This window comes from Artemia sp. Qi Xiang Cuo, chromosome 3 (genome assembly GCF_049724085.1).
Source record: "Artemia sp. Qi Xiang Cuo chromosome 3, ASM4972408v1, whole genome shotgun sequence".
NCBI classification, from domain to species: Eukaryota; Metazoa; Arthropoda; class Branchiopoda; order Anostraca; family Artemiidae; genus Artemia; species Artemia sp. Qi Xiang Cuo.
This window is the reverse complement of record NC_142796.1, coordinates 61,800,499-61,925,274: the sequence shown is the minus strand read 5'-3', so window position 1 is coordinate 61,925,274 and position 124,776 is coordinate 61,800,499. Positions and strand designations below refer to the sequence as shown.

General features: G+C 35.1%; 2 protein-coding genes and 1 pseudogene across 3 annotated transcripts in view; 1 reads left to right on the top strand and 2 right to left on the bottom strand.

Annotated features, from left to right (window-relative positions):
• The first annotated feature begins 3,089 nt into the window (after nt 1–3,089).
• LOC148954377 (uncharacterized) lies at nt 3,090–75,409 on the top strand. Of its 2 annotated transcripts, XM_089086344.1 has the most exons (9): nt 3,090–3,212; nt 8,673–8,941; nt 16,299–16,409; nt 42,279–42,605; nt 46,701–46,767; nt 61,932–61,987; nt 65,334–65,483; nt 71,017–71,169; nt 74,054–75,395. In XM_089086344.1, the coding sequence occupies exons 2-9, from the start codon at nt 8,700–8,702 to the stop codon at nt 74,334–74,336; spliced, it is 1,389 nt and encodes a 462-aa protein (XP_088942470.1). In that variant the 5' UTR covers nt 3,090–3,212; nt 8,673–8,699; the 3' UTR covers nt 74,337–75,395. The 2 variants fall into 2 exon arrangements, with proteins under 2 accessions (XP_088942470.1, XP_088942471.1); XM_089086345.1 differs by lacking the exons at nt 3,090–3,212; nt 8,673–8,941; nt 16,299–16,409 and adding an exon at nt 35,446–35,699 and having other exon boundaries at nt 74,054–75,409.
• Nucleotides 75,410–109,775: 34,366 nt separating this feature from the next.
• LOC148954376 (EH domain-containing protein 3 pseudogene) lies at nt 109,776–110,972 on the bottom strand (annotated as a pseudogene).
• Nucleotides 110,973–115,629: 4,657 nt separating this feature from the next.
• Nucleotides 115,630–124,776, bottom strand: part of Ube4A (Ubiquitination factor E4A) — a 109,675-nt gene continuing 100,528 nt past the window's right edge. Inside the window, exons 11-12 of the mRNA XM_089086257.1 lie at nt 123,188–123,392; nt 115,630–120,270 (exon numbers count right to left, since the gene is read on the bottom strand). Coding sequence (XP_088942383.1) covers nt 120,126–120,270; nt 123,188–123,392 — 350 coding nt within the window. The 3' untranslated portion in view covers nt 115,630–120,125. The remainder of the gene's footprint in view (nt 120,271–123,187; nt 123,393–124,776) is intronic.

Genomic DNA, 124,776 nt, shown 5'->3' with positions numbered 1-124,776 from the left:
CTATTTAGCCCCTTTTCGTTTTGCTTCACTCTGTGGGCTACATAGCTACTGGCTTGGTTGCCTCTTATTTGTTAGATATCCTCAGATATCTTTTAGTAGATCCTTTGACTCAAGGAGTTCAAATATAAGATGGTAGATATTGATTTCTGTGCTCTGTGTGCAGGTATAGTCGGCTAGGCTCTTGGCTGATAGTGAGATTTTGTGGTGTTTGAAGCATTTTAATATTTTACAAAGCAAGATATGTTGTGCTGACGTCAGCATATTACATTCAAATAGGCAATGGTCAATTGTTTCATTATTCATATTACAATGCCTGCAAAGAGGGAACAGGGGAATTGAACCACTTGAATAAGAAAACTTATATGAGAATGCAAGGAAATTTAGTCCATTTGTACCAGAACAAATTCTATGATAAATTTTAGAGAGATACGTATTGGGAAAAGGGGAAAGGATTGGATTAATCTTATTAAAATTAATATCTGATAGCCTCCATCGGTAAATATCTCTAATTGGGATTGGTCTCCCACTTGGCTGGTCAATATTTATAGCATTTTTTGCTATTTTATCAACCTGATGATTACCACTTATGCCAGAGTGGCTAGGAATGTACTGAAAATAAGTTTTTATGCCACTTGAAGCAACATTATCTATAATACTGAGACAATGATAAGTGTCAATGTCCAACTTATATTGAGGAGCTGATGCCAGCAACTCAAGACTTGATAGAGAGTCGGAATATATGATAATTTTATTTGAATTTGCAATCAAAGGTTGGTTTTCCTTAAGGTGTTCTAATGCCATGATTATGGCATTTAACTCAGCAGACATTATAGATAAATTGGGACTGAGTAAAGTTGTGAAGTTGAAAAGTTTTTTTTTCAACAAATGTGTCTAAAAAAACACCAAAAAAATCTTGGTATAATTCTACTTTAGCTACTTTTGGCTATCTTGGAAAGGGGTTAGGTTAGGAAAATGAAGCTCTTAGGGATGGGTCTACAGGCTAAAGTCACATCTTTTTTTCTTCAAAATTTAGAAAATGTATTAGCATATCTTTAAAACCTTATAAATTGGGATTGAGCAACGTTGTGATGCTGAAAACAATTTTGTTGTAGGCCTACTTTTTTTAACCAGAAGATCCATTTTGCAAGGTTTCACTTTTACAACACACAGATTTTTAGAGGTCATCAAAAGTCAGGACCCTCTAGAGAGAGAAGGAGTAGAGGTAGGCACTTCAGAATACCTTCCTAGGGAATACTTTAGCCTGTAGACCCATCCCTGAGAGTTTCATTTTCATAGCCTAACCCCTTTCCAATATAGCCAAAAGTAGAATCTTACCAGAAACTAATAACTGAAAATTAAGGTAAAATATTGTTTTGTCAAAATTTCAATAGGTAGCCTTTAGGTTAAACCTGAGATGCAGACAAATTTCAGGACCCTCTAAATGGAGAAAGAGTGGAGGGAGGTACTTCAAAATACCTTCTCATGACATAGCCTACTTTAGCATGTAGACCTATCCCTGAAAGTTTCATTTTCCTAACCTAACCCTTTCCAAGATAGCCAAAAGTGGCTATAGTAGAATTTTACCAAAATCTCCATATAATACTAACAGACAAAACTGTATAGGCTGACAATATTAACATTTGTACTTCATTTAAGCAGAAGATCTATTTTGCAAGGTTTCACTTTTATAATACAAAGATTTTTGGGTAAATATTTACCAAATCATAGGCTATGGTTGACTTAGGCTATAAATAAAGTAAAAATACCACTGGATGCTTTTTTTATGCTCTTTCCAAATATAATAATCATTTTGGTTAGAAATGAATTTTACCCCCACCCCTATATACCAATTCAGGGTAAATATTTGGGTCAATATTTACCAAATCATATTATTGAGTTAGGGGAATAAAGTGAATACACCTTTTGATGCCTTTTTTTATGCTGATTACAAATATAATAGGCTAAGCATTTCTATCGGAAATGAATTTAAGCCCCTCCCCTATATATGTCCATTCAGGGTTAGGTTAGGTATAGCCTATATAGGGGGGGGGGGGCTGAAATTAATTTGCAATAGAAAATCTTATTATATTAGTAAAAAGCATAAAAGGCATCAAATGGTGTATTCACTTATTCCTAACTCAATAATATGATTTGGTAGATATTGACCTATATTTGCACATTAGGGGGTTTAAAGTTTAAACCCCCTAAAAAAAAAACCCTTGCACATTAAAGTTTAAACTTACCTCTCATTTAAATCAGAAATAAATTTTGCCCCCCCCCCCCTAATGTGCAAATATACCCTGAATTGGTATATATAGAGGGGGGGGGTAAAATTCATTTCCAACAAAAATGATTATTACATTTGGAAAGAGCATAAAAAAAGGCATCAAGTGGTAGCCTATTCACTTTAGCCTATTTGTTAGGCTAAATCAATAATACGAATTGGTAAAAAATTACAATTTTTGAAGGTCAGGGCCCTCCAGAGGGTATAGAGTGGAGCTAGATACTTAAAAAGGCCTTCCCAGGACATCTGTCAACCCATCCCTGAATGTTTAATTTCCTAAACCTAACCCTTTTCCAAGATAGGCCTAGCAAAAAGTAGCTAAACTAGAATTTTACCAAAGACATTAACAAGAATGATATCTTGCTGTTTTTCTTATCTGATTTGGTTATAAGCTAGCCTAGTAGCCCATTTGACAGCTGAAGCAAATCCAGTTTACCTGCAAGCTGTTTTTTTAAAAGTAGAGATGATTGAACTTCAGCCATTTCAGGAGCTATAGCTGTGATTAAGACTATTATACTAATAGACTATTATTACAGAAGAGAATAATGCGAACACCAAGGCAGGCTACTCAGCCTAATTTATGTTTCGAAATGACCAAAGCGGGTTATTCAAATATTCACAATAATATTGACACAAATGAATTGTTATTTTTCTAACAAAACATGTAATAATTTTTCTTTTGCATATTGAAAAACGGATTTATACTAAAAGTGACTTATAAGAACCTTCAAGTCAGATTTGTTCAATTAAATTTGTATTTATGGAGAATATTATTCCTGCTATCTATACATAAAATTTAGTTAATCTTTTAGATTATAGACGCTGCCATGAATTAATCAATCGAATTATATGAAGAAGAAACAAAATACCTGGTAACATTTGATTGAAGAATTTGGATATGATAGATATTCACCAATAGCCTATTTGGGTAAGTAGACTAGTTTCTTTTTAGAAAAACTTTACTGTATTAAAGAATATGGTGTCAAGGTCACTTGTAGGACAGGAAAAAGAAATATAGGCGTAGCCTAGGGTAAAAGGCCAGTAGGCTAGGCTAATTAAACAAATTAAAATTGTGTATAAATGTAACCCCAATATCGCCTTATCCATTTGATTCATTTCTGATATTTCATTTCTGATAGAAATGATTATTATATTTGTAATCAGCATAAAAAAAGCATTGAATGGTGTACTCACTTTATTCCTAACTCAATAATATGATTTGGTAAATATTTACCCTAATATCACAGCTTTGGAATGCACATGGATGCCAGGCTGCCAGTCCAAGGCTGTCCCCCGGGGGGGGGGGTTGACCTCCTCCCCCAAAAAATGTTTGTCTGACTTGTAAAAACGGGAAGGTGCCCAATGGATATTCTTTAAAAAATTACATTCTATAGAATGTAAAAATAATATCCAACTACACTTTGTATCAAGACAAAATATCATGCTAGACAGATAATAACATTTTAAGACTCTTAGTCCTTTACCTACCTAGCTGAACATTTGACTGTCTATGCAATATATAGAATATCTACCTAGTTGGATAAAAACATAGCTTAGTGTTTCGGATATATATGCAACTAGGCAGATAAGAAGATTCTCTCAGCAGTTTTGGGTTAATATCCAATTAGCCAGACAGATTGTTTCTCTTAGGAACAGCAAGAATATCCACCTAGTTGGATAATAACGTAGCTTAGTGTTTCTGATATATATATCCAACTAGGCATATAAGAAGATTCTCTAAGCAGTTTAGGGTTAATATCCAACTAGCCAGATAAATCATTTCTCTTAGGCACAGCATGAACATGTAACTAGGTGAATAATACCAAGTCTTAATACTTCTGATATAGCCTATATCCAACTGGGAGGATAAGTAAATGCCATTACACAGTTTTCAGATAATATCCAACTAGCCAGATAAATTGTTTCTCTTAGGCAGAGAGAATATCTAACTAGGTGGATAATAATGTAGCTTAGTGTTTCTGATATATATCCAACTAGGCAAATAAGAAGATTCTCTAAGCAGTTTGGGGTTAACATCCAACTAGCCAGATAAATTGTTTCTATTAGGCAGAGAGAATATCTACCTAGTTCAATAATAATGTTGCTTAGTGTTTCTGATATATATCCAACTGGGCAGATAAGAAGATTCTCTAAGCAGTTTGGGGTTAATATCCAAATAGCCAAATAATTCATTTCTCTTAGTCATAGCATGAACATGTAACAAGGTGGATAATACCAAGTCTTAACCCTTCTGATATATCCAACTAGGAGGATAAGTAAATTTCATTATACAGTTTTGGGATAATATTCAACTAGCCAGATAAATTGTTTCTCTTAGGCACAGCAAGAATATCTAACTAGGTGGATAATAATGTAGCTTACTGTTTCTGATAAATATCCAACTAGACAGATAAGAAGATTCTCTAAGCTGTTTGGGGTTAATATCCAACTAGCCAGATAAATTATTTCTCTTAGGCTGAGAGAATATCTACCTAGTTGGATAATAATTTTGCTTAGAGTTTCTGATATATATCCAACTAGGCAGATAAGAAGATTCTCTAAGCAGTTTGGGGTTAATATCCAACTAGGCAGATAATTCTTTTCTCTTAGGCACAGCATGTACATCTAACTAGGTTGTTACTACCAAGTCTTAAAACTCCTGATATATATCCAACAAGGAGGATAAGTAAATTCCATTAGGCTATGCAGTTTTGGGATAATATCCAACTAGCCAGATAAATTGTTTCTCTTTGGCACAGCAAGAATATCTAACTAAGTGGATAATGCTGAATCTTAGATCTTATAATATATATTTAACTGGGCAGGAAGTTACTTAACTAGCCTACCTAGTTTGATTAATATCAGAAGGGCTAGGATAAAGTATTATCCACCAAGTTAGATGTTCATGCTATGTCTAAGAGAAAAAATTGTCTGACTAGTTGGATATTATCACTAATTTGCATGAAGAATTAACTTATCTGTCTAGTTAGATATATATTACAAACATTAAGTTAAAGTATTATCCACCTAGTTAGAGATACTAAGTTGGTTCTTATGCTTTATTGTATTTGGCTAGCAAGATAAAACTATTTTGCTTTTAAACTTTAATTATTTTCCTAGTTGGATAATTTCTTATTTGCTTAAAAGGATTTTTCAGATAGCTAACTAGTTGGATAATTTTGGCAATAACTAAGTATGGTTGGAAATTATTTTTACATTCTATAGAATAGAAATTTTGAGATAATATCCATTGGGTATACTCCCGTAAAAACAATAAAAATGGATATGAAATTTTTTTGTAAATATTTACCAAATCATATTTTTGAGTTATGACTAAAGTGAATATAGCCTACCACTTGATGCCTTTTTTTATTCTCTTTATGAATATAGGCTAATAATAATTTTTGTCGGAAAGGAATTTTAACCCCCATCCCTATATATACCAATTTAGGGTATATATTTGCACATTAGGGGGGTGGGGGTAATTTTATTTCTGATGTAAATGAGGGGTAAGTTTAAAATTTCCCGAACCATGGGTGTAGGGAGGGGGGCAGCTGCCCCCCTCCTTACACCCATGGTTCATATTATTGACTTACAAATAAAGTAAACATACTACTTGATGCCTTTTTATGCTCTTTCCAAATATAACAATCATTTTTGTCGGAAATGAATTTTACCCCACCCCTATATATACCAATTCAGGGTATATATTTGCACATTAGGGGGTGGGGTAAAGTTTATTTCTGATGCAAATGAGAGGTAACTTTAAACTTTACCAACACCCCCCCCCCGGCTTAATGTGGAAATATATACCCTGAATTGGTATATATAGGGGTGGGGGTAAAATTTTGTTTCTGACACAAATGATTATTATATTTGTAAAGAGCATAAAAAAAGCCATCAAGTAGTATGCTCACTTTATTTTTAAGTCAATAATATGAACTGCCAAGAATTTACCCTTTTTACAGTAGGGCTGTTCTTTTGGACTAAGATCTCACATCTTTCAGCAAAGATTTCCATTCTTTTAACTCATCTTTGTTCTAAGATCTTACAGCTCACTGATGTTAGCAAAAAATGCAAAGAACACCATTTCTGCCATATAGAACAACAAGGAGAGAACTTTGAAGATATACTCATCATTGTTCTTAGACTGCTGATCAGAGCAGAATAATGAAAGACATTTTCAAAAGAATGCCATAAGATGTAAGATCTTAGTGCTAAGATTTCACTTTTAAGTATTCTTTGTCAAAAGATGCAAGATCATAGCACAAAGATGAGTAAAAGAACATGCCTAGTTATAGTGATCAATTAATCATGCAGTTGTGTATGCAGTATAGCCCATACACTCTTTTTTGAAGACATCCAGAGCTTTATGGAAGAAGCCTTTTGTATTGCTACTGCCATTTGGGTTATTACTAGTGATTGTTTTGTTTCCTATCCACAGACAATACATCATTATCATCAGTTTCATTATCAAAGTTTCCCAGCTGGATGGCACGAGTTTTCATATCAGTTTTAATAAAAATTGCAACATCAACACCTTTTCTGTCTGAAATTTGGTCTTTTCAGATAAAAGGAAGTTTAGTAGGGCTCCAGATGAATTATCATGGAACTGTGTATCTTGAAGACAATTGAAATGAATTCTTTCTTTTCCAACACCTATGAAAAGGTTGAGGAGTTAGCTCTTTGATGGGGGGGGGGGGGGTAAAGCAAATAATGTATTAAATACATAACCTAATTTAGGTACCTCCCCCTAAACCTCAAAAAACGACAGTTTAAATATTGTAAAAACAATGAAAACCAAACTTTGTATTCCATTTCTCTGTTGCAAATACCCATTTGGCAGGTTTTGTGTCTGGTTTCCTTGATACAGTTATAGTGGTGGGTACCAGATTGTGAACAAGTACTGCTTTTTTTTGTAAAAAAAAGATTTTATATTAAAAATTGTTTTTTGTATCACACAAGGTTTCTAAATACTGAAATTTCAATTAAAAAGAGCCATTAAACAGCTCTATTATGTTCAAGTGACTGGCTAGCTGCAGAGGAAGAAAACAGAAAGAAAAAAACAAATATGCTGTTAATGCAAAATATTGTTGCTACATGCCCTTTTGTAGTTTTTTCAAGCCAATAGATTTTCCTTGTCGTTCAAGCCAATTTTCTGTAAGTTTGGACAAGGTTGTTTTAATAGTATGCTTTGTGTTTTGATCTGACACTATTTTTAAAAGTTATTGGTCATCTTGTTCCTTAGTATTGGGCATGACCATCTCTTACTAGGTTGCTAGCTACTGCTGCAACCTGGATCATGTTTCTTACAAATTTTTGTGACATGCCTTTAGAATTTTTAGGCAAGATAGTGCTCAAATATCTTACCACTAACTCAGGCTGCTCATTAGTAACAATATGTTCAGGACTGCTTTCATTTTATGGAATTGGTGGCACAGAACTATGATTCAGATCTTCATGAGGCCTTTTCTTTAGGAGCCATTCATCCATTGTTAATTTGTATTGTAGAATTCACTTATGTACCTGAATCAATACACTGACATACTTTTTGAACAGGATTGAGTGTCCACAGAATAACACAACACACCACAAAATAACATAATACTGAGAGCAAGCTTGTAATAACAGGCAATACTGCTGCAGTGCAGTGGCATGAGAGACTGCCCTACACAGCCATGCTGATGCCTAAGCCTAGTGGTGTGTGCATGTCAATGTGTCCCCACTGAAAGCACTTGAGAGTCAGAAAGGGACAATTCTGACAACTTTGCCAGTCCTAGAGTTAAAGGGTTGTTTTATTTTTTGTTGGCTTGCTGTGTACCCCCTAAAAATTTTTATGTACCCCCAAGGGGTAGATGTACCACTGTTTCAGAAACACTGCTCTAGATGGACTCTAAAGTAGATAAAAAAAAGGTAAAGAATATGACATTGGACTTCATAGTCCCTACTGGCAGTGCTGATCTCTGTTTCTTGGCCCTTCAGCCAGGAGGTGCAATGGGATATGTAGGAGGAGCTTAGCAATAACTCTGCCTAGGGTTGTCAATGGCTGAATTTGTATCTCTGATCATGTTAATGTTTGTAGAATCAATAGTGCTTCTAGTCATGGGCATAGGGAGGGGGGCAGCTGCCCCCCCCTTGAGCTTCAAATTTGCATTAGATATGGCTGAAAAAGCAGATGGTTTGGAAAAAGCAGTTGATAAAACTCCATCACACTATCGACTGCCCACCCCCCCTAGACAATATGCTGCCTACGCCCATGCTTCTAATAATGGCTAGGGATATGCTATTCTAAGCTGGCTTGCAAAAAGCAGGCAAAGCATTAAATTAAGTAAGTGAATATATTAAAAGATCCAATATTCAAATCATAACAGAACTTTTTTCAAATCAGGAAAAGGAAGCAAATTAATATATCACCATGTACAATGGAATTGGATTAGAAACAGCCCGTGGATCTGGGACAAATGGCTATGTCCAAAGAAATCTTGCATTTGTTCATGAGAAGAAAGAGAAGGTTCGTTACAAGAATGAGGCAGACTTAGCAAAAAATGATGCCTCCTTTGCAAATAGGCAACCAAATAAGGAAATACTTGAGCATGAGAGAAAGAGGAAGCTAGAGCTGAAGTGTTTGGAGCTTAGAGAAGTTTTAGAAGAACAAGGGTAAGTGTTTTAAAGCTGTTCTTGACAAATGGAATTTACCTGCTAAATTAGGCCTAGAAATTTTTTTTCTTTTCTAAATTAGGTCTCAAATTATTTTCAAGACATGTCAGACAATAATCCTTGGGATAATTGATCCAAAGATAATTGATATGATGATGGCTTAAAGGTCCCCCCTATCTCATATGTTTTCACAGCCAATGGTTTCTGCAGATGTTTTTCCAGGATGCAATTAACATAAAAAAGTTCTGCAGGGAGGGATCTAGGGCATGAAAAAAAAAATCCAAAAGTATCTTTAATGATCCATTGTAATTTCTATCATATATTATCAACCAAGACATTGTTGAAGGCATATTGGTCAACTGACATGTAAAAATCATGCATTGATTGTTAGGCAAATTTATTTATGCAAAATTTTACGTTTGTTTTCATTTATAAAAACATTAATTAAGTTTCCCTTTATATTCAATCTCTAAAAGATTTTCAAATGTTTTATTTTGTAGTGTTTATGAAACCAAGTTACTATGCCTGGAATATTAAAAGAACTTCCTGGTCAAATAATAAATAATCTCTTTTTAAGCAAACCCACAGTAGTAGACCCTCACTTGCACTATGCACTCACACTTGCTATGCTTGATATTGACCTGGAGCTTTTTAGAAACATTTACCTGTCTTAACTAGAGTCCAGCCAATCGTTTGCTGGACTGCTCTGCAGGGACTGGATACAAGAAAAACTGAATTTTCTGAAGCAGTTACGTTGAATGTTAAAGGCCCTTCAAAACTAAAGTGCAGAAAAATATTAGTTGTTGGCTTTCAGCCCTTCAGAAATAGGTACATTGTAAATATACATTCTTCTTTGCCAAATCTGAAACTGGTAAAGGATCATATCAAACTCTTGGGAGCCTAGTTTTGCAGCAGCAGGCATGTATTAAAGATGAACTCAAAGACTTTGAATATCATGATGGAACACAGTATCACATTCCTATAGTGCAAAATCTACAATATTAATTAAATACAAGGAATAATGTTCCAATTGACCAGTAACTGAATTTACAAGACAGCAAGGACAGGGACTTAAATTCACGAAAATGTAGGGTGAGGGGGAAGGACTGGGAGGCAAAACTGAACTTTTCAAATCTAGCGGGGGGCAGTTTCATTCTTTTTTGATGTTTTATGAAAATATCAAAAAGAGTATTTTTCATAATCTAGGGGGGGATTCTAGGATGGGTAATTGCCATGTAAAGGAGAAACTGTGCATAGAGTTGATGTTAAACATGATCAAGTTTATTGGAATCAGCTTTGAGGGAAATAGTAACAGGTCTGGTTTGTACAGGGGTGCATAAAGAGAGATACAAAAGCAGTGTTGACATGCAATTTATGCATGTTGCATGTCCCCATTGTTTAAAATTTGTCCTGGTGAAGGCTTTGTTTACAAGAAGTGGTTTTTTCCTTCCCACCAAAAAAACTGAGTCATTGGCTTCTATTTTACTATCTGTTTTCCTGCATACAAAAAAGGTGAATACTATTTGCATTTGCAACACACAATGCATTGAAAGGTGTGATAGTGTGATCATTTCTTTGGAGCTCTTTTTTATTGTTGCTGTTGTACTGGAGTATTTTATTATCAGTTAAATTCAGGTCTAAGAGCAAAAGCTGAATCCTTGGTAGCAGCTATTGCTAAGCTTAGTTTAATTTTCTATTTCATTTTCGTTGATAAAACTAATTTTTTTTTATCTCAACTTCTGTGTCTCTACAGAAATACAATTTGGATTTACATGCCTGCTGTAAACACTTTGATCTGCAAGTGACAGAAGCAGATTGTCTTTGTATCTACAGGAAAGCAGCCTAGGCTACTAAAAATGTCTGGACAATCCCATCAGTACCTAAAGGCTCTTGTTGGACATTGCTCTTTTCAGACACTTCTTCTTTTTTCAAAAAGCTTTGTCTTTTCCTTGTATCTTGAGCAGCTGTGATTAACCTGGGAGATGTTTCTTCACTGTCGACCTATTGCATTGGAAACCCAGATCCTGTTTACCCCTTTTATTTTGTTGGTAAATTGATAAAGGTTGTATTTGAACTGGAATACTACACATTCTCTTTGTTTATAAAGCACAATTAACTGTTTCTTTAATTTCACACTTCTGCTGATGCTGGGTGGAGCATTTCAAAACATTGAGATGCCAGTTCATTGCCCATTTTGTTTTTTTATCTGTATATTTAGGAACGTACAGGCACTTAATTTCTGTGTAGTTCTTGTGTAAATCTTGGATGGTATGTCTTAGTTTGTCTATCTGTGTCTCAGCTGTCTTTTTATGGAATATTTAGAGAATTTTTTAATTCGACTACAAGCTGTTGAGCACAACCATATTCCTGTTGGTTAGTCTTATAAGATAATAATCTATTTCAATCCTCTTTACAAGCATGAGATGTACTTTGAGGAGTACAAAGATACAGGAAATAAAAAGAAAATGAAAGTACTATCAAAGTTTGTGCCATATTTGAGCCATTTACCATATCAGCGTTGACTGGAGTGTTTGGGACTTCCTTCTCTGGAGTTTCAACGGGGTAGGATTGACCTGATCAATACATTCCGTATTATGAAGGGTGTCGATAATGTGGACTGGGCTGATTTCTTCAAGCTTAGTCATTACTCAGCCACTCGACAAAACTCGTATAAACTGTATCAGCCACAAGTGCACAAGAAAACGGGTCAAAGTAGCTTTGTTAACCATGCAACAAAACTTTGGAATAGTTTACCTGATACCATAGTTTCTACGCAAACAGTGCAATCATTTAAGAGTGCTTTTGTTGAAACTGAGTTCTATGAAAGCAGTTTCTGTAATATAGCTGTTGCATAGTTGTTTTTTACTGATGAATATTTTTTTTGTTTTATTTTTCGTTTTGTGTTTTGCACTGTTGCTGTTTGAGCTGTTATTTTTTGTTTTCGTTATGCAACAAGCCTATGGCTTCCTCCTTTATTGAATAAAATAAATAAATAAGTAAATAAGAAAAATTCACTAGAAAAATAACATCTCAGTTATGTAGGCAACACAATTAAGCTACACTGTTAAGTAGAAAGTGTACAGTATTTTGTCAACGCTTATGGAACCTGTCCATAAGCTGGTCCATTTTGAAGAAATAATGCCATATCTACTGGAAATGTATCAGTTGCAAGTCCAAAGAAGCAACTGCAGAAAATGTTTGCAAAAAGGGAAGAATAGTTATTTAAATTTCTCCCACTCAGCTAGTGTGATAAGACCCTATAAAGGAATAAAGAAGAAAACATGTAGGACAAAAAACATTGTAAAGTCTTCCCAGGGTTATTTTGTGAAACTGGCCTTTAGCTTGAGCAAGAAGCCTGTCTTTTCTGTTAATGCTGAGATATCAAGTGAGTAGTTTTAACGTTTGGGCCAAACGGAAGGTCGTAAGGTATTTCAGAGAAGACGATGCGGGAATAGTTGCTGGGCCAACATTGATAGTTATAGGAGGTTGCTGAGACAAACCATAGACGAGAACTTAGTTTTAGAAGAGGCTTATCTCTTTGAATTTTTCAGGAAAGATAAAACTTCTACTTTAGTTATAAAATTTGAAGACTGGTCTTTTTTTCTACTAGGTGTCTTTATGTGTATGCCCTCAATTACTGCTAATGAACCTTTCTTCTCTTGTTTACTTGCTCTGTATGCATTTGTAAATGTTTTTGCATTTGGAAGCTTTCACTTCGATGAATATTATTGCTATTTCGCTTGTGAGGTGACATGTTTTCAGTATACATAGGTCTACTTTGGGAGGTATCATTGCCAATGATTAGTTTCTGTATATTTGGGATATAGGTGGTCATGTTGGGTTTAGAAAACTTCTCTTAGCTTTAATGCTTTTGCATATAATTTATCTCTCTTTACTGTTTTTCTAGAGGTAATCTTGTATATGGGGTTCTGTAGAGCTGCAAATAGTGATTGTCTGTTTTTTTTTGTTTTTTTTTTTGCTTCTGTCGTTTTTTATTCTAGAATATTCTGGGATCTGGCATATTCTGCGTTCCTCAGCAAGTGTTGTGCCACTGAAAGGCTCCTATGTCTTCATTTCACCAGTGTTTTGTTGGTTTCTTGGTGGATTTGATTCTTGACTGATCATTTGTGGTGGGGATATTTCTATCCTTGCGTTTGTTAGCACTTGAGCCTTTACCTTCGTTTAATAGGCTGTAGTCTGCTTTTCTGTTTGAAGATTCTCCAGTTAGCCTTTTTTATATCTTAAACCTGAACATCTGGTTTACAGTTTTATAAACCAAATTATCTGAAATTTTTATAAATTACCGTTGGTGGTCTTAGTATGGGAATCGATCTGCAGATCTTTTAGCGAAATTTTTTTCCTGTGACAGTTGTATCAAGTTTGGATACTACAAGTGGTTAAGTACTTTGTTGGCTTCTTTGTTCTATGTTAGAATTGTTCCAAGTCTGCTCTGTTGAATGTTTATATATCTTCTTCATTATAGACTATGAATACTTAAATTTACTTCTAAAGGAGTGCTGGTGAAGGATGATTATTATTTCAAAATCTGGACAAAGGCCCTTTAATTTGTCCTTTCAGGCTGCAGCGGAAGGAAATGTAATGAAGTCGGGATATCGTCTTTTTCTCTTTGTAAACAAGAACTAGTAACCTATAGAAGTCAAGAATAGCTATGCTTTATTTCAAAATTAACGAATATGTGATGATTATTAAGGTAAAAATACGGCATTGGACTTTAAAATCCCTACTGGTGGTGCTGATCTCCATTTCATGCTGTTCAACCAGGAACTGCAATGGGAGGGGGTGTATGGGGACCAGTCATCCTGTGCTTTCACACACCCTTCTGGTTTACCATCTCCAGATTTTATTTGGTACCCATTTAGAGCTGGGTTGACTCTGGCTGGGCTTACAGAGTCACGCCACTGACGCCTGTTCCAAACCAAATAGCCAGCAACACCAGGACTCGAACCTCTGTGCTAACCACTGGGCTAAGACGGCGCATGAGTATATGCTTCTTTTTATCCAGTTCTAATATAAGCTGAAAGCTGGAGCTATTATACTTGGTGCAGGTCTTTGTTGTGGGGCATCTACCATTATTTCCGATGCAGAAACTGCAATCTGACCTTCGACTATACTCAGTATAATTTCTTTGAACAAAATCCAGAGGCTCAATATTCTAGAAGACTAAAAAATATTTTTATCAACTGAAGATCCCTATATTATTAATCAATGTTCACATACTACTGCTGCTAAAAGCTCACCGCAGCACTAAGCCGCCTGAGGCCAACACAGCTACACACGCTCCTTTTTAATCCCAATTTGGAAGCTACACTATTTAGCTTAAGAATAAACATAGTGAAGAAACGTTGTTATTAGTAGCATCATATCCTTCTTAGTTGAAGGTGTCAAACGAATTGGAAAAGTGACACCTCAATAGTCATTGCATGAAATTAAGAGAAGAATAGGTGAATGTTTCCAGCCCTGACATCTATAGACCTCGTAAAGATATGAAGAAGAAATGGAAACTTCATTAAACAGTATTATTAACATTTTTTCAAAAAACAAACTACGATTTGCTGATGGGAAAGAATGATGGGCCCTTAGAATAATTTGTCAGAAAAAAAGGCACTAGAGTGATACTCTTGAAAACTGAATCTTTGATAAAATTAACAACACTTTTCTTGATAGTAAAACGCAAAAATAAATCAATTAACAGTTCTACCTTCAAATATGTTGATGTTCAATGTCTCTTTCTTTGTTGAATATTGAGACTTTGTGGGGTAATGCAGCCAAATTTCGAAATGCACAGTAGTAACTAAACTCGCTTAACCCACCTAATGTTTTTCATTAAGCATAGGGATAATCAAAGTTCTGGGTAATCGTAAAAAACAACGTAGCAGAACTTCTTCTAAAACTTTATTTTTTCCTCTTTTTTCATCATTTTTCAATGTTTACTCCCATCTTCACTATCTAGTTTGCAAGTATACTTTGTGCTTTGAAACTTTGATATCGCTTCAAATAACTTACCAAAAATTTCTCCATTATTTATTGATTCAATAATTTCGACTTGAAGGGATAACACCACTTTCTTATGTTTCAACATTTTTAAATACAAATCTGATTTGACACAGTGAAGTTGTGGTTGTGATGTACTATAAAACAGTAAAGAAAAATATCTCTTCTGGTTCACCAGATTTTTAATATTAGTTTAATATCTTGTACGAAATCTAATACCACTGAGAAACAGAGAGTTTACTTATAAAAAATATTGTGCCTTAAAGCTTCTCATTCTTGGTAATTGCTTGAAATTTTTTAAAGAATAGTTAGGTTTCGTGTTTTTGCACTGGCTCAAAATTTAAAATAACAACAATTTTTTACCGCAACAACAATAAATGCAAATAATGAATAAAATTAAATGCGAAATAAAATAAAATTTTATGAAATAAATACAACCACGGGTAAACATGTGGAACTGTTTCACTTCTCTTTCTGAGATACACATAACAAAAAATGTGACAAAAAAAGAAGTTGCGATTGACGTCGCAAAAGTAACCATTTGAATTAACGCATGCTTCTTAACGCGAAAGTAAATAAGAACGATTCATCTTTTTCTCATTGATTACCGTATCACCATATTTTCCAAAATAATTTACTTTTAGGCTCTGTTTCTGTCAAAAAAGGAGAGTCAGAGCCGTTCAAGGAGGGGTTGAGGGGGCGGGGCAAGGCAAGCCGCCCCGGGGGCCCTGGCTGGGGGCTGCCCACTTTGATCATATTTTTCACTTTTATTCGGCATTTTTCCCTTTTATTTGAGATGGGATGGGGTGCTGTAATTAATTTTCTCCGGGGGCACCAACAACCCTAGGAAGAGCTCCGAGGAGGAGAAAAAAAAAATTAGAACTTAACCAAAACTTCACAGAGGAGAAAACTGCATTTAAATTCAGAAATGTAATTAGTATCTTAAGTTTTGTTTATCCTCTAATAGGTGATTGAGGTCTTTCTAACATTATGCATTACAATATAATATATGGTTTAAAAGAAGCATATATAATTGAGAAATAGAGTTCTTTTCTTGTCAATATTTCTTGCCTTTATTTCCCCAGACTTGTTAAATCTTTATAGTGTTCAAAAAAATCGTGTCTTTTACCATTCTATACAAGCAGAATTGAACAAAACAAAAAACGGTTTAGTTTTTGTCAAAATAGAATTTGGGTATGAACTTGATCCGTATACCAGTTTCATCCGCAGTTACTGTTCACATTATTATTATCTAACGATTTTTTTTTGGGGGTGGGTTGATGTGACTAGGTCTTTTATTTTAGGTCTTGTTAGGCTAGCTTTTTTTAGGATCAATATTTTTTAGGTATGGTGTCGGAGAGATTGAAGAAAGGTTAACAACTTACAGGGAAATGTTAATAGAAAAGTCCGAAAAGAAAAGTTCCGCTGTTGAATTTGATGAAAATGGAAGACCAATGTAAGTTTTTTTGTCTCTTAATTTAACCGAAATATGTATTTGAAAGAAAATTTTATTCTTTAGATAAATTATTAATATCAAAATTCAATTACTAAAGCAGAATTTTTTTATTGAAGTATGAATAGTCGTTTGAATAAGTTGAAGGTTTTGTTAACATTCTTCTAGTATAACATGTATTCTGCCCATTAGGAAGTTAAGTAATAAGTACTAATAAGTTTACAAGCAATTTAATTTTGATCAAAAAACCGTTCAAAGTGTTTGATCCTCATTTAGCTAGAATACTGAAGTAACCTACTATGGATGGTCCGCCGGCCTTGTACTGAGCTCCTTGTACCGCCGTCCTTCTTGTACTGAGCTCCTCTGTGGTTTTTCGTCATTGTATAATTTTGACTAGCCCCCCCCCCCATCCGTTATATAGACGAGTTGCTGATTGTAGCATATTGTAATTTATTTTTTGCACTTTGTCGCTTTGAGTTCTATTTACGCTTAATGTATCTTTTCATGTTGGATTTTATTGTTTTTTCTTTTTGGTTCCTTTGTTTATTATCTTTTTTTATGAATTTATAATTCACTTCCATAGTGCTGACTGGTGTTTGTCTACTGTCCTTACATGATGCTGAGAAAAACCATCTAACTTAGGTATACATAGGGGACTCTTTACCCTGGACATTTGGCTAATAATTGGGGATATCTTACTTTTACCTGGAATCAGCCAGGTGCCCCACCTGGCTGATAGCTGGGAGTATTCTTCGTGAGGAGATTTGGGTTCAGAACTCAGAACGGTGACTGGGATTAGCGTCTACTGGTGATCTTGAGGGATGACGCCAACCGAGGAAATTATAGAATAGTAATAGGCATAGTTATAGAATAGGAGCTTTGAACAGATTGGGGTGAACGACTGACTGTTTGGTCCTGCGGTGAGTTTTAGTAATCTATATTAGAGAGTGGAAGATAAATGCTGGGGGCGTGAGACTATATCTTTTGCGCAGTTTTGTAGGCAATAAGCAAATTAAGGACTTTTTAATGATTAATGATGAGGCGATGAGTATTGGGTGTGGCGATCAACTATTTATGAAAAGAGTGGTTTGAATGTACTGAAAGGAGTGGCCCACATGTTGTGCACATATCCTCAGCTTAATAATCTTGTTAAACTTCCTACAAGGAGAATAGATAAAGGTCAAATCGCTCAGATAAGGATATATTGAAATTAAAGAAAATAGTTATAGGTTTCTATATAGGTGTTTTAAGTGGGAGCTTTCAATAAAGTAAAATACGGGAGAACTGGTTGCTCATATTTCAGGAATAGATGACTGTAATGAATTTGTAGGAGCAGTGATAGCATAAATTAGTTTAAGATTTGTACATTTGCAAAAATGTTTTGCTGTTCCAGTGCTCTTTGTTTCATAGTTACTGTCAATTAATCCCACCTGGCTATATTTTTGCTTATTGGTCTCATTCTTTACCAGAAAACGATCTTGCTTGGCATAGCAGGTTTGTCTTACAGCTACTTTACCATTGATGGTGGTGTCTCTTTGGAAGTTACTTTTATTGGCGTCAATTTATGAAAATTAGGAAGAAGAAACAAAATGTATCTTTCAGAGTCTAGTCGTGGGGGGGGGGATAATTTTGTTTTTTTCTTCAATTATATCAATAAAATTCAAAAAGCTCATTTTTTTTCAATAAAAATAGCAACAAAAGCTTATTTTTCAAAATCTGGGTGAGGGGGCAAAAATTCCGACTCTCCTCCCCAATTGGCGGCACCAATTGCTTTCCCGGACGTGATCCACCAAAGGGTATTACACGCCGATGAGATTAAACACGGTGTTTACCCGACAAAAAATAGTGGCTAGTGCCATTTAAAGTTCTTTTACGCGATGTTGTAAAACCTTTCACACTAGCCTAACTTAAAACTATGTTTTGTTGTGTAATCCTCGGAGCAATTTTGTCTGTAATGTAGACAGTGCTGAATTGACTCGAACTCTGCTTAAAATTTTATGTTATCTATGAATGTGTTACAGTATGGAAAGTTCAACATTGTAATACAAAATGGACTGTCTGGATGATCAATCAATAAATTTTGAAAACAAATAGACAAACATTTCCTAGAACGCCTTTCACGCTTGATCTGAGCATAAATTTTCATTTATATTCCACGTTTTTAATTTTTAAATAGTTTGCTTTAAATGATAGTGATGATTTTAAAACAATAATTATTACAGTTTTATTTAAAAGTTTAAAGTTTTAGTTAAAAAAAGAAAAAAGTTCGATTCAATTAAACTCAGATCTTTATTTGTAATCCAAATTTTTATAAATGAGAACTAAGTTTGTTTTCATTTTGTATTAATGCAGGCAACTTTACGATATTACTTAGTCAGTTATTCGTTTTTGATTCCTATTAAACAAAAACAAACAAACAGTTTTTTCAACTGAAAGTAAGGAGCAACTTTAAAACTTAAAACGAACAGAAATTATTACGTATATGACGGGGGTAGTCTAGTCGTCAATACCTCGCTTTTTACGATAAAATTCGAATTTTGTCTCAATTCTTTAAGAATGACTCCTGAATCACAAAGGCCGTTTAATTAGAATAAATAGCTCTTTTAAAAGTACTAAAACACTTTAGCGTAAATAGGGAGGCATTGACGACGGGGTGACCCCCCTCATATACATAATATTTTCTGTTCGTTTTAAGCATTAATGTTGCTCCTTACTTTCAGTTGAAAAAAACTTGTTTTTTTATTTAATTTCTGATCGTTTTTTCAATAATGGTGGGAAATCTGGCTCTCCTACATGGAAAATTCCCTTCTTCCAAGAGAAATTTTCGCCATGGAAAGATCCTCCAACGTAACTCCCCGACTCCCCCAACAGAAACATCTCCCCTGAAGACGTCTGTATGCTTCCCAGTAACCGATACTATATGTAAACAATGGGCAAAGTTCATAACTTGCAGCTTCTTCCCCCGGGGACTGTGGGAGGTTACGTCATCCTCAAAGACATAGTTATTGGATTTTTCGTTTATGCTGAACAAAATGGCCATCTCAAAATTTTGATCGCGTGACTATGGGGAAAAAATGAGCATGGGAGGGGGGCTAGTTGCCCTCCAATATTTTTGGTTTCTTAAAAATGGCACTAGAAATTTTGATTTCCGATCAAATGAGCCGCCTTTCGATCTTCTACGATCACCTCTGGGAAAAACAACAACAAATAAACACGCATTTGTGATCTTTCTTCTGACAAAAAAAATGTAAAATTCCACATTTTTGTACATAGGAGCTTAAAACCTCTACAGGTGGGTTCTCTGGTATACTGAATCTGATGGAGTGATTTTCATTAAGGTTATTGATTTTTTGGGTGTGTTTCCCCTCTTTTTCCAAAATTAGGCAAATTATCTCAGGCTCGTAACTTTTGATGGGTAATATTAAATTTAATGAGTTTTACATATTTTGAATAAGCATCAAAATTCGTTTCTTTTGATATATCTCTTGTTATCAAAACTTTGCTTCTTAGAGTTTTGGTTGCTATTGAGTCGAATCGTTCCTTACTTACAATTCGTTACCACGAACTGTTTAATTACACTTGTGTTAAAGTGCCGCAGATTCCTTTCTTGTTTGATTTCCATGGTCTTTGTTGGCCGTTTATGTAGAGGTAAAACCAAGAGAAACTGCAACCGCAAACATGTTAAGGCCGAATTTTCTTGTAGCCGAACCGAACCATGGGTATAATGCCCAAGCCATATTATAGTCACACCTCTAGATAAACAAAATTGAGCATGACCTTGGCCACTGTGCAAATAATTCATCTCGTTCGTAACTTAGTGACTTGGTTTATGTCAGCATAAAGAGTATGGGTAACTTATAAAAAAATGGAAACTGGCGGTAATGTTTGAAAAGATTACCAACGCCATCTGACATTTGGCTTTTCTAGGCATTTTTTCAAACTTTACATTTGCATTTTTTTCAGAGATTAAGATCAGACACTTATCACTACACTAATTTTGCTCGTTGCACTGATTTAACTAGCTTTGCGTTATTATTACACAAAAAGATACCAAACGTTAGATGGTGTTTGTGATATTTTTTGGCGTCACTAGCCCCAATTTCGATTTTTATAAGTTACCCGTACTCTTTGGTTCGGCATCCAAGAGAATTTTTTTTTATGATGGTCCAATGAGAAAGAAAATTTCAGACACAATATGAAATTAGAAAAGATGAAAGTTTGCAAAAGCAGTCTTTTTCTCTGAATGATGAATTTGACAAAAGATACAAAAACATTGTATTTATAGCCTATACTTGTGAGAGGTAAGTTTAAACTTGACCTCCCCCCCCCCTAATGTAGAAATACATACCCTGAATTGGTACATATAGGGGCAGGGGTAAAATCTGTTTCTGACACAAATGATTATTATATTTGTAAAGAGCATAAAACAGGCATCAAGTAGTATGCTCACTTTATTTGTAGGTCAGTAATAGGCCTGTTTTTTAGCACTAAGATCTGACATCTAAGATTTTACATCTTTCTCCAAACACTGTCGTTTTTTAACTCATCTTTCTTCTAAAATCTTACAGCTCGCTGATATTAACAGAAAGTGTGAAGACTGACAGTGTTTTTCCATATAAAACAATGATGAAAGAACTTTCATGATCTGCTCATCATTGTTCTCAGACTTCTGATCAGAGCAGAATGATGAAAGGCGTTTGCACAAAAACGACCAAAGATGTAAGATCTTTGTTCAAAGATTTCACTTTTAAGCGTTTTCTGACAAAAGATGTAAGATCTTAGCACATTGATGAGTGAAAAAACAGGCCTAATATGAACTGCCAAAAATTTACTCTTTTTATTACAGTAGGGCTGTTCTTTTGGACTAAGATCTCACATCTTTCAGCAAAGATTTCCATTCTTTTAACTCATCTTTGTTCTAAGATCTTACAGCTCATTGATGTTATCAAAAAATGCAAAGAACACCATATTTCTGCCATATAGAACAATGATGAGAGAAATTTGATAATATACTCATCATTGTTCTTAGACTTCTGATCAGAGCAGAATAATGAAAAACATTTGCAAAAGAATGCCATAAGATGTAAGATCTTAGTGCTAATATTTCACTTTTAAGTATTCTTTGTCAAAAGATGCAAGATCTTAGCACAAAGAAGAGTGCAATATCTTTGATTCAGATTAATGGTTTAATGGAAACCCAAGCAAGCACCTACAACAAAAAGCATATATAAACAATCAAGCAATTGTAAAAACAATCAAGCAATGTCAATATTCTTCATCCTCGATCTTTTGACAACTTCAAAGGTTGAGCCTGGTGGTTGGCTTTGTGATTCGGCCAGAACGCGTGGTGTTGCGTAGCGGCTGTCTTAGTCGTGGGGTTATGTGCGGAGGGGATCGTGGAGGAGACTCTGTCATGGCAGCATCTGCTATTGGGGTATTAAATCTTTTGGCGAGTGTTGTTGCAGCACGAGGTGGAGTTGGGAACATTGTGGGACTCGAAGGGGTGTTATCTGGATATTCGATTCCTATTTGGGCTCGAGGAGATGCGTAGGTTGGTCTCCAGGCATGCTGGGTTCCGGGGATGTTGCTTCAAAATGCGGCTCGGTGGGCATACCTTGGTTTCTCTCTCTGATCTGTTGCCTGTTTCGTCTGTAGATCTTTCCATTCTCTGTTTGAAGAATGTAGGATCGTGGCGCGTATTCATACTTTTCCAGTATCACTGCTTTCTGCCACCTAGCATTGGGGTCGAGCTTTACCCAGACAGTCTGATCCTTGAGCAGTGGTTTTACGTCCTTTGAGTGTCTATTATATGATTCACTTTGTAGTTTCTGTTCTTTCTCTGGCTTGTTGGAAAGATGAAGGTGGAATGACCTTGGAATCTAAGTGTTTGGGAGGATCTTGTAAGATGGATCTGAGTTGTCGGCTCATCAGTAACTGTGCTAGTGAGGCTAGCCCATCGACTGGCGTGTTACGGTACTCCAGCATGGCCAAGCATGGATCAGCCTGGTGTTCTACGGCTTTGGACATGATCCGTTTTGCCGTCTTTACCGCTTTTTCGCTAAATCCATTTGACTTTGGATAGTTTGGGCTTGACGTTTTGTGGTCAATGCTCCATTTGTCTACGAATTCTCTGAATTCCTTTGACGAAAACTGAGTCCCGTTGTCTGACGTCAGTGTTTTCGGGATTCCATGTCTGGCAAAGTGGGCCTTCAGTTTGGTGATCACTTGCTGTGATGTGCTAGTTGTTAACTTATCGACTTCGATGAACCTGCTGTAATAGTCAGCAGTGACTATATACTGAGATCCCATGGATTCGAAAATATCAATTCCGATATGTTCGTATGGATGGGTGGGGATTTCGGATGTTATCATACTCTCTTTGGCTTGGTTTTGTGCCATAGTACCACAAGTATTGCAGCTGCCAATTATATTCTTAATATTTTTTGTAATGTCTGGCCAGAACAGGGAGGAGTAGGAGAAGGTGTAGGAGTCCTCCTACATCTTCGAAAACATCTCCATATTCGTCAAGTATTCTGGCCGTTTCGGGTTTCACTTTGGGTGCAGGTTCGTTATGTACATTCAGAATGAATTTGATCAAGTTCATATTCTGACTTGTCTTTTGCTAAGGATTGGCTTGCGATCAGTGTTGACCACATGAAACTGGTGAACCTATTTCTCGCATTCTTTGTAGCAGATGCATAGTTCTACAAGCCCCAAAACCTGTAATCTTTCTCCAGAGTAGCTTGTGAGAATGTCTTTTGTTGGTTGTAAACAAGGTTTAGGTACCATGCTATTATAGTCACTGACTGGAAGAACGTTTGCTTCTGCGCCTGTGTCTGTCTTGAAGACTAAGTCTAGTTTCTGATCAACAATTCTTATTACAACATCTGACCCATCTGCATGTTTCAGTAACCAACAGTTGACAGTGTTCATCATGAACTCACTTGCATTTGTGTCTGCCTCTTGTTGGCTTATTTCATTCACAACTTTGCTTTTACATACTTTGGCAAAGTGATTCAGTTTGTTGCATTTTGAACGTGTTTTGCCCCTGGCTGGGCAGTTGTGGTTCTTGGTATAAGGTGCACCATAGAAATAGCATTCCTTGTTGCTGTACTGTTTCTTCAGGGCATCTATCTCTTGTTTCATCACAGGCACTGAAGCCTTATTAGCAGCTGTCATTTGCGCTTGGGTTTCCAGTACAGATTCAATGGCGCGGCAAGTCTCTATTGTTCTGGCAAGAGTTAATGTCCCTCCTTCACTTAGCAATTTCTCTCTAATCCTGTCACTCTTAACTCCAAAGACAAGGCGATCTCTTGTTAGGTCATCTCTACTAGTACCAAAGTCACAGTCATTAGCAATTAACTTGAGATCGGTCACATATTGTTCGATATTTTCATTACCCTGGTCTCGCTTGTGGAAAGCAAATCTTGTCACTATAGTGTTTGATATGGGTTCAACATGGGCTCCAAATTTATTAACGTAAGTTTGAACCCTGTTTGTCTCAGCATCGGTTATAGTCCATGTGCTGAAAATGTCTCTTCCTTTATCACCTACCCATATCAATAAACACGAGCACTGGACAGCCTGGGATTTGCCTTCCAGGGGTCCAGAGAACATTAATTTACAGTGTTGTCTGAACCTTTTCCAGGCCGATTTAAGGTTTGCTGATGACCAGTCCAAAGACGGATGTGGTGTACTATCCATGATTACTATTTTACTTCTGACACCATGCAATATCTTTGGTTCAGATTAATGGTTTGATGGAAACCCAAGCAAGCGCCTACAACAAAAAGCATATACAAACAATCAAGCAATTGTAAGCACGGCACTAATCATATATAAACAAGCAAGAAATTACAAGCACAGGCAGTGCACTTAATAAGCAGGGCGTCAAGCATAGCATGTCAATATTCTTCAATGAGTAAAAGAACAGGCCTAGTTATAGTGATCAATGTTTATTAATGATGCAGTTGTGTATGCAGTATAGTCCATATGCTCTTTTTTGAAGACATCCAGAGCTTTGTTGAAGAAACCTTTTGTATTGGTACTGCCATTTGGATTATTCCTAGTGATTGTTTTGTTCTCTAGCCACAGACAATACATCATTATCATCATTATCATTAAATTAAAGTTCATCATTATCATTAAAGTTCTTTTACGCAATGTTGTAAAACCTTTCACACTAGCCTAACTTAGAACTATGTTATGTTGTGTAATCCTCGAAGCAATTTTGTCTGTAATGTAGGCAGTGCTTAGTTGACTCGAACTCTGCTTAGTATTTTATGTTATCTATGAGTGTGTTACAGTATGGAAAGTTCAACATAAAAACACAAATTGGACTGTCTGGATGATCAATCAATAAATTTTGAAAACAAATAGATAAATATTTCCTAGAACGCCTTTCACGCTTGATCTGAGCATAAATTTTCATTTATATTCCACGTTTTTAATTTTTAAATAGTTTGCTTTAAATGATAGTGATGATTTTAAAACAATAATTATTACAGTTTTATTTAAAAGTTTAAAGTTTTAGTTTTTATTTAAAGTTTTAGTTAAATAAAAAGAAAAAAAAGTTCGATTCAATTAAACTCAGATCTCTATTTGTGATCCAATTTTTTATAAATGAGAACTAAGTTTGTTTTCATTTTGTGTTAATGCAGGCAACGTTACAATATTACAACGTTACAACGTCAGTTATTCGTTTTTAATTTCTATTAAATAAAAAAAAAAACAGTTTTTTTCAACTGAAAGTAAGAGCAACATTAAAACTTAAAACGAACAGAAATTATTACGTATATGACGGGGGTCGCCTCCTCGTCAATACCTTGCTCTTTACGATAAAGTTTGAATTTTGTCTCTATTCCTTAAGAATGACTCCTGAATCACAAAGGCCGTTTCATTAAAATAAATAGCTCTTTTAAAAGTACTAAAACACTTTAACGTAAAGAGCGAGGTATTGACAACGGGGCAACCCACCTCATATACGTAATAGTTTCTGTTCGTTTTAAGCATTAATGTTGCTCCTTACTTTCAGTTGAAAAAACTTTTTTTTATTTATTTAATTTCTGATCGTTTTTTAAATATTGGTGGGTAATCTGGCTCTCCAGTGCACTTAATAAGCAGGGCGTCAAGCATAGCATGTCAATATTCTTCAATGAGTAAAAGAACAGGCCTAGTTATAGTGATCAATGTTTATTAATGATGCAGTTGTGTATGCAGTATAGTCCATATGCTCTTTTTTGAAGACATCCAGAGCTTTGTTGAAGAAACCTTTTGTATTGGTACTGCCATTTGGATTATTCCTAGTGATTGTTTTGTTCTCTAGCCACAGACAATACATCATTATCATCATTATCATTAAATTAAAGTTCATCATTATCATTAAAGTTCTTTTACGCAATGTTGTAAAACCTTTCACACTAGCCTAACTTAGAACTATGTTATGTTGTGTAATCCTCGAAGCAATTTTGTCTGTAATGTAGGCAGTGCTGAGTTGACTCGAACTCTGCTTAGAATTTTATGTTATCTATGAGTGTGTTACAGTATGGAAAGTTCAACATAAAAACACAAAATGGACTGTCTGGATGATCAATCAATAAATTTTGAAAACAAATAGATAAATATTTCCTAGAACGCCTTTCACGCTTGATCTGAGCATAAATTTTCATTTATATTCCACGTTTTTAATTTTTAAATAGTTTGCTTTAAATGATAGTGATGATTTTAAAACAATAATTATTACAGTTTTATTTAAAAGTTTAAAGTTTTAGTTTTTATTTAAAGTTTTAGTTAAATAAAAAGAAAAAAAAGTTCGATTCAATTAAACTCAGATCTCTATTTGTGATCCAATTTTTTATAAATGAGAACTAAGTTTGTTTTCATTTTGTGTTAATGCAGGCAACGTTACAATATTACAACGTTACAACGTCAGTTATTCGTTTTTAATTTCTATTAAATAAAAAAAAACAACAGTTTTTTCAACTGAAAGTAAGAGCAACATTAAAACTTAAAACGAACAGAAATTATTACGTATATGACGGGGGTCGCCTCCTCGTCAATACCTTGCTCTTTACGATAAAGTTTGAATTTTGTCTCTATTCCTTAAGAATGACTCCTGAATCACAAAGGCTATTTCATTAAAATAAATAGCTCTTTTAAAAGTACTAAAACACTTTAACGTAAAGAGCGAGGTATTGACAACGGGGCAACCCACCTCATATACGTAATAGTTTCTGTTCGTTTTAAGCATTAATGTTGCTCCTTACTTTCAGTTGAAAAAACTTGTTTTTTTTTATTTATTTTCTGATCGTTTTTTAAATATTGGTGGGTAATCTGGCTCTCCTACATGGAAAATTCCCTTCTTCCAAGAGACATTTCTCTATGGGAAGATCCTCCAACGTAACTCCCCGACTCCCCCAACAGAAACATCTCCCCTGAAGACGTCTGTATGCTTCCCAGTAACCGATACTATATGTAAACAATGGGCAAAGTTCATAACTTGCAGCTTCTTCTCCCGGGACTCTGGGGGTTAGGTCATCCTCAAAAACATAGTTATTAGGTTTTTCGACTGTGCGAAAAAAACTGGCCATCTCAAAATTTTGATCGCGTGACTATGGGGAAAAAATGAGCATGGGAGGGGGGCTAGTTGCCCTCCAATATTTTTGGTTACTTAAAATGGGCACTAGAAATTTTGATTTCCGATCAAATGAGCCGCCTCTCGATCTTCTACTATCACCCCTGGGAAAAACAACAACAAAAAAACAAATAAACATGCATTTGTGATCTTTCTTCTGACAAAAAATGTAAAATTCCACATTTTTGTAAATACGAGCTTAAAACCTCTACAGTAGGGTTCTCTGGTATGTTGAATCTGATGGAATGATTTTCATTAAGGTCACTTGATTTTTTGGGTGTGTTTCCCCTTTTTTCAAAAATTAGGCAAATTATCTCAGGCTCGTAAGTTTTGATGGGTACTATTAAACTTAATGAGTTTTACATATTTTGGATAAGCATCAAAATTCATTTCTTTTGATGTATCTCTTGTTATCAAAACTTTGCTTCTTAGAGTTTTGGTTGCTATTGAGCCGAATCGCTTCTTACTTACAACTCGTTACCACGAACTGTTTAATTACACTCGTGTTAAAGTGCCGCAGATTCCTTTCTTGTTTGATTTCCATTGTCTTTGTTGGCCGTTTATGTAGAGGTAAAACCAAGAGAAACTGCAACCGCAAACATGTTAAGGCCGAATTTTCTTGTAGCCGAACCGAACCGTGGGTATTATGCCCAAGCCATATCATTGTCACACCTCTAGATAAACGAAATTGAGCATGACATTGGCCACTGTGCAAATAGTTCATCTCGTTCGTAACTTAGTGACTTGGTTTATGTCAGCATAAAGAGTATGGGTAACTTATAAAAAAATGGAAACTGGCGGTAATGTTGGAAAAGATTACCAACGCCATCTGACATTTGACCTTTCTAGGCATTTTTTTCAAACTGCATTTGTCTTTTTTTTCAGGAATTAAGATCAGAAACTTGTCACTACACTAAATTTGCTCGTTGTACTGATTTATCTAACTTTGCGTTATAATTGCACAAAAAGATACCAAACGTTAGATGGTGTTTGTGATATTTTTTGGCGTCACTAGCCCCAATTTCGATTTTTATAACTTCCCTGTACTCTTTTATTCGGCATCCAAGAGTATTTTTTTTATGATGGGCCGATGAGGAAGAAAATTTCAGACACAATATGAAATTAGAAAAGATGAAAGTTTGCAAAAGTAGTCTTCCTCTCTGAATGATGAATTTGACAAAAGGTACAAAAACATTGTATTTATAGCCTATACTTGGGAGAGGTAAGTTTAAACTTTACCCCCCCCTAATGTGGAAATATCCACAGACATCCATGGTTCCATGATTACGTATCTAATTTTCCAGAAGAATATAGAGTCGAAAACAAAGAAGAAGAGGCGAAGGAGTTGAACCCAATGAACATCAAAGAACAGAAAAGAAACCCAGTTTGTGACTGTTCACATCTAAAAATGTTATGGAAGAATCAAGAGCTTTTAGTGAGTAGAAATTTGACAAAACTGCTCGCAATTGCACCAATAAGACCAGCATTTGGCAGGCAATGTGGTTCAACTCTTGACAAATTTAGAGTGTGCCAAAACAGTTATTGTATTAGAAAAATGAATGGAGGAATCGCATCAAGTCTGCGAAAACAAGTGGATCGCACAAATTACCGCCAGTTACATAGGTAATTTGTGCGATCCACTTGTTTTCGCAGACTTGATGCGATTTCTCCATTCATTTTTCTAATACAATAACTGTTTTGGTACACTCTCAATTTGTCAAGAGTTGAACTACATTACCGTATTGCCTGCCAAATGCTGGTGTTATTTTGGTATATTTTTGCCTCCAACGCTTAGCTCCTGCAGTTGTTGTGCTGCAGTCCTGCAGCTGCAGAAATTAATCTGAGTAGGGTTCTAAACCCTATGCTTTCTAAAATCCAGAATATAATGTGTACTTTACGGAAAAAAATTCAAATGAATTTACTGAAAAAAAATGTGCATTGTCAGTTTAATATACATATGCTGATATTTATTCCTTAAAATCTTAATTCATTTTTGATTTCTTAAAGTTTTAAAAGTGAAATCATTTAAAAGAATTTTTTCCTCAGGTGTAAGGTTCTTTTAGCAAAATATTGAGATTTTTTTTCGAACGATTCCCGAGAAGTTGCTTCTTTTTTGTGCATTAGCTTTCTGAATTATTTTTTTTTATCCTCTGTCCTAGGGATTAAGTGTCCTAGTTCTGAAAGGTTTTTTTTTTCAAAAGTTCGAAACTATTTTTCCAAGAATCTACGTCATGACTTGCACGACAAATCGCCTTCGATTTGGTCTTGGACCCACTTCGGTCTTGAAACTAGAAGAAAGGGATATTCTGCATTAAATGACACAATGCTTTCAATCTCACTTGAATTAATGACAGTTCAATTTTGAATTACCACCATATTAAATAAAAAAACAAGTTTTTTTAACTGAAAGCAAGGAGCGACATTAAAACTTAAAACGAACAAAAATTATTCCGTATATGAAAGGGACCGTCCCCTTCTCAACGCCTCGCTCTTTACGCTAAAGTTTTTTTATTGTTTTAAAAAATAAAGTTGTGAGACAGAGTCAAACTTTAGCGCAAAGAGCGAGGCGTTGAGGAGGGGACAGCCCTTTTCAAATACAGAATAATTTCTGTTCGTTTTATTGTTTTAATGTTGCTCCTTACTTTCAGTTAAAAAAACTTGTTTTCTTATTTAATTTGTGAACGTTTTTGAATTAATGCAGGTTTTGATTTTGGCTCACCGTCCATGAATTATTAAGACGAAATTTGCACATTAATTTTACTTTATTTTGGTTAAATGGCTTTCTCGAAAGTTGTTTAATTTCATTTACGAACGTTTTTATTAGTAATAAATATACGTAACTTACGAATTAACTTACGTAACGAACTTCTATTTTCGTATATTTTTATTACTTACATTAGGAGGTTCGCCCCCTAGTCAATACCTCTCTTTTTACGCTAAAGTTCAAATTTTGTTCTAATTCTTTAAGAATGACACCTTAATCACAAAGGCCGTTAATTAGAATTAATTAAAAAAACTTTTTCCACAAAATAAGTTTTTCAAAGAAAAGTAAAGAACTCCATTAAACAAAAAATGAGCAAAAATAAAATCAAATAATCTACGAAGCGTGGAACTACCACAAATCAGCATCGATAAATAAATGAAACCCAAAACGAACAGAAATTAAAATAAATAAACGAGTCAAACTCAAAACGAGCAGAAATTAACATAAGTTGTGCTCAAAACACCTATGCCTTCCCAAGGCCAGAACATAATTTTCACTTTACTGAAAAAAATATAAATTTTTTTGCTTTTATGACTTTAATAAATCAAATAATATTAAAATTTTGATTACTAAATATCAGTATATGTATATTAAACTGACAATGCACATTCATTTGTATTTTTTTACTGAATCAAGGGGGACGAGCTCCTCCTTGATTCAGAAGCCTAAAACCTACTGCGTCATTGGCGCCTTACTGAAAATTATATGAGTCTTGAACAGTCTTGGAAAGTATAAGCAAAATCAAATTGAATATTAGATATATAATGATATTAATTGTTGAAAGATCCATCAGTTCAAGATTTTTTTTTTCACTGTAATTTTTATTTTCATTTTCAAAGAATAAATTTGTAATATAAGAGTAATTCGTTTTCAGTGAAGCGCCAATGACGCAGAAGGCTTTAGGTTTTTAGTTAAAAAAGGGGGCAGTATCCAAATTTTGTTTGTAGTGAAACTATATTTGTCTTGACCAATCTTGGAAAGAACTAATAAATTAAACTGAATATTTGATGTATAATGATATTGATTGCTGAAAGCTCATCAGTTCAAAATTTTACTGTAATTTTAATTTTTATTTTCAATATTAAGTACAAAAGAAAACATTTGTAATATAATTTGTCTTCAGTAAAGCGCCACTGACGCAGTAGGTTTTAGACTTCTGCAGTGGGGCGATACCCAAACTCTTGTTTGTAGTTATTTTTATTCAATTCAAACTTGATTTGTACATTCAATTTAAGTTTCACTTGTTTTAAGATTTATTTATTCATTTACATTAATATATATTGTATGTTTGTTCGCATTGATTGTTTATTTAATTTCTGTTCGTTTTAAGTTTCATTTAGACTTTAATAGTAAACTATTTTTTTTGTTTTAAGCTTGATTTTCATATTCAATCTAAGCATTACTCTATTTATATAAATAGGATCTATTTATTAATTTATATTATTACTTGTTGTATGTTTTTTGCTATGATTGTTTATTTAATTTTTGTTCGTTTTGGGTTTCATTTATTCTTTAATAGTAGTTTCTGGTCGTTTTGAGTTTGAATTTTAAAAGTATTCTCCTGAGCTTAAGTTTAAAATGGCCTTTACTTTGAAGACTTATTTTTCGGAATGTTTTTTTTAATAAATTTTTGTTCGTTTTTGATTGCAAAAATTTTCAAGTTTTTATTGCATGGGGGGGGGGTGCTTACTGTCCGATTATTTTTGAATTTAAAAAACGGATCTAGAACTTTCAATTTAAATCGAACCTTATATATTAACAATAGACAGCTTGCATAACTTGTGGAAAGCGATTGGCAACAATGAATGGATTGAAAAATAGCTCCAATAAGGGTGTTTTGACCATTTCACTTGCTGACACAAAGGGATCACGACTGTTTGGAATAGACCTTAATAGGATTTTGTGTGCCAAAGCAATTTTGCATCTATCACAGAGTATGTATTTTAACCTTATAATTGGATAACTATAATAGATTTACTATGTGTTCTTCCCATACAAAACTTTACCTTATTAAAGTCTTTAGGGTGGGGGCGGCGCAGTTGGCAGAAGGAAGGAAACTTTAGCGTAGACAGTAGGAGAGGGGAGGGTGAGGTTGGATACTCATCCACTACGGGGCGGAACTTCACTTATCTCCTCCGTTCCCGATTTAAGAGATTAGACAGACTCATTGGGTTGTAGAATGTTGGACCGTTTGAGTTGTGGAAGACGTTAAAATACTTTATATTTTCAGTTATTGCAGGATTGATTTCATAGATTGTGGAATGGTGAGCCTACAGACCCATCATTCGGGTGAGCCTCAACTCATAATATGCAATTTTGATTAATTGCTCCGTGTTATGTTATGTGCATATATTATTCTATATATGTTATTTTGAGTTATACTTTTATCGCATTGCGTTCATTTTTAAGGCTTGAGATAAAAACTGAAACCTTAGTGGAGACAGTGGTGGAGAGAAGTCTCCCCCCTCACATGCATAATTGAGCAGCCACAGAGAAAGTAATACAAATGAAATTAACCCGTCTTTTGAAAATGTCTTTTTACAAAAGACACGAACAAAATAGTCTAAAGGAATCTGAAGTGCTATCTCTGACATTTCCGTTAATTCTTTATTCCCGTTACTGTCAGATGTAAAATTTAGAATATTATCTAATGGGTTTAGTCGTCCCCTCCCTGAATAATTCACATTTGGAAAACCAACCCCTGGGAAATTCCTCCCCCCTCAAAGAACATTTTCTTTTCCTGCTTATAATTCCCCCGCGTTAAATTCCACCCAGCAGAAATATCCCCGCGGTGGAATTTGCTCCCCCAAGCATATTCCCCTCAGATAATTTCGGATATTCATAAAAATGGAAGCTGAAATTTCTACTCAACTTTTTAAGTCAGAAGCAATGCTATAGCGTTACCTAAGTAAAGAGCCATAAGGGTTCAATGAATTAATACTTACTTATTTTTCCAGGGGCATTTTATGTGGAAGAGGTGGTCGCATAAACTTTGGAACGGGGCTCATTGAATTACAAATTAAATTGTATAGTGCCCTTACACCAGGGGCGGATCCAGGATTTTTTAGGAGGGGGGGGGTGCAAAATAGGTTGATCTGATAAACTTGCGTTAGGAGCAAATTTAATTAACGCAATCTTGCGTTAATTAAGTAAATTACATTACTTTAGACTACTTTAGGGGGGGGCAACCCCCTGGCCCCTCCCCTGGATCTGCCATTGCCTTACATTCTCTGTTTCTTTCCTTGTTAGGGAGGAGAGCAGATGTCTAATAGGTGTGTGTTAATACCAAAACATTCTAACTGCTCATTGGGCCTTCAGGTATAAACAGAATATAGTTCAAAGGGAGGGGTGGGGAAAAAGGGCGTGGGGGTGGTATTTGCCCTTCGATCCATTTTGACACTTAAGAGGTGGACTAGAACTTCCCAGTTCCAATCAAATGAGCTCTCTCCGAAGTTTATACGAGAATCTCTTCCGGGACCCGGACTCTGGGGGGTTTTGTCGACGCCAGAGTTTTTTTAATTAGCCTTTCAACTATTTTCAACAACATTGGCGTCTTATATATTTTGGGTGTGGAGGAGGGAGGGCTATTTGTTCTCCAATCTCTTTTGACTCTTAAAAAGTGAACAAGAACTGTCAATTTCCAGTCAAATGAGCCCTCTCTAAAGTTAATACCAGTATCCCTTCCATAAAAAATAATATGAAGGATTTGGAGAATCCTTACATTACAACCCTTGCCCTGAGGGCTGTGGGGGAATTATCATCCTCAAGGACCTAATTTCCAGACCTTAAAACTACGTTTAATAAAATGGCTCATATATTCAAAGGGCATTATCCCTTTGAATATCCAATCGAATGAGCCTTTTTTGAAGTTTCTACGATACCGCCTTCTATAAAAACTTTATATGCCCCCAGTGTATAACTTAAAACCCTTGCCTTGAGGGTTGTGGGGAAGTGTCCTCCTCAAAAACATGTTTTCTATCTGGAAATCAACTATGTCGAACAAAATGCCTACCTCACAATTTTTGGTGCCTGTGTTTGGAAAAATAATGAGTATGGGGGGGGGGGCTATTTCCCCAAAAATAACTTTCGAAGATGTAAAACGATACCAGCTCGTTGAATTTCAAATTTAATGTGCCTTTTTGAAGTTTCTATGACAACCCCTCCTATAAAAACCTTGTATGCCCCCAGGGCATAACTTAAAACCATTGCCCTGAGGGTTGTGGGGGAGTATATATATATATATATATATATATATATATATATATATATATATATATATATATATATATATATATATATATATATATATATATATATATATGTATATATATATGATATATATATATATATATATATATATATATATATATATATATATATATATATATATATATATATATATATATATATATATATATATATATATATATATATATATATATATATATATATATATATATATATATATATATATATATATATTATATACAAGGTTTGCATAGAAAGCATTGTCGTAGAAACTTCGAAAACGTTTCATTCGATTGGAAATTCAAAGGGCCAGTGCTCTTTTCTATAGTTGAAAGTGATTGGACGGCAACTAACTCCTCTCTTACGCCCACCATTTCCCCAAACGTATCCAATCAAAATTTTGAGAGAGCCATCTATTTATGACTATTTCAAGAGGTTTAAAAAACCTCTTTTCCATACCATCCAAGAGGTAAAGGTCTTGGTACTTTTTTTTATAGAGGTTTCGGTAGTTTCTTTTTTTCGTTAAGATTAGTCAAATATTACTTGTTAATTGTAGAAGCAAGTCAGAAAGTAGTAGCCAACTTACCAATTGTCTACTGCAGCCACTAATCCACTCCTGAATTCTTATCAATTATATTTACTCAAGTTCAATATATATATATATATATATATATATATATATATATATATATATATATATATATATATATATATATATATATATATATATATATATATTTATATATACTGGTTAAGAAAGCGGTAAACACGCCTCATATTGTATAGGGAAGATGCTTATGAAACTAGTCGAGACTAATGGAACTAGTGAAGGAACTAATGTCGAGCATTCGTCCCCTCATGTTGTTTTGGGGCTTTATACTCACCTTATTCTTGGGCCTCCATTATATTAAAAAAAAAACTAAAAGGCTAAAACAAAGCTAAAAATAAAACGATTTGGAAAAAAACTTAAAAAATGATAATGAAAAACTGAAATATATTCCGCACTAAACATGCTTTTTTAAAGTCTATTACGCATGTTACTTTTCCGGATCCTATTAGTCTTCCTAAAAATTTTAGTATGGAATTAAGCTCTTTTGTCATAACACTACAGTATTTCTGATTGGAAGTTGTTTCTTCAGGGTAATTTGAAATCTTTCGTAATCCTTAGCCCGCGATCGAAGCCCTACAAGACATCTTCAGAGATTCATAGGACTGTGCGGTACCTATTGATTTATCGGTTTTTTCGCTACGCGTGCTCCGTTAGATCTATCCCCTTGAATCGATTCAAAGACCCCCTTTAGTTTCCTATAGCTTGTGATTGTGTACACACGGTTTCCACTATTGACAACGACTATAACAATGTAGGTAGACATAATCACTTTGTAAAACCCGAAAATTTTGTGCCTTTCAAAGTCTTCCAAAATTATTAAATAATGTCTTCCACAAGTGTGAATTTGTTTTGTGAAAATTTGTTAAAATCTGTTTTTATTGAACATCAAGAAAGTCAATTAAGGATTTTGGCTAGATTTGAGCAAATTTTTGAAATGATGAAATGTGGTGATTTTCAAATTTCAAAAAGACGTCGAAAACGACGGAAGAGACTCAAACAGAGGAGGAATCGTGCACTCAAAAGCGTTGAAAATAATAGGTAGGCTACTTGAACTTTCCTGAAATTGTTTTTGTGCACGATTTCTTCTTCTCCTTTCTTACAAATGGCTCTGGTAAATCAAAAGATTTCGAGTCACCAAGTATAAGCATAACAATGTAATAAATAAGCTTGGAAAATGTGTTATGTGGCGACCAAGGCCGACTTTAGGGGAAGTGTTAGGGAGTTCGACCCCCCCCCCCCAATGTTTGTTCAACTCATAAGAATGTAATAAAAATGCACGAATGCACATTTTTGATGTTAAAAATTGTCCCCCCTCCCCTTGAAGAAATACCACCCTGATCAAAAATCCTGTACATTGCCGTCGTGGCGACGTGGCGACTAATAGGGACTAGTATTTTGTGCTGTAAAGTTTTGTTTCTGTTCGAACAAGGCAAAAAATTGGCATCTGAACTGTTCATTTTCCAAGCATTTTTACAAGCGGAAACGGAAACGGAGTTCATACTTCATAATAGCCTATGCAGAATAACTTTAGCTAACACATTTCGCTTGCAGCCTCGCTATACTTTACCCTCAACCCCCCTTAATGTGCAAATACATAGCCAAAATTATATATTTCCCTTCTATTCTCCCAATGCGTCCTTCCTGCTTCAACCCGTGTAGATTGTTAATTATGCGTAATTTTCAAACCGTGTAAATTGTAAACCGGTAAATTGAATCAGCTGTGACGGAACAAGAACCGGAAAAACAAGTGACGGGTGGCAGGATACAATGAAGTGCATATTTTGGGCTGTATGTTTGCACATTGGGGGTGTTGGGGGTGATGTATTGCGGGGCTGCATGCAAAATGTGTTAGCTACATTATTCTGCATATTATGAAGTGTGAATTTTCTTCTTAACATGTGTCCTTCTCTAAAGGTCCTTCTCTAGGCTTATACAAAAAAAAAATGTTTCGAACATATTTTTGAGAAATCCATGATATGATCAAAAATGAGGTGAGTCAGTCTTCCAGAACGTTCAGTTCAAGAGGACTAGGTGTAGTTTTCATTTAGACGATATACTTACATAGCGCTTTTTGACTTGTCATAGCTGTCCTGTAGTCGCTTGACCAGAAATAGAAAAACAGACTGTCCCAGGCACACGAGTTGGGATAGATAATTTTGGAGACCACACTGCCTTTCCATGACGATAAAATAAAAGTTCACAAAAATATAGAAAATTCACAAAAAATACCAGATATTTCGGTCACACATACAGTGACCGTCATCAGTAGTAAAACTGTTTTAGTTTTTTAAAACTAAAACAGTTTTAACTGTAGTTAAAACTGTAGTAGTAAAACTATACACTGTCTATTAAAAAGAATTTTATCCCTATTTTGAACTTTTATTTTATGGACGAGTTGGGATGGGGTGGCACTTAGGCCACATCCTCCTAAATCTTAAAGACTTGCATAAATTGCAACATTTGGCATTTATCTTGCTGATTTTTTGCTCTTTTCCGATTGTACTCCCCCAAGAAGAAAGTTCTATGTACAGGGAGGGGGTAAATGTTTTTGAAAAGCGATAAAAAAGCAGGCAAATTACGTGGGCACTATAGGATAATGTAAAAAAGCAGGGAATCCTTGAGATTTTGGAGGAGATGACATTTCCTAAAGCCCCTTAGCCGTAAATGGTGTCGCATTATTGTATGATCTTTAGGAAAGTTGCATTTTGGGTAAAAGAATATCGAGCTTTGTGGTGCCTTCACAATACGCTATAGAAGCTTTCACACAAGCATTACTTAATACTTAACGTTATGCAATGCAATCTTACAGCGCAAATTTTGTCCGTAGTGCAGGCAGTGTCAAGTAAACTAGAGATCTACACATAATTTTACTTTGCGTAAGTTTAATGTCTCGTTATGGAAAGCATTTTGTTGGTATATAGTACCACCAAAATGGCATTTTAGAGGAGCAGTTGCTAAATTACGAACATTGAATGAACTTTCTTTCAAAAGGCTTTCACGCTTGATCTGAACTTGAATCCCCATCTTCACTCAACTTGTTTTCTATATAATTTTCTTAGTATAATTGCGGTGATTTTCGACGATACCTAAAGTTGTTGTTTTTTTTTTTTTTTTTTTTTCTTTTTTTTTTTTTTTTTTTTTTTTTTGGTTGTTTTTTTTTACGTCAGTGGATTGTGAAAGGACCTGTTTAAGGGCGAAAACTACTCAGCATAGGAAGTTAGGTATACATTGTGAAAGCTGCTATAATTTGGAAACTACCCTTAAATAAAATTCGCCGTAGTTCCCCAGTTTTGTAAAGTGACTTTCGGGATACCGATACCTTTCGATTTACGTGAGCCTTTGATCTTGATTTATTTAAATCTTTGGTTAACTTTCTGTATAAGTCCGGTAATAATTATCCAATGGTTCGTCATAATGAACTGCAAGTAAGGTGCGACTCGGCTCAATAGCAATCGAAAATCTAAAAAACGGAATTTTGATATCAATAGATACACGAAAAGATTGACTTTTTATGGCGATTCCAAATATATATGATTAATTAATTTTGGTGTTACCCATCAAAATTTAAGAGCCTAGGAAAATTTGTCTAATTTTCGAAAGGGGAAACACCGTCGGAAAGTCAAGGAATCTTAATGAAAATCGTACACCAGATTAAGCGTATTAGAGAACGCTACTGTACAGGTTTCAAGCTCCTGTTTGCAAAAATGTGGAATTTTATATTTTTCCTAGAAGATATTTTTATTTTTTTTTCTCCCCAGAGATGGTCGTATCGAAGCAAGGATCCTAGAATATCAGGAGATGGTTCCTCCAAACGGAAATTAAAATTTCTAGTGCCCTTTTTACTTTAGACCTTAGTTCCTCCAGGGCCAAGTGTGGCCCACAGGGCATCAACAAAGCCTCGCCAGAAGTCCGGGAGCCGAGCAGCAGCCGTGACACCCTCCCACCGTGGTTGTAACGACGGCTCAGCAGTCCGCAGGCCTCGGTCGTACTGTCGTGGGGGTGGGGGGTGTTTCGGCTACCCTCTTTTTCGCCCACCCTCGGTTGCCACTCCTAGACAGCATTCGGAAGATGGTCTCCTGACATTCGGAGGATATGACTAAGATATGTCCATCTTCTCTGCTTCAGGAGATCAATGACTGGCGGTTGACCTGTTCGTCTGCGGACCACTACGTTCGTGACCCTTTCCTGGCACGAAATGTATGTATGTATGTATTTCCAAAAAAAGTCGTCGGGCCATAGGAAAAAACAAAAACAGAACATAAACATAATAAAAACCAACAGAAAAACACAAATAAATTAAGAAAAAAAAACCACAAACAAATTAAAAATAAAAAACGTACTTATATATGAATCTTCTCGAAAATGTTTATAAATAGACACATCTTTCACGATGTATCAGCCCTTCATCAACATACTTAGCCAAATTCCCTAATGTCATTTTAACTCGTGATCCTATAAGCCCTTCCACCCAACTTTTATCTGTCAACACTAACGAAAAAATATTCATTTCTCAGATCCGCCAATTCCTTGTAATTCCCCAAATGTTAAGGACTCTTCCGACGGAGACATTTTGAAATGCTAGCATACGTTTTTACAGCTGAACATTCAGCTTCCAGCATTCAATTGCATAAAGAAGAATGGACATGACGTTGCTATTCAACAGACGGAGCCTTAGGCACAAAGAGTATTTTTTGCTTCGCCATACTGGTTTCAGTTTGTTGAATGCCGATGTTGTTTGTCCAATTCTCCTTTTTATGTCGTTGTATATTCCGCCATCATATTCGATCCAACTTCCAATATATTTGAACTTCTAGGCTTCTTCGATCGTTTTCCCGTTGCATTTAAGGATCAAAGGTGAGTTGGGTGTGGCCATGCTCTTCAATTTACTAACGTTTAATATTAGTCCCACTTTCTCAGCCTTATCCGCTATGGTGTCAAGTAGTAGCTGCAAACGTTGCTTCGCCTCTTCTAGAAGTACTATGTCGTCTGCGAAGTCTAAGTCTGTGAGCTGCTGACCACTGACTTTTACACCAAAGCCTGATGCTTGCTGTAGGACATAATCCATCGCTAGGACAAATAGGAACGGGGATAACACAGATCTTTGTTTCACCCCAGAGAGAATCTTGAAGAATCGTGTCTCCCCATGTTTCGTTCTGACACAACCTTCACTCTCTTCATAGAGGGCCATTGTTATATGGGCTACTTTATCAGGTACTTCATAGAATTTCAAAATTTTCCATAAAACATCTCGATCGATGTAGTTGAACGTTTTTTCAAAATCAATGAAGAGCAGATAAAGCTTTTTATTCCATTCTCTTTACTCTTCTACCAGAAGTCTGTGGATAAAAAGTGCCCTTTTTAAGTATTAAAAAGACTGGAGCGTAGCTAGGCCCCTTTCACATCCATTTTTCGTCGAAGTCGTCCAATCCAAATTTTGAGATAGCCATTTTGTTCAGCATAGTTGAAAGGTCGAATAACTATGCATTTGGGAATAACATGGCCCCCTGCAGTTCCTGGAAAAAGGACTAATTTATTAAATTTGCGCTTTGTTTATGTATAGTATTTGTTGTTACGAAGTGCAGACATTTTCTTAGGGGAGGGTTAGGAGGGGAATTTTATGATGAGGGGTATTATCAACGGAAAGAATATTTTTTTAGGGAGAATTTTTCGTGGGAGAAATTATCCACGGGATAATTTTCAGCAGGAGCAACTCTCCGTTGGGGAGGCGGGGGGATTTTCGGGAAAAATTTTCCATGGAGGGAATATTTCCAGCTTGATTTGAAAAAAGATCGGATTTTCTTTTCAAATGAAAGTATGCTAAGGAGATCTTTTTGGGCAGAATCGTCCACAAGAAATTTTCCAGGGGGAATTTTCAGTGCGGATGGAATTATCCTGGGGGGGATATTTTACGTGGGAGGAGCTTTCCATGGCTGAATTTCCGTGAGGGGGGATTTTCCATGGAGGGAGAGTCAGAATTATTTGAAGAAAGATAAATTAAAAAGAACAAATTTTTTCAACTGACAGTAAGGAGCAACATCAACGCTTAAAGCGAACGAAAATTATTCGGTATATGAGGGGGGGGGGGTTGCCGATTCCTCAATACCTTGCTCTTTACACTGAATTTTGACATTTTACTCAAATTCATTAAGAACAAATCCTGAAACACAAGAGCAAAGCTTTTCTAATTGTACTAAAAAGCTTCAACGTGAGGAGCGAGGTATTGAGGAGGGGGCAACTCGCCTCATACACGGAATAATTTTTGTTCGTTTTTAGTGTTAATGTTGCTCCGTACTTTCAGTTGAAAAACTTGCTTATTTAAATTTATATATTTATTATTTATATACGAAAGAGTTAGTGTCTTCGGTCCCAGATTTCCGTGTCTCATGTGCACAAAGGCGTCATTGTTAACAGAGTAAGGTACATATATATGTGCAGAGGACGCATTTATATCAACATAGTATGACGTGCACTTAGGGACGAACAGTCAAAGTAGTAATATCTATTGCTTAATTTAAATGCAAGTCTCCTTTTATGTCGTTTTAACGGTTCTTCGCCCATTGCCAATAAATTAATGTGTACATTCCTGCACAGGAATCCCCTAAGTCTTTCTAAGGACCTGGCCCAGAATGTTGTTTTGGAAGAAAGGTAAAACTACTGAAAAACATATTCAGGGGCATAAAATGCTTTTATTGAAGCCAGGGACGTTCCTCTTTCCCCAAAGAAGTTGCGGGATTGTGTATTCTTGTTCAACGGGCAGGCAGGCTATACCCCCTTCTCCCTCATTGTAATTTGACAAATTGCTTGTAAGTGTGTAATTTTCGGCTATTCTGAATCTTTAAAGGAATTACTTTAAAATTGGAGGGATAATTCCTCTTCTCGTTCGTTAGAAGTTATTGTATTTACTATATAATAATAGTATTCAGTTTATTGAGCTCTTTGACACTAATTAGAAGTAATAATTTTTAAAAATTCACAATTTTAGAATTGTCTCTAAGTTTTCTGGAAAGAGCATCGCTCTCCTACACGGTTTCCACGGCTCAGTCTCTCCTCTTTTTAATGTAAAAGAAGGAGATGCGCAAACAATCATCCAAGCCGGCGACAGCGCACCGTCTCAAATATTAATAAGAATATCAAATTAGGGTGCGCTTAGATGGTTGAAACTGTTTTAACTAACTAAAAATTGACTTTTGTACTTCCGGAATACAATTAGGATAATATTCCCTTATTGTATACTAAGTGAAAATGGTATTTTTCACTTTGCAAAATACACAAAAAAGTTGGAAAATCGTGACTTCGCAATGAGGCTGATCAGATTGTGGTAATGTCTTAAAGTAAAATTAGCATCTTATCCGATAATTTCTCAATGACATAATAACATTAGTTGCTCCATATTTGCCAATAGTTTTCCTGATACGATGACATCAAGGTAAATGTACCAAAAAGCTAAGAGTAAACCAACAGTAAATTTTTACCTAATACCAGAGGTAGAACTCCCGAATTAAAAAGAGCAAAACGGTAAAAAAAAACTACTGTAATTCCGTAGCTCTCAAGCTATTTTTTTTAGTTGTTGTTTTTTACTTGTATGGCTTGTGTTTTCAAAATGTGCTTTCTTTGCAGTGTTCGCGACACACACGAAGTGGCAGCTGCCACTCAGGAGCGAAATATAAAACTGCGTCAGGCGTTCGGTGTAAGCTCAGATTTTGTCGAAGGCAGTAGCTTTGACCCAAATCGAAAAGCAAAGGCGATTTTAAAACAACAAGAAGAGAAAGCTAAAGAAATGGCGGAAAAAAACAATCGCTTTGGTTTAGTCAGGTCACCGACTCCAGAAGAGCCTGAGGCAATTCCATCGTCGCCGAAACGCAAATACAAAAAGGATAAGAAAGCTAAAAGCAGAAAACATAGGCGACATGATTCCTCTTCAGATGATATTTCTGATATTGACAGGTATTTTCCGTTATATACGGGTTTCATTTGTCTTACTGCCTTTAAGCGAAGTGTAGGCCGTCGTTGAATGGCGTTGGAAGAGGTAATAAGTACAGAATTAAATGAAGGGGAAACTTCATTGAAGGGGGCCAAGAGTAAAACTTTAAATTGCTGTGGCTAAGGAAGTTTGAAAACTGTAATAGCTTAGAATTGCGATTGTGGCAGTTCGTTTTATTTAGTCGGTGTTTTTTTTTTTTTTTTTTTTTTTTTTTTTTTTTTTTTTTAGCACTGAGAACGATTTTGCGGAGGTCCTTGTCGAAATATTTGCTTGCTTTTTGTCTTCATATTTTGCCATTGGCTATTGCCACTGCCATTGATAGAAACTCTCATCTTTTATTTTTTTTTTTTCACTATTTGAGCTTTATCTTTTTTTGACTTGGCAAAAAAAAAAAAAAAAAAAGTGAATGTCAGTACAACTAAACCTAGAAGAATCACGCTAAAGCATTGGAGAGTATTAATGAGTATTAAGTATTAATGGTGATAACGACGATGGTTACCTCAGCAACATCCATTTTTAGGAGTTTCCGTTTGCTTGTTAAAGGGCCAAGGACACCAAAAATGAAAACTTATTCTTTAAATTGCTCAAGTGGAAACTAACATATCCATATACGTCTTACAAATTGTGAAAAACCAGGAATTAAATTTTTAAGCAAAACGAGCTTCAATCTATAACTGTATTCTGGATGCAAGTTCGTTTCAAATTTTAAAAACACAGAACGTGTGTTACTAATCAGCACAAATTAATAAAAAAAACAACAAAAAAACAGTGTATAGTCTTAGAAAGTTTTGCTTTCTGGATATATATATATATATATATATATATATATATATATATATATATATATATATATATATATATATATATATATATATATATATATATATATATATATATATATATATATATATATATATATAAATTTCTTTTTCATAATGTAAGCAAACTATTCCTTGTTTATCCTGTTTTCTTAGTTTAGTCTACATTATGAGGTATATATGCACAAATATATATTTTATGGGGGGGGGGCAAATTCGTCAAAATAACGCAAGATAGAAGAACCATTTTAAAACTATCGGAAGATATGGAGCGAATTGGGTTTTATGGACCATTCCAGCTTATTGGCACCAATAATATTATATTGCTATTGTGATTCAATTCCTTTACGCCAGTCCTGATACTATTGCACTTGTGATACTTTTCCTCTACCCCAGTCCCAACACAAAATAAAATCACCCACTCAAGAGGAAGACAAATGGCTTGAAATAGAAGATGGTATCATTTTCGGAACGATGGGAAGAATGCTCCTTTTTGGATCTGTTAATTTCCTGTTTATTTTTCTAAAAAAAATTATATATTGGCAATTAGCCAGAGAACAGTCACATATCTTGAGCAGTTCCATATTTTAATCTAACTTAAATTTGAAACTATTGCTTGCCTTATTGAAGCTTTCTACTCGAAAACATAAACATGACTCAAAGAAACTAAAGATTGGTTGAACTAGTTCATTTATTCCTTTCTTACATGGACTATAAAACTATACTTCAGCTCGCACACTGTTTCATTTTTTTGGCTCAAAAACAATCGCTGACCATCTTTTTTGGTCCTAGGCAAGAATTATGTGCAGTTTTCCAAAATCTAATATCATATAAACGTGAAGTATAAACTCCATAGAGGTTAGACCGAGGAAATAAAACCCAGAGGTTGGACCCCTACTACTTTTCCGTAATGAACTGAAATCAGCAGCAGAGGGAAACAGAAAAAAAAGACAGTGTTGCTTCTGCAACACAATGGTTTGGAATAAATAAATTTAACATAAAACAAGCAGAAAATAAACTGAAGTGTCACATCAAAATTTAAACTAACAGAAATTACTCTGAATGATTTAGTGAAGTTAAAAGGAACAGACATGAAAATAAATAGTCCAGTTACACATAAAACGAATGGAACTGAACAAACATAAAAAAATGACTCTGTAGATTTCTCAATTCCCCAATGGCTAAAAGGGATATATTCGAATTCTTTTCTTTATTTTTCATAATAATGATAATGAAGTTTATAGAAAAAAAATCCACATTTTCTCAGAATAGATGTGTTTTTGTGGCTTTCAATTTAATAGCTGGAAACTAAAAGGGAATCCACATTTTTTTATGAAATTGTGATTATTTTTGAAACTATAACCTACTTGTCACTCACGGAAAATATCAACTTGTATTGATTTTCCTAATGTAATTTTTCTAGCATTTGGAGCCCAGTAATGTAAGGGCTTTAGCTACTCAGGCAACCTAACTTGAGACGTGAAAGCCTCTGTATACTTGTGTATACTTGTGAAAGCTTCTGTATACTTGCCTGAATACGACATTTTCTTCCATTATTTTAAAGGTTGGATAATTTATAAATTCAAAACAGTAGATACCAAATTATGCTAGTGTAGACAATCACTTTCCAGACAAAATTTTCTTTGGTATTTTAAGGGTAAAAAAAATAGTTGTATTAAACTATCAGATTTTGAGGAATTGATATCTCCAATTTATTAGTTCCAATCAACTTGCTCTACTGCTTGCTTTAATACAAAAGAAAGTTTGCTTGGAAAGTTATTGCCTAGTATATTTTAAGCAATTTCCATGTATATTTTTGTCATCTGAACTTTCGGTGTGTTTTTTTAGTGCGCTTGTTGTAAACGGTAAATCCAGTTTATTATACTTTTTTTTAAACAACTCCAGGAAATTGTCCCAAGGGTGAGGGCAAGTGCTACCCTGGATCTTTTTTTTAACAAGATTTAAATAGAGGTACCTGTTATTTCGCTCTTTCGATATATTTTTTTGTAAACTTCTTCTTGCTTCCCAAGTGGGCAATGCTTCCTGCCCCCTCTCCCGATGGCGCCCAGTCCCCTGTGTTTAAGTATTATTCTGTAGATGTATTTAATTTTATTGAGTTGGGGGCATTAATCAAATCAAAACTCCGCTGTGGTAATTCAAACGTTGTTATGTTCAAATTTATGCACAAGACAAAAAAAAAAATTGAACAATGACCTTCAAAGTTAAAAAAAAGCAAAATAGGCAAATTGTTTGTAGATGTGCTAAATTTCAACCAAATTCATATGAATCTTACATAATTTTTGGGTTGCTGACGAGTTTCAGATTGACTATAGTTATATGACCGTTCAAAGAAAAAAGATTACTTTGTCTATGTTTTGCTCTATGCAATATGGAATGAACTGGCAAATTTTTTTCTCACATTATCTTTTTTCATCAATACGGAAATTTGTCGGATTTTTTATCATTATTATCGCTACTGCTACTATTAATAACAATTCATTGCACAACGAAGCCGCCGGAGGCCAACACTTATACGCACGCTGCTCCTCCATACCAATATATTCAAAGCCTCCCTCTTTACATCCTCCCAAGAAGACTCTATTTCCCTTAAATCTTTCCTGTTAACATCCTCCCATCTCATTCGGAGACGACCTGCTTTTCGTTTGGACGACAAGGACGATCTTTGAAAATCTGTAATCTTTTATCTGCACCACATGTCCTAGCCTCCTCAACTTCCCCTCATTATGCATCTAGAAAGCTGTATAGAACCATATTTTTGTACAGCTCACTGTTTGAAATACAGTCAGTCAGACGGGTGTCCAAAACAATCCGTAAACTATATCTCTGGAAAACGTCTAGCAAATTCTCCTCAGTCTTTTGGAGTGCCCACCTTTTCCAACCATACTTGACCACTGTTATCATTATATCATTATACCTTCCCATGTTCTAATATGGGTTGGCAGCCTTGTCTTTCTGTTCTTCTAGGGATTGAAGACCCTCGTAGGCAAATAAGATTCTAAACTATTCCCTTGCGTCTTCATAGTCCAAAGTTTGCAGTAATTTCTTTATTGTGCATATTATCTCTGGGAAACCTAACTTACCCTGGCTTTCCTAATCTAATTTCATCTTCATTTAGTGTCTGCTAATATAAGGAAAATCTTGGTTGCCACCTATTTTTCAATAAAATGATATTCCTTCGTGTCCTTTTCACTCTTGTACTTTAACTCATCCTCATTTCAGATCCGATGATGAGAGAAGAGAGAAGAGAAAGAAGAAGAAACATGATAAAGAAAGAAGAAGATACGAGGTGGGAAGTAAACGATATTAATTTATATTGTAATTTAAAACCTTTAGGCTAGTCAAAGAACGAAAATGAAGCGCGCTTTTTTTAAAAATAAAAATTGAAATGAAGTTCCACTTGCTTAACTGCCTGATGTTTTTCCGTTTTAATAGGATAAACATATTGATTTTTTTTATCGCTACAAGTACGAGCAATATCTTTAAGCACGAATGTTAAGATCAATTTTAATTTATAGTCAATAGATGACTATAGATCAATTTTAATTTGTAGTTAACTTCGCCTTAGATGTTGTCACCTTCATTGGCGGGCTTAGTTATAACATTCCACTCATTTTCCTGACATGGTTATCGGTGGACCCAAAAAGAATGGGTAACTTTACAAGAGGGAAAACTGGTGCTAGTATTGACCAAGAAAGATTATCAATACCATCTAACATATGACGTCACTTGACATTTTTTCAAGCTGTGTAATTATTTGTTTGTCAGGAACTGAGATCCGATACTTATTGATACCCCAATTTTACCAATATTACACTAATTAAATAAATTATTCTTATTATTACACTTATAAAATACATACTTTCGCCAAAGCCTAGTTTTTTTGTCGACAATAGCGCCAGTTTCCACTCTTATAATTTAATAATAATAATGTAATGCGAAAACAGGCTTGCGCCTCTATCTACAAAAATTTAAATAATCAAATGCTTTTTCACCATAATGATTGCCAATCTTTTACCCATATTCTTTGGGTGGATTTATAATTAGCGGGTCAAAAATAGGAAGCAATAAGTCTGCTCTGTCATTGGCTGAATTACTTGCATTGTTCCTCCTCTTTTCTCATTGTTGTTAATAATAGCAAAATTTATTTAACATAAGTTGTATTTTACAACTAATAGTGACAGAGAAGTTAATTCTTCATTTTGAAAAAAAATTCAATTATTTTAAGTTGTAAGACTAAGGTTTTTCTCTTTTTGGTAAGAATTAATAATAAATGCTGTGTATCCAAAGACGATGGTGGAAAAATAGGTCGACCATTAGGAATATTGGAAACCCGTAGGAGACGAAAACTATTTGGTTTTGCAAATTTTGGAAACTTTTTAGAAAGATTGGATTCTTTTTATTCTTAGGGTAAAAAATAGCAAATTTTTGGGAAAATTTTGGTCTAGGCTTGATAGGAAATGAAAATAATAGCGTGTTGTTGATAGCGCAGGGTAACCCATCAAAAATAGAAAGTTTGAAACGAGCCTGTTTTGCATTTATCGAAATGCAGATTTTAATTAAAGGCCGAAGTCTATTTGAATCCAACCTTATATTGTGAAAAGATAGGCTTATTTTTGCAGACGTAGCTTTTATTCTTGGACCAATGCACAGCAGAAAAAAAACAGCAACGGAAACAAGAAAAAAAAATGTGTTGTAATTTTATAATTAACCTTATAGTTTTGCTGTGGCGTAACAACTGTGGCGTAAGTTTATGAAATTGTACTTTGTAGCTAAACTTGGCCCGAGTTTAGCTTTTTGGGGGGGGGGGATTTTTTCAATAAAAACACAAAAAAAAACATTTTTCAATGAAAATACCAACTTTACTATCTTATTAGTTTACCATACTTTTCAAATGACAAATATTCAAACTCATTTAAATGACATTTGCAAGTTCAAAACAAATCTTATATAGAGCATCACAGCCCGTGTGAAAAGTCTGTATTTATTATATATATTTTTTTTTTTTTTTTTTTTTTTGCTGCTTAGACCTTAATTCCCTGATCTTAAATCATTCTGCTCAGATTTTTGCTCCCTGACCTCTGTCAAATTTAAATTCTTTTTAATTTTTTAATTTTAATTTTCCTACTAATAGGACAGTGAACAGAGGACTTTAATGATATACTTTTCAAAGTCCTTAGACCACTGAACATAGTAGAATGAATGAAGATTTCTAAAAAAAGAAAACTGCCTGAGAAGTTTAATCATTTTTTTTAAACTTTTTATGTCGAAAGATATAAGATCTCGAGCTGATTCAAAAACAGAAGATAAACGATACAGCACTGAATTTTATAGTCCCAACCGGGGGTGTTGATCTCCGTTTCTCGGCCCATCAGCCAGGAAGCGCAATTTGGGGTTGGAGGCAAGCCATCCTGTGCTTTTACACATCTTCTGTTCTTCACCGGATCTCTCCAGGTACCAATGTGGAGCTGGATATCTTTGCTGTTTATTTTTGTATATTTTTAATAATAAATTAGCTAAAAAGGGAGTCTAATGTGCCTGCTAGGTTTAAGCTTGTGGAAGTTTTCATATCTCCGCTATAGTCTCATTAATCGGTAGTAAGATCATGTGATGGGAAATTCTTTTTTTTCCTTTTATAGATTATTCTACTGTATTTCTTTGTTTTTCTTTCTTTCTTTTAGTACTATTTCTTTTTTTGCCCTATATTTCTTAATGTTCATAATAATAAAGTGTTATTGTAATAGACAGAATCGTATTTAAAAAAAAAGAGGGAAAATTTACTTATTAAATATGTACTGTGCCCTCATATTTTGTTTTATTTAAAAAGAAACGATAGGTAAGAAATAGGATGAAAAGACAAATTAATGCAAACAAGAAAGATATTCAGCTTAAACACACACATAGGGCTTTTTTTGGAAAAAGGATTGAATAGAGGTAAAAAAAAAACAAAAAAAAAACTGGGGAAATATATAATCTATTTAAGAAGCCAAAATGAAAACAGAGGGAAAATTATATTAACGATTTCTGAAACCCTGCTAAAAAATTTTAGATTTTGTTGGCCCCCTCCTCATCCTGCGTAGTTGCCTCATTGCGTTATTCATAAGGTATTTTGAGTGGAATAAATAGCACCCGACTTGCTGACCTTGTGCAGTAATTTGATATGTCATTTTAAGGGCACTGGATTTGTAAAAAGATTTTTTCTTTTTTTTAAGTTGTAACACAGCTTCTGAAAAAGCCAAGAAAAAAGGGTCTTACTTGCTGTTGTGTTTGTATTTTATAACATTTTTTTCCTCTTTTCGTTGAAAACTTGGACAGTGGATGTTTAAAATGAAATTTATCGTAGTCTTTAATGTACCTCTTCCCCCCTCTAGGATATACTCCGTCCCTTGTAGAAATATCTTAATTTTCTAAAATGTTGTACAGTTGAGGAATAGCTACTGTTTTCCTTTATAGATTGTATTTCCCTTATATTTGTATACCCTTTAGATTGTTCTACTATTGTTATTATGACCGGGTGTCGGAGTATACTCCTTGTTTTAAATTTCGCTCTTTTCCCTGAAAATGATTAAATTTGTTGGTTCATCAATAACTGCAAATGAAAATCTTAACCAGTGAAGAAAGATCTGTCTTCCAAGTTCTGTCTTCAGGACTGCAGACATGGTGCAAATGGCATAAAGATACTCGTTGAAAGTAGAAATCCTACAAAAAGCATTTATGGATGGCGTGTTTCAGATGAAAGTTTAAATATCATTTAAAAATGAAATTAGCATATAGTTTCCCACATTTCTGTACTTTGTATTTTCCAACTGCATGGTCTATTACAGGTTTGCCTTATATATATATATATATATATATATATATATATATATATATATATATATATATATATATATATATATATATATATATATATATATATATATATATATAGGCCGTATCCAGGGTAGTATACCCGATATGATACTCACCCACCCATATATATATGACCGAGTCGAAATGAGTCGAAAATTAGTCAAGCGCCGTATCCCCGGAGGGGTTACCCGGTTTGTAACCCCCCCCCCCGCCCCCGAAATTTTTATACCGAGTCTATAAATATGAGTACGAAAATATACGTAACACCCCCCCCCCCACGAAAAAGTCAAAAATATAGTAACCCCCCCCCCCACGAAAAAAATACCTGGATCCGCACCTATATATATATATATATATATATATATGAACGTAAGCCCCTCGAATTAATTTTGTTTATAGTTCTGCCATTTTAAGTCCTGATCATGGGATAAAGTTGCCTTCAAAAAGCATTTTAAGTATGCATATACCAAAGGCTATATATTTGTATATGACCCTTGAGTTTTCTGAAACATTTTATATTATTATAATTTTATTTTTGTAATGTAGTATTCTTATATTATATATTATAATTATAATTTTACATCTCGAGATTTTTTTTTAAATCTTGGACTTTTCGAAAGTGGATTTTAGAATAATATTGTATTCCCGGTGACAGGCCTTGTTTATGTGCTTGCTCTTGACAGTGACATGAAATTGGCTAGGTTATGTCGAATCAGATCAATCCTTAAAAATATAATCTTTAATTTATAAAATTCAAAAATGTAGTGCAAAAAACGTGAAGCAAACCATTTGTCTTGACATAGTAACCTATCTAACTAGCAGCTATTAATTGCATCTTACATTGAGGAAGAAAAGGTTAGCAAAAGATGGTATTTTCATTTGATTGGGGGTATATATTAGCAAAATTGGCTTTGAATCTGAAGATTTAAGAGTTAAAAAGATGCTTAAAAAAAGCTTTAGAAAACAAGATGCCTCTTATTCTTTTAGTATTAGGTCATATTTGTATTTTTATTTCGAAACGGTGAGTTTCCGGACAAATTTTTCTTGAAATTTTAAAGAAAGTATTAGAAGCATGTGAATGAAACTTTCAAAATTCGGTTAAATAGTTATATATAAAATATTGTGGGAAGTTAGTCCTGAGAGTGATTGTTTACATGAACCAATGGTTTGTAATGCGTCAATGATCTGCTATTTGAAAAACAGCGTTTTTAAGTCAATAAAGGAATAGTATTTGATAGATTTAAGAGCTTTACTGAAATTATTCTAATAATCCCCTCCCCCCATGCCTTGTTTGATCTCACCAGGATTGATGTCAAATGAAACTTTCAAAATTCAGCTAAATAGTTATCTATAAAATATTGTGGGAAGTTAGTCCTGAGAGTGATTGTTTACATGAACCAATGGTTTGTAATGCGTCAATGATCTGCTCTTTGAGTAACAGCGTTTTTAAGCCAATAAAGGAATACTATTTGATAGAGTTAAGAACTTTACCGAAATTATTCTAATAATACCCCTCCCCCCATCCCTTGTTTGATCTCACCAGGATTGGTGTCCAATAATATTTAGGAGTTGTATTTGTTTTTTGTTTTTTTTTATGTTCTAGTTATAATTTTGTAAACAGTAATTTTTTCCTATACTTATGCGCCTTTGTATAGGATGTTATCACCAATATAAAGTAAGTACAGGTTTTTAATCTATGAATTGGATAAAAAGTAATGTGTCTATTTTTTATTTTATGATGTCTTGTGTCTGTGGAATATAGTTCTTTTATATTGTATGTTTTGGTATTTCCAATAGTTTTTTTTTCTATAGTTCAAAAATGCGTAGGAACTAACAAAAATTTTGGTAGTTTCTTTGCTTGGACAATTTAACTGAATTTTAAAAAATGAAGTTAATAGTTTTTTCATTGCCCAAAATGAAGTGGTAAGTAGAAGCTTCAAGAGAAGATGGTAAATTTGTCAAGCGACAACTATCAAACGATTTTGTGATGCGAGTTGCGGCTGGTATCCCACGTTGAATGCACAGTGTTCTAGGCTCTTTCAAGAGAATTGCTATAAAAAAAAGAAAAAAGAAACTCCTTATCCTATTAAAAAAGAATGGCAATAGTATATTTCTGGCATAAACAGTAAGCTTTTATCAGAGGTAACGCTATAGTGTTACATATAGTAAAGGTCATAAGGCTCCAATGTTTTATTTTATTTTTTTCCAGAGGCACTTCATATGGAAGGGAGGTCGTATAAACTTCGGAGGGGCTCATTCAATTGGAAATTACAAGTTTTAGGACCCTTTTTAAGAGTCAAAAGTGATCGGACGGCAACTAGCCCCCCATGCCTTTTTTTCCCAAATGCATCTGATAAAAAATTTGAGATAGCCATTTTGTTAAGAATAGTTCAAAGATTAGATATCAGAAACTTCGAAGTCAACCCTCCAGAGCCCGGAGGGCAGGTGTTGTAAGTTATGCCCTGGTGACATATATGGTTCTTATGGAAGAAGTACTCGTATAAACTTCAGAGTGGCTCATTTGATTGGAAATTGAAAGTTCTAGTTAACTTTTTAAGAATCAAAAGACATTGGACTGCAGTTATCCCCCCCACGCCCTTTTTTCCCCAAAAGCATCCGATAAAAAAATTGAGATAGCCATTTTGCTAAAAATAGTTCAAATCAGATAACAAAAACTCTGGGGTTGACACAACCCCTCAGAGCACAGTTGCAGGTGTTGTAAGTTATGCCCCGGGGGCATATAAGATTTTTATGGAAGGGATGGTCGTATTAACTTCAGAGGGGGCTCATTTGGTTTAAAATTCAAAGTTATCGTTCCTTTGAGTCAAAAGTGATCGGAGGGCATATACCCCTCCTCCCAACCTCTCTCTTTTCTCCAAATATATCCGATCAAAATTTTTAGATAGCCATTTTGTTTGAATTTGAAATAGTCCAACGGTCAGATAACAAAAACTTCGGGGTCAACATAACCCCCCAGAGCCCGGGGAAGGGTTGTATCTCATGCCCCGGGAATATATTAGAGTTTTATATAAGAGGTGATCTTATAAACATCGAAGGGACTCAAATGATTAGAAATTAAAAGTTTCAGTTCCCTTTTTAAGATTCAAAAGTGATCAGATGGCAACCAGCGCTCAGGCTCTTTTTCCCCAAATACATCTGGTAAAATTTTTGAGATATTCATTTTGTTCAAAATAGACCAAAGATCATATAACAAAAACTCCCAGGTTTGCATAACCCCTCAGAACCCGGGGGCAAGTGTTGTAAATGATACCCGGGGGCAAATAAGGTTTTTATGGAGGGATGGTCCTATAGATGTCCGAGGGGACTCGTATGATTGGAAATTGAAAGTTCTAATTCCATTTTTAAGAGTCGAAAGGGACTGGAGGGCAACTAGCCCCCCCCTTCCTGCCCTCTTTTTTTCCAAATCCATCCGATCAAATTTTTTACATAGCTATTTGTTTTAAATAAGTTCAAAATCAGATAACAGAAACCCGAGGCCGACACAATCCCCAAGAGCCGGGAGCAAGTGTTGTAAATTCTGCCCTGGGGGCATATAAGGTTTTTTTGCAAGGTTTTTGAAAATGATTCAAAGATGAGATAAGCCCAACCCTCACTAATAATTAATGATTACTAACGGTATTTTATTCCGAAACTTATGGAAGCTGACCCCTCTCCCTCCTTAGCCTGATCCTCCTCATTGCCCCCCTAAAAAACTTATCAATGGTAAATCATGGGAGCTAACCATAATCCGACCCCCGCCAAAAAAAAAACAAATAAAAAAACTTATTAACGACATTTTATTCCAAAGATATGGTAGTTGACCCCATGGCCTGACTTCCCCTCCCCGCAAAAAACCTTATTAACGATTCATTATCCAAAATCATAAAAGCTGACCCCTGGTCCTTCCTCCATGGCCCAAGCCCACTCCAAAAAAACACCTATCAACAATATTTTATCTAAAAAATCATGGGAGCTGACCCCTGGCACTCCCTCCATGGCTCGACCCCCCCCCCCCCTCCCCCCTCTCTACCCACACAAAGAAAAGCTTATTAACGATATTTTATTCCAAAAATCATGGGAATTCAGTTTAATGTTATTAGCTCTTTCCAAAAATTTTCAAGACGCTTATAGTTTTCACTACAAAAAAGAGTTTGGCTACTTCCCGTTTCCCTAACGGTAAAAACATAAAGTGGTGCGTATTTGGCGCTTTGCTAAAACGAATTATTTTACAAATATTTTCTTCTGTAATTGTTACAACATTGAAATTTTGAAAATAAAATGAAAATTGCAGCTTTCAGCAATTGATATAATTTTATATCAAATATTCAGTTTTATTTTACTAGTTCTTGCCGAGACTCTTTCCAGACACATATATTTTTATTTTGGAATATATTTTCGAATAAAATTATTATGAAAAGGGGAATCTGAAAATCTTGAAACTTTGGAAATAAAAACGAATAGAAATTAATTTAAAAAATAATTCCGAAAGAGATCTTTTTCAAAGAAAAGTAAAGGCCATATTAAACTTAAGATCAGAAGAAATAGAAACCTACAATAACTCAAACTCAAAACGACCAGAAATTACTACTAAAGAATAAATGAAACTCAAAACGAACAGAACTAAAATAAACAATCATAGCAAAAAAAAATATAAATGAATAATTAAATCTTAAAACGAGTAAAGCTTAATATGAATATGCAAATCAAGCTTAAAACGGACAAAAATATTTTGCTATTGAAGTATAAATGAAACCCAAAACGAACAGAAATTAAATAAACAAACATACAATAGGTACTAATATAAATGAATAAATGAATCTTAAAACGAGTGAAACTTAAATTGAATATGCAAATCAAGCTTGAAACGAACAAAAATCGCTATAAACAAGAGTTTGGGTATTGCCTCCTTCTCTCACTGTAAAAGTCTAAGACCTACTGCGTCATAGGTGGATTACTGAATACAAATTATACTGCAAATACTGTCTTTTTTGTACTTATTACAACGTTTAAAATAAACATAAGAATTACAGTAAAATTAAATTTTGAACTGATGATCTTTCAGCAATTAATATCATTATATATCAAACATTTTATTAGCTTTTATTAGTTCTTTCCAAGGCTTTTCAAGACAAATATAGTTTTACTACAAACAAGAGTTTGGATACTGTCCCCTTCCCTAACTGTAAAAGTCTAAAGACTACTGCGTCATTGGCGTTTTACTGAAAACAAATTATATTACAAATATTTTTTCTTCCAGTTATTACAGCATTAAAAATGAAAATAAAAATTACCGTTAAATAAAATCTTGAACTGATTATCTTTTAAAAATTAATATCATTATATATCAAATGTTCAGTTTGATTTTATTTGTAATTTCCAAGACAGTTTTCAGTGAAGCGCCAATGACGTAGTAGGTTTTAGACTTTTACAGTGAGAGAATGAGGCAATACCCAAACTCTTGTTTTGTAGTGATTTCTTGCTCATTTCAAGCCTGATTTGCATATTTAATTTAAGTTTCACTCGCTTTAAGATTTATTTGTTCATTTATATTAGTACCTATTGTATGTTTGTTTGCTATGAGTGTTTATTTAATTTTTTTTCGATTTGGGTTTCATTCATATTTTAGTAGTAGTTTCTGGTCGTTTCGAGTTTGAGCTATTGTAGCTTTCTATTTCTTCTAATCTTAAGCTGAATATTGCCTTTACTTTTGTTTGAAAAACTTTTTTTTCGGAAAGTTTTTTTTTTAAATTAATTATTTTAAACACGATTTTAACCACTACAGACATGACTTTCAAATCAAATCTGAAATAGAAGCAAGCTGAATATTCGCGAATAGTAAGAACATTTTTCGTTGGGCGAAAAAAATTATCTGGGTTTTGAAATGAAATTTGATTTCCGCAGGAGCCTGTTTCTATAGCTTGTGCTGAATAAGAAAAACTAACTTTTTTGTATTGGTGCCCACTTTGAAATATGAGCTTGCGGGGTACAGTTCCTCCTAAAGCGGTACTTGGGATGCCAAATCCTCACAAAATGGCTCTACAGAATCCACGAATATTTTTTCTAACTTATTGATACCTTATTTAAAATGACAATCCCTAGCCTTTCTGGACAATGAAAATCTTGTGCATATATCCTCTAAGCATAAAAAAAAACACAGCATGAAATTTTAATTTTCGGTTATGGGTCATTTTAGTGCGTATTGCCACTAGGAACAACTCGTAATGTCTACACGCCGAAAATTTAGTCTTTAATTCATTTCTAATTCAAGTGTGGCCTTTCAAACCATTCATTGTAATAGACGCAAAGTAAAGAGTGAACCTTGTCAGTAGAAATTAAAAGGTTAAACAATGTAAGAACTTGGTTAAACAAAGTGGAAGAAAATTTTCATAATTCGATGAAAAAGGAGAAAAATATGTGGTCTTGATAACGATCTGCCATTGAATTCAATACGTCTAAAAGCTATATAATGCAGGTTTTAAGCCTCAATCTGGAAATATAATGAATTTCGTATTTTTTTTCAAGAAGGAAGCCATGGGTGTATGTTTTTTTTTTCCAATAGTGAATGTATCCAGTTAACGTTTGCCCTCTTCCCCTTTCCCTCTCGTTTAGGATAATCTTGAGTATGATAAAAAAAAAAAAATTAAAAATATTTTTTTTTAATGCATTATCCAAGGCCAGGATAAATATAAGCATAAATTTGTACGAGGGGTACCACTCTATTCTTAAGCCCCCACTCACCACGCTGAAGTTTAATTTTTTAATATACAGTTTTTAGAATGATAGTCTGACGCAAGGGTAATGCGATGAAAATATATATATTTCTTTTTAAATCACAATGCTTCTAAAATGAAGCTTATATTTACTGTAAACAATTATATTTTCGTTCAAATGTTTTGAAAACCAATCGAGATGAAACCCATGAACTTACCATCTTGCTTGTGTTTTGTACTCTAAAATTATTTCAGGAGAGCACTTTTCAAATGCTTGCTTAAAGAAGAGGGGGGCTGCAAGGGAGTGGTAGGCCCTTCCTATGTAAGATAATTTCTGCTCGTTTAGGTTTAGTATTGTTGTTTATTTTCATTTCAAGAATTATGTTTTAAATTCAACTCTTTAAGAAATTAGATTAGCGTATTCCTCGACCGGAGGGGGGGGGCTTTTAAGGTTAAATAGTATGAAGATAAGGAAATAAATAAAAAAAAATACTAGCAATCTCTGATTTTAAACTCTGATCATTTTGACAAAGTTTTCTGAAATTCGTCGTTTATAGCTTAAATTATTTATAAAGTAAACGTGGATTGCTCCTAAGGAATAAGATTGGATCAAAATAGCAAAACATGAAGAAAAAGAAGAAACTGGGAAGTATTGGATTCTAGTACATTTTAACATGGGGATGTACATGTTAGTAGTTTTCTAAAGATACAGTATTTCGATACCAGTATTTATTTCCCATATACATCGGTATAAATGTTAAAGCATATCGGTATTAAAATGTTAAAGCGGCTATTTGTGTGACGTCCATGGATTAGGAGGTTCTAAGAATGGAGGATGTCTCTATTTTTTACTAGTTGACAATCTGACAGAATACATGAGAGCAATCATCATGGACTTTTTTCTTTTAAATTATTGGGATGGAGTTAATTGGGATGGACTTAAGTATCTGTGTGCTCAAATTTTAACATTCAAACTGCTAATACTACTATTAGAAACTTGTCGCCACCTAAAACTTAGAACTGACGACTAAAAACTGGAGCCAACCCACTATCCCCTCTTGTGTCCCATCCAATTTGGAGCTGAAGTTCTACCTTTGGCCATCTCCCACAAAAATTCCCAAAGAGGAAAAACGAGCAGAGTACAAAGAGGAAAATGAAAATACAAATACAAGGCATTCAAAGGGCCACACTTGATGAAAAGGACCAGGGCTAGAGGCCATATTTTTACAAGGTTTTCACTCTATTGTTTAAGCGAAATAACAGTGTCACCAGCAGCATACCGTGCTTCTTCCTATACCGTGGGACCTGTCGACTTACAGAGTGCGCCTGATTCATCTGTATATTTCTTTACGCCTATTATATAAAAGAACGAATATTTGAATTTTTAATCTCTAGTCCTATCCTTTTGGAGGATAGAAACACCTTCTCATATTTCACCTTTTCTTTATTTCTCTGCTATTTATGGTGTTTTGGTGACATGCATTAGTTAACAGATTGTATAAGATTTTTAATTTTGTTTGCCTATTAAATTTAGATTTTGTCCTTCTATTACGATCAAGCTTACGATTATAAACACTTATTGGTTGTATAAGGGCCTTTAAATTACTTTCAGATATTTAATTGTTTTCTTTCTTTTTTAGCTGCTTATGGTTTGATAATTCAAACAATAGGTAATAAGTTCTATGAAACTGTGAATTTTGATTTTTCATATAGTCTCCTTTTATCTTAAACAAGCAGATAAAAACAATATATTCGAACAAGAAACTTCTATTGCCTTCTTTTAAAACTGTGATTAAGCTTCATCTTGCTTTAAAAAAATAGTTTTTAGCTGTGAATTTGCACTGAAAACTAACCTTTCAGTTGAACCAAGCTAAGGTTTTAACACAGGACATTTCATGGGTGTTCCCAAAATGTATACGCTCTTTGACTCTTCATACCATGTCGATCTCTAAATCTATATGGGGCAACTTTCGTCACAATTATGTGACGTCAAAAGCTGAGGCTATCACTGTCAAGCAAGTCTGTTTGTCTCATTATACAGTAAGTTCCATCGAAATTGTAACGAATTGTATGTTGAAGGAAGAATAGAGGCAAGGTGTCTTCGAATTTTATGTTCGGAGGGGGAGGGGACTGGGTCTCCGATCAGAATATACACAGCGTTTTTTTTTTGTTTTTTTTTTCTGTGCTTGTCGTCCGGTATACTTTGCTGCTTTTTGGTTTTTGTAATTGCAGAAGCATTATATACATTTTGGGTAAAATTGGAAATGTCATGGAAGTGCTAAAAGATCCAGGATTGAAGAGATCTGGAAAAGGGATTTGGTGAACGTTCTAATTTCAAGTTCAACAGTGTATTATTAGAATAGAAATAATAACGTCTCAATAGAATAACCTAATGCTTTTCTGAAGCTTGATAAAATCAGAAGTTAAATATAATATTAAGTCAAATAAACTTTCAGACTCCTTTTAAGAAATAGGGTGGAACTAAAGATGCTGGCAAAGTCCCTTATGGACGTTCGAGCACCGAATTATCGATATAATGTAAGAAAATCTTTGAATTACGATCCGTGTTTATATTTACAGTGTTCTGACCATTGTTGTACTTATGCAAGTCTTCCATTGCAAATAAAATTCAGATAATGATAATGATACTATAGAGGACCTATTTGGAAGAGCAATTGGTGACGGGATAAAAGTTTCAAGATTTTTAGGGCTTTATTTTCCAAATCGGAATCGGTTTAATGTGGCTTTTAAATGTTGGTATTTAACTTAAAGACAGTATATAACAAGTAATTTATCAGCAAATGTATAAATCTTTAAACTTAGTTGTAAATGTTTGTTTCAAAGATGAACTTTGCTCAATTATGAGTCCACGGTACTTCACAGTATCCATTCTAAAAATTGAATAAACACATATTTTGAACAAAAGGTCATGAATTTGACTTTCTATTTTAAATTACAAAATTAGCTTATGATAAATCCCAAATAATGAAATTTACTACTACCACTGATAGGTCACTGGAGAACCATGTCGTTTGAGGCCAACACAGATACGCCGGCTCCTCCTTCATCCCAATACGGACGAATGCAAATCAAGAATGTTAGAAAACGGAGTATCGAAATTTCTAAAAAAGTTCCTTGGGTTTTGTTTTTCAGTTAGTGAAGTAGCCGTATCATCTGCGACTTAAGTAATGAGACACAGGGTTGACATAGTGCAATCAAGATCATGTAAAAATAAATGTAAAAAAGAAAATACAACAGTCTAGGAGAGATCCCTCAGGTGCCCTACTTTATAAGTTTGATGTTTAGCTAAAAAAAAGGGAAACTGGATCCATCTACTTTCTGGATGACAAGACACACTATTCCTCCGATAGCAGATAAGTTTAAAGTAGATGACAATGCAAATGGTGACTTTGAATAGCATCAAGTAAAACTTGATGTTAGTTAAGTCATTAATCAAAGTTAGTAGCTTCCATGAAAGGTTTCATTTACGTCAAACATGTCTCTTATGAGTCTTTCAATTTTTTTGTGTTTTCTCATTTCCAGTAACGCTTCAACAAATTTATTTTCGCCTGAACCTAGATAGTACTTTTGTCAGTATAATAATCAGTTTAGGCTACATTTGGATCAATTAATGAGCAATGAACGGTCGAAGTGTTTATATTTTTTGGGACACCCTGTATGTAGATGAAGTTAAGGTGTTTTCTTGTAAATATTAGCCGACTTTTGGCTTCTGGAAGGGAGCAATCCTGATAAAAAAAAGTAGCTCTTTTAAACAACGTGTAGCCTGGGGTTGTTGCCAATCTTGATTCAGGTTTCATCTCTTTTCCTAGTTAAAGCTCACGATAGTCAAAATTTGATTTTACTGAACTAGATAAATGTAGAAGGTTTACTCAGCACTTCGCGTATATAAAGCAATAATTTATTTTTAACATTGTTTTCCGTGTTAATATTGTGTTGATTGACATGCGTATCCGTCTGCAGCGATCTCCTAGGAAACTCTTTTCCAAATAACCATTATCCCCCATGAAATGGGTTTTTAATATTTGGCCGGACACAAAAATAACAATTTATGACAAATGAACTTATAACTTTTGACCAGTCTTGTTACAAATCAAGTTGATGGCTCTAAGGATATTGACAACAAAAGAGCAGAAATAGACAAACAAGATGGCACAGGTAGTTTCTTTTAACATTTGGGATTCATTTCAAACTTTTGAATTTTTGATATCTAATATCTTCTTCTTTTCTATAAAAACAAAAAAAAACAAAAAAAAATCCCAAAATTGAATTAACCCTCGAAATTTCTTTTCTCTCAGAAATGGTCATTTAGACTACGCTACCCTTCCATTTATAAAACAAAAATGAAGTGAAAAATATAAATAATTGTCACAACTTTTGATCAAGACAATAAACCCCGTTATCTATATATTTTCATTTAACTTTAATTTATTCTTCTTTCTCAAACTTTTACTTAATAAGGCACAAGGCCTTATCCGGGTGGGTTAGGAGTTTGCCCCCCTCCCCTCCGCAATTTTTGTCCAACTCGTTATATCGTAAGAAAAATGTATATAAACAAATTTTTGATGCGTTTTTTAAAATATTTTAGCCCTCTTCTTCGAAAAAAATACCCCCCACCTGATCGAAAATCCTGGATATGGCCTTGATAAGGCAAACAGAGTTTTTAAGGTATTCTTTTACCAATATGATTATTATTTATCGAAGATGTATATATCACGATGAAATCCTTAAGCACCCTTTATGCATTTTTCAAGATATCGTCTGAATTTTTATTATAGATGTCGTTTTTTGTCTGTAGTTTAAGACGCATAGTTTTTCTATTCAAATTTTAAGATTTCTACCCTGTTTACTCACTTTTTATTGGAATTTTCAGATTATTGAAGATAATAGAACTAAAGTAACAAAAGATACGGATGAAGCTCTTGTCAGGTGAGGCACAAATATATTTGTGTGCCTGAATTATTTTTGATCCGCATTCTTTTTTTTGCATTCATTTTATTTTCAGCTTTGTGCAGTTTAAGTGTTTAGTTTATGCAGGCTTTTTTTTGTAAAACAAAATACTATAATTCCAGTAAATTTCCAGATTAGTTTTGTTGAATTTAATTAATTTATTTTTGTTTGAATTTAAATTAATTGGATTATTTAATTAATTGTCTATGTCGTTGTTTATATCATTTTATTTATTTTATTTTAAGCTTTTCTGGCTCATTAAAGGTATTTTGTGTGTCTATATAATGTGGAACTAATGATGAGAGTTTTTTCCGCTATACAAATGGTTTTTCCTCAATGATTCCTTAACAATTCTCACTGATACATTTTCTATGGATTCACTAGCCGCTCATTAACGTTTGCTTTGGTATCGCGTAGCATATGCTATATTTATGCATTTACATGCACTGCGATTACTGGGGAGTACAATCATACAGTGGCGCCAGTACAGGGTATAGGCAAATCCCCCCTAGATTGAAAACAAATACTTTTTTTGATATGTTCATTTAAAAATATCCGTTTGTTTTTCAGTGGAAAAAATAAAAAAAATAAAAAATAAAAAATTCCTCCCTTTTTCTAGATTATATTGTTAGTTGGTGCCACTGCAATCATACTCTATACTTGAAATTATAACTGAGGCTTGTTTATTCAGTGTTTTATGTTAAATGTTATCACCCGGAACTGTTAATAGTTTGAAACAATATATTTTTTGTTCCGCTTTGATATTAGCTTGCAATTGGTGATTGCAGTCCCTTATAAAATGGTGACATGCATGGAGAGGCCATTTTCATATATTTTTATTTTTTTATTCTGATTTGCCAAAAGTTCAAAAGCTATATCGATAAATGCAGTACGGTATAGAATCATCTGTGATAAAACACAAAATACCTTGAGTGAGTCTTTGAGTAGTGCGGTAGTTGCTCTATTGTTCTAGCAAAGCTTTTATTGGATACTTTTGTTATTGCTGTATGGTAGCTCCACTTTCTATATGATAGAATATAGATCATTGATGTCGTTTCTGATGGATAGGGAGGATGTCCCCCTTTATCAGTATTTGAGTTAAATCAAAGTTTCCTAGAAAGTGCTCCTCAAGCAGAGACTATTTATTGTATATTCTAATAATTGTAGTTTGGTAACGCCCATGTTACTGATTACATGTGTTCCAATTTCCAAAGCAAAAAGTAATCTCAACCCCAAGCATAAATTTTTTGCCTGGTTTAAATCGTAAATTATGGTGCATGTGATATCAGGTAAATGGAAAAAAGAAGAAACAAAGAAGAGAAGGAATAAGATATGAAATAAACGGTAGAAGAAACGGAGGAAATAAGCAGAACAGGGGAGAAGATGAAAAGTGGAAGGCATCAAATTTATTGGAAACGGCACGGCTGTGATAATTCCAAAGGCTTTAAAATACTTTTTTCGGGGAACTCGGAGTTGAAACCCAGTGCCTTGAGCTATCTTGATTGGTTCTCAAGATATTTACATGTTTCTGTTTTCTTTAAAATTGTATTTGTCCTCTTCTCACACTAACCAAAATTACAAAGTAGAGCTTTGGTATCAACATCTGCTTGGTCTGTCTTGAATTTCTTACACATACTTCCTTGTGCAAACAATTGGTTCTTTTAACACTCTAAAAGCCCGGAAAGTAATAATCGCAATCCCATGAAATCCATCCAGTGTGCCTTACCACCCTTTGGGTTGCTGCATCATAGTTTCACCTCAGCGTATGGCTCATATGAGCACTTGTCTGTGAGGCTCAAGAACACACAGGTCTTCTATATTTGCATAAGGTGAATACAATTATCAAGCAATCCAGCTTGTATAAAAACGCACAGATTTAACCCTTTGGGGGAGAGGTATAAAAGATAATTTTTCTGGAAAGGGGCGATGTCCTAGAAATAATAGTATGGAGTATTTTATTTATAGTAAATCCAATAATAAGTGACTTTACTACCCCACCCATTAGAGGGTATTGCACACGCGAAATACAAGGATAGATACTACTAATGCCGAAACTTGCGCTGCCACCATTTTTATTTTAGGGAATGCGTCTATTATTTGATTTTGTTTTATACGGGAGCTTTTGTTGAATAGAGGAGGGTCCTATTGGTTTTTTTCATTCGGCTAAGTACCATATTTTCTGGCTACGTTGGTAAATACTATAAGGATACAATTGGCGTAACTATGGAGAGCTGAACTCCTGGTTTTAGCTCTGGTATTCCTCGGTAGGGTGGATACCAAAGGGCTACCATACCAGAGTTTAAGGGTATATAATTAGTTTTCTCGTATAATTGTCGTTCGGTCTTACCCAACTTACGGTCACCCCTGCTCAGACCCGACTGCCTCTAGGGGTAGTCAGATGTTCTACGTTATGCCAACGCATATCCTTAACTATTCGCAGCAGTCAAAATTCTGGGACTTTTTTTGAAGCTTTAGGCTACAGGTGTTGCCTATAGCTATTCTTATTTGGCTAGCAGGCAGGCCTACCAACAGGTGTCCTAACCGACTGCATTGATTATCTATTCTTTACTTGCATGTTTTATTCAACAGCTGCCCCATTTCATCATCGTCATGAGAAATTGGGTAATTGATCTCACTCCCAGTCAAGACAAACAGATGAAACAGCCAATTTTGTTCTTTTTTATTGCCACTGAAAATGAAAATTTTAAAGTTCCGTTTGGTTTTGGCCAAATTCCTGCTAGCGTTAAACAGAAACAAATTCAAAAAATCTCTATTGAGAAGTTTGCCGTAACCACTGACTTTTTGTTGATAAATTAGCACTTCAGCTTGAAGATAAGCCATGTCGCGATTGATGTAATAAAGTTCATACGGACTCTGAGCCTTAGGAAGCTTGCACACATACTGTAGAGAGAAGGTTTCGGATTGTATTATTACATGTATAATATGATTAGAAGAGACCGGGCCTACCTTTTCTTTATCAGTCTCCTTGTAGGTAGATATTAGAAGATACGGCACCCTACTCTCCTGTTTGACCAATAGCAATTCCAAACTTGCAAGAGGGTGTTGCTTCAATACCAAGAGGGATAAGAAAAATTAAGTGCTGTTCTACTTTAGTCCTAATGGTCATGAGTGCTAATGACCTTGACGTTATTGCACAAAATCGAAGGATTGTTATTATCAGTATTTGTCACTTAAGCAAAGCACATATACTAAAGACAGGATATTAAGGTCCTGATTAACTGAAAATGGAAACTTAAAAGTAAGATTAACCCATAAGTATTAGTATTACTACCTTTTGATAATTAATAAAAGTTGGCATTTGTAGCTTAAAGGATGCTGGTAAACTGCCTCTATCACCACCTCGAAGCAGTAGGTCACCAACGCCCCAAAAGCGTTCAAGGTCACCTAGTCGTCTATCTTCTAGAAGGTCTAATCATTCCAGCTCAAGAAGTAGATCCAGATCTTATTCCTCAAGGTAAGCTTTTGAGCCAGTAACCTTTAGACTTAGAGGTTTAGCTTTAAGAGTTAGAAACGGGTAAGGGAATAGTAGTTTAAGATTTTGCATCAACGCTTAAAAAAGGGGAATAGGGCCCACTTTCTAAATCCACAAAGAATGAAACTGACCAGACTAAGACAATACTCAGCAATGCCGATTCAGAGTATCAAAAATATATATTCCAGGCACAACTGGAAGAAGAATAATACAACCTAAGCTAAATAGGCTATTGTTACTTAAATATCTTGTCAGGGCCGTGTTTGCGAATTTAGGGGGACGGAGGAGCCTGTCAAAATTCCCAGTAAACCGGTAAACTATGGAGAAAACCTTGTAAGAACCGAGGTCTTTTGGGGGACTGGGCCTAGGTCCTTACCCTACATCAGTTGACTAGGACTTGATAGCAACGAGTAGAGTAGAATAAAATCACAATATTATCCGCTTCCCAATTTTCAAAACCCCCTTTTCTATATTGACATTGATTGCTTAACAAATAAAACTTGGGTTTGAAATTTTAGCAGTGCCCAACTCTCCAGAACTACGCGTGGCTTATACTTAGGTTATCTCTTATACATTACGCTTTTAAAAATCAAGAATCTCTTTAATAATGATGCCAAGTGGGGCCCCTTAACTGTGACATTTTGGGTGTTTAGCAGGGTGTAAGATATCCTAACATTGGGATTAAGTAAACTTAGTTGGGTATAGCCACTGACGTCATATATACTCTATTCGAGAAGTTGAACACAGCGCTCCTTTATATAGCTAAAAAATATTGGATCACAAAATCTAAAACAGAAAAGCTCCTGATCATAGATATAATACTCGATCTGTGTCACTGAAAACGACAGGTTTGCAACAAGGATAACCGGGAAAGCAAGGGCGTGTATAACCGGATACAAAGGATGATAAACCAAAAGATCCAAACAGCTGTCTCTGAGGGCTGTTCGGATCTTTTTGAGAGAAAAGATCTTCCGCATACGGAAGGCTCGAGGTCTTTCTTCAATGGGGCATGCCAAGAATTAGTTTGGCCACCTTGCTATTTCTTTCAGTGGGGGAGGAGTTTAAATTCAAGGGACTGACGGGTCAGGTACTCACTTGGGCGCCGCATAACGTGCCTAAACCATCTGAGTGTTCTGCTCTTGACGATAGCGGATATGAATGCTTCTGATTGCACAGTTGCATTAGTTGCTCATTGCCTATCCTTTGGCTAAGTTTGAGGTTATAGATGGCTCTTAGGCACTTCCGGTCCAAGATGTCGAGTGAGCGTTCTTCCTCTGCCCATAGTGGCCAGGTTTCGCATCCATACAGCAGGATAGAGCGAATACACGCCACGTAGACTTGAAGTTTGGTCTTCAGGCTAGTTTCTCTTCTGGACCATAATGGCTTACGCAGTTGGCCAAAGGTGCTCCATGCATTGCTTAATCTGGCCTTGATCTCGTACGAGGTCCCACCCTTGATATCAATCAGTGACCCGAGGTATCTTAATTCTTGTACCTGTTCAAGCTGTTGTCCGTTTATGGAGACTGACGAATTTCTATCTGTGGAAAGGCGCTTGGTTTTGGGGACACTGATGGCCCGGCCTGTCAGGCTAGCGCTATTTGCCACTCTCTGCAACATGTCCATGGATTGGGTGCTTGATTCAGCGAGAATGACTTTAAATCAGAAAATAGTCACGGGATACATAAAACAGTTAACACACTCTTCACCAAAAAATCCGCCGCCGCTGCTAAGGTCCTGGATAAGGCCCCTGAGTGACAGCGAGGCTTTTAAAGAAAGATGGGAAAGCCACTTTGAAGAGAAATTGAACCTGCTAATTACCTGTAACCCTCCTGTGATATCAAGATTTCTCAAGCTGGAAAGTGACCCCAGCTCCCTGCCTTTTCTAAGCTGGGTAAAAGAGACCGCTCGCAGTCTCAAGAATAATTGAACTCCAGGCCCTGATGGTCTTCCTGCCGAATTGCTCAAAATTAGGTTCGCTCTGCTAGAGGATACTACGTAAAGTAGCTGTTGCCATGTGGTCGTCAGGCCATTCCCCAAAAACCTGGGTGAAGCTAATCGTTGTGCCACTCCACAAGAAAAACTCTAAAAATGATTGCGAAAACTATCAGCCCTTCAGCGTTACAAGTCACCCAGCTAAAATCGTACAAAGAATTCTTCTAAGTTGAAATAGAACCATAGCAGACCATATCGTCACCGACTATCAGGCTGGTTTCTCCCCTGGACGGTCTACCACTGACCAGATATTTGTAGTAAGGGAACTCGCTGAAAAGTATCTTGAATTTGGCAGAGCAATTTTCCAGCTATTCATTGATTTTAAGCTGGCCTCCAATCTAGAGTGGTGAGATGGACTGTGGTATCTATGGCTCACTGCAATGTTCCTGAAAATATAGTCAAAATATTCAAAAATATGCACTACAACTACCGTAGCTGTCTTCTGACTCAGAAGGCCAAAAACAAGAGTTTGCAGCAACTTCAGGCATGCTACAAGGTTGCATTCTTACTCTGTAACTGTTCAAACTCTTTTTGCACGCCATACTGTCCCTTCTCGAGGACCGCGTGGGAGTGATCATTAACGATGTTAACACCGATACACGGGCTTATGCCGATGACCTCGACAAGCGAGCAAAACCGAGCCCAGTCTACAGGGTCAAGCCTCTGAGCTTGAATCTACATCAAATAGCTTCGGCATGCGAATAAACCAAAAGAAGACAAAAGTTATGTCCACCACAAAAAACCCGAACCCATCCCCCGTTCATGTTGTAATAAGTGGTGAAGAAGTCGAATTGGTAACCACGCTGAGTACCTAGGAAGTCTACTATTATCAAGCAACAACTGTACTGATGACATAAAATGAAGACTCGTCTTGGGAAGTGCGAACTTCAAGAGGATACTGTCCCTCTTTAAAAATAAGCACCTGTCATTGGAATTGAAGCTTCGAATCTTCGACTCGCTAGTCATCCTTGTCTCTATGTACGCCTGTGAAACGTTTACTCTAAAAGTCGAGCAAGAACGCAGAATTTCAGCCTTCGGGACAAAATATCTTCACTGTTTAGCTGGTCTAACGTATCTAGACGTAGGGGAACTACGATTCTCAAGAAATTGTGATTACAGCGATTCAGGGGGCCGGGTCGTATACACCTAATGGGAAAATCATGCCTACCAAAAGTTGCCTTTGAAGGAAGGTTCCATGGTAACCGCTCACCTGGAAGACCTAGGGGAAGATGACAAGACAACTTTGAAGGGGACCTCCTATGCCTTCTTAAATAGGCTGATGAGCGTGCATCATATAGGAAATTGATCCATTAACGTACGAAAGATCCCCAAAGTGACCAATGAGGATGTCCGGGGTATAAGTAAAAAGTGAGTAAGAATATAAAAAAATTGTATTATCAGAAAAATTGTATTATATAATCAATAATCATTATGACGATTAAAGTAATCTTATACCTGTCATTAAACGTTGACATATCTCTTTATACATGTTGCCATTGATTATTTGAAACGAGCTGTGAATGTTTCTTTGAATTCCTTTTCAGTGTGGACACACTGTCCGCCACGCCAATTTTTCAATTCAGGGACGTTAGAGATGAGAGGAGAGAGGAAGATCGTACCCGCTGTGGACATCCAATTATAAGGATTAATAATTATTACATGATTTCGGTTCAGAAAAGATGCAAACTACATTTGTGCTAAAAATTTGATGGCGGTATTTAAGGGGCTTCTGGACCGCTAAAGCTTTCTGATCATACGATCATGAAAATCCTTGTGTGATTCCGATTCAATCGTGCAATATGTCTAGCTTCCTGACGAAAAGTCAACAGGAGAAGAGGAGGATCATAGAGGCCCACTTACTTCCTCTCTCCTCTCATCTCTAACGCCCCTGAATTGAAGAAGTGGTATGGTGGGCAGTGTGTCCTACCTGATAAGGAACCATAAGAAACAGTCAACTCATTTCAAATCATCAATGACAACATTTGTGAAGAGGGTATACTCTTAAACTTACTAAATATACAAAACATACACTTTCTCCCTCCAGATCGTTTTTGCACCAAATCATGTCTTTCGCAACCGTTGAACTACCAGCCTTATTGAGTCACATCACCGATATTAAGAATCACCATCTAAATTTTCAGAGTCGTACACACTTTTTGTTTTCCATTGAAACTTTATAATCCCAGGAGAACTCCAATTAGAATTTAATTTTTTTTTTCTTTTAGCTGTGCGTCAATTTCCTTGCTCTTAAAGATTTTGAAAGTTGACCCATTGGAAAGGGTTACATAAAGAGCTTTCTGAAGCAACGGGCCCTTTTGACCTGAGCTTCGATTCAGTCTCGTCTGGTGATTCCATCCATGGCAATACACATAGAATCTTCATTGACTATGTACAGTGGTATGGTGTGTTTGCGACTCAGATAGAAACAATAGATAAATGCCATTTGCAATAGGGTTATTTGGTGTCTGCAATAATCTAATGTTTTATTTTCTAGGTCATATCTACTTTCGTTTCAGTAGTAGTTACTTTTGTAACTTTACAAACTAATATACTCATTTGTATACCGCACACGCTTAACACCAAGCATATCTAAAATTTTACCTTATAAAAAAGTATTTAAATTTGAGCAACTAAAGCTAAGCTGTCATAGCACGCTAGACTTGAAATCCTTTGTCTGTAAGGACAGGGGTTTGAGTCCTGATGTTGCTGGCTATTTGATTTGGAACGGGGTTCAGTGGCATGACTCTGTAAGCTCAGCCACAGTCGACCCAGCTCTAAATGGATACCAGGAGGAATCGGGGGAAGGTAAACAGGAAGAGTGTGCGCAACCACTGGGTGGATGGCCCTCAACACTTCCTGGCGGAAGAACCGTGAAACGGATATCAGCACCGCAAATAGGAACTATGGAGTCAAATTTCGTATTCTTTACCGTGCCAATATATAACCTAATGTTTAATTTTTTTTTTTTTTTTTGGTTTTTTTTTTTTTTTTTGTAGAATTGGAATTTTAATGAATGTTTGTTTTTAAATGGTGTAAAGTGGCCACCGTAAGCGGGGACTTCCTGTAGCAGGAGGATGTCCTCTGTGTGTAAGAATATTTATTTTTTTTTAGTTTTTTTGTTTTAGTGGTAGTAGCACAATAATGCAAAGAGCAATTTTCGGCTGTTATTTTTATGAAATTTAGAGTTGTAGGTGGCATTTTAGATTGTTTGTAAATGTTTAAAATGTTTTCTTTTTATTTTATATTCTGTTGGTGTCACTGAGAGGAGAGGAGGTGGGATTAAATTAATAAAAAAAAAATAAAAAAAATACTTTAATAAAACATCTGCCAAATCGTGTTGTAGGTTGTCCTTCCATTAGAGCACACCTTCCCTGCTAGCGTCAAAATTACAAAGATTCTGTTTTTGCCTTTATGCTAATATATTTCTGCGCCTACCTATGTGCGTATACTTATAACCATTGTCAAACTCTTTTCCACAAGAGAAACGATTTTAAAACATTATTATTTCTTACTTTTTTTTCAGATCTCGTTCAAGAAGCAGATCAAGATCTCGCTCCCAATCTCATTCATATTCAAGATCAAGATCCCGATCATATTCTAGATCGCGTTCAAGGTCACCATCGATTCCTCGAAGAGCAGGCTCTCCAAGTTTTTTAGATAGGCGAAGAATTACTAGGTTAAACACCCTTTAGAATTTGTTTGGAATATTTTTATTGATTTATTGATTCAAAACATAAAAAAGACGATTAGCTTTTTAAAAATTTACAAGTTTAAAAAATATAATAGATATCAGAAAACGTTCCCAGAATAGACTTAAACCAAGGGAAAGTTAAACCAACGGAAGAAGGTGTTTATGAAAGAGCTTCTTCAACTCTCTCCCCCTCTATCTCCCTCTCTCCCCCTCTCTTTTTTCTTTTTCTCTAACACACTCTCCCTCTCCCCCTTCTCTCTCACTTTCTCTATTTCCCTTTTTTTTCTCTCTTGTTTGGCCCCAGAATTTGGCTTTACCTTTTTTTATGGTATACTTGCATAAATAATCGACTGAATTTTATTGCCTAAATAGGCTTTATTTTTAAAGAAAATAACAATGATATTAGATCGTACGTAAAAAAAATTGCTATTAAATTCAATACTTTTTTCGAGTCATAAGTGGAATTTTTAGATTTTTTAAAAAACTGAAAAAAAGAAAAGAATATGTTCAACACGTAAATAGCATAGCTGTTATAAAAGCCTCGTATAGCTTCAGCAAAATTGGGAGCAAAAGCCTTAAAATCGGAGCACATAGAGTAGCAATCAACATGAAGCTTATGCATCATCGGCAATCAAAGATTCCAACACACCTCATTACCACTAGCATACCAAGGCAACTTACTGAAAAGGGTAGATAATCATCTCGTGTGACAGAAGGTACCATTGACTGCAAATTATATGATTACAAGTCAAAAGTTCTTACCGTTGGCACAATAAGAACTAGAAGTAAATATTCAATATCTTTTGGGCAATTACTATACTGACGGAGTAGCAAATTACGTTTGACCTCAAAGCATTGCGAATGAGAGCATCGTCAAACAAATATTCATAAAAAATTAAACCAGGATCACATAACTTGCAGAAGACCTTACTGCACAATCTAACTGGTGGAACAAGGGGCACAATTAAAATCTAACTGGTGGAACAAGGGGCACAATCAAAATCTAACTTACGGAACAAGGGGCACAATCAAAATCTAACTGGCGGAACAAGGGGCACAATCAAAATCTAACTGGTGGAACAAGGGGCACAATCAAAATCTAACTGGAGGAACAAGGGGCTCAATCAAAATCTAACTGGCGGAACAAGGGGCACAATCAAAATCTAACTGGTGGAACAAGGGGCACAATCAAAATCTAACTGGTAGAACAAGGGGCACAATCAAAATCTAACTGGCGGAACAAGGGGCACCATCAAAATCTAACTGGCGGAACAAGGGGCAGAATCAAAATCTAACTGGCGGAACAAGGGGCACAATCAAAATCAAACTGGCGGAACAAGGGGCACCATCAAAATCTAACTGGCGGAACAAGGGGCACAATCAAAATCTAACTGGCGGAACAAGGGGCACAATCAAAATCTAACTGGAGGAACAAGGGGCACAATCAAAATCTAACTGGCGGAACAAGGGGTGCCCAAAAGCGCAGTGGATGAAAGCGTTCATGCTGTCTTTCCAGAGCTGTACAAAATATCATGACCATCAGTAAAACTCGTACAAATCATGAGAAAAATGTCAAATGTGGTGGGATAAGGAGTTGCTACAGCCAGGTCATCAGCCTACTTTAAGTTGTTCAGAGTTGCGAATCGAATACGGAAACCAAGTCCACTAAAATTGAGCTGCTATTAATCATCACAAAAAAAAACAGAATAGCAGACTGTGTGCCTCCCTGATGATCCCATTTGCTAAAAAAAAGAGGTTCTCATTTCAGAGCCCTAACCCTACCTCTGAAGCCACAAAGAAAAGAGTCAAGTAAAAGGCTAGGGAACGCCGCGATGTTTTAGATTACCAAATTATCAATTACATAATATTAGTATATAGAAAAGATTTCAGACGAAATAACAAGAGATGTTTTTATATAATTGAAAGCAAGATATTCAGACGAAAATTATCTACGTTAGTGCCATTAAAGAATCAGGAATTGCGTAATTATAAAGAGTCGATGCACAAAAGGTGTCAATCATAAAAAGGCACAAAAGATCAAAATGTTGGTCTAAATGAAGTCAATAATCCAAATATAATGTCTTAAGTGACTTTTAAATAAACCCTGGCTCCTTTGGTTTATTTATTTCAGGGTGAAAACACCTTTGTCTTAGAACAAAGATGTCTTTGTTTTAATTTTAACACTACTAGGCTCATTGTGTTCTAATACCATTAGACGAATTACTAAAATATGAATTTTTTTTTAATGCTTAGAATATCTAAAAAAGTTGAATATATACATAAACAAATATATTTTGTTCCTTCCAAACATTGTACATTTATTCTGTATATCTTAATAGTTCAAAATATGTGGGCAGTGCTTTTTGATGGTAAAGTAAGTTACAAATTCAGTTTCACGTATAATTAATTCTGTTATTCAATAAATTTATCTAATAAAATATTAAATTCTAATGAGGTCTAAACTATAGCTCATAGGTTCTCTTGTGTATTGCTGTGGGGATTCATGGATTTTTCTCTGTAACAATAAAATAAAAAAAGAAGCAAAAACAGAAATTGATAAATATCTATATAACTGAATAATATTGGACAAAGGGTATTGAACTAATTAAATGAATTTTTTTGTAAAGTACAAATTTTACAAAAAGAAAAATCCAGTAACGTACTCAATACGAAGTTTATATCAATATAAACTCTTCCATGCAAACCAGATTAGTTTATTGTGTTCTAATGTCTTTCTAAAGATATCTATTATAAAACATTTTTACTTCTGATAAACTTCAGTATAGCACAAATTCCTTAATTTTTGTGATTTCTTTTGCCCATTGAATCTAGCTTCCCTCAGATGTTCAATCTCTTTGTTCTTTTCAAGTGCAAGGAAAAGGCCTATACCGTACCATCGACCGACCCCTTCACCTTACACAAGTGACAGTGAAACGGATTATAGTCGATATCGTTTAAGCATATCAAGGAGTCGAAGCCGTTCCACATCGAGCGAAAGAAGTAAATCAAGCAGGCGGAGCTACACACCAAGTAATCATATATTTGCGTCAAAAAAAGTGAAAATCTGGCGTGGCACTAGTAGAACGCCCTCTTTAAGCCCTAAGAGAAGTTTAAAAAAAGGCAGCAGGAAAAAGAGCCCAGCCTACAAATAAGTTTCTGAGCATTTTTTACTATTGTGTGTTTGAACTACTTAGATCTAAGACTTTTTTCCCGTAAAGCAGTGATGAATTATACTCTGTGGCTACCCTCTCCGCTGAAAAAAGAAAAAACAATTGCACTAATGTCTTATAATTGCTAAACTCTCAGAAAGTTCTTGTAAACTTCAAGTTAACAATAGTAATGATAACCCTTATGCTCCCACCCCTAGAAGATTTCCGCTCCGTTATTAATGCTCTTCAATAAATTAGATTTTAGATATCATGATGCTATAGAGTGTTAATTTATTTCAATGTGATTACCTTCAAATGCCCAATTTATCATTTTGCCCATTCCAGCTAGTTGTAATCCTTTTCGGTTACAATTAATTGATTATAATGCCAATAATAGTCATCAATTAAGTGAAAATTAATTTATACATTTGTCGTGTTATAGCTCAGTAGAATTTATTGTCTTTCTTAACGAGTCTCTGTTTTCATTGAAATGTTGATCTCCATATAATTGTTTTAAAAGAGTATTTTAGTATTCTAAATTTGATGTATTGTTAAGGATGTGTTTCGATTCTAGTCTAAATCCCTAGCTTTAGTTCCCAGTGCTGTAGTTTATTTTATCTATCCTTCTATCTGTTGAGGAACATGACTGCTTCGGTGGTGTCAATTGAGGGTACGGGTAGGGGGAAGGGGTATTTGTGCTCCTTAGACTTTTTGACCCCCACCCCCCCTGATTTCGAGAAATACCATTTTTTGTATTTTCAATCTGAAATGCCTTGGTTAGTATTTTCATTTAAAAATTAGAGAAGAAAAGAAAATTGGCCCCTCTAGATTTTCAAACATATACCCCCCCCCCTCTATATTTTTGTGAATTGACGCCACTGGGCTGTTTTAATCATAATAACAGTTTATTTTAGTAATATTGATCTCACAAAAAATTTATAATCCAAAAGAAAAAGAGGACGAAGGAAAGTTATATTACCATCCTCTCCAAAAGAAAACACAAATGAGTTCAGCTACTATCTTACTCCATATACACAAACAAAACACTTAAGAGATAACAGAAGGCAAAGCTGTGCCCAGTATTTTTTTTGGAGGGGTTTTACTCGAAAAAAATTGGGGGGGGGGTTACACAAAAAAAACTCAAAAAATGCTTACAAGATTTGTTTATGTCTATTTTTGTTGGAGTCAGACAAATGTTTTTTTTTTGGGGGGGGGGGGGTGGAAGTTCTAACACCCCCCCCCCGGATACATCCTTGACAGAAGGACGAAACTTCAAGTTATATTCATATTATCTGGTGCTTAGATGACCTGATTGATATAAGATACAACCAAGTTAATATTTACTGAGAGGAGGGGTGGGTACCATTTGTGGGTCAAAATTTTCAGGGAGTCATGATAACCATATGAAAAAGCACATATTAGTTTTCGTACCTCAAAGGATTCGAGACCCCAGGGCCTCAGTCTGACTCCTCTTTGATTTCACCGCTCTGGATTTGAGAAAACAGGGAATTTAAATAATGATAAGAAACAAATAAAATACAAAACTAATGAATCAGGATGAGACGGGCCTAATTTAGAGAAGGGGTGGCTGAATTTTTCACGCCCTTTTTTTTGGCTACGCAACTGGGTTAAGGCCACACTCAAGTGCTTTATATTTAAACCACGCAAAATAAAGTGTATAATATTTCATTCTGTCTTTGTAATGTGTTTAACGGCGCATTTCAAAAAGCATTTTGAGATGATTATTTCGTAATGTGCTTTCTAAATCCTCTCAAGATCGACACCCTTCCTTCTCTAAAGCATTCCAAAAATGATGATCCTAGAAAAAAGGTTATAAGTCACCATTGGAATATACAAGTGCATATATTTCTCTTCACTTTAGTGTCAAAACCAAGACTATCCCCTGAAATTAACCCTTAAAAAACAAAGCAGGAAAAACCAAATTATGTTGCATAACATGTTTTGAATCTCGTTGCTTATGATCGTAATCTATTCTTAGCAATATTGTGTGAAATTGAGAGTTTATAGGGTCCTTAAATATTGTTCTAGGAATTTTAGAAAGCGTATAATTTATTCTGTTTGCTCGTTTTACTTTGGATTAGTTATGTAATTTCAGACGTTATGTTGATTGTCACACTAACCCGTAGTTTTTAATAGGTTTAATTATTTTGTATAATTTGTTTGAACGGGATTTTCTTTTTATTTGAACCACGGATTTTGTCACAAACTACAGTAAACTCACTTATTTATTTAAAAAATAAGCGGTAAATAATTGTTGTTGTTGCAAAAATAAAATAAAAATTTAAGATAGTCAGTTTAAACGTTTGGTCTCACATAAAATTAGGATTGATTTCATTTTTTTAGGTGCCAAAATCTATCCCTCTTTTCGTTTTTTCGCAGAAAGTAGATAGATAAATGGAATTTGATTACGTCCAATCCTTTTATGATTTTAGAAATGATAGAAAGACATAACTAGCAGTTTTCCTATTGTTATTGTTCCATCAACAAATCATAGGCCTTGTTAACATGGGATGAAAACCAAGAAAAGTCAAGTCGTTAAATCAAAGTATTTAATTTAAGTGATTGTAAAAACTGTGTTCTTTTCACCCACTTAATCAACTCAGTCAAAAATGTAAGATTCTCTAAGAAGAACAAGTAATTACACATCTTCGTAAATATATTTGATACAACATGTAGTCTGAAACTCCCCCCCCCCCCCCGAGATAATTTCAATATGACAACGCAGTGCTAACAATGCAGTGTCTAACAATGCAGTGCTTGTAATATATATATATATATATATATATATATATATATATATATATATATATATATATATATATATATATATATATATATATATATATATATATATATATATATATATATATATGTCTAACAATGCATGCTTGTAAATATATATATATATATATATATATATATATATATATATATATATATATATATATATATATATATATATATATATATATATATAGTGCTTGTATAATATATATATATATATATATATATATATATATATATATATATATATATATATATATTCTAGCAAGAGATTAAAGAAAGATTAACTTTCTTAATAAACTTAAGCTAATAGAGGGCATTTTCCTTTCTTAAAGACGAATTGTATTGCTTTCATTTGTAACCGTGTCAGATATTCAATTTGATTTGGTTCTAATTTTGAATGGGAAGTTTAATTAGATCTCAAGAGGTGAAAACGTTGCATTCCACCTAAATTTCATTTTGTTTTAATGTAAGGAAATATTTCTATTTTTAGTCATAGCTACCAGTAGAATATCAATAATTTACGGTGATATTATTTATATTTGTTATGTTTTACTTGATAAGAGAATTTGTGCAATTTTTTTTTTAGGCTAATATTGATTTGTTGTATTCTTTGTGTGCATTCCGCTAATGCAAAAGAATCTCTACGGACGAGTACTTAAATGGCATTATCTAGTTGTGCTGAAATAAGAAAGTTTTAATTTCTTTATAAAAATCCTTTGTTTTGTGATACTTGTAACTAAGTCATTTTTTAGTTTTAGTTTCATTAACTTGATCTAGCATTGTATTTATACTGTTCATTTGATTTACTTTCAGATAATAAAAACTTTTTATTTCATCAATTGTAAATTTCAGCTCCTTTAATAGATTTAATACATTGAAGAAGGGAATGAAAATTCAATAAACTGTTGGTATTGATATCTGAGAAAAGTTTGAAACTTGTTCAATCGTAGCCAGCCTCTGTTATGACTTCTACTTAAAATTCAGTGCATTGCAAACACGTTTGAACCCAGCGAAGCTTCAACGTAGAGCCGCCAGTAGAATATCAGAATGTCTTAGAAAAGAATCTCTACGGACGAGTACTTAAATGGCATTATCTAGCCTAGTCTGTCTTTTCTGGTCTGTTCAGTCTAGTCTTATCTACTGTAGTCTAGTCTTTCTAGAGTTTGATAGAATACTTATCGATCAAACTCAAAATAATTACATGGGGGATCTTAGGTTGAAATTTCTTAAAGATAGATTTAAAGTATTAAACAAACACCCCTTGGGCCTGTTTTTCTCCTTTGAATGTTTTTTGTGTTGTGTTTTCAGGGAAGATCATTGATCTTCAACAGTGACCATTTTATTGTGTCTGATATAAAACTTCCGCTGTGATTAGCCATATCATAGGTAGCGCAATAGCGCTGCCTAAGTAAAGAACGATGTGGGCACAATGTATTGTTTTTTTTCCTCCATACGCGGGCACCAGGGTTGCCACCGGTGACACTTTAGTGTCACTTTTGACACTTTTTTTAATGGCACTTTTCAGGACACCTGGCACTATTAGGACACGTTTTTAGCAAAAGTAGCAATTTTTTTTGCTAAGTAGCACTATTTTACAAAAAAAGAATTTTTTCAGACAAAAAAACAGAAGGAAAACTGTCAATGTAGATATGTATCGATATCCTTTTTCTGTCAGTTAAGATTCTTATCTTAACTCCGTGCGAGGCAACATTTGATGCAAGAATCTTCCTGTGCGGTGAAAAACGTAAACGTGTTTGTCTCTATCTGTGTGTGAGAAATTTTTTTTATTCTTGTTCTTATCACTGATAAGCGAAGATCACAGGGATCTTCGGTACTTGGTGGAGAAGCCTTCAATTGTTTTCAGTTTTTTAGTTCAACTATTTTGTGTTGTTGCAATAATTTGTAGGCTCATTGACGATAAGTCAGTCAAATGGTTTGCAATTCTTGAGTGGGTCCCAATTCAATTTTTATGTTTTATTAGTTGAGGGTTAACTACAATTTAAAGAAGAAAAGAGCAAGAAAAGCTAAGAGTGTATTTTTGCGCCACTATGTTAACAGCCGTTACTGTGTTAACCAGTCACTGGGCCAGTGACTGCTTAACTTTACGCGTTTTTTCATCGATTTTCGTGACTGGAGCTCTTGAAGCCCAGTGACTAAAAAGCTCACTGGTAACATCACACAACGACTCAGCAACGCGAAAACATCCACTAAGCTGACTGGTATCCCATAAGAATATCTAGTGATCTCTTCAGTGACTGGACCAGTGACGCAAAAATGCGCTCCAACATTTCCATTCATATTTTTCATATTTTTTCTTTGAAATCTTGGCAAGGGACAAATGTCATACATAACCATCATACTAAAAACAAAATTGATACCGAAACTTCCATTATCTTAAATCCTATGCAATCTTTAGTAAAATCACAACAAAATTTCACTTTTTTTTTCTTACTTAAATTTATGTTAAATGATTATATAAATTGAATTTGGGCGCCCTTCCTTATTTTAGTTATTTCGTTCCCACTAATTTTTGATTGTAAATGTGTTTTCACGCTGATACTTTAAATGCTCGTTTTTTATTATAAAGGTGCTTTCATATTGATACTTAAATTGATACTAGTTGACTGTTCCTGTGCTCTAGTCCCTGGAGACATCTTAAAGAAAAATTTACTGGGAGTGGCGAGAGTTCTCTTGAAACTTATTCTATTCACGTTGTGATAAGCAGATTAGATGATATAGCTGTCTTATTGTTTTCCCCCTAGTTTTTGCCAAATAAATTATTTGAAAGAGTTAGTGTCTGAACCACTATTAGTTGTGTTTATCATAGGGTCATCAATTGCTACGATCTATGTTCGTGGCATTCTCTTCAGCATTTTAGGAGAAAAGAAAAGTTTCAAGCATCTTAATGCACTGTATTAATCCAGATAGTCCTTTTTATGGAAAAACTGGATGAAAAACTCTCAACGTAGACGAATATTGCTGTCCGTTTTTTTCCGTTTTCTCAAAAGAAAAAAAAATAAAGGTTTTTCCTCTTTTCTTTTTCCGCTCCTTTTTCACGCTATGAACAAAGACTGCTCAGAAAAAAAGAGAAGAAAGAACTCTGTGGGACGAGTTCCCATTTTTTACATTAAGCACCATTTGTGTTTTAGCGGGTTTTCAGGAGGGGGACTGGAAAGTTGACAAGAGTGGAAGTGCTGCCCAAAGCCGGAAATCAGCACCAACTAAGTAAAATCAAAATTTCTTTTTTATAATTGATAGATGGCATTAGATCTGAGATTTCAGGTTGGCGAATTTAAAGATACGGGAAACCACGCGGGTGTGATTTCAGGTTGGCGAATTTAAAGATACGGAATACCACGCGGGGGGCAAATTTTTGGGAAATGACACTTTTTATACAAAATTGACACTATTTTGCCACCCAAATTGGCACCAAAAAAACCGGCTGAGAGGCAACCCTGGCGGGCACTTCGTATCGAAGGATTTGTTGTAGAAACTTCGAAAAGGGCTCAGTCGATTGGAAATTCGAGTGGCTAGTGCCCTTTTTAATAGTCGAAAGTGATTGGAGGGCAATTAACCCCCCCCCCCCCCACACGCCCATCATTCCCCCAAACACATCCAATCAAAATTTTGAGATAGCCATTTTGTTCAGCGTAGTTGATTTCCAGATAGAAAATATGTTTTTGAGGAGGACACTCCCCCACAACCCTCGGGGCAAGGGTTGTAAGGTATGCCCTGAGGGCATATAAGAACGATGTTGGCACAATGTATAATTTATTTTTTTTTTTTCTTTAGAGCAGGGCACTTCGTATCGAAAAGGGCTCACTCAATTGGAAATTGGAGTAGCTTGTGCCCTTTTTAATAGTCGAAAGTGATTGTAAGGCAACTAACACCCCTTCCACGCCCACCATTTCCCGAAACACATCCAATCAAAATTTTGAGACTGCCATTTTGCTCAGCGTAGTTGATTTCCAGATAGAAATTATGTTTTTGAGGAGGACACCCCCTGAGCCTTCAGGGCAAGGGTTGTAAGTTATGCCGTTGGAGCACATAGGGTTTTTATAGAAGGCCTTGTCGTAGAAACTTCAAAAAAGGCTCATTCGATTGGAAATTCAAAAAGCTAGTGCCCTTTTTAATAGTCGAAAGGGATTGGAGGGCAACTAGCCCCCCCCCCCCCCGCTCATCATTCTCCCAAACACATCCCATCAAAATTTTGAGATAACCATTCTGTTCAGCGTGGTTTTAAGTTCTGTAAATTAGGTCTTTGAGGATGACAACCCCCTCCGAGCCCTGAGGGCAAGGGTTGTAATTTATGCCCTGAGGGCATGTAAAGTTTTATAGAGCGTGTTGTCGTAGAAACTTCAAAAAGGGCTCATTCGATTGAAAATTGAAATGGCTAGTGCCCTTTTTAATAGTTGAAAGTGATTGGAAGGCAACTGACACCCCTTCCACGCCCACCATTTCCCCAAACACATCCAATCAAAATTCTGAGATAGCCATTTTGTTCCACGCAGTTAAAGTTCAGGGAATTATACGTTTGAGTAGGACACTCCCTCCACAGTCTTCAGGGCAAGGGTTATAAGTTATGCCCTGGGGGCATATAAGTTTTTATTGAAATCTTTGTCGTAGAAACTTGAAAAAGGACTCATTCGATTGGAAATTCAAAGGTCTAGTGCCCTTTTTAATAGTCGAAAGCTAATCAAAATTTTTAGATAGCCATTTTGTTCGGTGTTTGGGATTTCCAGATAGAAATTATGTTTTTGAGGAGGACACTCCCCCACAACCCTGAGGGCAAGGGTTGTAAGTTATGCCCAGGGGGCATATAAGCTTTTTATAGAACGTGTTGTCGTCGAGACTTCAAAAAGGGCTCATTTGATTGTAAATTGAAAACGCTAATATCCTTTTTAAAGGTTTAAAGTGATTGGAAGGCAACTAACACTAATTCAACGCCCACCAGTCCCTCAAACACATCTAATGAGAATTTGTAGATAACTATTTTCTTTTACGCACTTTAAGGTTTAGGAAATTATACCTTTGAGCAGGACACTCCCCCCACACTCTTCAGGGCTACGGTTATAAGTTACGCCTTGGGACAAATACGGTTTTTATTGAAATCTTTGTCGTAGAAACTTGAAAAAGGGCTCATTCGATTGGAAATTCAAAGGGTTAGTGCCCTTTTTAATGATCGAAAGTGATTTAAGGGCAACTAATCCCCCTCTCACGCCCAACTTTTCCCCAAGCACATCCAATCAAAATTTTTAGATAGCCATTTTATTCAACGTAGTTGAAAGTTTTGGAAATTAGCTCTTTTCCCCCCATAGTCTTCAGGGCAAGGGTTATAAGTTATGGCCTGGGGGCATATACGTTTTTATTGAAATCTTTGTCGTAGAAACTTGAAAAAGGACTCATTTGATTGGAAATTCAAACGTCTAGTGCCCTTTTTGATGGTCGAAAATGATTTGAGGGCAATTAGCCCCCCTCTCTCGCCCAACTTTTCCTCAAACACATCCAATCAAAAATTTTAGATAGCCATTTTGTTCAGTGTTGGGGATTTCCAGATAGAAATTATGTTTTTGAGGAGGACACTCCCCCACAACCCTGGGGGCAAGGGTTGTAAGTTATGCCCAGGGGGCATATAAGGTTTTTATAGAACGCGTCGTCATAGAAACTTCAAAAAGGCTCATTCGACTGGAAATTGAAATGGCTAGTGCCCTTTTTAATTGTCGAAAGTGATTGGAATGCAACTAAAACACTTTCGACGTCCATCATTTCCAAAAACATATCTAATCAGAATTTGTAGATAGCCATTTTATCCCACGAATTTTAAAACTTAGGAAATTATACCTTTCATCAGGACACACCCCTCACAATCTTCAGGGCAAGGGTTATAAGTTATGCCCTGGGGCATATCAGGTTTTTATTGAAATCTTTGTCGTAGAAACTTCAAAAAGGACTCATTCAATTGGAAATTCAAAGGGCTAGTGCCCTTTTTGATGGTCGAAAGTGATTTGAGGGCAACTAACCCCCCTCACACGCCCAACTCTTCCTCAAACACATACAATCAATATTCTGAGATAGCCATTTTATTCAACGTAGTTGAAAGTTTTGGAAATTAGCTCTTTAAGGATGACAACCCCCCCCCAATCCTAACGGCAAGGGTTGTAAGTTATGCCCTGGGAGCATGTAAGGCTTTTATAGAAAGCGATATTGTAAAAACAACAAAAAATCCAATCAAAATTTTTAGATATCCATTTTGTGAAACGTAGTCGAAAGTTCTGGAAATTAGGTCTTTTAGGATGATAACCCCATCAGAGCCCTCAGTGCAAGGGTTGTAAGTTATATCCTGAGGGCATATAAAGTTTATATAGAAAGTTGTTGTAGAAATTTCTAAAAGGGCTCATTTGATTGGAAATTGAAATTGCCCTTTTTAATAGTCGAAAGTGAGTGGAGAGTAATCAACCCCCCTCTCACGCCCACCATCACCCGAAAGACATTCAACCAAATTTTAGAGAAAGCCATTTTGTTCAATGTAATTTAAAGTTCTGGAAATTATGCCTTAGATGAAGAAATACCCCCCAGAGCCCTCATGGCAGAAGCTTTAATTTTTGCCCTGGGGGCAAATAAGGTTTTTATTGATAGAGTTGTCGTAAAAACTTCAAAAAGGGCTCATTCAATTGGAAATTGAAAGGTCTAAGTGACTGGAGGGTAACTAACCCCACTCTCACGCCCACCATTCCCCCAAACACATCCAATCAAAATTTTCAGATAGCCATTTTGTTCAACGTAATAAAAAGTTCTGGAAATTAGGTCTTTGAGGATGACAACCCCCCCCCAGCCCTCAGGGAGAAGTTTATAAGTTATCCCCTGAGGGCATATAAGGTTTTTATTGAAAGCGCTGTCGTATAAACTTAAAAAGGGCTCATTTGATTGGAAATTGAAAGGGCTAGTGCCTTTTTTAATAGTCGAAAGTAATTGGAGAAAGACTAATGCCCCTCTCACGCCCGCCATTTTCCCAGACACATCCGCTCAAAATTTTGAGATAGCCATTTAGTTTACTGTAGTTGAAAGTTCTGGAAATTAGTTCTGACAGGATGACAACCACCCTCACAGCCCTTAGGGTAAGGGTTGTAATTTATGCCATAGGGGCATATAAGGTGTTTATAGGAAGTGTTGTCGTAGAAACTAAAAAAGGGCTCATTAGATTGAAAATCGAAAAGCCTAATGCCCTTTTTAATAGTAGAAAGTGAGTGGAAGGCTTGACATTTTTATAGTAAAGATCGATGTGGGTATAATGTATTATTTTTTTGTTATTGTTGTTGTTCAGACCAGGGCACTTTGTATCGAAGGAGTTGTCGCAGGAACTTCGAAAAGGGCTCATTTTATTGAAAGTAGAAAGGGCTGATGCCCTTTTAAATAGTCGAAAGTGATTGGAGGGAAACTAATCCCCCTCTCACGCCCACCCTCCCATTAAACTTTATGTTTAAAAACTAAATGTTACCATAAGATTCAATCAAAATGCACTGTTTTAATGCTAATTCCCAATAAGGTATCTCAGCAGTATCTCAAGAACGACTGAGGGTATTATGTTCAAACTTTCTGGGCTACTTCTGCTTTTAAAGTTTAACTGAATCAAAATAGCGTAAGTGTATCCAAGCTATCAAAGAAAGTAAACAGATTTTTTTGCGAATGGTATCAAGTTTTCCATTTCAGGTCAACTAGAGGAGTTATGAAACTAAATTAAATACTACTATTTGTGTCCAGGTTTTTAAGAGGGTATATGTCGTTAAAAATTGCTGAAAATTTTTCTCCAGCATACAAATAGCAGGCCAAACTATAAGTTTTTAAAAAAACTAATAGATTTAAAGTATTATTTTCTTTTTCCCTGAAAAGACTATGTCAATATAAAACGAACAGAAATTGATTAAAAAAAACTTTTTCCACAAAATAAGTTTTTCAAAGAAAAGTAAAGAACTTAATTAAACAAAAAATGAGCAAAAATAAAATCAAATAATCTACCAAGCGTGAAACTACCACAAATCAGCATCGATAAATAAATGAAACCGAAAACGAACAGAAATTACAATAAATAACCGAGTAAAACTCAAAACGAGCAGAAATTAACATAAGTTGGGCTCAAAACCCTTATGCCTTCCCAAGTACATAGCATAATTTGCACTTTACTGAAAAAAATACAAATGAATCTGCATTGTCAGTTTAATTTACATATACTGATATTTAGTAATCAAAATGTTAATATTATTTAATTTATTAAAGTTATAAAAGTAAAAACATTTATATTCTTTTCAATAAAGTGCAAATTATGTTCTGGCTTTGGGAAGGCATATAATCTAAAATAATCATATAATCTAAAAAAAGAAAATACAGAGCAGAAAAATCCAAATGGTAAATATAAAATCTGTTTCGCAAGCAGCAATCCAACTACTTTAAAGCCTGCACAAAATCCATTAACTACCTTAAATAACCAACCGCATGCCGATACGTTTTTAATACTAAATTATAAATGTCAGACAAAACTAAAACGGAATAGGGGTGTTATTAATAACATGTTTTTACATACTAGGGCAAACAGCCCCTGTATAAGAGGATATTTTGTACATAGGATTTAAGCTGTCTAGCAAAATGTCCAAAACCGAATACTACAAGACGACGCACTGCTATCAATAAGACACCATATTGTTTTTCTATGCTTCAAATCTTGATAAAGTTATTTTTTTTCTGAAAAAGATTGCGCTCTTGCATTGTCACTTGACCATGGTCTAAATAGTGTTAAAATTAAAACATGTAACTTGTTTGCTTCAAAATAAAAACTAAATGAAACATATTTATTTTTCACCACAGCTAATAATTTTTGAGCAGATATAATATTTTATGAATAGATGTGATTAGCGATTCTTTGCATTGAATTGAAGTTAGAAGAACACACGTTAAGGAAACTTGGAAGGAAACATTTTCTGAATTGAAAAGAGAACAAAACGACTTGAATAAAAATAAAACAACGTGGAAGCCAACAGAATGAAACAGATGAAAATTAGAATTTTAAAAATTAAAAAAACAAATAACGCAGAGAACTAAGACAAATAGCAAAAAAAATGAGAGGAATTAATAAAAAAATTAAGCCAATAAACATAATATCAAAATCGAACCACTCGGCAATATCTGTGATTCTCAATAAGCAATAGTACGGGTCCAGTTCTAAATAAGTGACTGGATTGGTAAAAATTCTTTCATTTGCTAGGTAAGTAAACGTCATAAGGTCAGATCGGGAAAAAACTACATCCTATATTGTTTAGCATTAATCAGTGCTTCCAGTTGGGGCTTTGTTTCGTTTTCTTGTTGGCTTTCCGCGTTGTTTGTATGAAGCTTATTTTAATAAAACTATAAACCCTTTAATAAAATCTATGGGACATGAATAATATTTTACTTTGCTCTAGAGCCATGCATTTGATATTGGGTCATGCCCTTGTAAAGGAACCAAGCAGAACAAAATGTACAACTATGATACATAATGTGCAATCCCTTGCGCTAATGGAAATTCAAATTTTGAGCTTTCTACTAAGTTTGAACTAAAATTGGTTTTAAAAGGGAATCCAGTCGAAACAAACTTTTATTTTTACTTGTATCTAGTAAAAAAAAGGACAAGGATCCATTTGGTGGGGATGGGTGTTTTCTTGAAAACTTGTAATTTTTTTTTTTTTTTAATCTAGGAGCTGTGGAATGCCAAAATAACAACATTTCTGGAGTAGTCCTCTTAAAAGGATACCCTTTTCTAAGATCCCTTTTTGGACACTTCTTTGAAATGGATACCATTTTGAAAATTTTATTCTTTATGATTTCATTAAACTGTTACCTTTACAGGGGAAGATGATTATTGTCAATTTTTCATTAATTGTTATTAGAATATTTAGAGCTTGTCATTATTTAATTCATTTTTTGTCAATAGGGATGAGGTTTTACGTTCCTCAAATGATGCAGTTTAAAAGTGTTCGGATATGACACCACTATTGCTGTTCAAGGTGTTACAAGAATCGAGAAGGCCTGTTAGAGTAGGTGTTATACTAAATATGCAGAAAATACGCCATGTTTTGTGTGGGTCGTTTAACTTTGGGTGAACTCAGGTTTTTTGCCTGTCTCTAATAAGGGAGTACTGGTGAACAAATCACTGGAGAGGGAATTCTGTAAGTATCTCCCCTCAGTAAAATGTTTTTTTTTTTATTATTATTATAAAAGAAGGTCACATATCTAAACAGTGTGATTATCCCCTCATACTTCTTTCTCATATTGTTTGTACAATCTCAAGACTAGGTAAACATCTAAAATATATCTTTTTCAGCTTAGCATCTTGTTTTTTTTAAGGGGGGGGGATAAGAAGATATAAACTTAAGGATAAAAAAAGATGTTTACTAAGTAACAATTGAAACAAGAAGTAATAATCTAAGAAAGATGTTTATGAAGAACAAGCACAAGTGTATATAATTAATATTTCAATCTAGGGTATGTACGCACTTTTATATTTTCGCTGGGTAATAATAGATGGCACTGTTGTTTTTTTTTGCCAGAGACGATTGTGAGTTGCAAATCTGTTTTGAAACCTGCAAATTCTGTAAGTTCCAAAAATCTTCATGTGAATAAGGTTCCTATACATATGTAATATTATATAATTCCCCTACTTACCATCATTTTCATTTAGTTTTCCCTTTTTAATTTTTTTTCTAATATGTTAACTAACTACGGTAGTATTTTCCACAGTTTGCCTGTACGTTTTCAATAAGCTATGTTGGTTTACCACAACATACAGCGTTGTAGCGCCTGAGATCTTTTTGTAGTACACACCTAGAACTGCAAACATTATGCTAGACTCCTTCTTTTATTGTCTTCAAAATATCATGGTCAATTTTCTAAATTTGTAACATGTAATCTAGTATTTTTCTATTAATTAGACTGTTATGTTTCATTTCATTGTTGTCTTTTAACAACATGTTGACATTTTAAAATCATTTGAAATATTATTTTATCCAATATTACAATTAATCTCTCAAGCGAAACTGGGTTTCACTAGGTTAGTATGCAAGAAAACTGGCCATCAAAGATGAAATAACATATCATGTGACGCAAAACAAAAGAGAAATATATTATTATGATTATTTTTGAAAGCATCAGGGGCGGGGGAGGTTCCATCGTCAAAAAGTACCATGACATTTGAAAATGTATAAAATAAGAGAATAATAATTTTTTCAAACTGACAAATTTGTCACTTGCCAAATTTTTTTTTCTATAGAATATTCACCTTGTTTTTTTTCTGTTGTCAAAAATAAACGACTAATTAGTTAAAGATTATATTACTGAGGGGTAAGTTAACCTTTTCTTCCTCCCTTTTATTGGCCTGCTATATGAGCCTGATTAAATACTAAAGAAGATAAGGCTATATAAAGAATTCTCATTCACGGGGGGGGGGGGGAGGAGGATTGTTTTTACAATATACATCAAAAATTTGTTTATATACTTTTTTGTTCACTTTCTTATGAGTCAAACACAACGTCACTGCAAAACATCAGTGCTTTAGCCTTTAAAACTGTAAAATGTCACTTTTCATTTTAAAACATCGGTGCTTTAGCGTTTAAAACTGTAAAATGTCACTTTTCACTTTAAAACATCAGTGCTTTAGCCTTTAAAACTAGAAAATGTCACTTTTCACTTGAAAACATCAATGCTTTAGCCTTTAAAACTGTAAAATGTCACTTTTGGATGAAGCCATACTCAAGGGCACAAGTTTGGTTGCTATATGTTACAGCTAACCTTGTTTTGGTGCAGGATTTTGACTTGGCCAAGTGTGGAAAACCATGCTGCGACCAAGATGTGCCCAGGATTGCCCAAAACCTCCATTCAATGGGAGGTCCCAGGGATTAATGTCTGGTTCTAAGCTGATCTAAGTGCTTTGTGTAGACATGAGAAGATATGTAGTCCCTGTCCTGAACTGGTTCTGGAACCATTGCCTTTCCTGAGGCCATAATAATTTCAATGATTTAAAGACTATGAAAATTGCAACTAGGAATGCTATGATGTTAAAAACAACTATTGTATTGGTATTTTGACTGATGAATTCAGACACTTTGAACTGGACTTATTAAGAATTTCAGAAACTCATATCCTAGGGATAGGAAGCATCAAATTAGGTGATATAGAATTTATTTACTTAGGCAGCAAGAATAGGGTGGATAGGCAGGGAGTAGGGCTCATGATGAATAAGGAAGCCGCCAAGTCTTATTTTGGTTGGGAAGATGTTAATAATAGGATGCTAGTTGCTCATTGTGGGTGCAGTGAAGATGTTGAAAGTAGAATAGCCAAGTCCTAGGGTACTTTTTCACAGTTGAAAAAAGTTAAGAAGAATAGGAAGAGAAGTTTGCATACCAAGGGCACTTCAAGAAATAGAAAAGGAGTTGCTAGATGTTTTCCAAAGACTTTCTAGGGCTATAATCGAGAAAGAATGACATGACTAGGACACATTCTGTACATGAAGGATGCCAGATTGTCCTTGTCAGCCAACCGTCAAGTATCAAACAAAAAGCAGTTCATCCCCAAATGGCGTGGAAGGATTTCATTAGGAAAGATTTAAGGGAAATGAAAACTTCTTGAGGAGGTGTAGAGATAATGGCTTTAAATACACTGGGATGTAGGAGGGGCCTGCGTCTCTGTGTTCGTCATACGTGGCTTGGTGCTACAATGACTTATTAGTAGTAGTAGTAGTAAGGATTATGAAGGAAACTTTGAGCTTACAAATATATTTATCAAGTGTGAATAAGAAGTTAAAGGAATTTAGATATATTTGCTAGAATTTCCCTTTTGAAAAGTTTTACTGAAAGAAAGTTTATGCGAAGCTGAACATAAAGTTTTATTATGTAATTGTTCATTTAGCACAAACCCAGGAACAAGTACTGTGTCCATTAAATCTGAAATATTTGTGTACTCCAAGCTTCTACAGTAATCAGTGTGTGCGTCCCTCTACATCACACATACAGTGTGCATCCTAAGCATTGTCAGTTTTATCATTTTGGTTCAGCATTTCAAAGTCGGTATTAAGTGATTTGTCAATATTTTTAAAAAGTAGCAATGGTCTAACTTGTTTAATAGGTTTTAGGCTTAAATAACAATACTTTAGTGGATGTCAAAGGCTATGTTATTAAGAGTCATTCAAATAACAGGGCTTGGGATTAGTCCCTAAAAGTCCTTTTTTTGGCTGAAGTCCCTTCCAAGTCCCTTTTTATGCAAAAAGCCCTTTAAGTCCCCCAGAAGTCCCTAAAATTCTCTGTTTGGGAGCATGATATATTTGAAAACTGAAGCATGATATATTTGAAGGATCCACTTTAGATAATAAAGCTTCTCCACCAATACGGTTTTACTGGTTTCTTAGTTACGCCGTCACAGTTCAGAAAAAAGCAACACAACAGTGGAAACTATGTCTGTGGCCAGTGTCGGTTAACTGTTGTAAACGCCTTGTTCCTTTGCGTATGCTATAAAATTATAGGAAACCCCAAATAATTTTATTTTTCCGGGGTTTTATTAGTCAAGTAAACTTGCCCTGTGTATATTTTACGCAGTATGTAATAGCTAAATAAACGGGGCTAAAAAAAATGGAATTTTAAGTTGAAGCTCATTAAATCGGGATCTGAAATTGCAAATTATTGACCTCCCCCTCTATGTATAACATGTTCATAATCAAAAGTTTAAATGTTATTATGAAATTCAGTTTTTTCTGAAACGAAAAACTTGAAAAAAAATTGTTTCCACTTTTTAGAGGGTAATTGTTATGCAATATGCATAAATTGTTAAAAATTTGTTTCATATTAATCATCATTTTAGGTCAAATGCTTGTTAATTGACTGTTGAGTGAATTTGACGAAGTAAATTATGAAAGACATTCCGTCGTGCAACTGGAAGTATGACAGCTAATTATTAAGTTCTACACTATGCTTTTGCATGTTGGAGTCATAAGACCTGTTGGGGATGCTAACACCAACGGGGTGGATATGAACTTCAAGGTATAGAGCAGACTGGTTTCTTACGATCCCGAAATATCTAGTACCAAAAATAGCCTAGTTTAATTTTACGTTACATACGAAAATAACAAAATATTGTGGCTGCATTGAATGTGAAAACAACTTTTTTTTCCTTTTTTTTAAGCTAACTTTTTTTTTATTGACAGTGGAACAAGAAATTGAAATAAACCACAACAGGAAGAAAAAAAAAATATAGCATTGGGTGAGCTTTGACCCTTTTTCAGTGGTAGTAAAAATACCAACAAGAGGATGCAATTAGCAAACTAATTACAATGAAAAATTACACAAGGCCGCTAGACATTGGCCAAAGAATATTAAAACCAATTGATTCGCAGACAAAAGAAAAAAGTAGTTCAGGACAATGTATATTATATCCTGTGTTTTCCTATTTCTAGGAAAAGAAAAAAAAGAGAAAAACATAAAGAATAAAATAATAGATTATATTGCACTGATTAATGAAATCCAGGTTTTTCGTCAGATCTTAAACACAGTTTCGTAATTTCGTCAAAATCATGGGGGGAGGGGCAAAGTTGGAGCCAAAATATGAAGAATAAAATAATAGATTACAAGGACGCTGATAACTGAAATCCAGGTTTTTCGTTAGATCTTAAACATCAGTTGCGCAATTTCGTCAAAATCACGGGGAAAGGGGCAAAGTTGGAGCCAAAATATGAAGAATAAAATAATAGATTATAAGGACGCTGATTAATGAAATCCAGGTTTTTTGTCAGGTCTTAAATATCAGTTGCGTAATTTCCTCAAAATCATGGGGGAGGGGCAAAGTTGGGGCCAATTTTTCCAAATCAAGTGAAATTGACAGAAAAATGAAAAAAAAAATGACCTGTTTCTCTGGATGCTGAAATTATGTAGGCTTATCTTAGTTATTGCAAGTTTTTTTGGCAGAAACTAAATTTCAGTTGGGGGGGGGGCAAACTGGGGTCATGGGGGGGAATCGGGTCTGGAGGGGGCAGTTGTTAAGTTTTTTTTTATGAAGTCCGTCTTATTTTACTTCAAAGAAATGTAGCAAGTTAAGGCTTGGGATTTAGCTTAAAATGACATAGTTTGCTAAGATGCAGAATAATAATTTCATTCTGCTTATTTTTTAACAATAAAACTCTAAATAAGTGCCAAGGGGACCTTCGGATGAAAATTTCCGAACTTCAAGATTTGAACCTGAATAAAAAAAAGGATATTACTGTACGCCAAAGGTCTGACATGTTCAGACCGTCACAATTAAATCTTAAATTAATTGCTCTCCTTTGAATTGCTTTCTCGATTTTCAAGAGAAAATCATTTTGTATGCAGTCAGTTTTACCATACATTCGCTAAAAAGCCATATTTTTTAACCAAGTAAATTTTTTAGGCCATAGATCTCTTTTGAATCTGGATTGTGATTACTTTAGTTTCTATCTGATTCAAAATTGGGCATTGTTATATGCTTTTGCATTAGAAAATAAGTCAATTTATTATAATTTATAAACAAATTTGATGTTAGTTATTCAGTCTACTCAACACAGAGTTTCGAAAAAAAATACCAACAAATATGCTGATGGAGCCAGTGGATACTTATAAAGTACTGAAACTTGAAACCAAATTGACATTAATACCATTTCCCGCAAAAGAATTCAGTGACTACCGGATCTGCAAGTATATCTAAATGATTATGGTCGATCAGCAATTTTAGCTTTAACACCACCTTTTTTAAGCATCTTTTTGGCCAACACTATCACTTTCGTTTTTTTTCAAAAAAATTTGGCTGCTCGTTCTAGCTTTTAGACATGTTACATAGAGCTCATGTTTAGAAATTTCCTCTGGCATTTTCCATTCATCATCTGAATCTTCCAAGTCACAAAACTCACAGCCGTTTCTTCCTACTTTAACTTCGTATGCTACATCATGTTCCATTATTCAAATCAAGTCATGTTCAAACTTTGGACTTTAAGTGTTTATTTGACGCTCGTGTATTATCAAACTTCAAATGCATAACTAAAGGCTCTCACAGTAAAAGCGGGAAAATTACTGAGGACTAGTATTTATCAAGGAGGCACACTTGTGCCTCTATAAAGAGGCGACCCACCACAATGTTAAGCGATTTCAGGTCCTAGAGGTCGCAGAGAGACGGCGGTAATTGCATTTTGTAGCCCAAGCTCAAACTAAGAAACTTGCAAAATTTCATCCTCCTCCGACTTTATCTTCATGGGGTAAACTGGGCCGGAAGTTTCGACCCTCCCGCCACAGCCCCCCTTTACCGTTGTGCGATTGGGCTGAAATTTAGAGGTTAGGTTTTCCTAGGGCCCGGGAGCTTATCCTCGAAATTTCAGCTTAATCTGATCGCTCCTTCCCTGTTTTCAAAAAACCAAATACAGCCACTTAAAATTCATTTCTCTTTTTTTCTTAGCCACGCCTACAGGCCACAGTTGGCAACGGATCCGGTTGAATGAGGACTCATTCGAAGCAGAATTCGACCTGTTAGGGTCTTTTGATATTTTCAGACCGAAAAAATTATCCCCCGAATTTACATTTACGAAAAACCTCGTTTTCCTACATTAGCCCATGTTAATTTTTCCCTCCACAACCCCCCTTTAACGTTGTCTGATCGGGCTGAAATTTAGAGGATAAGCTTTCCTGGGGCCTGGGAGCTTATCGTCGAAATTTCAGCTCAATCTGATCACTCCTTCCCTGTTTTCCAAAAACCACATATCAAGATTTTTGGGAATTTGCTTGCGTCGAAAATACCTTCTATTTGCTAAACAACAATTACTATTGTGTTTGTATAGTCCAGCGGCTGAGACTTCAGACTTTCAGGCGGAAAACTCGGGTTCGATTCACCATCAGAGCAACTTTTTTATATACTTTTTTTATATACTTTGAAAAGAAACTCAGTTTCTTTTTTAAATTATTTGAAAAAAATTACGTTTTCTAAAGAGTTAAAGAGGCTGAGTTACAAGGTCGACCCTTAAAACGTACAGGGATTAGGAGGCACAGTTGGGGGGCTGTTAAAGAGGCTGAGTCACAAGTTCGAACCTTAAAACGTACAGGGATTAGGAGGCACCCTGTACGACGTGATTTGAGTATTCAGGAATTAAAAGCCTTAACACAAGAATGTTCAAGAGCGGGGGTTTGGGGGGCGGCAGCCCCCCAACTTTAACTCCTGACACGATCAGCTAACAGTTAGTCAAGCAATAATAAGTAATAAACTGTACAAAAACGTGCAGAAATTATTTGAAAAAAACTACGTTTTCTAAAGAGTTAAAGAGGCTGAGTTACAAAGTCGAACCTTAAAACGTACAGGGATTAGGAGGCACAGTTGGGGGCTACCACCCCCCAAACCCCCCGCTTTCGCAGCCTTTAAATATAAAAAAAAATTTCTTTAAACTGAAAATAAGGAGCGACATTAAAACTTAAAAAGAACAGAAATTATTCCGTATATGAAAGAGGCTGTGCCATCCTCAACGCCTCGCTCTTTACGCTAAAGTTTTTATTGTTTAAAAAAAGAGTTGTGAGAAAGTCAAACTTTAGCGTAAAGAGCGAGGCGTTGAGGAGGGCACAGCCTCTTTCATATACGGAATAATTTCTGTTCTTTTTAAGTTTTAATGTCGCTCCTTACTTTCAGTTTAAAGAAATTTTTTTTTATATTTAAAGGCTGCGAAAGCGGGGGGTTTGGGGGTGGTAGCCCTCAACTGTGCCTCCTAATCCCTGTACGTTTTAAGGTTCGACCTTGTAACTCAGCCTCTTTAACTCTTTAGAAAACGTAGTTTTTTTCAAATAATACCACGTAAATAAGATGAAGTGCAGTTGCTTTGAAAATCCAAGACCAGTAATATCAAACAGTTAGTGATAACGAACTGTAAGTGACGAACGACCCGGCGCAATGGTAACCAAAACTCTAAAAAGGGAATTTTGACACCAATAGATACATCAAAAGAATCAAGTTTTAATTCTGATTTCAAATATATAAGTTTCATCAAGTTTAATCTTACCCATCAAAAGTTACGCGCCTGAGAAAATTTGGCTGATTTTCGAAAAAAGGGGGAAAGACCCCCTAAAAGTTATAGAACCTTAATGAAAATCTCACCATCATATTCAGCATATCAAAGAACCCCACTGTAGATGTTTCAAGCTCCTATCTACAAAAATGTGGAATTTTCCATTTTTTGCCAGTAGAAAGATCACGGATGCGTGTTTTTTTGTTTTTTTTTTTTTTTTTTGTTTTTTTTTCTTTTTCCCAGGGGTGATCGTATCGACCCATTAGTCCTAAAATATCGTGGAAGGGCTCATTCGAACGGAAATTAAAAGTTCTAGTGCCCTTTTTAAGTGACAAAAAAATGGAGGGCAACTAGGCCCCCTCCCACGCTCATTTTTTTCCCAAAGTCACCCGATCAAAATTTTGAGATAGCTATTTTGTTCAGCATGGTCGAAAATATCATAACTATGTCTTTTAGGATGACTTAATCCCTCGAAGACCCCTAGGGGAGGGCTGAAAGTTATGAACTTTACCCAATGTTAACATATAGTATTGGTTATTGGGAAGTATAAAGACATTTTCAGGGGGAATTTTTTCTGGTAGTGGGGGGTGGGGGTGGGTCGGGGGTTATATATGAGGATCTTTTCATGAAGGAAGTTTTCATGGGGGAAGGGACATGGCTATGAAGGGGGCGCCGGATTTCCCATCATTATTAAAAACAAAAATAAGAAATTAAATATAAAAAAACAAGTTTTTCAACTGAAAGTAAGGAGCAACATCAAAACTTAAAACGAACAAAAAATATTAGCTATAGGATTGGGTTCACCTTCTAGTCAATGCCTCGCTCTTTAAGCCAAAGATTTTTTAGTACTTTCATATGAGCTATTTATTCTAATTAACGGCCTTTGTGTTTAAGGGGTCATTTTTAAAGAATTGGAACAAAATTCGAACTTTCGCCTAAAGAGCAAGGTATTGACTAGGGTTACGTAAGTTAATTTGTAAATTACGTCAGAACCAAATTTAGAGACAGCCATTTAGCAAAAGAAAAGTAAAATTTTTATGCAAATTTTGTTTACTTATTCAATGACGGTGACCCAAAATAAAAGCTGCATTAACTAAAAAACGATCAGAAATTAAATAAAAAAAACAAGTTTTTTAAACTGAAAGTAAGGAGTGACATTAAAACTTAAAACGAACAGAAATTATTCCGTATATGAAAGGGGCTGTCCCTTCCTCAACGCCTCGCTCTTTACGCAAAAGTTTGACTCTCTCACAACTTTACTTTTTAAAACAATAAAAAACTTTAGCGTAAAGAGCGAGGCGCTGAGGAGGGGACAGCCCCTTTCATATACGGGATAATTTCTGTTCGTTTTAAGTTTTAATGTCGCTCCTTACTTTCTGTTTAAAAAACTTGTTTTTTTTATTTAATCTCTTCTAGGTAGGAAATCCTTTCTTTTAATTTCCTAGACAAACTTTTAATTTAATATTGAAGGTATGAAGGTACTTAATATTGAAAAAAAGCCATGCTACTGTGAAGACATACTATTAGTTTCCGAGGTGTTGTCCTAAGAGTGAATGAGCGAATGTTGTAATTCATACCATTTTAGAAGTAATCAGGCTATAGAAGGCCTGAAATAACAAATTGAGTGCTGGATTTATGTTTCTGCTTAAATTTTGGCTACTAAGCAGAAGGCGATCTAAGATGGTGTGATTGTTAGAGTCTTGGGCTGTTGTAGCTCAAAGCTGCTAATGCAATCGTGTTACTAGAAATAAAATTAATCTTATGAGATAAAATTAGATTCGATGCCATTATCTTAATAACACACGTGTAATATTCGTTTAATCCAAAAATATCAGTTGAAATAGATTACAGTACAAGGGAACAATCTAAAAAAAAAAAAATGTCTTGTAGAAAATCCAGATGCTCCCTATATTTGAACTAAGGGCAAATTGCATAACTTACAGCCCTTTTCCCAGGGGCTATTTCCCACATCCCCAAGTTTTGTCATCGCCAAAGGTATAGTTATCGAATATTTCAACTCTGCTAAATCGAATGACTATATCAAAATTTTGATGATTTGTTTAACTCAGTGCGCTCAAATTGAATATTCTAATCTCGAATGTCTTCTTGTTATTCTTGTCAATTTCTCTATTATATACATCATTATTATGTTTTTGAGAGCAACCTTTTTTTTCCTGAATTTCAATGCCAGATGAATGTATATTGTATGGTATTATGTTAGTTTGGGGAAAGAAAACTCCCCTGATGACTTTTGAAAATACTAATTACCTCCTCCTGATTGACAGCGAATTGGTGGCAAAGAATTCGTCAGCTTCGCAAATTCTCAAAGCTGGAAAGTAAAAGCACATAGCTAGGGCCTTAGTTTTTCTCTTGAGAAACACAACTCATACTTCTCGTCCGTAAAGAGGGCGAGACCCATCTCATCCATTCAGAATACGACTGGGGGAAGAGGAGTGTTTATTAAATATTCTTGTTTAGAATATTTAATGTTAGAATATGTTATGTCATATTAGATTTATTAACAGGAGAAGCGAAACCCCACCGAATGCCTTCCTTTCCTTTGTCCTTCAGCTAGATATTTTTTGTCGATGTTCTTAAAAACTCGAGTGTTTTAAAATGTATATTTTTCTTACATTGGAAGTAAGAGGTATAAGAAAAAAACACATTTAAAATAGTGCAATGTTCATGTGGGTCTTGTAAACGTGACTCTAGAACGGTGTTCATTTGTAAATTCTTGGTCAACATGCCTGAGACTCTAGGAAGGCATGCCTTTCCAAAAACTAACAAACAAGTATATGTCCAATAAGAGAGTCATGCATACTCCCGCCATTTACCCGTGCCCCAGCCATTTAAACATTTGCCTCTCAATTACTTGGACTATCTGTCTTGGCTTTTCTCTCTCTACAATTAGTCATGTCTTGATGCAGCCTATGCAACCTACTGCAAAATACTTGATAACTTCAATTCAACCATGCAATCTTCAAACTGCCACCAAACCCTATCCCAGATACTATTTTATACAAAAAGTAATGGGACTATAGTAAAAGTAAGTTTCTTAGAAACCAAGAATGTTGAAGTATCACCAAGTTTTGGAAAAAGCTTGTTAAGTATTTAATGGAACTCGTCTCGTTTTATTCTAATGTCTGGAAAAGGATTTGTCTGGTCATAAGTTTTACTTCTGGAATGATGTCATAATCTTAAGATGTCATAGTTTGCTGAGAAGCAGAATAATAAAATCATACTGCTAATTTTCCAGGAATAAGTTCTAAATAAGCGCCAAGGAGACCTTCAGATGGTAATTTCTCAGCTATAAAACTTGAACCTAGAAAAAATACTGGATCTTACTGTAGGCCAATCGTCTGACTCGTTCAGTTTGACATTTTTTAGAAAAGATCGTTTTGTTTGTAGCCAGTTTTACGGTATACAGCTAAATAGCCAAATTTGTTCGCCAAGTAAATTTACTAGTTCTGTCCAATTCTAAACTTGATATTGTTCTCTGCTTTCGTATTGAAAATTATTTGATTTCTTATAATTTATGAAAAATTTTTAAGTTAGTTATTTATAGCCCAATCGGAAAAAAAATTGCCAACAAACAAGCTGACCTATAAAGCATCAAAACTTGAAACCAAATTGAAATTCAAATGAATTTACTGAAAAAAAATGCATTGTCAGTTTAATATACATATGCTGATATTATGAACAAAAATCTTAATTAATTTTTAATTTCTTAAAGTTATAAAAGTGAAAAAATTTAAAGGAATTTTTTTTTCAGTAAAGTGCATATTACATTCTGGCTTTTAGAAAGTACAGGGCTTAGAACCCTACTCAGATTAATTTCTGCTTGTTTTGAGTTTGACTTGTTTTAATTTCTGTTTGTTTTGAGTTTTATTTATTTATTGATACTGATTTGTGGTAGTTGTATGCTTGGTAGATTACCGTATTCGATTCTATTTTTGTTCATTTTTGGTTTAATGAAGTTCTTTACTTTTTTTGAAAAACTTAGTTTGTACAAAAAGTTTTTTTTGGTTAATTTTTGTTCGTTTTATATTGACATAGTCTTTTTCAGGGAGAAAGACTGAGCCTCTTCTGAATTTAAACAACCATCCCTTCCGTAAAAACCATAAGTACCACCCGGAGCATAACATACAACCCTTACCCCGGATTTCTAGGGTTTATTTCAACTCTAAAAGCCTTTTTATATGATATTTAGAATATTTCTAATAAAATGGCTATCTAAAAATTTCTATTAAATACATTTCGGGACAACACAATGTGTGTGAGGGGGGAGGGGTTAGCTGCCCTCCGATCACTCTGACTCTTAAAAAGAGCACTAGAGCGTCTGATTACTAATACAATGAGTCCCTCCGAAGTTTATATGACCAAACTTTCTATAAAAACCCTTTATGTCCCCAGGGCATAACTTACAACATTTGTTATCCTCAAAGACATAATTTCCAGACCTTTCTGATAGGCTGAACAAAATAGCTATATCAAAATTTTGATTGGAAGTGTTTGGGGAAATAATAGGCGTAAGGGAGGCATTTGCCGATTGATCACTTTCGACTAATAAAAAGGCACTAGTCCTCTCAATTTCCAATCGAATGAGCCTTTTTTGAAGCTTCTACGACAAAACTTTCCATACAAAACTTATATGCCCCAAGGGCATAACTTAGGACCCTTGTCCTTAGGGCTATGGAGGGAGGTGTGACTTTTTAATGAGGCAACCTTAATACCTACTGTAAATGGCCCACCATAATCTTTTAAAGAGGTAATTGAGATAAAAAAGTACATAAACCGAAATTTAGCAATAAAAAGATAAAAAAGATTAAAAAAGATAAAACAAGAAAATAGGGAACCCGTCCCCCTTGATTCAGGTACCCCGGCAATTGAGAAAAACACTTTCCTCACTTTACCATAGTATCCCAAAACTTAGTGATAAACTTGGAAACATTTTAAAAAAACATAATCTCTCTGTTTCTTTCAAAACTGAACAAAAAGTTGAACATTTTTTCAACTCGGGAAATGGTAAAACAGACCCTGTACTGGGTAGTGGTGTCTACAGAATCCCGTGTTCATGTGGGAAGTTTTAAATTGGTAGGACCCATCAACAACTAGGTGAACATTTGCATGGACACAAAATTTCAATCGATTAGTCCCTGAGATTGGAAAATAAAAATGACAACTTTGATTCGGCATTGGCCCTGCATATTTTTGAAAATCCGACCCACCTGGTTCTTTTTGACGAGGCAGCCTCAAAATCTACTGTAAATGGCCTAGCACAATCTTTTAAAGAGGTAATTGAGATAAAAAAAAGTACATAAACCAAAATTTAGCAATAAATATAGATACTGGAGATATTTCATTAGGCCCAATCTATAACAATTTAATTTTGAAGGACCCAATCAATATTTTCGCCCGGTCTAACTTGAGAGACCCTATTTGCACATCAAATGATGACCGAAATTGTAGACCAGCTAAAGCTACAAAAAACAAAGGATTATTGCTCAATCATCTTGGTAAATTTGTTTTTCATTGATTCCAACCTGGTTCTTATTTAGTTTTTATTCTGTCGTCGTCAAGCAAACTTCGAAAGGTTCGATTTTTCGTGGTTTCTTTTTCTTTTCTTTCTTTTTTGTTTAGCACTGAAGACGACCTGGCGGAGGTCCTTGTCGAAAAATTTGCTTATTTTTTCTTCTTCATAATTTCCAGACCTTTCAACTATGTTGAACAAAATGGCCTTATCAAAATGTTGATCGAAAAATTTGGAAAATGATGGGCGTTGGGTGGGAGATTCTCCCTCCGATTACTTTTGACTATTAAAAAGAGAAATAGCTCCCTCAATTCCCAATTGAATGAGTCCTTTTTGAATTTCCTGCGACAACGCTGGCAAAGACCAAATTTCCATAACTTTCAATTACGTTTAACAAAATTTATTTCACAAAATTTTGATTGGATATGTTTGGGGACGTGTTTTATTTAAATTATATTAAAAAATAAACATGCCCCTTACAGTTACTTCATATGGGAAAACTTTGGCTCTGGAAAACTTAGCGGGAGATACTCAACACTTTTTCAGTATATATATATATATATATATATATATATATATATATATATATATATATATATATATATATATATATATATATATATATATATATATATATATATATATATATATATATATATATATATATATATATATATATATATATATATATATATATATATATATATATATATATATATATATATCACACATATATATATTGAACTCGAGTAAATATAATTAATAAAAACCAACGAGAGGATTAGTGGCTGCAGTAGACACTTGGTAAGTTAGCTACTAGTTTCTGACTTGCTTGTACAATTTACAAGTAATATTTGACTAATCTTAAAACAGAACGAAACCTCTATAAAAAGTACCAAGATCTTTACCTCTTGGATTGTATGGAAAAGAGGTTTTTTAAACCTCTTGAGATAGCCATAAATATACGGCTATCTCAAAATTTTGATTTGAGATGTTTGGGGAAATAGTGGGCTTGAGAGGGGGTTAGTTGCCCTCCAATCACTTTTGACTATTAAAAAGGGCACTAGCCCTTTCGATTTCAAATTGAATGAGCCTTTTTGAAGTTTCTACGACAATGCTTTCTATGCATACCTTGTATTCCCCCAGAGCATAAATTACAACCCTTGCGCTGAGGGCTCTGGGGGGATTATCATCCTCAAAGACATAATCTCCGGACTTTTCAACTACGTTAAATAAAATGGCTATCTCAAAAATTTTATTGGATGTGTATGGGGGAATGGTGAACGTAGGAGGGGTGTTAGTTTTCCTCCAAAGACTTTTGACTATTTAAAAGGGCTCTAGCCCTTTCAATTTCCAATTGAAAGAGCCCTTTTCGAAGTTTATTTGACAACGCTCTCTATCAAAACCTTATATGCCCCCAGGGAATAACTTACAACCCTTGCTCTAAGGGGTGTGGGGGGGTTTATCATCCTCAAAGACATAATATCCAGAACTTTCAACTATGCTGAAAAAATGGCTATCTCAAAATTTTGATTAGATGTGTTTGGGGAAATGGTGGGCGTGTGAGGGGGGCTAGGTGCACACTAATCAGTTTTGATTAGTCTATTAAGAAGGCCACTAGCCCTTTCAATTTCCACTTGAATTAGCCCTTTTTGAAGTTTCTACCGACAAAATTTTCTATAAAAAACCTTACATGCCCCAGGGCATAACTTACAACCATTGCCTTGAAGGCTGTAGGGGGGGGGAGGTTGTTATCCTCAAAGACCTAATTTCAAGAACAAAATGGCTATCTCAAATTTTTAATTAGATGAGTTTGGGGAAATGGTGGGGTGAGCGGGGGGTTAGTTGCTCTCCAATCACTTTCGACTACTAAAAAGAGCACTAGCCCTTTCAATTTCTAATTAAATTAGCTTTTTTTAAGTTTCTACGACAAAACTTTCTATGAAAACCTTATATGCCCCCAGGGTATAACTTACAACCCTCGCCCTGAGGGCTCTGAGGGGGTTATCATCCTCAAAGCCATAATTTCCAGAACTTTCAACTACGTTGAACGAAATGGATATTTCAAAATTTTAATTGCATGTGTTTTGGGAAATGGTGGGCGTAAGAGGGGGGTTAGTTGTCCTTCAATTACTTTCAACTATCAAAAAGGGCACTAGCCCTTTCAATTTCCAAACGAGTGAGCCTTTTTTGAAGTTTTTACGACAACGCTTTCTATAAAAACCTTATATGCCCCCAGGGCATAACTTACAACCCTTGCCCTAAGGACTGTAGGGGGATTGTCATCCTCAAAGACATAATTTCCGGACCTTTCAACTACGTTGAACAAAATGTCTATTTCAAAATTTTGATTGCATGTGTTTGGGGAAATGGTGGACGTATGAGGCGGGTTAGTTGTCCTCCAATAACTTTCAACCTTTAACAAGGGCACTAGCCCTTTCAAGTTCCAATCGAGTGAACCCTTTTTAAAGTTTTTACGACAACGGTTTCTATAAAACCTTATATGCCCCCAGGGCATAACTTACAACCCTTGCCCTGAGGGCTGTAGGGAGAGTGTCATCCTCAAAGAAATAGTTTCCCAATGTCTATCTCAAAATTTTGATTGGATATGTTTGGGGAAATGATGGGTGTGAGAGGGGGTTAGTTGCCTTCCGATCACTTTCAACTATTTAAAAGGCCACTAGCCCTTTGAAACTATTTAAAAGGCCACATGAAATTAAAAAAATGTTCATCTCTTGAATCCATGTACCTTAGGTCGAATTCAGATTTTTTTTATATTTGGAAGTCTTGGCATCAAGGCCATGAAATTAAAATGTTTTTCATCTCTTGGATCCATGTACTCTAGGTTCAATTAAAATTTTTCTTTACATTTGGAAGTTTTGCTAAAAAGACATGAAATTACTCGTCTCTCGGATCCATGTGTCTTAGGCCGAATTATGATTTTTCTTTATATTTGGAAGTTTAGGTACGAATGATATGAAGTTAAAATGTTTTTTCGTCTCTTGGATCCATGTGTCTTAGGTTGACTTAAGTCTTGTCCTTGTATATTTGGAGACGTTGATACCTGTGACTTAAACCTAAAATGTTTTTCGTCTCTTCGATCCAAGTGACTTAGGTTGAATTAAGATTTTTCTTTATATTTGGAAGTTTGCTTCCAGGGACATAAAATTAAAATGTTTTTTCGTCTCTCGGATTCATGTACCTTAGGTTTAATTAAGATTTTTTTTTATATTTACAAGTTTTGTTACCATGGACATGAAATTAAAAAGTTTTTCGTCTCTTGGATCCACGTATCTTAGGTCGAATTATGATTTTCCTTTATATTTAGAAGTGTTAGTATCAAGGACATGAAATTAAAACATTTTTCATCTCTTGGATCCATGTACGTTAGGTTGAATTAAGATTTTTCATTATATTTGGAAATTTTGGTACCATGGCCATAAAATTGGTAAAATGCTTTTTCGTCTCTTGCATCCATGTACCTCAGGTTGAATTAAGATTGTTTTCTTTATATTTGGAACTTTTGCTACCAAGGACATGAAATTAAAATGTTTTTCTTCTCTTGGATCCATGTACCTTAGATTCAATTAAGATATTTCTTTATATTTGGAAGTTTGCTTCCAGGGACATAAAATTAAAATGTTTTTTCGTCTCTCGGATTCATGTACCTTAAGTTGAATTAAGATTTTTCTATATTTACAAGTTTTAGTACCATGGATATGAAGTTAAAAAGTTTTTCGTCTCTTGGATCCATGTACCTTAGGTCGAATTATGTTATTTCTCTAAATTTGGAAGTGTTGGTATCAAAGACATGAAATTAAAATATTTTTCATCTCTTGGATCCCTATATCATAGGTTCAATTAAAATTTGTCTTTATATTTGGAAGTTTTGCTAAGAAGACATGAAATTAAAATGTTTTTTTGTCTCTCGGATCCATGTGTTTTAGGCCGAATTAAGATTTCGCTTTATATTCGGAAATTTTGGTACCAAGAACATGAAATATAAATGTTTTCTTGTCTCTTGGATCCATGTGCCTTAGGTCGAATTATGAATTTTCCTTATATTTGGTATTTTTGATACCAATGACATGAAATTAAAATGCTTTTTTGTCTCTTGGATCCATGTGCCTTAGGTTGAATTAAGACTTTTCTTTATATTTGGAAGAATTGCTACCAAGGACATGAAATTAAAATGTTTTTTGTCTGTAGGATACATGTGGCTTAGGTTCAATCAAAATTTTCTTTACATTTGGAAGTTTTGCTTCCAAGAACATGAAATTTAAATGTTTCATTGTCTTTAGGATCCATGTGCCTTAGGTTGAATTAAGATTTTTCATTATATTTGGAAATTTTGGTACCATGGCCATAAAATTGGTAAAATACTTTTTCGTCTTTTGGATCCATTTGCCTTACGTTGAAATAAGACTTTTCTCTATATTTGGAAGTATTTCTACCAAGGACATGAAATTAAAATGTTTTTCGTCTCTTGGATCTGTGTACCTTAGGCTCAGTTTTGATTTTTCTTGATATTTGGAAGTTTTCCTTCCAAGGACATGAAACGAAAAATTTTTCGTCTCTCGGGTTCATGTACCTTAGGTTGAATTAAGATTTTTCTTCATATTTGGAAGTTTTGGTACCATGGGCATAAAATTAAAAAGTGTTTGTCTCTTTGATCCATGAACCTTAGGTTCAATTAAGAGCAAGTGTTTTTTTTTATTAATTTTTTATACTCAGTCACCAATTAAAGACTTGGAATTTACCAAGTAGTTGAGTTTGTTCTATGCAAAAGTGCTTTTTTTATTAATTTTTGATACTCAGTCACCAATTAAAAGACTTTGAACTTATCAAGTAGGTGAGTTTGTCCTATGCAAATGTGTTTTCTTATTAAGTTTTCACACTCACTCATCAACTAAATGACTTGGAATTTACCAAGTAGTTGAATTAGTACTGTGAAAATCAGGTGTGATAACATCAATAACTTTAGTGAAAAAAAATGGTAGTATATGGACTGGAAAACAAATACGGCACCATCTATAACTGCAAATTAATAGATGTCGGCAGTTGTGATTTGAGCAAAGTATTTGATTTCGCGAACAAAAAAAAACAAGCGTCGTCTTATGACATCCTTCCAGATACATTCACTTCACAGACCCATTTGTCAATTGGGTTTATTGACTGCATCTGATGGTAAAATGCCAATAGTGATAGCAACATTCACTGATGCTTTGCTTTTCTTACAGTTGTCATTAAATTCCGGGGTGATATTAATAAACATTTTAAACATTCGATTTGCTAGCGAATCCTAAAATTAGTGGAGTCATAACAAAGCAATGCATAAAACATTTTAATTGAAATAATGGCATATACATTGTTACATGATATTAATATCATCATGTAAAAAACTTACATGTTTGAAATCGTTCCAAAAAATTGTTCATAATGTTTTCTCGTGACCGGGCACTTATTCCATTTCGGTGTCATATATGACGGTTAACATGGCTTGAGATACAATCCCATCATAGATCTCATCATTGGTATTATTATGTTCACTGACAGTATCTGATGGTAAACTGTTGATGATACTAGCAACATTCACCGATGCTTTGCTTTTCTTAGAATTGTCATTAATGTCCATGGTGATATTATCTGACAATGTCCTTTTATTTTGCCGACGATTTCACTGTGGATTACTACAATATTTTTACAAAGGTAACAACTCTGACACTGAGACATGCTATGTTTTATGACATTGGTGCAGCAGCATGCCTGTCTTCTTTTTACCTCCTGTTGAATTCTAATACCCGAAAGATGTTGATATGATTTATCAAGAGGTTACGTGTTAACCATACTACGAGCAAGAAGTTGACCCTCGTTGTCAACTATTACTCTTAGGCATGAATTATCTTTAAGCAATATCATCGCTGGAAGTTTTATTCTATTATATCCACCATCAGTAATGATGAATGTTTCTTGTAGTCCAACGAAATTTAATCTCTCCCTGTCATTGCAATGCACACATACATTTCCAATGCTGTCACCATTAGTGTTTTTTTCATAGTTCAAATATTTGATCTTGTCAGAATTCAATGCTACTATAACTCTATAATGTGCACATACTTTCTTGAAGTATTTTTTTTTCACTTTTTCTTCATTGCTATTATTCTGTTCAATGACAATATATGATGTTAAACTACCAGTGAAACTATTAAAGTTCATTGATGCTTTGTTTTTCATTGAAGTTTCTTTAACTTCCTTGGCTATGTTATCTGCCAATGCCCATTTTATTTTGTTTTCGATTTTACAGTCTATTACCGCATTATTTTTACAAAGGTTACAGTTCCGACACATAGACATGATATGGTTTATGACATTGATGCTGGAGTACCGTCGTCTTGCTTTTACGTTCTGTTGAAAGGTAATACCACGAAGATGTTGATATGATTTTTCAACAGGTAACGTGTTACCAGAACTTTAAGCAAGAAGTTGGCCCTCGTCAACAGATATCAGTTTTAGGCTTGCATCTTCTTTCAGCACTAACATCTCTGAAAATAATACTCTTGCATATCCACCATCAGTAATGCTGAATTTTTTCGATACTTCAAAGAAATTCCCTCTCTTACTACCACAACAACGCTCGCATATGTTTCCAATGATGTCACCATTAGTGTTTGTTTCGTAATTCAAATATTTGTCCTGGTCAGCATTCAGTACAACGACACTTTTATCATGTAGCCCCACTTCCTCGAAAAAATTCATCTTTACTTTTTTTTAATTAGACTTATGTGTTTATTCTTCCAATGCACAATCAATAATGATAAAAACATAGAATAAACCAAGTATTGTCGATGACCAACCATAGAGTATCAGTGGGGTGGCCACATAAGAAAAATCAAAAACTATGTTCACCAGAATGCATGTCATTTTAAAACATGGAAAAAAAGGTAAAAAAAAATCTATGTAAGAAAAAACAAAAAAAAGGGGAGGGGGATCCTGGAGAGGTTGAGGGTCGTGGTGAGGGTGCGAGTGGGGTGGAGGTGTGGTTTGATCCTGGAGGGGGGAGGGTTGGCGCCCTGGAAGTAGGGGGGGGTCATGGAGTGGGGACTCGGGGTCCTGGTGTGGGGCTTGAGGACCTGGTGGGGGACTCGGGGCCCCGGAGTGGGGACATGGAGCCCAACCATCAGATGAAATTGTCATCTCAAATCATCGTGGTATGCATATTCTCAGGAGGATGCCATAAATGATGCCCCGAAACAGATAACTGTTAACACCCTTCAAAAATTCAATTGATAAATTGAATGTGCAAATAACTTGTTAAGGTATTGTGATGCTTATTATCAGTTGGCTAACGTCCCGGAAACAAAAAATTGAACACATTAGAATGTATTTCTAAAATCATAATATTTTCAATGGCGTGTTTGCCCAGTCAAGTAACGTGTCGTTCTTTTACCTTAGGAAATCACGGGTCTCACGTTCGATTCCCATATCAAACACAAATTTCATAAAATCAATGGGAAGTCGCTTAGAAGCTAAAAAAACGTGTCGTTGGAAAAGAAAACATATAATAATATGTGTCTTGTTAAAGTCATACAGGGATCCAGGGGGTACTGTCTTGTTAAAGTCATTGACCTAACACTGTCTTGTTTTATGGATAGATATGTGTCTTGTTTTATGGATGGATATGTGTCTTGTTATATGGATGGATATGTGTTTTGTTGTATGGATGGATATGTGTCTTGTTGTATGGATGGATATGTGTCTTGTTGTATGGATGGATATGTGTCTTATTGTATGAATGGATATGTATCTTGTTGTATGGATGGATTTGTGTCTTGTTGTAATATGTGTCTTGTTGTATTGAAGGATTTGTGTCTTGTTGTATGGATGGATGTGTCTTGTTATATGGTGGGACAGGGTACCCGCAAGAATTATAGGCCCGCAGAAATGGTGGGGGGACAGGCCCACAGAACTGCATACTACATTACTACTAATGAGCCTCCTCTAAAGTTTATACGACTATGCCTTTCATACAAACCTTATACGCCCCAGGGCATAACTTACAACCCTTGCCCCCACACTCGGGGGGGGGGGCTGTGTCAACCCCGGAGGCATGATCTTCGGACTATTTTGAATGAAACAGCTATCTATAAATTGTTATCGGATGTATTTGAGAAAAAGAAAATGTAGGGGGGAGGGGGGCTCGTTGCCTTCCAGCCACTTTGACTGTTAAAACAGCAATAGAACTTCTGATTTCCAATCAAATGAGCCCTCTCCGAAGTTTTTACGGCCACTCCTTCCTTAAAAACCTTATATGTCCCTGGGGCATAACTTACAACCCTTGCCCTGAGGATTGTGGGAGGTTGTCATCCCCAAACACGTAATTACTACAGCTTTCTACTATGGTGAAAAAAATTTATATCTAAAATTTTTGATTCGATGTTCTTGGGAAAACGACGGGGGTGGGGCTGAGTTTCCTCCAATCAGTTTTGGCCCTTAAAAAGGGGATTAGAACATTTAATTTCCAACCCCCTTTCGAAGTTTCTACAACAACTCCTTATATACAAAGTGCCATGGCCAGAAGATACAAAAAAATAATACAGTGTGCCCACATCGCTCTTTACTTAAGCAGTGCTATTGCGCTGCCTATGATTACTATCTAGAATAATTTTTATTGTTTGTCTCGACACAAAATATTTTAGTTTTTGGTTCGTTATGAATCACTGTGTGTATTTTCATTTTATTCTGCCCCCCCCCTCCCTAAAATTTCCTGACAGTTTCACCTTGATAGCCAGTCTTTTTGGATAAGTGTGATCGAGTATCCCCCTTCCCTCAATAGTAAACCTTATACCCGAAGGACGGGGGGGGGGGTCATACCGTCTCTGGAGCCATAGTTCTTTGAGTTTTAGACTACAACAGCTACTTCAAAATATTAATGGAGTTTTTTTGGAGGAAGGACCTCTTCATTCGTTTTAAATTTTCATAATTCGGAATGACGCTAAGCTTTTAAAATTACTTCAAGCTATTTTATATGCTCTGCTACTGTGAACTTCTACTAAGCAAAGTTTACATTTTCATCTAACATTTGCATTAACCGAGGAATGTCTTCGGATAATGCACGATCTAAATCAGCAATCAGCCTGCGATCTAAGTGCGGGAATTTAGCAAAGTCATGATTAGCAAGCTTTTCCTGCATTCTCGTCTTCTCCGGAAAATCCCCAATGTATACATTGTGCTTCGCTTGAACTTTATGATAATACTGATCGATATTTACGATGCGTTGCTTTTTTTCCGAGTCTTTACCAAATAATTTTGGAAAACCTTTTCCAAACTCACTTATTATATAGGCATGGATCTTGGCAAGTTTTGCACGTTTAATGGTGTCATTTATTTTTCTCTTAGAGGCATTTTGTGGTAGAGATAAAAGATCGGCAAATAATTTTTGTTCATCACGTTCAAATGATCCTCTGCTTTGATCCCAAAAGGATCCAAAATATACAGTAGGAACTTCAGGCTTATCAACAACTTTCCCTAGTGACCACAAAAGTGCTCCATAAACCCTCGTCAGCTGCTCATTATCAATCATATCAGCTTTATTTAATATAATCCTAATTTTATCTTCGTGGTCTTTCAAAGCTTCTATTGATCGCCGAAACTCATCAGAAATGTCCAATTTGTGTGGATCAAATAACAAAATAATTCTGTCTACTTGTCCTGCAAACCATTCAAGAACAGCAGTAAAGTCATAGCCACGGTCAAAACTGCGCTTTTCACCAGAAAGTATACCTGGTGTATCTACTATTGTCAAGTTTTTCAAAACAGGAGAATTCACACGAGAGCCCTGAAATCGATTTAGAAAGGCACCTCCAAAGTTTGAAAGTGGTTTAAATTGTTTCGTTGGGTCTACGACTAGCGCATTTCCAGGGATTATGTGCTCATTGTCACCATGCATGACCGCAATAAATCCGTCGGTTGTCGGTTCTGGACCAATTCTTATTCCAGGAAAATCTTTTTCAAGAAGATACCTAATAAAAGTTGTTTTTCCGGTAGAATATTGGCCAACTAATATAATCATGGGTTTTGCATCAAAGTATGCGTCATCTAAGGCTGGAGAATAGAAGTCATGGAATAGATACTTCTTTTCCACGGGAAAGATTTTTTTCTTATAAACAGATTTTAAACCTTCAGAAATAGTTTCAAAAACTGCCGGACACCTTCTCAGGCTTTCATCTCTAGATATCCAAGTAAACATGACGGATTAATTATTCCAGCATATTAGTGAGACAAATAATGGATGGTAAAAAATAAACGTCAGATATCATCTGGATCCTTTAAATACACCCTATTGCTGAAGAGTTTCTTGTAACATAACTAACAATTATGGAGAATACACATATTTTTGCCATTTAGTTTCCATATGAAAATCAACAGAAAATACATTTGCTTTAACTATTTACATGGACGTAATTTGTTTGTGTTGAAGATGAAAGAATAAATCATATTTACACATCGGGAAGCAGTCTTTTGAGACCAGGTGTTCAAGATACACGGCCCACATGTACTTACATCAAGTCTTCGCGGAAGAACGTCAACTATAGAAAATTTGTGGGCCAAACAGTACAGATCGAATCTGGCACAGCCAAAATTCTGCTTTCTCGATTAAAATCCCCCTTAAAAGGGTATTGTATTGACAATTTAAAGAAGCCACAAAAAGTGTAAGGGATGTTCTGGTGAAGACTAAGTTTTAAATAGCAAAATGTGTGGTAAAATGAAACGTCCTTCTTTTTATAATGATATGTGTGGATATTATATGTGTGGCAAATTGTGTGGTAAAATGAAACGTCCTTCTTTTTATAATGATATGATATGATGTTGGTGTTAATGATAACCGGGACGCATATATTGCGTTTCGACCATAGACGTATTATTAAATAGACACCAGACTGCATGAAATTTTGGGAGTTCCTTGCGCTTTTTCTTCTTAGCCTCTAGTACACGCGTCAAAGACCGAGAGTTAAATGAAAAACAGGTTTTCTCGGCTTTGTCTCTGCCTTGTGAGGTGTTGCTCAATCCGTGATAAAGATTTAGACTTTAGTTTTTTAGGGTTGAAGGGGCAAAAAAAGGAACCTAGGTTGGGTTAGGTTACGTATCTAATATGTGCTATGATTTTCCCCCACCCCCCTAATGTGCAAATATATAGACCAAATTGGTTTATGAACTATTATATTTTCATCCTATTTTAGTTTACTTCATTAGCATAAAAAAACTTCCCTTTTTGAGTAATTACCGGATTCATAACAAGTACCAAAACTACTCCTATAACCTAGGGGCCGTTTAATTTGAATAATAACCCTTTTCAAAGGTTCTAAGAAAGCCAAAATTAATTATATACCAAAGATATATAATAATAAGGTCAATTTTTAGCAATATAAAAGTGATTTATCAGAAGAAAACATGCAGACTAACCCCTCCTTCTTCTGCGAATGAAGGTTTACCATTCTCCTAAAATATCTTTGTTAAAGTCTGCGTATTTCCTTTAGTCTGTAAAAATGACTACTATCGCCAATGCGTTTTTAGAAGAAGAATACAACCACAGCCCCTACCATGTGTACGTACCCGGTAGTTTTTGCCACCAAAGGTTGTTTTCCGATACGCTCAGATTTAGCAAGCGATTTCATACGAGATCTTTAATATGATGTATCTTTAAATTACAAATCTAGGGTTTCGATACGAAACACGAGAAAAACCCTCCGACATTTTGTTAGAATTACTAGGCTGCAACTATCATTGCGATCATGATGGCAAGTTTCATTTAGTTATTAATGACAAATAAAAAACACACCACCCAAATGAAAACTGTTTTAATACATCTTTATACATCTGTCAAACCGTTTAGAGAATTGAACAGAGAGGGACAGGGACTGTAGTATTACTCTCGTTTGCAAGCCTCGATAAGCCTTGAGATTTTTTTTTGGTGTGTTGGTGTTAATGTCACGGAAAATAAAAACACACTACTCAAAATTAAAATTGTTTTATCAAAGCATGAAGGAAACAATAGAACAGCTAGGTATATATTGTAATACTGAGTTTAACGGCAATACTTTCCACTGTCCGAAGTTAGCGGAATAGTCTTTTAGGCTATTTTTGCTTGTCCTTTATTTCTAATTTTTACTTTCTTAAAAATTAATCAAAATACAACTTTGTAACCATCCTTATATCAATATGGTGGTTCCATCCTTATAGCTCAAGTGCGGTTCCTCTCAGAGGCCTTTTTAATTTCTTTTTATATCGGTTTTTCTTACATTTCAGGATGCTATCTCCATTTTTGCTGTATTGCTGTTTTCTTGTAACACATACTTTGGTTACTCGGCTCTGATGCTTTACTCGGTTTCTTTCTTCCATTTTGCTTCCTCTCTAGACAAGATTATGATTATAAGTACTATTTAAGACTAATGGAGGTAATAGTTACCATTCCTGAATAAGCTACAAATGGCAATTTGTTTTCACTAGTCAGTTTTTGCAACACATTTTTTTTTTAAGTTTTGGTCACTATAGATGGTCGTTAATCATTATCATTATGCTATAGCGTCATTTAATAACCTACGATTATGAAGTCATTCGTCATTTTGTATGTGATGATGCAGTTTCTTTTTGTCTAAAATGGATTTCATTTTAAACTATTTTGGTAATTGCAAAAGTAAGTAGATATAGAAATTTCCTTCAAAACGAGTCCTTTTAGAACTCCTTATCACGTTCCAGTGCCCCGCTAACTGTTGGAAAGGAAAAAAAGGAAAGAAAAAGATACATAATCTACTCATCCAAAAGAGTGGCTTTCCTTGTTGTTCAAGTCAGGGTACTGTCAGTTTCCTGCGAAAGGTTCTGGGCCATAGCGATTCCCATCGTGTACATTTCTTCGCTCCGACGGCATTTTCAGGGTTCTAGGCCATTTTTTAAATATCCATGAATTTGTTCTCGACATAATATTTTTGCGGTTGCAGCGGTAGCTGGAACCTAGTAAAAACACTGTTAAGACTAATCGAGATAATAGTTACCATTCTTGAATCAACTAAAAATAGAGATTTTTTATCGTAACGGAGTTTTTTAACGTGTTTTATATTTTTTGGTTACTTTGAACCGTGGTTCGTCTTCTACTAGATGGCAGCTACCACTCACGAAAGACCAAGTAAAAAACAACCATAGCGAATCAGACAGCAAAGTCGCTCATATAAGGCATCATACCAAAGAGAAACAACTTTTCAAAACATACGTGCTATATTATTTGGAGCTCAACAGTAGCAACATAATGCAGGACCGATGCAAGGACCTTAGTGGCATCGTTAATCCAATACATAGATGTATGCCAAACATCATTCTTATTCTAATATTGTCTTTCGTTGCTCAGAAAAGGGACTAGATATACAAATTAGCTTTAAATGATCCTTAAAATACGTCTGTATGACGCTAATAACTATCATTCTTGGATCAGCTTCAAATGACGATTTTTCACAGTTTACTTCAAAACATATTTTTTATTTATTGGCTACTGTGGACTAGATTAGAGTATTTTGAAACGTCTGTTGGCCGGTGTACCGTACGACCACTACTGCTGCTGCTACTACTACTACTATTGCTCGTTTTCTATCAACACGAGTCGAAATCCTGCACAGACAATCTCAAGCCTATTACCTCCAACTCACTATATATTCATGCCTAAGAATATCGAAGAAGCCCGAAAACACCCACCAAAACCAGAAGAATTAGTCATTAATCAGAAACCAGTGCAAATGCCGTGTCGTTTACTACGCTACAATTTCTTTGAGGGGCACCATTCCTCAAGGCTACCCTGCAGCGCATTGGCCATCACCTTACTTGGCGTGAAGCTTAGCGATGTTTACACTCCTTCAGCAAGTTCAGGTGGGCTAACGGATTTCCTATGCTACCTAGGGACGGGGGTCAAGCGTTGCTTCCTAAAATTCTACAACCACCACAGGAATTTCCAGGCTTAGCTTGCCCTTTGCTCCCACCAAGAGTCAGCAATAGGTTCCGGGAAAGGGTTTTTATGCTAGTCTTTTTTTATACATTTAAGATGAGGGAAAACCTGTTTTGATATATGAAAAATCGTAAAACGTTTTCAAAAACAGGGGAACGGGATAACAGTTACAGGATTTGTCCTTGATACATCGAACTGATTTTGTTGATGCAAATAATCCCATTCCTTGATCAAACTTCAAATGGTACTCTGGTGGGTCCCATTTTATTTCTTATAATATTTAATAGCCTCATGACTGACCACACAGAGAGATGGAAGTATGTGGACGACCTGTCTGCACTTGAGGTTTGTCGACAAAATATTAAAAACTCAATTATGACATTACTTGACCATGTCACGCAGGAGGCTTCTTTGTCGAAGATGAAAGTAAACGCTAATAAATCGTCAGTTATGACACTTAATTTTTTTAAATCACCCGCTTCTTTCACAATCCCCATTCCTCCCAAAATCTCTGTCACATGCATTAAACTACTTGGGTGACAATTACTGCTGACTTGAAGTGGAATGCCCATGTTCAAAATATCCCATAACAAACTTCCCCTTCGGTTTCTCTTCTAAAACTTTTGTTAAAATCTTCTTGCCCTTCTAAGGATCTTCTCCAACTTTATTGTTATTTGATTCGCCCAATACTGGAGTTTGCTTGTCCAGTGTGACATTTCGGTCTTTCTTCAGAGCATATTTATAAGATTGAAAATGTCCAAAAACGAGCACTTAGTAAGTAAGTAAGTTTATTTATAACCCGCAATATAAAATAAATGCGGAGTAAAAAAGAAAAAACAAAATAATATTATCCACAAGGAAATAACAAGAAAAACACAACATAAATAAAATAACAATATTTAATCTCTAATCTGGAAAAAAATAAGTGAGGGGGTTACTGGCACATATCTTTCTTGGAGTATTGGTCCTCAGGTCCGTAGCGATGTTGTCAAGCAGGCACTAGAGGGTCGATAAGTTCAAAACGAGAAATAATCTTGTGATTTCTGTACCACCTTGGTAAATATAGCAGGAATTTACAATATTTAAAATAGCCTCTCCTTAGCTGAAGACGGTCTTTTTTGCGCATTAAAGACTGCAAACCGGAAAGAAAAAGAATTGTAGGAGAACAAAAACTATGGTAAAGTTTACATAAGCCTCGGTGGCTGTACTTCCCTTTATTAGGCGAGATTTTACCATATGAGAAGCGAATACACTGCAGAGCACTAGCAACCAGAGACGAGCATGTAGTCGAAAGTGTATCAGAAGAAGTAATCCCAAGCCATTTCAACTCTGAGACACACTTGAGTAGCATTGTACCCACATGTAAAGGAGGAGCTGGTTTAGAAATATTAAAACACAGAAACTCGCATTTTGAAGCATTTACAGAAAGTCCAATCATACTTAAAGCATTAATCAGAACATTTAGAATTTTTGTGAGGCCTGACCTAGTATGACTATCTAGAAGAACATCATCAGCATAGGCAATGTGACTAACAGCAGTATTTTCTAAAAACATGGTAGGAGACAGCATTCGCAAACATATCTTTAATTTTTCAGTTACTGTGGGTTAGAGTTGATTATTTATAACGACTGTTAGCTGGTGTACCTACTAGCGGTTTTCATATACTTTTGAGGCTGTGAAAAACCTGTTTTGATGCATGAAAAAATCGTAAACCGTCTCTAGAAACAGGAAACGGGATAATTGTGCTAAATACATCGTACTGATTTTTAACTAATCTTCTAATAAATTTGAAATTATTTGTGTGTGTTATATTTTGGGCTGAATTATGTTCCAAAATTATGTAGTTTTTTTAGGGCGTATCACATTTTCATCAACGTTCCCGTAAAAGGTCAAACATTAACAATCTGTTCATTTCCAAAGGCAATACGCCTTCTCAAGATATATGATGTCACATGTTATAGCTACTTTTTGCTGGTTTTTATCCCTCGTTTTCTTTCTTTTTATCTAGCATGAGCTGCTATCAAATACTGGTCAACTTCATACGGAACATTTCCTAATCAAATATTAAATTTCAGAATTCATCTAATTTTTTAGAAATATATACGTACGATGTTTAAAATTTTCACTGAGCCAACGCAAACGAATTTCATTTCCACTGTCTTTGGTATGATAAGGATATTCCATTATTTTGCTAAAGAAAAAATTGGATATTACCAACGTTCCAACATCTTTATGAATACATATTTTGAAAGGCAACTTAAAATTTTAGGAACATGCTTATTTGAATTAGAAATAAAAGCAGATTTTTGTTTTAGGCATTCGATTAAGGACAATTTTGGCAGCAAAGGTCTTTTGGGAAAAGAGAGAGCGAGAGGAAAGAGGATAGAAACAAGTAACTTATTAGAAAGTCCGGATAAAGAAATTAATTTTACTTGTCCTTTGTTCTCAAAAGACTGAATCCAAAGAACTGTCCTATACTCTTGTTCAATCCAATTTATGGTGGGGCGGACCATTGCCTTCGAACCCCAGGTGGCTGAGCTTGCAGGGTCACACCATTGACCCTCCGCCCCAAGCCAGGACTTAGGGTTCGTTAGCAACACCAGGAATTGAACCCACATCCCGAAGGACATGGGATTTAGCAAGTCCAGCGTGCCATCCACTTGGCTAGGTTGGATACCACATTTTTATGTGCATCGGTATTAGATTATTCTTGTTTACTTGTACTTTTTTGACAAAAAAAAGTCAGATTTTGCTTCCCTTAATTGTCATTCTGAGTGAAAATAAACATATTAAAATTCAAATCTTGTCAGTTCAAATTTCCACCTTGCATAATGACTAATGTATGTAAAAGTATAATGGTAAAAAAGAAAGAAAAGAAAACTAATATAGATACAAAAATTTATTAAGACCTGCAATTCCATCAAAACAAACATATTTCGAAACTAAATTATTAAACGGACAATCCAAGCTTTACGTACAAACACACTTTACAAACGTACAGTCTTAACAACAAGTATAAAAAAATAAGAAACCGAGAGATTAATGGAAAGAGAAAGAAAGAGGGGCAATGATTTTGAATGATTTTGAAGCATTTGCTGAGAACCTTCCGAATTCCTCTGTTAGGAAAAGATATCTACCGAGATATATTACGTTTTCACATATCTTCTGAAATAAATTGCAACAAATATTCAATTCCTATAAAATTTATTGTACTGAACACAGAACTTCCTGTTAAGCTTTAAAAAAACTTCAAATGTATGTTCAGGTTGTATTAAAAATAACAAAAAACAAAAAACAAACGAATCTGCTATTCAGCTGATTCGCCAACAGTAAATAAAATATTCGTTAGCGAAAATAAAGACAAATAACGTCGACCAACCATATTCCAGCTCAGCTAGAAAAAGTACATTTAATTCTTTAAGAGCCTCGTTTTCTCACCCCCAAACATTACTTTCTCACCGTCACCCTCAACATTATATAAAGTGCACCTTCAATCAATGTTTAGTTCTTGGGTCGTTATGTCAAGTTGGTTTAATCTCATCTTCAGAACTTGCAGCATATCAATATATGGAAAGGAATTTCTCCAAAAACCAAAAATAATTATTCACAAATACTTAGATAAAGCTCATCTTAAACATTTGATCATGAGCACATCGTAAACATTAAATTTACATTTTCTCGAGTCAGAAACAGTGTTTTTAAATATTTGGTTTTCAGTTATTAGATTCTGCTAGTTGTGAGGGTTTTTTTTCTTCTTCTTTTCCCCCTCATTTTATGTTTATTCTCCTTTGCTTTAGTGTCTTTTATATTTTATGTGTTACTCTGTATTTGGTTTCCTTTGATTTCTAAATTTATTTTTGTTGTATTTTTATGTGTTTTTCTTCGTGTTACTCCACGTATTATACCTTTGTATAGTGCGGGTAAAAAATGATTAATAATAATTTTTAATCAATCTTCTACTGATACATTGCCAAAATATGTCGTTTTTAATTTGGCTTAATCTTAGCTTATTCCCTTTTCTTAGAAAAACGTAAAAAGTGCCAGAAAACAATTAAAAAAAACTCCAGAGAAATCAACAACTTAAAAAAGAAAAAAAAACATTAAAGAAATTATGAAATAGCAAAAAAAGGAAAAAAAAAAAAAAAATATAAATGAGTTAATTTTGTAAATATATATAATGTTTTCTATTAGTTCTTCGGTTTTTAACTCCGTCTACACAACTTTTGTAATTCACAAGCAGCGCAGCCTCTAAAAACAGGATAAAAGAAGAAAAAGTCTCATAATCCAAAGCCGTATTCAGGGGAGGGGTTAGAGGGTTTGACCCCCCCCCCTCAGAAATGTTTGTCCGACTAGTTAAGAAATAACAAAAATGAATAAAAACACATTTTTGACGCGATATTTAAAGTCTTTTCTTTGTACCCCTCCTCCATCAAAAATCCTGAAGGCGACTCTGCCCATACCGTGTGTTTTTTTAGAATTGGAGAAGACTTTTTGGCCCCCTCCTTCCCCCAGCACTAAATTGTCAAACAAGACTGTTCCCGAGGGACCGAAGTTCGACTACATCCCCTAGCCTTGAGACAAAGCTGGACAGAATTAAAGTTCAGAAATACTGATTTACGATACCCATGGCCTTCAATTAAACCATTTATCCATCGGTACTCGTAAACTAGTTTAACATCCATTTGTCTCCACAAACAACTTTAACGGAAAAAGGAATTTAGTCTCAACATTTTACTATTTACCAACAGAAAGAACCCTGGCATCAGGCCCGAAATTCCCAAGAATGGGAGTTTAATACTCTACCAAGGGAGCAAGTTGGTCTTGATAGCTGGTTTTACGTCTTTAGTGCAATAATACACGGAGAAAGCAGGTTTCCTATAACAGTATTTTCTTTTGAGTCACGGACTCTTACCAATTATTTAGAATAAGATTTACATGACAAAAGACAAATCTTAACCTAAAACATAAACAATCGATCTAAGTTTAAACCTCTTCCAATCATTTACTTTGAAACGTTAACTATTTAGCAATTTGTGATGAAGATGAAGAAACATAGGATTGAAGTGACGTTCACATTCGGGTCCATGCATGTTCGGTCATTCACTTTTATAAGACTGGCCGTCTTTCTGAAGCACATATAATATATATAGTGACAAGAGAAGCTTGCTAATTGATGGAATTCAAAATCCTAGACCAAGATCTTTAGACTCTAGAATCGGATGCTCAGCTGTAAAATGATACTGGGCAAGTACTGATTTTAAATGTAAACAGAGTCTAATTGGACACGTATGTGAGCGTTAGGTTATCCACTAGTGCCACTAACATCATCTGGGGCGAATAATAGCAGTCTATGACTTGAAACATCGTATGGTAACAACAATCATTCCTCTAATGTAAATACATTATTTATTAACTTAATTATTTGTATTTTTTCCCGTCTTCTTTTTCTGTTCTTCTAGCCAGTCATGAATCTCCTTTTTCAACGCTGGGCATGGAATGACTTGATCCAAAGTAAGGGGCTCACGGTTAAAGGGATCACTTTGATCACTTAATAAATGCCTGAAACATAAAACTCAATTACAATTGGTCAATTTAATTGAATTAGTTATTTCAATTTTATAGAATAAAAGATCCATCCAATTGAAATAATGATTAAAGTCAACAAACGAGATTTTTAAGATTTGAGACACACATAAACACACAAACAAAAAAATAAAATATAAACCTTTGAAGAGATCCGTTGCGTTTCTCTTCCATGCCACCCGAAAAGGGCTGCTAAGGTTTTGGAAGGAGGCAAATCCACTTATTTAAGTCTGCCTCTCTATTACCAGCACTCATTACAACTGTTTGTCTTAGATGATTGGTGTTTCCCTTGTCGTGTACTTTTTCTGAATCTATTCTGAGTAATTAGCACGATAGACTTGAGATCCTTTGTCCGTAAGGACAGGGCTTTGAGTCCTGGTATCGTTGCTTGTTTGGATTGAACGGGGATCACTGGCATGACTCTGTAAGCTCAGCCAGAGTCGACCCAGCTCTAAATGGGTACTTGGGAGAAATCTGGGGAAAGTAAACAGGAACGGTGTACGAAAACAGAGGATAGCTGCCCCCTGCCCTTCCTGGCTGAAAAGTCATAAAACAGGGATCAGCACCTCCAGTAGGAATTGTAAAATCTAATGCCGCATTCTTTACCATTTTTTTTTTTACCTTAATCAAGCAATAAATGGACAAAAGAGTATGAGAATTGACAACGAGAGGACATTTTTGCGTTTCAACACAGGTGTATTAGAAATTAAAACTACTCCTACAGATCCCCTCTGACAGATCAGCGTTAGCAAGCAGAATTCCAAACATCCAAAAGAAACTTAATTTTAGATTATTAGCTTCTAAATTGAAATTCCATTTTTTTTTTAATTCAAATTTTTTACGGTATGCAGAGCCTTTACTGTCCCTTTTGGCGCTCTTTTAATTTCTGGTTCAATGAGCATCAAATAGCAATAAATAACTATAATAAATATATAACTATAAATAACTTAGATAAAAAACTTAAAATATAAAATAACACAGCAATCAATTACATAAAATAGCAGTAAAATAGAATATAGTAACACAAGAGAAAACAAATTCAATAGACACTTTTATTCAGCCTTTTATACATAACTCTGATTTTACAAGTTTCCTTTTATTCTGGTTTCTCATGATCTTGGGTTTCAAACGTGAGCCTTAGACGCGCATTCTCTTTTCTACTCGACCCTCTTCACAATCACTTTTATCTATTTTGCTCTTTAGATTCTCTCTATTTTTCTTTACATACTTACTTACTCTCTATTTTCTCTCTCTTTACATCCTCTTTTCTGTTTGATCCTCTTCACAATCGCTTTTATCCATTTTGCTCTTTAGATTCTCTCTCTACTTTTGTTTACATACTTACTCTCTATTTCTCTCTCTTTACATCTTCTTTCCTGCTTGATCCTCTTCACAATCGCTTTTATCCTTTTTGCTCTTTAGATTCTCTATCTATTTTTCTCTATCTTTCTCTCATAAAGTAAAACATTCATTATTATTTCGTGGATTGAATCGAAGCTCCTCCTTCAATCAAATCTACCTCACAGAACAAGTGTGTAATTGATATTTTCGTACTCTATTATCGTAAAAATAAATACTTCAAACTAATTAAAACAGATAGGTAGTAGAAAAGAGGTAGAAAGTAGTAGAAGGAGGAATTAAAAAGCAGTCTTTCCACTAGAAAATGGATATAACAAATAATTAAACAAACAACGAAAGGTTCTTTTTATTGTAAGATGGATCATTAGCCCATGTAAGTTAAATAGTACTGAATTAAATTCAAAAAGATATTTAAGCAACGAGCGACCAATGTATTTGGACACTTTTAAAGGTATTTAAGAAATAAATTAATTATTTTTACAATAGTGCTCTATTTGTTAAGTTATAACTAGTTCATATCATCACCACCTTTTTGATTTGGGAATATTATATAAAGAAAACATATATGTTATACTTTAAGGCTGTTTAAATAAACCTTATATGTCTATCTATATATCTACTCAATACATGTATTATGTTTTTTCCTTTTCTTTTCTTTTATCTTAGTAAATAATAGGCATTCGTTTTTTGAGACTGTCATCCGCATATGTTCCTGCTAATTTACTGGCCAAGGAGCCTTTGGGGGGAATAACACAGTGTATTATTGTACGTATCTTATACTAGATTATGAATAAATCTAATAAATCTTATCTAGTTCTTGACGTCAGTTTGAGTTGAGTGCTATTCAATAAATGAACTTCTTGTTAGAATAAAGGCTAACCACATCCTTCTCAAACTAAAATTATATGCTTCATTTGCGAAGGGTAATCCTTCACCAGGTTATCTTTCGGTTAAAAATAACAGAGTACCGCTTAAATTAAAAAAATATACCGAATTTAGATAGAAAGAGAATTGTTTACTAGCCCTTCCGTTTGAAACAATAAATAACACATGAAATTTGAGAAGCCGTGCACCGTGAACAGACCCCCTCCCCTCCTCTGTTTACCATGATTTTTTAACTCTCAATGTTAGAAAGTCAAGATCTCAGAGCCAAACATTCGGCTCGGACAGTTATTTAGATAACAAAGAGCATTCTTCTTAGGTTGTCTGTGAACCTCCGCTAGTAGCTTCACTTGTGGAGTGGAGGGTAGCATAAGGGCTCGGGAAAGAGTAGCCTTTTCAGATTCGGGAAAATGACACTTAAAAGAAACAAGAAAGAAAAAAAAATAGTAGAGAGAACAGAAAAAACAATTGCGAGAAAACCCATTTTATATATTTTCAATATATTTCACAATAGCAAAGATGTTGACGACCCCCTCGTCCCCTAAATTTTATCACCTTTTTCCTGCTTCAAATGGTCCCCTGTTCTGCGTCTTTTCTCAATTGGGCAGCGAAACCTCCTCGATCTCATCAAAGTACAAAGAAAACACCTTACCTAGCAATAGTTGATTTGTCAACAACATTCTTAGAAGACGGCAACATGACAGGGTCCAACATCAACGTTGACATAATTGGATCCAGATATTCATCTGGGGCTAAAGTCACAATTTCGTCATCTGTTTTCAGCTGCTCTGAAGCCTGCTTGATATGCGTGGCAACCTGATCAAGTTCTGTGAGCAAATTGTGCTCTCCAATTTTTCCTAAATATACAATTTGCAATTGAATTTTCAACGGTGACAGAGAGAATAGTAGTATTGTGTTAATGACTTCTGCGGGCCTGTCCCCCCTGGATCCCTGTACACAGTTCTGCGGGCCTGGCCTCCCACCACACAACGAGGCATAACCATCAATACAACCACACACATAACTATCCATACAACAAAACACATAACCCTCCATACAACAACACCCATAACCATCCATATAACAACACACAAAACCATCCATACAGCAACACACATAACCATCCATACAACAGACATATCTCGAGTTCTCCGATTAGAATGTTTCTGTAGCAATGCCAATGATTTCCGACGACGGCCATTGCGTTATCTTAAGCAAATGTTTCGTTATAAAAGAACGGACACCATCGCTTTTATTCAGCAGATAAATTGAATTTGATCTATTAACGTGGATTCTAGCAAAAGGAATTGTGATGATGAATGCTATAAGCAAGAAGTAAGCGATATATTTTTCATCGTATTCTTAGTGGGTGGTGGGACTATTTCTAATTCAGTTTATCAAATGGAATTTACAGTCAACTATAGTTAACGAATTGTTTAGTTTTAAAATCATCTTACACTGCTATTGAGCTGCTGGATTCAGTCCGTGGAATATTTTGAACCGAGTCCATTCATAGGGGGTGGTTTAAAAAGAGAATTTACTGTATTTCATGGGTTTGGACATTATATATAATCATTAGTTTCTTAAAAAGTTTCTCGTCCTAGCATTTATTCATAATCTTTTGTATTCAGCCCATGAGTCATTATTGAACCCAAGCCAACATGAATAATAGTAGAATGTGTATTATGAGTGTGACAGTGTCCATACCACCATTAAATTTTTTTTTTCAGGTTATGAACTAGAAAAGGGCATAGTATCGTAATGAACATGAGAGAACACCAAGTGACCACTCCCGGGCCCCAAGTCCCCCTCCAGGCCCCCCACTTCCAGGGGTCCCCAATTGTCCCCCCTCCAGGTGCCGGTTCTTTCAGACACGCAGTACACCAGCCATCTGCCCCTATCAAGCTGCCAGGCCCACCATGCAAGCTGCTGCGCCACCCATGCAAGCTAACACCCGTCAACCCGATGGTCCCCGGGAATCGGTCAACTCTCTATGATTACGTAAGAAAAATTGAATTTTCTCTTTCTTATAAGTGTGCGTGTTGTCTGAGTCAGTGTGAGTGTTATTTAAAAAAAAGAAAAACCAGTGAACACACGCACACACATACACACGCACAAACATACATACACATACACATACACACATACATACACACATATACACAAACACATACACACACACACACACACATACACACATAAACATACACACATACAAAAACATACACATACACATACACA

Coding starts and splice junctions, on each gene's coding strand:
- LOC148954377 (XM_089086344.1), top strand. CDS start 8,700: ATGTACAATGGAATTGGATTAGAAACAGCCCGTGGATCTGGGACAAAT. Junction 8,942..16,298: donor GAAGTTTTAGAAGAACAAGG/GTAAGTGTTTTA, acceptor AATATTTTTTAG/GTATGGTGTCGGAGAGATTG. Junction 65,484..71,016: donor TCCAGATCTTATTCCTCAAG/GTAAGCTTTTGA, acceptor CTTTTTTTTCAG/ATCTCGTTCAAGAAGCAGAT.